This window comes from Gymnodraco acuticeps, unplaced genomic scaffold (assembly GCF_902827175.1).
Source record: "Gymnodraco acuticeps unplaced genomic scaffold, fGymAcu1.1, whole genome shotgun sequence".
Taxonomy (NCBI): domain Eukaryota; kingdom Metazoa; phylum Chordata; class Actinopteri; order Perciformes; family Bathydraconidae; genus Gymnodraco; species Gymnodraco acuticeps.
Window position 1 is genome coordinate 3,140,535 of NW_022990270.1, and position 144,179 is coordinate 3,284,713.

General features: G+C 40.7%; 4 protein-coding genes across 7 annotated transcripts; 2 read left to right on the forward strand and 2 right to left on the reverse strand.

Annotated features, from left to right (window-relative positions):
• The first annotated feature begins 9,738 nt into the window (after nt 1–9,738).
• On the forward strand, nt 9,739–25,202 carry loxl1 (lysyl oxidase-like 1). 2 transcript variants are annotated; one of them, XM_034220853.1, is made up of 7 exons: nt 9,739–11,309; nt 14,812–14,920; nt 15,941–16,078; nt 20,544–20,700; nt 21,151–21,246; nt 21,491–21,606; nt 22,907–25,202. In XM_034220853.1, exons 1-7 carry the CDS (start codon nt 10,112–10,114, stop codon nt 22,911–22,913), a joined length of 1,821 nt encoding a protein of 606 aa, XP_034076744.1. In that variant the 5' UTR covers nt 9,739–10,111; the 3' UTR covers nt 22,914–25,202. The 2 variants fall into 2 exon arrangements, with proteins under 2 accessions (XP_034076744.1, XP_034076745.1); XM_034220854.1 differs by having other exon boundaries at nt 11,067–11,314.
• Nucleotides 25,203–38,333: 13,131 nt separating this feature from the next.
• Nucleotides 38,334–47,021, reverse strand: LOC117549178 (secretory carrier-associated membrane protein 5-like). The gene is made up of 7 exons (XM_034220834.1): nt 46,845–47,021; nt 46,327–46,386; nt 46,124–46,243; nt 44,620–44,776; nt 43,405–43,506; nt 41,993–42,110; nt 38,334–39,392 (listed from the first exon to the last, which is right to left on the reverse strand). The coding sequence occupies exons 2-7, from the start codon at nt 46,331–46,333 to the stop codon at nt 39,213–39,215; spliced, it is 684 nt and encodes a 227-aa protein (XP_034076725.1). The 5' UTR covers nt 46,334–46,386; nt 46,845–47,021; the 3' UTR covers nt 38,334–39,212.
• An 8,491-nt stretch (nt 47,022–55,512) lies between these two features.
• Nucleotides 55,513–104,619, forward strand: igdcc4 (immunoglobulin superfamily, DCC subclass, member 4). Of its 3 annotated transcripts, XR_004569442.1 has the most exons (21): nt 55,513–55,943; nt 76,875–77,192; nt 83,172–83,313; nt 86,636–86,769; nt 91,601–91,735; nt 92,531–92,683; nt 92,925–93,335; nt 93,940–94,104; nt 94,405–94,542; nt 95,169–95,351; nt 95,805–96,017; nt 96,418–96,519; nt 96,661–96,847; nt 97,848–97,975; nt 98,965–99,135; nt 99,352–99,486; nt 101,529–101,631; nt 101,794–102,025; nt 102,142–102,249; nt 103,063–103,732; nt 103,862–104,619. XR_004569442.1 is itself a non-coding variant. In XM_034220832.1 (20 exons), the coding sequence occupies exons 1-20, from the start codon at nt 55,877–55,879 to the stop codon at nt 103,582–103,584; spliced, it is 3,747 nt and encodes a 1,248-aa protein (XP_034076723.1). In that variant the 5' UTR covers nt 55,513–55,876; the 3' UTR covers nt 103,585–104,619. The 3 variants fall into 3 exon arrangements, 2 of the variants coding, with proteins under 2 accessions (XP_034076723.1, XP_034076724.1); XM_034220832.1 differs by having other exon boundaries at nt 103,063–104,619; XM_034220833.1 differs by having other exon boundaries at nt 55,515–55,943; nt 101,794–101,974; nt 103,063–104,619.
• A 15,077-nt stretch (nt 104,620–119,696) lies between these two features.
• Nucleotides 119,697–120,382, reverse strand: LOC117549185 (piggyBac transposable element-derived protein 4-like). The gene has a single exon (XM_034220841.1). It carries the CDS (start codon nt 120,351–120,353, stop codon nt 119,697–119,699), a length of 657 nt encoding a protein of 218 aa, XP_034076732.1. The 5' UTR covers nt 120,354–120,382.
• Nucleotides 120,383–144,179: the final 23,797 nt, after the last annotated feature.

Consider the following 144,179-nt stretch of genomic DNA (forward strand, 5'->3'; position numbering starts at 1 on the left):
TGATTTATTGCCGGGCCGGGATGACATTTTCAGCTGCAGGACAAGGAGCCAGGGTCCTGCTTTTTGTAGTGTTTTTTTTAATGTAGAGGACAAACCTGCGTTCTTATTCTCACATTTCCCCAGTGAAGCAAGGGCAGTCTGCTTATCTGCTGAGATGAGGAGAATCCAGCCGCTTCAGCTGAAATGGGGGGGGAGGATATTGAGAAACAGGGGTGGGAGGTTGCAGCTTGATAAAGACCCGAGAAGTGCATCATGACAAGAATAATAAGTCTTTCCTGCCATTGGCAATGCAAAAACAATCTGACTTTGCACCTTACACTTACAGATGGTTTATTTACTTGAAACTGTAAAAGGATGCTATCTTTTAGAATGTTGGGGGAAATCCGGTCCACAGTGTACCAGTATGTATCATCAAGCCATCAGGCCCTGACTTGCAGTTCTTAAACTTGCTGTGCTTTAATAGAAGCTCTAAATTGGACATTGAATAAACACCAAATAATTCATCCTGATGTGAATCAAAGGAGCTGCCCCCTAAAAAAGCAGAAAAAGTACTGAAACAGCTTTTTAATTCAGCCTCATAACAAGAGAAGAAAGGTCTGGCAAAGCAGATCCCAAGTCAGCATTCCAGGGCTATTACGCCTGCCAAGGGAAGCTCATTCACAATAAAAACTATTACAGAAAGGTGTTGACAAGTGCTAAAGTCGTCCACTGTCCCCATGCTGAAGAGTTTACATACAGTAATGTGCTGTAACCATATTTAGTAGCTTTCACATCAAATCAGAGGGTGCGGTGACTGTAAAAGCCTCAGCTTGTACAGCCACCCCAACACCCTAAAGAGCCACATTAGGCTGGATGCTATCAGCCCATCACAGCTTATCTTTCACCAACAAAAGCAAAATGTGAGCGTATTATTCTCATACATAGTGCAATTTATTATATCAACAACAGATAAGACTTTTGCATTTTTGTGATTTTAAAGTGAGAATAATGCTAGTTGTTCTATCGCTTATTTGAGATTATCTTGATAACAAAGCCGATTTGTCTATCAGTGACAACAGTTGACACAAACAAGATGAACAAATGTGTGAAAGGATTATGAGGGGATGTGCTTTGGCAGGTCTCAGGTTATAATTCTGGGTGCCTGTTAAAGCTGCTAGATGTCATTCTGCTCATTGAAATCATTGTTATTCAAACTTATGGAAGATGTGAAGTGAGCAATTGGGTTTTAACATACATTTCCCCCAAAATTGACCCACAAGGGGGCAGTCACCTGTTGGTATCCTTGTCAGTTTAGATGTTGCTGTAAGACAAAAAGTTGAGGTATATTTCACTAAACCAGTAATGGGTAGAAGCAACACAACAATAAGATGATTCAATGCTTACCATAGTGCTAGGCATGTCAGTGACATCCCCTTTCTCCATAGATGGATGCCTTTTGAAAAGTGCTGTATTAATATGACTTTTCAATATTGTAAAAATCGTACGGGTTTTAGACTAACCTACCTATCTAATTCTGCAAGCATTTACACTGAAAAGGAATACAGTTGAATGTCTGAGTGATTCTACACAGTGGAAAACAAGAATAGGAAGAGGAAACATGACCCCACATCCTCATCTCTATCGGGTCATGTGCTTAGGTCCGTCTGCCAACATTCCGCCTACAATGTGATCATCAGGAAATGCCTGGGAAGTGTTTTAACCTGCCCATCTTAATCCCAAATGCCAGAACACTAAATCAGGCAGCCCAGAGCAAATATTCCTGTAGTTTTTTGGCTTGCCTCTGCAGTGGGTTTGCACAGCACTCTCACTCTTTCTTTCCTCTGAAGCACTTTGGCATTGACCCCGCATACCAGCATACATTACAGAAATACTCTTTCTGTGTTTGTGAAATATTCATCACACACCTCAGCTTGCTTGTTACTATAGTGCTCTAGAGCAAGGCACCGCCCCTTCAGTGGAGCTGTGCAGGGGCCAACAGTAGAAGAGTGTGTTTGGACAGCAGCTTTTAGGTATGACTGCATGTGAGTGCGAAGCAGGGCGTTATTGCACAGAGCACATGTTCTCAGCAGAGCCCTCCCAGGGTAAATAAAGGTTTTAAATAAAAACACACTTACGCATTGGCCTCTGAGTGCAGTATATGAAACAGAGATGTTCTGTCTGAGACTTCCCAGCATCTATTAAGTTAGAATTGATTCCACATCATTTCACTGCACACAGTAGATGTGTTGTGGTCTGTATTTGTGGTTAAGTTAATTTGTTTGACGTAATAATTCAGAATAATAAACCAAAGACTCCTTGAGTCCCACTCGGGAGTGGCAATGAAAGAAACTGTGTTTTTTCCAAAGGGTGTGATGAAGTTTAAATTCCCACACTAAACCCCTGACTTTAAGCGAAAGAGGTTTTAAAAAGGAATTTCAGGAAGGATCTCCACATTCAACACCTTACCGAAATGTTTAAGATGCTCCACATTTCTGAGCAACTTCTCTCGTTTTTACTTTGGTTCATGTGATATTTTGTATTTTATCTTTCAGGAGAAAAAAAAGAGACACCACTAGCCTCAGCGCTGACCATTGGTGTGAAATGTTGGAGCGTATAAAATGTAATCAGTACCGAAGGCTTCGGATCAAAATGAATAATGATATCTGGGCAGGGAGGCTAGTTCTCCTTTTTAGAAACACAGCCTCTCGGAGGAGATAAGGGCAAAGAAAATAGTTGTTTCGCTCTTGTCTTATCAGTGAGAACTGCATAATGTAATCTGACTCAATGGCGTATCGGATCAATCACTCTGTCTGGGTGAGGAGGGAGGAGGAGAAGGAGAAAGGAGGTGGAGAGACTTTACACGTGTAGGAAAACTAAACTCTTGTGAAAAAGCGGACTACTGAGGTATTCAAAGAATCGTATGAGATTTTTTAAGACCAATATATATTTGCCATTTGATAACGACTTAACACAATAAAAACCTACAATCAAACTTCTTCACAAGTACTGGAAACCTTTATGCATGGGTTCAAGCTGTTTTATATGGAATGAATACAATTGGGATGTTTGCAAGACCAGTGGCAATCGTTACAATACAACTACCTACGTTATCATTGGAACATTTAAGGATTTGTGCATACTAAAGTTGTGTAGATGGACTTGCATTTATATCACACACACTTGGAAGCAATTTTTATAACCAATTCAATTACCAAGCGTTATTTAAAATGAAAAACAAGTTAGCATTTCATTAGTAAAGGACGTAAACCTGAGTTACAGGGTTCTGTGTAGTATGTCCCTTGTGTTGAAGCTTTTACTGGATCAAATCAGAGTTTAGGCAAACTTCAGCAATTCTGTTCAGATCTTGTTGGATTTTGATGATGATTCGTAGAAAATGTTTAATGGAAAAAAGCCTGTTTTCTTGTAATGTTTATTAGGATGGTTACATTACAAGAAAAACTGATAATTTGGATAAAACAAAAAAAAATCACCTTGATACAATGTGTTCACCATGCTGCAAATGTGTTGTTATTGTTAGCTAGCTGTAGCTGATACAATCTGACTGAATGTCATTAACTTTAGCCAGCTAAACTAATTGCAGGCTAGAAATGAGAAGCTTGAGATAGGTCTATCACTATTTGAAATCACCAATTTAAAAAATAACAAAGATGTCCCAGTCCAATCTGCTCTTAGCTGAGGTATTGCATCACAATAATGGCATGGTAGCATTGCCCTCTAAGACAGTGCTTCTCAAATGGGGGTACGTGGACCCCTGGGGGTACGTGGACCCCTGGGGGTACGTTGGGGTACTGCAGGGGGTACGTGAGATTTCAACAACAAAAAAGGTTAATTAAAAAAATACCATGCATGATTAAAAAAATAATCTTAGTACAATAAGTTAAATAGAAAACACAATTTTATATAAAATATTCCTAGAACCACCAAGGGGGTCCTCATATAAACATGTCAAATGTGTGTATTGTATTTTATAGTTTTTCACAATATATCATTTTGTTCATTGGTTTGTTAAACATATTACTTAAATTGAAAAACTCCTTGGAAAAATCTGTTTTATAAAAATGTTATGTTATGCTATTTTTTTCATGCATGAAGATGAAAATATCCTTAGTTTGTTGTAATGCATGCACGAAGGAGTTAATAAATCACACACTGAGGGAACATCACTATATTGTAATTATTTATATAGGCGTTTTCGATCAACAATGTTCGGGCTGAGAAAATGTTTCAAAGGGGGTACATTACTGAAAAAAGTTTAAGAAGCACTGCTCTAAGAGATCATTCACTCCACCCCTTCACAAATCCATTGAATGCAGGCGTTCCATTATTTCTGTACATTATTGTGAATGTGGGTGTGTTTGAGTGTGCCTGCCTTTGTATCTGTACAGAGGAGGGCCTTTGATGACTCTTTCTCCTTGAACAATATCAAACGGAGGTGTGAGATGATTTCAAATGCAGCCTGTTGTCTGTGTCTTTGCTCTGTATCCCAGCTCAGCCAGCATCTGATTACCAGTTGTTTTGCCTGGAAAAGTAAAAGAGATGTGGAGACACCAGCACGCAACACATCTGTGGAGACGACACTCTGGGGACCGGCTGTGGCTATCTGGAGCTAATTGAATAGGCTGCTCTAACAAATGTAAAGGCTCCTCTTTCTTTGGAAAACACATGACAATGGAATTCTCCCTCTTGCATCACTTTCCCCCGCTCACACCACCTTACCCATCCTAACTTTGTTTCCCCTCTTTTCTTCTTTGCTCGATATCTCCCAGCAGTCATCATGGTGCATAGCGTGTGAAAGAGGTGCCCACAGACAAGCGGTAGGCGCTTACTATGCCAGTCACTTCCTTCCATCTCCATGTTCCTGAGAGACCTAATTGATATTCCAAAGCGGAGTTGAAGCTGCATCTCAGGCTCACCTTAGTCATTAGTGAGCCCCACAGGGCTGTTTGCATTATAATCTCTGATTTAGATTGTGTGTTGCCTCTGTGTCCTTCCCTCGAGGTAGAGCTGTGTGTGCAAAAGGCCACCGTCGTAGGGGATCCGAGCTCAAATTAGCCCCCGCCTCTGAAGTTTGCAGTCGAGGCGAGGGTGACAGGTTGTGAACTCACACTTTAACAGGCAGATCAGATGAGCAGATTACTATCCCCCCGAGTTCTGTCACAATGTGTGAGGGAGTGAACACCATCACCGGAAGGTCCTTCTGGACATTTGTATAATAAAGTGAGGAAAGCTCATCAAATCAGGCTTATTTATGGATGGGGCATGAGAGGAATGACAAAGCTTTGGGATATACAGATGCATACTGGAGTATCTGGGTATGGATTCCTGAGCCACCTACAGTATGTGAATGCACATCTGGGCTTTGCACAATGGCATGTTGTTTTAATTAGCATGCTACACTCTGGTTGATTTTTCCTCAGGGTAACATACCCATCAGCATCAAACAAGCACAGATATCCCCCACAGCTCTTGGTTCCCTTGGCTAACTTAAGAGTTTAACATCAATCACATCACTCCCCCCCCCTAACGTGTCAACGCTGTGGGGAGTGCAGCTATTGTCAAAGAGATGTACCTTTCAGGCAATTATCTCTCTGTGTCCTCCCTCCTCCATCCTTACACAAGGATTTCGACTATTAGGTCAAAAACATCCTGAGACTGAATAATCCTCCCTCTTGGCACGTTGTCTCATACAATTCATGTGTAACTGAAGCCATAATTACAGCTGCAATAGGTAATAAGACTTTCTTCAGGTAAATATGTTGCGTCTCTCCGAAAATAGGAGAGACGTGTGACCTTTATACATGACTTTCAACTTGTTTTTTGGCTTTCATGTATTGTCGGTCCTACATTTACTCCTCTTTGATGATCCAATTGATTTTGATAACTGATTTTACTGCAAATGTATATCGGTTCCAAATATCGGTTATCGGTCTCCTTGATTACTAATAATCGGTATCGGCCTTGAAAAAGCCATATCGGTCGATCCCTACTATGAATCAAGTGGTATCATCTAACAAGATCTACTTATCTGCAGGCTGTGTCTCGTAATATTGAGCTTTAGCCATAACATAACTTCACAGCAATCATTTAGGACCTCACGTCTATAACTGACATTACAAATACGCTGCAAAACAATTCCAAGATGAAATAAGCTCTTCCGCAGCGCACTAAGAGTGAAGGAAATAATCCTTCCTTTAGTGTCTCTTTTAGAAGGAAGATCACCAGGTTCATTTTGATGTTGTGCTAAGAAGGGAGAAATATTTAAATGATTTCATGATTGAAGGCATTTTTATCGTTTCTGCCTCCTGGGATCTGATACTGAGCCAAGAACAAAGTGCAGGTGCCTGATGACTCTCCTTGAATGAAAATGGAATTAATGGAAAGCAGGTGGGTACTTCAAAGGCTCACTGCTCCAGCGGTATGGCCAAATGTGGCTCTCAACCGCCAACATCAGCTGTTGTCTCTTCCGTGTTGAAGTTAGCATTGTGAATGGAAATAATTAGATCACATTAGAGACAGTGCAGAGTAACGCAGCTGAAAGACGAGATATGATTCCTCTGGTGTCAGGAGTTATTTGCGGGGTCAAACTACAGACTTGGGTTTGTGGTCTTTTGTATCTATTTTTTTAATCATATTTATAATGGTATAAGTCAGTGAACTATATGTCGGTTTTACTCTTGCACCGTCTGCTTTACTGCACTAATAAACTCCTTTTACTGGAGCCATGTTTGAACAATGTTACTTAACTTAACACTTGCATGAACAAGTGAATGCTCCTACACAACTAAGGCACATTACCTCGTGTTTGGATTTAATACGATTTTTTAAAAACCCGAACATGACCCAACAAGTATTTGCATAATAGCTGGAAATGTTCCATAGAAAACGCAGCCGCAGCAATCTTTTAATGTTTCTCCAGCAGATTACAGATGGGAAGGAAAGCTGTAGGACAACAAAACGCTGAACGTGTCAAATTCCAAACCGTCCTCAGGAAGTGGTTTATCATTACATTACATTACATGTCACTTGTTAGATGCTTTTATCCAAAGCGACTTACATACTCAATACTGTGGACAATCCCCACAGGAGCAATTTGGGGTGAAGTGTCTTGCCCAGGGACACAACGACATGCTGACTGCAGTGGGGTTTGAACCTGTGCTCCCTTGATCCGAACACCAACGCTCTATCCACTGCACCACACGCCTCCGTATCATCATGTCAGACATTGAATACTCAAACATGGCCATTACAGAAGTCTTCATTTTTAACAATATATTTGCTGGAACGTAGCTTCATTCTTCTCCTCACTGAACACACATGCAGGATGTATTTAGTTTGTAAAGGATATATACTATTCTGTTCTAGAGCAACCAACTTAAATCCTGCAGTTGTTTCTGTATGATATTCATCTAGCTTTTATTATAAGACAATTCCCTTTTGGAATGAGGAGGGATCAAATAAGGTATATAAATATTTATTGCAAAATGCAACTCTTGCAACATCTGAGAGCTGCAAAGTTTAAGATGTTTTCTTATGATATCTTGTCTCTTTATTTGATTTGTCAGCTGTCAAAATTACCATGAAGTCTGCACTGCGCAAAACCAGTTTCCAGAGAGAACAGGCATCTCTTTTGACAGTTATATCTTCCCTTATTAAAAGCATTTTTAACATCTGTTAAAAAAAACGTGTCAGTTTGATAACAAGATTGTGTTTGGTCCTCAACCAATCTTGTTGCAAATATATTATCTCAGTTTATACTTGTATTAAATTTCAGTCCAAAATATTTAATCCAAAAAGATTCTACATTTGAAAACCTAGATAAGTTGGTTTTAACATCATACAGGAGAACTTCTATCCGTACCTTCATTGACTCAGAAGATGAATGTAGTTCTAAGAATATAAGAGCATCCCTATCTTTGATTCTGCAGCTAAAGGTTGCTCTCAGCAGGATACCTACTCCCTGGGCTTCCCTTCTGTGCTGCATAGTCACTCAGATCAATGCGTTCTTTCACCAAACTTCACAGAGTACAAGGTGTTTCCAGCAGAAAGGAGACACACACAGCAGTCTCACAAAAACAACCAACCTTGCCTCACAACTTAGACTAATCTCTATGGAATGTTTCAGCAAAAGTATTTCAAGGCATTTTGAGGCTCTCTGTTCGTCTGCCTCTTTAAAACAGCCATTTCTGCCCTTTCGAAGGAAAGCCCCTGGGATCAATCTGTAATTAAGAGAGAAAACCTCAAGCTTAATACAGCGGGGAAGACAACAAAATGTTTAAAGGGATGTAAAACAAATACAAGAGTACGGGGTGATAAACAAGACTGATCCGAAACACAGGAAGAATAATGCTTTTAAAAGCACTGAACAAAGTGAGACAGTGTAAACTCAGAATAATGTAACACTGTCCCTCCTCAAGGAATTTCTCCATTTTGTGTCACATTCAAGGAAAGTCCCCTCATAAGGTATCACTGCAACATGTTAAAAACTACCTGGAAAGATGTACTTCAAAGCCATGTCTCTTTGAAATTGTACATACAGTAAGGTAGTGTACTATGATGAGGGCTACTTGGTCAAAATGATCTTTAATCCTGAATGTGTCAGTCTATTATAAATGTGTCCACACGAGTCAATTCCATTCAGACGAAACAGGTCACAACATATGTAGACTCATATGAGATATTCATACATATAGTAATTGTGATGCACTCTGCTACACTCTCATCCATTTTCCCTGAAGACTTCTCACTGCATTCCATTGTGCAGGAATGATCATGATGTAGCTTCTCTTGTGGAATTTGCCTGTGTGTTGGAGAGGGCGCAAATTGAAATCAGCGTGTGTGCATCAGGTTGTTTCTCTGGATCCTGTTTCAGAGAGGCAATGGAGGAATGTTGTTCTTTCTTTGGTCTGTCGCACATCGCGGCCATTGCCCATGCCAAGGAAAATACCTTGCAAACTGCTGACTTTGATAACAGGGGGAAATCTGATTCTGTCTGCATGCACTCACTCTATCGAGGCAGGCACTAAGCAAGCTGTTTGGAATCCCCAATGAATGTGTTTTTCTAATGACTTGTCTCTCAGAACATTTGTGTAAATGAGGGTCACACACAAAAGCACAGTTGTTTGCAGGTATGCTTGTGTTTTGTGCATTCAGTATACAACAATCAGCAATGGGAACGACGGGTGGAGAGAGGTGGTGGGGATGTAATTGACTTCCATTTGATATTCCATAAATAAGTATTAACACAAAACATGTCCATTATAACTGCTCATGTGTTGCAAACGTCACATTACTGTACAGTAAGGAGGATGAAGTCTAAAATATCTTGTTTTATATTGTTAGAAACTGCACTACTATGGTTCTATGACATAATCTGTTCCCAACTGCACTTGGGTATTATACTTTTAAAGGTTTTAATGCAATGAATAAACATAACAAGACTTTGAAACACCTGTTAAAATATAGGTAATGTTGTAACTACATATGTGCATACTGTACATAATGAGAAGAGAAAGCAAAGCCCTTGTGAGGCAAAGTGAGATGTGTTACATGTCTGAATGCCTTTGCAGGCGGTAATGTTGACTCTGGAAGCTTCATGGAGCCCTGGCTGCTGCAGGCCAGGAAACATCACTCGCACTAGGGCCATGTGGGACCTCTCCTTAAAAAAGTTTCAGATTTTTCTTTTTCACAACCCATCGTAAGCAATCAGGCAAATAGAAGCTTGCAGTGCACAGTCACTTATTTCCAGGAGGCAGAGAGCAATGCTCAGTCTACTGACAGGAGAGCCAGCAGACCGACAAGAAGTCAGGACATATTCTCATAGCAGAAACAGACGGTAACACCAGCAGTGGGTTTTCTGAAGCCCACTTTTGCTCTCCTGGGTGTGATTGCTCCTGAATGCACATTCAAACTATTCTACTGCTCCCACCAAAGATCTGCAGATGCACTCAAACCCAAGCTTACTATTCAACCCTGCTTCTGTCTCAAGACTCCCACAAAAGCTGTACCCACGGGAAGAGGATACACATGTTTTATTGACAGAGCTACAGGTGGTTTGAGTTTGAGCTGTTGGGTTTTTTCCTGTGTGGTAAGTTGAGGCGTCTTTAGAGCCAGTATGTTGCCTATTGTTGTGGCATGTTTGGTATTCTTCCTGTTGGGCTCGGGTCAGGCTCAGGTTGCCACACAGACTCAGGGGGAGAGCCAGAGTCGTGGCCAGGGGCAGGACAGCTCTGCCAACCCTTGGAGGCAGGTGATTCAGTGGGAGAACAATGGACGACTGTTTAGCCTGCTGAACAGTGGAGCTGAATACGTACCTGCAGGGGCCCAGGAAAGAGGTCCCAGGGTGGTTGTGGCAGACACTCAGCCACGCTCTTCACGTAGAACTCAGGGAGGCAATGTCCGCCGACAAGCTCCATCAAGAGGGTCCTCTGAGACTGTCCGTGGCCAGGCAAGGCATCCTTTTGGCTTTGGACAAGTTCCTGATAACTGGAGACAAACTGCAGGCGGCACAGGGGGCGGCCAGTTCCAAGGATCCACTGGCACTCGCCTCAGGCCATCCACAGGCTCTTCATCGTCGTCGTCATCATCATCATCAACCTTTTCTTCATCTTCTTTTATACCATCCTACCCACAAAACCCATTTCCTCAACAACCTCCTTTCCAACAAGTACCTTATGATCCTAGTTTTGTAGAAGGGCCAGTCAGGAGCTACGAGCCACCTTTTCAGCCTGTTGCCGGTGGGGGAGGATATGTCGGTAGAGCATATGGTACTGGACCGGGGTATACTCAAGGAGGGTATGGTACTGGACCCGGGTACACTGGAGGAGGGTATGGTACTGGACCCGGGTACACTGGAGGAGGGTATGGTGGTGGTCAGCCCCAAGTGTTCCCAGGCTCTCCTTCTGATGTTTCTGAAGATGGCTACCGCTACTACCAGCCTTATGGCTATGGGCCAAATCCTGTGGTGCCTGCCCGTGCAGCCCAACCTGCCCAACCTGCCCAACCTGCCCAACCACCGTTTGCAGATGGTCTGGACCACAGATACTCCCACAGTATCTTCAATGCGGAGACTGGTCAGGCTGTTCCTGCTGTCCCTGCCCCTGAATTCAACCAGGCAGTTCCTGTGATAGTGGACAGGACAGGAGCAGCTGGTCAACCACAAATCAGGAGCCCTCAGTATGAGCAGCTTCCTCCATTTGGAAGACCCCAGCCTCCTGTGGCGCAGCCCATTCCTCAAGCCAGAAGTTCTCCAAACTCCGGCATCGAGAACCCCAACGTAAATGTCGGGAGTGTGTACCGGCCAGAACAGAGAGGTATGGTAAGCTTTATGGTTTGGGTTTTGTGAACTACCACAATGTATCCATTACTTCAAATGTTGAAGATATCAGTAGAAGCCGTGAAATATGGATGGCAGATTTCGAATCATGTGTTTGAAGAAAAGTCGGCATCTGAAATATTTAACATTTTCAGTGGAAAGAGGAGACACATGTTCACTTGTAGGGATTCTCCCGAAGGTATTTCTGTTTTTTATCAGATTTATGTCTGATGCTGAGACATGAATCTAAAATGTGTTAAGAGTAACCCTAACCCCAACTGAGGGGAATACAAAGTTTACATTTCCTTTAAGCACAGTCATGTTTTTTCCAGTATTCTTCTTACATTTGATTAGATATCTCCAGCAAACAGAATGAAACGGCTGCTTACAATTCAGCCTGTTCTTCAGTTTTCAAACACACCAAATTGGACACAAGGTTCATCTTTTCCCACTTGTATAGTTATTGAAACCAGGTGTTGAGCGAAGCCCTGCCCGTGTACAAAGAGCACACACAGGAACCACTGTGTTTTCTGTGGGGAGTTCTGTGCTACACAAAAGTTGACTCGTTCACGCCGTGTGCGGAGTTGGGTAATGGTGGTGGTGACCTCATTGGGGGTCTGGTGACTGGGGGTGTTGGTGGGCCCTGGCTGCGTCCTGAGCTTGAGGACACCAGAGGGAAAACTAGGGAGGGGGATACAGTACTTCACCTCTCCCTGAGGGGGAGGGGGAACATGGAAAGTCCCTGTAATGGGGTTCATTGCTTCATCAAAATCCAATAAATACTTAGTCAGAATTATTAGGGCAAGTATGAGTGACGATAGCATATATTTACTTAAACATTTAAGGTACTATGGAGTAGGAAGCTCATTGTTAATGCTGAGAAAATAATGCAAACATGAGAAGTTTTTCCATGTTCTGAGCTGAGAGAAAATAAGTACCTCCAAAAGACTTCTCTGACTCTTAATAATGAAGATTGACTTTACTTTAAATTATACTACTCAATATTTTTTGCATTACTGTGCGGCAGTTTCTATCAGCAACTATAAAGCTTGGAGCCATTTCTACAGTACAGAAAGCATGTGTGCAGATGCCATAGTGAGAAAGTAATCATTGTGATAAATATTCAGCTATTGATAGCTGTTGAATAGCTCACATTTATATTGCACTGCTTTATGGCAAGTCATTTTGGCTTTTATAGTTTAATCATGACTACTGTGATCTACACGTTTAAAATTCACCTAAAGCTAAAGTAACTACACAGGCATATACTGTATATTAACCATATTCATTCATTTATTTTAAAACCTTTTTAAAGCCACCATTGTGTTGTAAGGAAGTAAAGTACATATGAAACACTATGCGTCAGACATTGTCGATTCCCTTCATTCCTTATCGGGCAAACTGTCTGTTTGAGAGTCTATTCAAGGGGATGAATCCGATCAATTCACAAGGGTATTTTACTGAAGGTTGGTAGTACTCTAGTCCAGTCGCTGCTGGAGGGACCTTACACTGTGCAGCCCTGTATGCACACCTTGAGAGTAGTTTCTGAAAGCAGGAATCTTGCTGTTTTTGTATTAAGACATGTTTGATGGTAAATATGGGACGAAGAACTTTGCTCATTGTCAAGACCAATTGCCCTTTCTACCCACACTCCCATGCTCCCATATTCCCTGACAAAGCCACACACAGTCATACAGTAGGTGAAAGTGATTAGACGTAAGATTAGTTCATTAAGGCAGAGCTGTATTACAAAATAATGCAAAGAGTAAAAAATACTACCATGCAAAAGTGGCTGTGATATACTCTATATTTAATTATTGAACGCTGTTGTGATTTTCCTTTTTAAAATGACCTCAATGAAGTATTCTAATCGATCAGTCTCCTGCAGCTTACCGCCAATAGCTTAAAGCAGGAGTGTCTGGAGAGGGAGCCCTCATGTATTTTATTATGCTTTATTAGATGGTATAAAAAGCATGGCAAGATTCAGCTTCCTTTCTCCTTGCCCCACTTAGAGTGTAATGTGTGGCTTTGTCACATGCTGTCGAGAGCTGATCAGCTTTGGCTACTCAATACACTTTATCCCTCTGAAAGAGACCCAATTTTCACATTTCAAAAGATTAGGAAGCAGAGAACAAAGCCTTCCTAGGGTGAGGAGAAAAAAACGAGGTTGTGAGTGCTCACAGAAAACCTCTGCGCTATGCGCTGGACTTACAGGGTTTACATAGTCTACCCCAGGAAGCTTCCCCCTCTCTTTGACTTCTGCCTTAGAGAGAGCTGTCATATAGGATGTTTTACACAATGCCCACAAAGGCAAAGCTTTTATTTCGACTTGCAGCTGGGGAGGTAGGCAACTTCCTATCTGGTTGCCATAAACAGACTGTATCTAAAGCCTTTCATGTTAATCCAAAATGAGAAAAACTGCAATATTTCATCATTTCATAATGCTTTATTTGTAGGATTGAATTATCACTTCTAGACTTAGAGGTCAGATGTTTGACTTTAACAAGCTCAAATTAAAGTGTGTCTGGCCTGTGAACTTAACAAAGAGGGGTGATAAGCAATTGCCAGAGACCCTTGCTGGCTTGGCCTTTAGTGGGAAAGGGAGAGAAAGACATTCACTGTGACAAGTCAGGCCTGGCGTTTTTACTTGTTCCTCAGGTTTGTGACGGACCTGGTCAGTGGTGCACTTTACAAAACAGCAGTGTTTTGAAATCCCTGTTGTTTTTGCCTTGGCGTGTACATTCTCCATTTCTGGCTCTCTGTCTGGCTCTCTAGCTGTATCTCTTCATCTCTGTCACAAATGACAGACTTGCAAAATCCAAAGTCTGAAAAACACAGACTCCATTGCAACAACCTCTCTTGTGATACTGTAGATCAGGAATCCTAGTCATTTTACATACATCCTAGTCATTCTTTATTTTACGGTTACAATGAAGTGACATGTTTGCATAAAGATCAGTGCACAACTGCACATGGAAGAACAAATCATTAGGAAAACAGTTATTGGTATACAAGTTTTTCCTTTTTGCAACTCTTATGCTCTCTCATCCGTGTCTGGCAGGCCTATTAAGCAAAAGTGTTATTTGAAAACCGTGATAATAATCTGAAAGGATCCGTTATTAGTGGCCTAAGGCTCTCTTTCTAGTGCCCCTCTCTTGATCTGGTGGCCATGTGACACGCTATCCCCCAATAAGTATCACCATAAAGACTCCATTAATAAAAAGATGATGACAAATATGTGAAAGAGTTCCTCTGTTTCTGGGCTTTGCACTGGCAATGACAGGAATGGCTGCAATGAAAATAGATGTAGAGGTGCTTTATCAGATCATTGGATCACTAAAGTAAAGTTTGAGTCTGTCTGATCCAATAAGTAATCACTCTTTTATGTTCACCATTTGAAGCAGGTTTGTTTGATTTCTAAGAAAATGACTTGTGCTTTTTGGAATAAGTTTGAGTGTAAGATATGGATGATATGGTGAGCATTGTGTCTTTCATTACAGGTTTGCCTGACCTTGTTCCTGATCCAAACTATGTCCAGGCTTCCACATACATCCAGAGAGCCCACATGTATTCTCTCCGCTGTGCTGCTGAAGAAAAATGTCTTTCAAGGTAAACACAATTCTGTATGTCCTTTGCTGGCCTGTGTTTATTTATTCATTCATTTATTTGGTTTCTTAATGGGTTCAATCTAATGTCACGGTATCACAAATATTTGTGTCCCTTTGGATTCTGTTTTCATGTTAAAGTTCTAATGTCATAAATGTTGTTATTGAATGTGCTAATAATGGTTTGTGGCTCAGTGGTAAGCACACATACAGATATCCAATTGAGGTATATTAACCAACACAATGTAGCCCCCTGTGTCCTGTCCATATGTAACCCTACTTTAGACCATGCATTTACAGAGAATTGTTTTTATGAAAGACTGACATCATTTATAAGCTGTTTTACCTTTGGGCAGCATTACCCAGCAAGTGAACCATCCACAATTGCAACGTACTGTAGCCACAGGAATATACGGTTAAAAAATATACCAACTGCACAACATTAGAACTGAATCCTGGTCACCTTTGGGGAAACAGACTGTTGTTACTTTCATTTCTCTGTGTTGGTGGATGGCATCCCCTGAGCCTCAAACCTAGGCCCTTTGCACTAAAGACACTATTGAAATTATGAAAGTGTGCTGTCCCCATGGCTGCTCTATTTGCCCTCTTCCCATCACAAGCACAGCCATCGCTCAAAGCCCTTTCATATCCTGTCTGAGTTTGCAGCAATCACCGACAGATGGGCTGTTGTAATTTGCCATACACTCCAATGTCAACAACAGCCGCAAGATGAATGGCTTAGATCTTCAGTGGTATTGTGAACTCGAGGTTTTTCACAGTAAAAGTGAATTGTGCTACAGAATCTCCTCATGTTGAATCAGTGTATTTGGAGAGATGGTTGTAATCTGTACAGTAGAATAAATGATTAAGTAGATATGCTTCTGCTTTCAATCCTGTCCAGTCTCACTCCTGTTTTATTTCCTTGTCTTAGTAATGAGAAACAGGCATGACGACATTCTTTTTTAAGCAACTTGTGCTGTTTCCCTCACTGATTTGGTCCTGATGTCATGTGTCCGTTATCCAGCTCCGCCTATGGGCCTGAGGTCACCGACTACGATGTAAGGGTCCTGCTGCGATTCCCACAGAGGGTGAAGAACAAGGGGACTGCCGACTTCATGCCTAACAGGCCACGTCATACCTGGGAGTGGCATAGCTGTCATCAGTAAGTACCGATACAAAACAGATTTCACCCAATCAGATAAATAGGCTTTCGTCTCTGTAGTATTAGCTGTTGCAGTATCCAGCTATGTGGCACATTAATGTCAGCTCAATTTGATTTTTTGTTGTAATAAATGTCTGTAGACTGGTTTATGCTGATCATCTTTCCCATTAAAAGGTTATTCCACTATTACAAAAGAGACAGATTGTAAGATCTAATAGTGAAATGCATGATGTAGCTGAATTTGTTACATACATCCCATGAATATGAATAATATTTAATTAATGTATTGAATTATGGGAATTATGGGCAATTCTGGGCTGATCTGGATGAGCAAAGACACAGAGTACATCCAAGTAAGTTTTATTTAAATAGCCCACTATCACAAATTATAAATCTGCCTCAAGGGGCTTTTCAATCTCTACAGCATATCATACCCAATGTCCTAAGACCATTGAATTGGATAGGGAAAAGTGCCTTAAAAGGGAAAAAATGAAGGAAACCTCTGCAACTTATGAAGGATCGTTTTCTTTTGACTGCTGAAATGCAATCTAGCTGTTCATCATCTCTCGCTATGCGGACATGCTTGTACTAGATGTTGTGGGTACAGAATGGATCAACAGAGCACTGAGTTCATGTCCAATAAGTTGATGTGGCACATGTCAATGTCATTTGGCCAGACATAAATGCAGATTAGCTGTCATAGAGCCCTATAAGATCCATATTGTGCCCTAAGGGATATGCAACATGAAAAGACAAGCCTTGCATTGGTTAGCAGAGAAAGTACACATATGATTCTGTTTCCTAGTCTTAAAAGGAACCTATGGAGTTGATTAGCGAGCCAACCATGTGTGAAATAATATAAAAACGATAAAATCCTCCACATTACATGAAGAATAATGGTGTATAGACATGTGGGTTTGATCCATTTAGCGAGCTAATTTCTCATTGTGCCTTTCATGGTGAACAGATTTCAGTTGTACTTGCCAGTCGTGGCTCTGGGGGACTGCTGATGAGGTGATTTTGGGGTTATCGTCAGTGTTTTATGGCATTATATTCCATAGACTGCATTTTATCTGAATTTCAGCTAGTCCGCCCACTGACGATAGTGCCAGGCTCTGCTTTACTACCCTCATCTTAGAGGAATGTTGACTGGCCGTTAGGAGATTGGCAGTGTTGTTGCTGTTTGACATCAGTCTGCATTCGCACAGTGGTTCCCAGGAGGCGGAAAGCCAAGACAATCATTCGACAATGACAAATCAATGCAGTTTTCCCGTCAATCTGAGGCGCCAAATCACACAGCTGCTAAAGTATGATGGATATGGGTTACTGGGACAGAGTGTTTGTTAACAAAGAAATCTCTTTAGGGGAAGAAAATCTCTAGCCCAGATTCTCACAATAAACTTTCCTACCCGACATTTCTGTTAAAGAAGCCGTGTAGTTGACAGTCTTGCATTTCATTACCGTCACCCTTATCTTTCTCTCTGGAGTAATAGAAGAAGGGAAGGGAACAGACTCTCTTGAGTATCATGGTGTCAAATGTTGGAATTCTGTATGTTTTTGCACAAATGAGGACAACGAAATCCATGTGGAACATGTCTATGCCAATCAGTGCAGGAAACAAGTGGAAGTCATTATAATGCTGTATTTATTTGTGTAGGAGTTTTTGTGGGGATCACGCATAAGTTAATTATAAAGTTCTTCAACTATGTTTGTCTCGGTCCCTTACGGCATAACTGTATGAAAGTATGTGACCTTTGTGGTCAGAGATCATGGCTGCTATTTGTGCAGGTGCTTGGACATTTGTATTCATATCCTGCTTGCACATTGTGAACGGCGTATGTCATGCCACTGCTAAGTACTTCTCAAAGACTTAAGTTCCCTGTCATTTACAACAACCCAGGCTGTGATCTGAGAAAAAGTCTTGTTTGTGGCAACACCAGTGGAAAATTACTCATGGCTTCGAAGAAGGAATGGAATGTTTTGTATACTACGATTACAAATTATTCTAGTTAAATACTCTATGTGTTCTTGCAACACTGCATTCTCTGTAGTTGACATAGTCGGCGAGGGGATCCAGAAATTCGAGGAGGCAAGGGTCCCTTCCAGGCACCTCGTAATCCAGCACCTCCCACTCTCTGTCTTTTTCTCTGCACCCCGCACCCTTTCTTTCTATTTCACACACACAGTTGATAATCATCATGCTGTAGATAATCATCTCAAGCCACTGAATTGAACCTTCAAGGCCCTCCTTTATATACATGTGATCAAATACAGTCACACGTATTGAAAAAATTGCATGTGTGCTTTCGTGGCCCACATAAAATAAGCCTTTACACTCTGTCATGCACATTTGCATGTTAACAGAGACAGAACAGTAATGTATGCCCTAGTCTCAATGCATACAGTGTTTGGCAGCTGATAGCAACTGGTTTCTACCTGGTAACAGCTCATAATTAGTTGCCTCTACTTTGGAAAGAATGAGTCCTTGAATGGTCACTGGCTCCATTAGGGGAAAGTACCTATGTTTCCTTCAATCTTTAATGAGTGTTCCAGTAAAAGCTGTCGCTACGTGGAATCATTAGCCATGAAGCAAGGTGAAAGGCAATATTTATATGGTCTGAGTTGGTCTGAATGTGTAAGATTCATTGCTTACATCACCCACTGCAACGATGTAAGCCAACAGCAATTAAATATACTGGATAAAGCAAATAAACAATCAAAGGATAATGGAAATAAATACTTTCAATAACTGCAAAAAGGTGGAATTACATTTGTAATTTCAAACTGTAATTTGGGGAATATTGTCATATTGATTTTTGTATCTAAAATATAAAGAGTTTAGCTATTGGGATCAATTTAGTATTAGAAAGGTTGTTGTTAAGTGTGTTGGATTGGAGACATTTTGTCCTTGCTAAAAGTTGCTAAACTTTGTTATTTATTGATAAGGAATTTTGACAACATGAAGTTAAACCCCTTTTATGCAAATAAGAGAGTTCAACCTCTCAGGCACAGCCTCCTAACACTATGGGAAGACAGGTCAACTAACACATACATACAGTAAATTCCTGCTGGCCTTCACTACACGATGAATAAAGCTTTGTCAAAAATATTTCCAAAACATTTGTTCATGTATTCCATATGACAAAAATGGCCCATTGATAAAACACCAATTCCTACTACTGCGATACTGTATGTTGCTTTTTACATTGAATTGTAATTGGGGACACTTTAAATGCTTGTCAAGCTCAGCTTTTGTTAACATTGAATCAACATTGATTTAACTCTGTTCATTTGCAGATTGAACTGTAATTTGTGGTGGTATTATGTTATACTGATAAACACCTCCTCTGAGCCTCATTAAGGTGCATTGCTAAGTTAGACTGCTACATATTTAGCTTCTTGTAAAATACAATTGTACACACAGTAGGACCTTTGCCATATGAGTTATGCAGACCAGAATGTTGGTTGCTATGCTACTGCATTTGTTGTGGCTGTGACAAATGATGTCATGTCTGGAAACCTGACAGCCATGCTTCATGTTCAGCAGTGCTTCACACCCACTGCCATCCAGAACTATTCTGCTTGTGTATGCACCACCAACAGCGAGCCAGTTATCCTGAGTGCTTTCAATGAGCTATAGAAAAGTAAGTTTGCTAATGTTTCTGGAAAGGTATTTTCAGCCATAGTATTCAGACATTTGCACATCAAGGTTCTCTTTTCAGACATGTAAACTCAAGAGATAAATCCCTTTAATGTATTCTTATTTTGTTGTGACCACATTAAGCAGGCTTGTAAAAAGTGAAAAGCATCCCGGGTCACTTTGAAATTTGGGAGCGGTCCAAGCCATACAGCAGTTAATATTGCAGATGATTTTAAATGGACCGGCTCTTTGACAGAGTCACTTTAGTTCATATGCGGTTCAGTTGAGATGATCAGTGCCCATGTGCACCCAGGCTTCCCTAAGCCGCTAAAGCTGTGCAAATAAACACACACCAAAACTAACACACAAACACACTGGGCGACACACACAGATGTGCACATACGCATGCAAATAGCCACAAGTCCAAACACATCTAAATGTGCACACGCTCACACACCTCCGATCTTGCTGAGTGATACAAGCTAATTAACAACATTCATACATCATTAGGGTGTTAATGTCGTGCCTCGGCAATACTTTATTGTTGCCATTAATTAGTGTCCTTTGATACTTTGATGTTTTCAGTCAAGGTGCAACATTACTTGTTAGCAGAAAAAGGTCAACGGGTCTATAACTAAATAAGTCTTAAAAGTCAACTAAATTAGCTAAATTAAGGCAAAATGGCAATGTAATTAATAAACCTAATAAAAACATAATAAGTTCTGCTCAGAGATTGTTTCTAAAGCACACAATGAATATGACACCAGAATGAACTAAGATTGTTGTTCCTCTTTGACTACATGCACAATCTGTTTTTTCCGACAGGCACTACCACAGTATGGACGAGTTCAGCCACTACGATCTACTGGAGGTCAGTACAGGACGGAAAGTGGCGGAGGGACACAAGGCTAGTTTCTGTCTGGAGGACACCACCTGTGACTTTGGTCACCTGAAGCGCTATGCCTGCACCACTCACACTCAGGTAACACAGCAAAACAATATGTGGAGTTGTGATTTTCACCTTCATTGGGAGGTCACCAGCTCTACTCTTGGTAGACTACTTTTCATCACAAGCTTTAGCAACCCCTAGGCTAGTTTCCATCCACGGCAGTTATTCAATTATAGAGCAGCACAACTCCAAGAAGTGCTTCATTATTTACATGGTCCAGTCATTTTCTAGATTAATCCATTCATCTTTTGGTCTAGAAAATGCTATAAGATTGTTAAAAGAAAATGTCCATCCCAGTTTTCTCGAAGTCCAAATATTTGTTGTCTTATGTTTATATATACATTCAAGTGCAAATAATTGTATCTACTGTAAATAAATATAATATATATTATTTTGTATTATAACCTTTTGAACGCATACTCGTCTTGACACAGTTAGAGGAGATCAGTATTCCTCCTGAGCGTCTCCCCTCTGTTTCTTCAGGGTCTGAGCCCGGGCTGCTACGATACATACAACGCTGATATCGACTGCCAGTGGATCGATATCACGGACATCCAGCCTGGAAACTACATACTAAAGGTAGGAGTCAAGTTCGTGGAGAGCACAAGGTCACATTTCATGGAGGGTCTGGGCCATCAAAACAAATTGATCTGAGTTATAAAAGAGTAATAAAGTTACTGAAGTATTTAGGTTGTTCTATTTCTCTGGGTCCTAGCACTTTATCACACAGGGGCATCTATTCCAAATACCTTCTTTCTCTAACACTATTTCATGTAATGATTATGGTGTGTTGTAATTGGCCTTTTTTCCCTTTTTCTTTCAGCTCACAGTTAATCCCAAGTTTTTGGTGCTGGAATCAGACTTCACCAACAATGTGGTCAGGTGTAATATAAACTACACAGGACGGTTTGTTAGAGCATCCAACTGCAAGATAGCACAGTAAGTAACGGAGAATATACACACTATTATCACATAGTTGGTAATTGTTTGGTAATAATTGACTGGAAGCAATCTTCTCACAATTTGCAACAGCTGGGAAATAGTTTTGCTTTTATAGAACGCCCAAGCGTAACTCAGGGTGTGTGTCGTGTTCCCACCACTGAGTTACGCTGAACCGCATTACTTAGGGGGTAACCGCTAAATGCAGTTTTATGAAGTGCCTCACAGTGTTTTGAATTACTTAGTGGACTTAATAGGTTCCTGGCTGAAATATTTGATGATATAATGAATAACTTTCCCATTCTCCAGTTAAGATTCATAGCCTCTGAAACTTTCATATCCTCCCTCAAAGGGAGATGTAGTGCTGTTGAACTTTTGAATAGTGCTATTAAGGAGTGTATCATTGAACTCAGAATTGCTCTCATATCCTCTTGAAAATACTTTATGCAGAGAGTGAGGAAAGCGTCATTAGGTTCAAGTGCTGCAGTTGGTCTCCCTTAGCTCCAGTGTTACAGTGAAACACACTTAAAAATATGTTGCCGAAGCATTTTTGGACTTAATGACAGCTGAATATAATAGTTAGGTACTGATGCCAATAAAATAATTACATTAGCAGATGCCATGAGCCATATTTCCATCTTTAAAATCTTATATTTGAACTATTCCTATATCTTAAAAAATCACGTTAATGTAATAATGACCGCAGTCTGATAGTAATAGTTTAACAGGCATTTTCTGCCCAATGTGGTGTGACATTTGAATTTGAAGGTAGTCATCAAATTAAAAACAAATCATCATTACATATACATTACATAAATTCATCATTAAATTGTAATTAGAAAACATACGTCATGTTGATAACATTGGTCACCTGCGAGTATTGACTGTGAGAATGTGATTTGCCATAATAGCTGGTCACCATTAAGGAAAGGAAGACTGACTTTTGTCTGCCTCCGCCTGAAATCAATTAGCTACTGCTTTTAGAAATGTATTAAAGAATACAAGTGGTGAATCTGCCGCTGTTGGCCCTGTAAACTGTGCGCTGTGAAAACATAAAGATTGACGATTTGCAATAGTAAATAATAGCTATTATCTTAGCAAACTCCTTACTAAATGTTGTTGGTCATTTACAATTGGATTGGTTAGTTACCATAATCAATTTATAAGAGAAAACAAGTTTGTATAGTTTTAAAATTGAAGTATGTACCACCTTTCACTGTTCAGTATAAACAATCTATCAAATAACATTCAAATGTTCCTCTTAGTATGGAGTTGAACAAATGTTTTTGTTCATTTACAGGTCTTGATCGGGCGCTGGAGGTCTGCCACTATAGAGGGACCCTGACTTCCATTGAAATGTGAATGGAATCCATGTGTTGTTGGTTCATTGTTGATGTTGTTTGTCTTACTAATTTGTGCCGTCTCGTTATCCTGAACCCATGAAAAACCTGGTTCACCTGGCACTGAAAAGCATGTGGTGGTTTAAGGTAGACATGCACACACACACACACACATACACACATTATTGGATAATGCAAATAGCACCTTGATATCAGACCATAACAGTTTAAATCCCTGCAATCTAAGATTTTGTATTTCCTCTACCAACTTCTTGTTCACACTCTTCCAGTGTGGTTTGGTTATAATCGGACACATCATTGACTTTGAGGTGTTTACTGTTTCTACGCACAAACATCGATGCCCATGATGGCAGAGTGTCTCTGATTGAATTATAAATAAAGCATCAAACAGTGCCAGTGATGAAATGAGTGGTTCCAGACGAGTCAGGGTTCAGCCGCGATCAAACAAATACAATTACGGGACAATGTCTTCCTGGGTGCATTCACCCATGCTCTGTGGGGACAGAAAGAGATGCCCACTGACTCAGAAGAACTATAATGTGTTAGTTTTTGTGTTTTCTCTTCACTGCCTCAGGGGGTCAGGCTGGGATACTGTGATTTAATGTTGTGTTAACAGCAAGAGGAAGACAGCAGGTCATATTTGCATTTGTCAACCGCATAAAATTATAAGTCAACATAAAAACAGGCTGCCAGTACAGGCCACTGTTCTCCTCTAAACCCGTGCATATTTGTGTCGTGTCCCTATTTCAGTAAAACAGGAAACTCAACTGGCAAAAAAGGGTGCTTTCCAGAAAACTAGACTCGCAGTATGTACGCTTTATATTTACACTGTCTGATGGTCTCTTCTTCTACTACCAACACTGGTCGGATGGCACATCTTTACCTTTTGAAGAATGTGTATACAAATATTCCACTGATGCATGAATGATGGGATTATTTTTGTTGTTGTATCCAGTTTGACCTGTTACTGTTATTTGTAAAAGTAAATAAACTTATATATTTTTTCTTGATAATATGAAATATTCAAAAAGCACTACTGCTACATACTCAGTGTTTTAATGCAGAGAAAGCCGTCTCTACCTACCTCTCCAATCGAGTGAGCTCTTTCTTGTTAAGTGTTGAAATGGTTCACTCCTTCCTGTGTTGCAGCACAAAACCCACAACATCTGGTGAATATGTGAAGAACACACAATGCAGGATGCAGACAATGACTAAGACTAATCTTCTAAGAATTCAAGTTAGAATCCTTAAGATTTCAGTCCTGGTTTGTTGTGCGGTTTTAATACTAAATCAAACAAACATGGAGCAGCTACTTTGTCGGCAGCAGTGCAGCAGAAGGGGCAACAAGCATATCTGTTTACAGTCGAAACCAAACAAACTCAAGTTTTAATAAAGTCAGTCAATAATTGACCTTTCTCCATGATGCCAGGATCAACGTGATGTGATTTCATATTTCACAAAGGGCTAGAAGTTCTCCTCCAGCAGCAGCGCACAGTATCAGGAGTTAAATCCTGAGTGAGAACATATAGTAACTTTTCATCAACAGCTCACTCTGACTGGGCCTTTTTGTTCTATTATCTCTTATAGTTTAAATTGATCCTTATCCCAAACTTGCCACCTGGTTTGGAACATTTTGGATACATGTTCATAGTTTTGCTAATTTAGGCTTCAGTAATATTGCCCTTCCTGGGGCTGGATTACAACAAAAGCCACTCCACGTTTCACCCCTTGTGCACTTCTCTTGTAAACCAGCAGCAGTAGGAATATTTGGTTTGTGTTAATACAGGAATCATATAATTTAAATAGACTAAACGGATACAACTTCAAACCATATTGCTGGATTATGCATTGTTTCCTGTTGAGCGTGAAGGCAATTTGAATCCATCACAAGACTGGCGGACCCCACCACTAACAGCAAAAACGACTTTACTGCATAGAGGTAATAACTGTATTTAAATACATTGAATGGCTATTGCAGGAAAAATGCTCATCATAAATAGTTTTAAAAAAGCGTTGTTATTTGATCTGCATTTATCGACATGGCAGGGTTAACGATCATACTGTGCTCTCACTGACGGGATGCAACAACATGTGACTCTGACATTGACATGTGGAACAACAGCACCAGAGTAGGCGACACATATACAGCGTCTTTGACATGTTGTGATGATATTTGTGATTCTGTAATGAACACCTCTCAAAGTTGTCATATACAATAAATACATGTACACATCCGCTGTGCACACTGAATGTAATATGAATGATATGCATCACTCTCACGGCACCGGATCCCTCATATAAGATGTACACAGAATACAGATCAGTAGACTCTCAGGAAATGCTGCGTGACAGGTGTGACAAGTTTCTGAAATCATCGCTTTCAAAAGAGATTAGGTGTTATATGTTGAATTCATTAAGTCATTTTCCTTTGAACTGTATGTATTTTTGTCGTGCATGATTCAAACACGGGTATAGGTTTCGCATTTAAGAATACAAGGGGAAAAAAACACTGCATATAAGATTCCTGCAAACACAAAACAATCAATGTGACAAATGGGTGGTGGCACTGGTGCATACAGTATGTGAGTGGCAGGCGATGTATCCATATTCTGTGTAGACATCCTTACGAATAACTTGTTAAGATCACACACTGGCCCCACACAGCCAGATATCCTTTCAGTTTGATAACTCTTCAGAAAGTCTTTGTTGCTAATTAACATCCGACATTTCATCTGACTTCTTTCGGCCGCAATTAAAGACTAATCACGTTATGCATGAAAAGTCATTACATGGATCACAACAGTATGTGAGAGAGGAGCTGATCGTCTTATCAAAACTAAGTATAGAACTACACAAAGATAGTCTTTGTTTGGTGAGGAAAGGAAGGCACTCACTGACTATCTTCTTCATGACTATCACCATATAAGAATAACCGATAGATTTGTCAATGTTTTACCGCATTGCCATTTAGAAATGTAGACTAATGAACAGTACTTATGGAGTGATTGCAAGCCTCATCGCACTTATGACTAAAGTCAAGATAATCTATAGTCGTTTTGTAAACAGAAAACTGTTCAAGTGGGAAAATGAATCACAAGCTCTTAAGAAAATAGGTCCTTTAAAAGAAGACGTTGCCTTTACAAAACAAGTCTAAGAAAACAAGATGGAAAGAACAAAAGGAACGTTTTTTTTTTTCCTGACAAGATCTTGACTGCTAATTTTAAAGTGTTGAAGTAATACAAAACAAAACAACATTGTACCCTTATTTTTATTTACAAGATTAGAATACATAGATAGGAAGAATTGAAAAAGATAAAACAGTTTTTTTGTGTCTGATCTTTAAAGCCAAAATAAATGAGAAATCCAGATCCAAAAATAGAAATTCAAACATCTTATTATTATAACTTCATCCCGTGAGGAAAATCATGCTCCAACACAGTGACTTACGGATTGAGGATCTAATTATTGAAAATAAAACCGATCGCTGACAAATTCTTGACAAACCTAGAGATAAAAAATGCATTTGTTATTGTTGTATCTGATTGCTCAGTGTTGGTAGCAGTGTATATCATTCCAGAAATATGATAGTATGAAAACACAGACATTCCTCGCAGAAGTATGTCCTTCCCAGCCAGAAGAGTGAGAATCCATTATCTGCTTGTTTTCATACTCTGTTCACTCATATTTAGTCTGTCCTAACCAAACTTCCTCTCGGTACCGGCTGTTTGTTCAGGCTGTTCGCAGGAAATCACCCCTTTCTTTTCTTTTTCTCTATGCCACATTATGTTGTTTTGTGAAATTGCTGCAGTACATGCTGCCATTTACTCGACGTTGTCCGTATGTGTTTACAGTATGTTACCGTGATGATAATAATAATAATAGATTTAATTTGTTAGCGCTTTTACAGGTGCTCAAAGACGCTTTACAGATATAGTGAAGGGACAAGAAAAGGAAGGAACAACAAATAAATATATAGTTAAAGTCAAATAATACAAAAACAATCACACATTAAAAGCCAGATTGAAGAGGTGAGTTTTTTGAAGGTGGTGAAGTCAGTGCAGTCTCTGATGGGTTGATGGTGATGGTGTATATCTTTGCGTGTGTTTGAGAAAAAGACAGATGGGTAACTTTTAGTGAGGAAGCGAGAAGCCAAATGATAACCGTATTGTTTTACTTAAGAGTATTATGTTTCCAAAAAGAACAAACAGTCTTTATCTGTCCTGTTAAGTTGTTTTTCAAAAGCATGCCTCTGTTTTTTCTCCTGTGTGTTCCCATACAGCAGCTGGTTAAGCAGCTTATATGAAACCATTTTTTTCCAATGTGGGGTATATGCAGTAATGTCCACCAGGAGCCTCTTCTACAGTCCTGGCGTCATGGTCTTGTTATCGGTAATGAAAAGGCGTACTGCAGCACAATCCCAACAGCAGTGTCTGCAATGGATGTCAAAGCCTTTGAATTTCTTAAATGATTTAGTACCACTTCTTACAACAAATGAATATGCAATTGTATTTATCATAGATGTGCTAGAGGGTGTTTCCCAAGTGAATCCAAACAGTGTGCGATTCTAAGTGAGCACAAAATAATACCCGAGGGTTATGCAGAACAAAATCCCAAACATACTGTATCGCTGAGATATGGAATAAACATGATGCACAATGCCAGAGATGCCAGTGCATGCATGGGGTAGGAAACTAGAACAAGAGAAGACTAGGGGGGTTATACAATTAGCACCACTACCATAGATGCATGCAGAAGGAGGAAATGTGTGTAGAAATGGTCAGAAAAGCTTGTCAGATAAAGAGCTGATTGTAAGACGATGACTCTGATCAGCTGACGGGATGTGCAGCGTCATCGCTCTTCCTGATCCAAGATAAACAAAACTATGGAAAGAATTGGGGTAAAACTTTGGGTACTTTGGGAATACAAGCAGCAGAAAAGTTCTTAAAAATACATTTTCTGACTCTATGTGAAGCAACAGGCGTGTTGTAATTCCCCCTGAATGTTGCAGGCCCCTTCTCAGTGTGAGCTCTGCAAACATGCTAGCACCTGATCAAAGGAACGATGTAGCGAGTAGTGGTATCTCGAGAAAAGGGAAAGACTCATACAGACATGATAAGAGCAAATCCATTACATATGTAAATACTCCGCTTTGGGCTACCAACTGTTTTGTCTGATCATCGATAAGCAGAAGATCTGTAGGGAGGGCGATAAAGAACCGCAGGACAGATATTTCCCCTTACAACAAGCCGCGTTTACTTTACCAGCAAACCTATGTAAAGCAACAACCGGTTTGCAGCTGCAAGCTTACAACGTAATTGAGGAAACAGATCAAGTGAAGTGAAGCAGGACTGATTAGATCTTCCAGCATTCTCAGCGGTGAGACATCATTGAATACACAAAACCCCCGCAGGAACAGGAGCCATGGGTGTAGCGCCGAAATTGAAAAGCATGCGGAAACACCTTTTTCTGGCTTTGAAATTGTCAGTCACGATCAAATTAGGGCTGGGTATCGAGTATGGCCTTTGGCTTCAATTCCTGGCATCGATAGCAAAGCAGCATGATAGAGGGCCATTACAGCTGCACTGCCTGCACAGTGATGAGGCTAAAGGAGATCAGACCTTTGGGATCCGGGATGAGGACAGGCAGATTGTGGAGGTTGTTATCTCCGTCATGACAACTTTGAACTGTGATAATCGACTGAGTCTGTGCTGTCCCTCTCCAACATCCATCACATTTATCCAGAGGCACGATCACAGTGTCATCTAACTCATGCATTTCCAACATGGACGAAGATAGCCTGACAAGAAAAGGAAATAAATAATGCTGCTTACCCTTATCCACCAAAACGTATTCATGTTTGTATTTCTTCAAGACTTCTTACTTTTTGTGGTGAAAGCTTAAAAACATGTTTGTTTCTTCCTGATGATGTTTCCTGATTGGCAAGTGTATTTGATAACATGTTTAACTTTATTTGTTATATAATTAGCATTGTAAATTACCCAAAAATGTGTTATTTTCTTCTAACGACTTGGTCTTTCCTCATTGGTCGTGGCTGGTCTAAGTGGCACCTTAGGCATGTTGTTTAAATAATTATATACTCAAATATAGTTAATTGAATACAATTAAATCAAGTGAATAAATAAAAGACACTTCTCCCATAACCTCCTCCCGTGACTCCAAAATGACTTTCCTGCTTTCATTTTCTCACCTTGTTTTCCCCCCTGTGCACCGGCACCATAGTTTAGTTGATCTGACATTTATTTCGCTCATGCAGCACATAATCATAAGTTTGTGGTGACACTGATGACAAGGTGACAACATTCAGCTTCAGTCATTTGCTCACCCTCCCCACCCCTGTCCCATTTTAGCCGCAGTGTGTGCATTAGTTCATGGCGAGGTCACGTCATGAGGGAGTGTTTGTGCTCTAAGGATAATTATTATTTGTGTTTAATCAGACTTTTTTTGTCCGGGGCGCTTTGCCTTGACAATCTGCATGTAGCATGTGTGAGGGCCTAATTAGGCTTTTAGTAAATGCATACATCTTTATTTAATAGTGTGAGCTATCTCTGGGCCAGAATTGTGTATGGTAGGCTAATTAGCTAGAATTATACATGTCATCTTAAAAACACAAGTCCTTCTGGAGCAGAGGACTGAACTTGAAAACACGCTCTGTGTCCAATGTGGTTACATAGTTTTCTTATGCATTTGTTTTGTGACTTTCCACCATGTTAATAAAAAGACTAACTATTGTCCAAGACTCAAACTGCTCCATCTTCTTTAACCAGGCTTACAATGGGACAGCTAAAAGACATGACTCAAGACCTCCATCCCTCACTGCAGCAGGTTTATGTGAGGATAATTGAATTTAGTAGAAAGAGAGAATAGGGACTAGTCTGTGAGCTGACTTTGCCAAAAAGCCCACTTCCAGACTTTAGGTCTAATTTCTGCAGAGTCACTGTGTTCAGATTTCTGTGGCAGAGTATCAAGGCCACAGGTAATTCATCTTCTGGCTCTAGTTCTGCTTTGCGACCTAATTAAATGAATAAAGATGTGAAGAATGTTCATTTCCGTAGGGATAAACACATTGCTGCATGGGAAAAGGTGCGAGGAAAGGCTTGCTTTGTACAGGAAGAATATGAAGAACCACTGACTGGGAGATACTGAATGGCTGAAGAATTTGAATAGCGAGGGGGGAGAAACTGTTCTGATTTACATGCAGCTGCAGTTGCTGGCTCATTTGTTTTGATAATACCTCATCCTGCGTGCACTTTATGTAGAGCTGACTCCACCACATATATCCGAGTTAACAAACATTTCAGTCCCTGTGTTAACACTCCACATGCGAGCGATGGGCGTTATACGAGACAAAGAAGCAGCTTGTGTCATACGCACAAGACACACTCGAGTGCGCTGCCTGACAGTTTAAATATCGCCTGCCTCATCAATGAAACATCTGGCTTGTATTTGATGTCGGCTACAAAACGTGCACTTTCTCTAACAACTTAGTTGCCTCACTTTCCCCACTCGTCAATTTTAAGGAGTATGCAAATGGTCAATTCCTCCAGCATCCCTAGGAGTCCACATCGTTAAAACAACAGTGCAATACATTCTCATTAAGGCTTTCCTTCCTTGAAAGGAAGAAATTGAAATTGGGATATTTGTGTTTTTATTCACAGGCAATTGGAACAAATGAGGAGATCTTGTGGAAGGAAGATAGGCTTCCAGTCTTAATCGGGTCCCTGTGAAAAACCCCGCTGCACCCACCCACGCCTCCACTGGCTCCACGGGGAGTTTCAGTGATGGAGTCAGTCACAGGGAGCGGCGGCCCTGCACCGCTGTGCTCAGCCTCTCTCCCCTCTGACAGGCCCATATTTCACCAGACTCATTCTCCAACCTCCACTGTCACCGTTTCCTGTGCTGTCAGGAGGACGACTCCCATCATCAGATGGGTGATTTCACAGGCTGGTGGCAGCAGCTCTGCCTCGCTGTAGTAGCTGACTAACATGGCCCCGCTCCAGACAGCTGGGTGACCCCTCTTTAGTAGCTGGCTGGATGCTCTCATTCCTCTCATCATGCACATGTAAAGATGATCTACTGTAGGGTTGGATTTATTGTTTTGTTGCACGATGCCAAAAGCTTTTGGGGGCTGCGGATTTGTTTGAGTGGTAGTTTGTATCAAGACACATTTCAAAGTCAGCCACAGCATTGTTGTATTTCCAAAACTGGACAGCTCTAGAAAGTAAAGTACAAGTTAGACACTGTGGGAAATACTCGTATTCCCTTTCTTAATGGAGTGATTTTGGAAGATTGATGCTACTGAAGGAATGATGTTGTCATCTACCATTACCACTTTTCCACCTTTCAACAGTCTGACATACACAACTTTTATAAGACACAGCACATATTTGATGATCATAGTGAAATCCTTTGATGCTAGTTGTTCTGTTACATATTGCAGTGTGATCAGAGGTCTCACAAAAGCAGAGACCCTTGTTTTGCGTCACCAGCTTTGAGGGCCATAATAGAAACCATTTTAGAGGGATGCAAATGAAAGATTTTGCAACAGTTATCAAGATCATTATTTTTTCTCCCATTTAGTTTTTGTCCTATTTCAAGCCAGCACGATCATTAACTGCCTTATTTGCAAAAACCTCAGGCTGCAGATGCACAGAGGCAGAGGTAAATGACTCTCCCAGACATCGACTGCTGTTTGTTCCTTTAGGTCATTTGAGAAACTCAATCCAAACATTTGTTTCAGATTCCTGTCATGTGCTCATCATTAGTCTTTGTCAACTTTGTCTCCCCCAGACCATAAAAGGCCAATGAGTAAGTTGTATTTCCAACATTTCTTGTTGTCTTAACTCTGTTCCATTCACTCACAGTAAGTCCTCGTGATTCCTGTTTTATAGGATACATGTTGGGTGGGTGGACCCCACCTCCAAGTGCACATGTGCATCTGTGTGTCACACAAGCATAAATGCACGCCTGTGTGAGGGTATGGCTCCACATCTGTACACCTTTGTCCAGATGGTAATGTGTGTGTGTGTGTGTGTGTGTGTGTGTGTGTGTGTGTGTGTGTGTGTGTGTGTGTGTGTGTGTGTGTGTGTGTGTGTGTGTGTGTGTGTGTGTGTGTGTGTGTGTGTGTGTGTGTGTGTGTTGTGTGTGTGTGTGTGTGTGTGTGTGTGTGTGTGTGTGTGTGTGTGTGTGTGTGTGTGTGTGTGGTTGTGTTGTGTGTGTGTGTGTGTGTGTGTGTGTGTGTGTTTAACAGCATGAAAGGGCACTCTTTCTCCATCTCTCCTGAGAAATGTAACAAAAATACCCTCTGTCAACTTCAGGTCACACTGTGCCGTTTATGTGGACCTCACCTCCTCCTTCCTCTCTGTTCTGTCCTCTTGGTTTGACTGATAATGAGATAGAGTTGTGAATCAGAGCATTCTTCTTGGTGCAAATATAGCATTAGGTGGAGTCAGTTTTAATTTACTTTCTTAATTCCCACAAGTAGTTAGTTGCCTTTTGCCCTCTGGTTGTGCCATTGACATTTTCTTATGTGACCAAAACACAATGTCCTTAATTATGCTCATTTTCCGGTTTGTGTATTTTGTTTCTCTACTGTGACATGTCTCCATGCTTTAATGTTCAAAAAGCTCTTTATTTTTCTCATACTGCCTGTGCTGCAGCCCCTCTTTTCACCCCCTGTCTGAAAACCAGAGCCCAGTTTGCTCTGATTGGTTAGCTGGCCGGCTCTGTTGTGATTGCTTAACTGCTTAGAGCAACACATCCTCACTCCCAGGTCGGCCTATGTTGACGTTATGTCAAGTCCCCTGTCGGCTTTTTCCAACGCAAGGGGGGGGCCTTAGCGTCCATTTTCAACGCAAGGGGGGGGGGGCCTTAGCGTCCATTTTCAGCTTTCCGGGATGTCCATATGCTTTTATGGACGCTCATGGAAGCACTGCATTCGTTTGTGTCGGCTGCCCTTAAAGGCAATGTGAGCGTCCATTCTCATTGGATAACGGAGAATTGTACACCCGGAAGTAAGTATTCCCCTTACTGTCGATTGATTTTACAGTGATATCTGCACTACTCATCGACTAAAAAACACCAGATTATCCTTGTTAATTACACAACATTGATTGGTTTAAATTGTGTGCAATGCTTTTGTATTTTTCCCCTTCAATTCGGAGAAACAAATGTGTTTTCGGAGTAAAGGATGGCAGAAGACACTACACTACCCAGAATCCCCAGCTATCGTTTGGACTACACCATGTGCTCTGTTTGACGTCACGTGATCTTCAAATTTCTCCCTGCAGAAAAAAAAACATGGCCGAACTCCGTTTTATTCTCGATGGAAAATGCCTATTTTAAAGTTAGTTTGGCCATTAAAATGCGTTTTGATGTCATTTGATGCGAGAAATATGAGTTGTTATTTCAGATTATGTGTGCAGTGGATGTACATGATCTTTAGTTTGCTAGTTATTACGAAGATTACTTCAGGAAATTGCGTCCATAACGTTTTCATTTTTACCAAGGTGGTTGCTAGGGACGCTGCTATCGATATTATGTCTGTTATGTTGTGTAACTGTTTAATGGTGTTATCTTTATTGCTACCCCCTTCCCTGTCAGTGTTGGTCCACAGCGCAAACATATTAGTTTAACAAAATCCGCATCTAAAGATAGCCTACGTTATTTTTCCCCTGTGCAATTCCAGTCTCACATCTCACAGCACATCGTCATTAACAAATAACGGAAACAGACCGAAAACATTTTTAAAAAATACAATAATACTTTATTCCGAGTGTGCTTGCTTTTCTCTTTGGAAGTCATCACATAACGGCATTGTAATACACGGTTCGGCTGCATTAAATATTACATATCTGCCGTAGTTCTGTATTTATAGAGCCCTGATGAGAAGACTTCTAGACAAACATGAGGAACTGAAAACGTGACGTGGATCATAAATATATCAGCCATTAAACAACATCTTACATTTCTTTTCACACAATACGTCTCCTTGCAGTATCAACACTAATTCGGCTGACTTTTATATTTGATCCAATTGGTAGATAGGCTGTATTTACACCATAAAGGTGCACAGCTGATATAAAGGGACACCTAGTGGTTAAAGCATGTTATTGAATTTCATTATTTTTATTATTAGATATTAATAGGATCCCTATAAAGTATATTAATTACTCGTTATTCTCTACTAATAGTTAATTAAAGACTGTATATAATGACTATTTTGCACATCCCTTTCAAGATTTCAAGATTTTCTAAGGTTTATTGACATATCATATAGGCCTACACAACTATGGTGTAGTTATAAATTGAATGAAAAACTTGGGTCGCAGGTTTCTCAATAGTGCATTACAAGACATCTATCAATATTTGTGCATACCTCCAGCAATGTTAACTATGTTGAAGCAATTATTTTAACTGATATTATACATAATGTATTATACTCTTATAAGATGTATGTAGATATTTCATCTCCGACCTTGTCAGGTATTGAACAATCAATAAATAAAGAACACAGAATTGTTGAATATAAAACACAGAATTTGTGTGATTATACTAAATGATTTACAAATAAACACCACTGCATTTTAACTGTTACACATGCTGATGTAACGCAAATGTTCCAACTTGAGATCAATAAAGTATATCTTATCTTAAGCTGATCGATGGCTACTGCCATATTTGCAAAATGTGCCTCTGAACCTTAACAAGTGCATGTTTCAGGCTTATCAATTAATGTAATGTAATGTTATCAATTAACAACAGGGGTCACAAACATAAGACCAGCTGTTAAATAAAGCTCGTCTGACCTTAGCTGGCATGTGTGTATATATATTAATGCTGCCCATTATGGGCACAAGCAATTTTCACCCATTTATTAATTATATGTTTTAAATGTGAGTGTTTCCTATCCCCTAAACCTCCAGGGATGTACACAGTTTAATACTGGCAACTTCTTATTATGGGAAATACGAAAACGTCTTTTAAAACTACAACTCCCAGTAGAGACGTGCCATAGATACAGAACATGTTGCGAAACAGAATAGCCAGCATTTGTAGTTCTGGGGACGGGGTGGGGGAGGGGGGGACGCGGTGGACCCGTTCAAATCCAGTTTTGGACAGTCTGCCGTGATTCCATCCCATTTCAAGTGCTGTTCGAGAATCGGCGTAACCCCGGAGCACACTCTCCAATCACAGAGCTTGAGGACTATCACGGGGTTTGTCAAACAGAGCACATGGTGTAGTCCAAACGATAGCTGGGGATTCTGGGTAGTGTAGTGTCTTCTGCCATCCTTTACTCCGAAAAAACATTTGTTTCTCCGAATCGAAGGGGAAAAATACAAAAGCATTGCACACAATTTAAACCAATCAATGTTGTGTAATTAACAAGGATAATCTGGTGTTTTTTAGTCGATGAGTAGTGCAGATATCACTGTAAAATCAATCGACAGTAAGGGGAATACTTACTTCCGGGTGTACAATTATCCGTTATCCAATGAGAATGGACGCTCACATTGCCTTTAAGGGCAGCCGACACAAACGAATGCCGTGCTTCCATGAGCGTCCATAGAAGCATATGGACATCCCGGAAAGCTGAAAATGGACGCTAAGGGCCCCCCCCTTGCGTTGAAAATGGACGCTAAGCCCCCCCCCCCTTGCGTTGGAAAAAGCCGACAGGGGACTTGACATAACGTCAACATAGGCCGATCTGGGAGTGAGGATGTGTTGCTTAGAGATGTCCCGCCCCTTAACCTATCACATATAATGTGTTGGAGCGCTACCCAATTGAATCGATGTTAACAAAGGAGTTCAATGGAGGCGTTTCAGGCAGGGGGGCGGGTGTGGAAGAAAACTCCCCCTGGCATGAATTTGGGTATTTTAGCCTTTGATGACCATGTACATGCACAAAAGCATACTACAGGAAAGGGAAAACCTCAAAAAGCATAATAGGGTCCATTTAAATGAAATAGAATAAGTGCCTGTTCATTGGCCAATGGGAGCATTTGTCCGTTCTTCAGAAAGGGAAACACGTGTCGGATTATCGTTTTGTTTTTGTGGACATTTAATCTACTGTAGGTAGCGATTTGAAAATGTGAAAAAGCACCGTAGGCTAAATACTGAGAACCGTTTGGTTGTTTAGCAGACGGACAAAGTTAGCTACTAGTTGCATATAGTGGAGAATTAAGAAGTTTGAGAACCATCATTTCTCCTCAGGAGTTAGTGTGTACAAAAAAAGAGCCAAATGGACGGTCTGTTGGTTTGTTTGTGGTAAATATTGATTATTCCTCAGGTGGTCATAAACACAAAACCAAATGAATGCTAATGTCCCTCCGTATCTACTGCATGTATAAATAAGCAGTTATTTGTTTAGTTCGGCAACTTAAAGGGTGTTAATATGTTGGTGTTGTGTTTACAGCCGGTTTAAATGAATATGTTTGTGCCTATATAAATGTGTGTTTGTCCAAAACGATCAGACATAGAAACACCAATGCAAGAAACCCTCTCATAAATGTTGTAAAACACGAGCCCTTGGTACACAAGTCAGAGTGGGTTGAGGCCTTTTGGAAGTTCTATTTGACCCCCCCTCTCCTCACAGGAAACAATCTTGGCTTGTACGGGAAGATAACATCTGGCTAGATATGCATTTTCTTCTTCCGGCCAGAATGAGATGATAAGATATATGCAGTTGGATGTTTTTCCATCCATGTTTGACAAGTGAACAGAATTGAATTTAAAAAGGAAAAGCATCTGTGCATTCTTGATTTGTTATGAATCAATGACTTTATTCTGTAGCTGACAGCCTGTCCTGTTTACCTGAAGGCGCAAAGTCTTTACTGTCACCACTTGTCACAAGAGATTTCCATGTGTGTGGCAATTACAGTGTTTGTTGGTGGCTGCTGCTGGGTCCTCTGGGTATCTGTATCGCTGTATAATTCCATCCTCCTCTCTTCAAAGTAACTCTATCACTCAGGGAGAAGCAGACAGAGGACATCCACAGATAAATCCTTTTAAGGTGTATTACGAATCTATTATATAATGGTCATCTGCTCACAGGATGTCAAGGTAGACATTGTGTTTGCCCTGGCGTCAGTGTTACAAAGCACTTTTTCCATCAGTCATGTATCACTCACCCTATCTCAGGTCTCTTATGCACAAGTAGACTTCATTAGGGCACAAAAACAAAGGTCATATAGTGCCCCCGGTGGCCAGTAAGGGAGACTATTAGAAGATCAAAGAGAACCAATACTACCACCTGAAGGCAAAGAATGAGCCTCCTTTTTTATCATCTCCCATTTTAACAGTGTTTAAATGGGCTGCAGATTCATTTGCATTGTGTGTAATGTATTGGAAACTATTTAAAAACACATTTTAATGATGGAGTGCAATGTCTTGATTAAATGGGGCAAACCAAATGAAACCAGAAACAAAGAGGCTCTATGCAAAGCAACTGCAGCTCAGGGTGTTCAGGGTGTGCACGTTAAACCCAGAGCCCTAGAGAGATAATAATTATCTCTCTAGGGCTCTGGTTAAACCTAGCAGCTTGTCTCTAGATTTTAGGTAAGGTGTTCAAAACAATAAGATCCTCAAACTCGGCCTAAGAATGAAGAACACAATCTATCTATTTAGAGCAGAATAGATGATTAAAAAAAAAACTCACATATGTTGGCAAAATGTGGAGGGATTATATCTCTTCGCTGGCCCTGTAGCGCCTTGGGATCCCCCAGTCAGAGCTGGTTGATGCCGCCAGGGAAAGGAAAGTTTGGGGCTCTCTGCTGGAACTGCTACCCCCGCGACCCGACCACGGATAAGCGGGAGAAGATGGATGGATGGATTTTGGCAAAATGATTGAACAACACATTTTGGGATATCCATTAACTTAACCTGATGTTAGCTTGTCAAATCGCCCTCCCCTAAACATAAGATAAAAGCAATTGTTACTTCATGTTGTTATCTTTTAAAAGACATATGCACCTTACTATGTATCATAAATTAAATGTGACTGGTGTTAGGAGTGAGAGTGCGATTATCTGCCATTCATTTTAGACTGTCCTTGAGGTGCCATTGAGCACGTTTTTCACCCCCTTTTCAAAAAGACAGCCACTTTAAAAAAAAAAAAAACATACGCACGGCTGTGTCAATTTGAAGCAGAGTAGGCCTACTACTAAAACAGAGCACAAATTAACACAGTTCACGATGTCTGTTGGTATGAGTAGGTGTCCTTGATTTAAAAAACAAATGTAGTGTGAGGGAAAAGGAGAGAGTGAGAAAAAAGAGACAGCGTTAAAGAAAATAGGAAATAGAAGGGACCGTTATAAATGCAGACTACGATCCGTGAAGGATGAATGAAGGTAATCTGTACGTGTTTTTATTTCATACCAGAACCATCAGCGCCTCTCAGTGGTCAAACAGCCAAAATGCAGGAAAGAAATAACAGTTTTAAAAAGTACATTCAGTTCAAGCCCATTGGTCAGATAGCTCACTGGTTTTCTGCTGAATTTGCATAGAACCATTAACACTGATGTTGTTTTTCTGTGATACATATCTGATGTTTTCAGTGTCCACCAATGTCCAACAGGAAGTACATCAGAGAGTCAACTCAAAGGTACAAGGAAATGTTCTGTTTATATTTAAATCTAGGGGAACTCTTGCAACAATACTGTCTGACTTTGATACAGATACAGTTATTTTTAACACAACAAATAGTGCAAACATTCATTCTATAGAAATATGCAGAGGTCACATAAATTAGCATGATGTCAATCAGCAATGCTACATTGGATCTTTGGTAAGCCCTTGAATTAAAAAACAAGTCACTTGAAAACATATGTATCTCTCACATAGTGCACTATAGCTACATAAATACTAAATAAAGATCTGTATCATCACAAAGTTATTGTACATCAAAAAATATCATTTTGCTTTATTTTGTCAAAATGCCTAAAACAACACTCTAAAGTGACAAACATTCAAAACTACTTTCATTTCAACCTCACAACAGAAAAAACCCAGCGTGCCCTTAAACACGGGAAGATACAAAACAGCTTCACACAGAGAGATTTGTTTTGCAAAATGATGAAATTGCTTGAAATCATCCGTGATAAATACTTTATGTAAAACTGGATGTCAAAATATGCAATTGTGTTCCACTTAATAACCACAACATGACAACATCTTCCTAACCCTGATGTTTAAATGTTGGCATAACTGTCACGTATTTTCTTCACACCTCTACACCTGGTTGGTGTTGTACTGTGGGCTCGGATGCTGCTCCTGCATGCCTCCGGTAGCGGCCCCCACCACCGCCTGCTGCGCTGCCGCCTGGACGTGGGGGTTCTTCCAGGCCCCCGTGGTCCACTCCTCCTGAGCTTTGGACATGCTGCCCCCACTGCCACGGTAGAAGTTATGGATCTGAATGCGGGTTAGGGTTTCACAAGTTAATATCAACACAGGAGGTTAGTGATTTTAGTTATTTTAAAGGTCCCCTATGATACTGTTTCTCATCAATATATTATAGGTCTCAGATATATCAAAACATGTCTCTGAAGTGTTTGGCTCCAAACACCAAACACATCATTGCAGCATTACCCATAATCCCCTCTGTTTCAGGCCTGTTTCAAAAGTGCTGATTCTCTATCTGTTACTTTAGATGAAAATAAGGAGCCCCTCCCCACGCCCCTCTGAGAGAGATTTGGTTAGAAAGAACACAATGGTGCACTAGGAGGAGATTCAGGTGATAAGGTATGGGGGGGGGTTACCTTGGTGATTGGCTAATGACACAAGACAAAACATTGTTATGACATCATAAAGTGGCCAACATCTGATCAGCTCATTTTCAGACAGGTTTTTATATAAATGGATCAGGACAAAAAGTGAGAGAATCTTTGTTCCTGAAACGTTTAGAATCTCTTTCCACAGAGGGGACACATGTTGATGTAGAAGAGACAGGAAGAATAGGGGACACATGTTGATGTAGAAGAGACATGAAGAAGAGGGGACACATGTTGATGTAGAAGAGACAGGAAGAATAGGGGACACATGTTGATGTAGAAGAGACATGAAGAAGAGGGGACACATGTTGATGTAGAAGAGACATGGAGAAGAGGGGACACATGTTGATGTAGAAGAGACAGGAAGAATAGGGGACACATGTTGATGTAGAAGAGACATGAAGAATAGGGGACACATGTTGATGTAGAAGAGACAGGAAAAATAGGGGACACATGTTGATGTAGAAGAGACAGGAAGAATAGGGGACACATGTTGATGTAGAAGAGACATGAAGAAGAGGGTACACATGTTGATGTAGAAGAGACATGAAGAAGAGGGTACACATGTTGATGTAGAAGAGACATGAAGAAGAGGGGACACATGTTGATGTAGAAGAGACATGAAGAATAGGGGACACATGTTGATGTAGAAGAGACATGAAGAAGAGGGTACACATGTTGATGTAGAAGAGACATGAAGAAGAGGGGACACATGTTGATGTAGAAGAGACATGAAGAAGAGGGGACACATGTTGATGAAGAAGAGACATGAAGAATAGGGGACACATGTTGATGTAGAAGAGACATGAAGAAGAGGGGACACATGTTGATGTAGAAGAGACAGGAAAAAGTGGATTTTGCATAATAGGTGACCTTTAAGTTATTTTCTCAGAGTTTTTTTAAATCATGCAACTGTTTTTCCAGCTCAGTAAATCTCGTAAGGGAAACATTCTTACATACAGCAAATAATTATATTTCAAAATGTGGTTGATAATAACTTTGGTGGGTTTACAAATGTATTATCAACAAAGCTTCATGTGTGGACGCTTAATGGTTTTAGTTACCATAGTTCATGTTTTTATCTCAGGGGTTGTATAGAGATATGCAATTGTATTAACTACTCAGTGAATCTTTTTGTAAGGGGAATGTTTTTTTGGTACAGAAAATAATATGTAAACAATTGAAAAGTTGGATGATAATGACTTTTGAAAGTGGGTTTTAAAAGTTATCAACTTCATGTGAGGAAGATTAGTGGTTTTGGTTAGTTCATGTTATTATCTTTTTTTTTGCATCTGTATTTCCTACTGGGTCATTTTTTGGTACGGCAAATAATATATTGGAATAAAAAACTGTGGTAATGATAACTTTGAAAGTGGGTTTCAAAATGTATTAATAACACGGCTTCATGGGTGGAAGATTAGCTGTTTAGATTATTTTAGTTTATTACCTCATGTGCATTAGAGTAATGAAACTGTATTTCCTAAAATCTTTTTCCCGCAGTACATTAAGGGAAACATGATTTGGTCCAGCAAATGATATATTGGGATTCTGGCATTTATAATTGTAAACCTTAACAATGCTGACTGATATATTAATCAAACTTAATTCATGCACTAACAAGTGAAGCTCAGCGCAAGTTCAACCAGGAAGACCGTCTTTACTCTTCATGTATTTATATTCCCATGTTACTACTCTCTCTCCTCTCAATAAGTGACACTCTTCAGCTTAACCAATCACTTCGCTCTATTCCCAAGAGCCTATCATAACACTCTGTCAAACTTTTAAATCTGCTCTTCCCCCTTTGACAGCTGTCATTTCAGGTGACTCGACGCAACCCTCCTCCACCCCTTTTCACCTCCTGTCCCTCTGAATCCAGGGTCTAGCTAAACCACTCCTCTCCAGACCGACCCAACTATCCATTCACCACCACCAGTGTCTAGACCCCAGGGGGGTTTCATCGGATCGGCTCTACCCTCCTGAATGATACTTCCTGCACAACGGGGCCTAATCGCCAAAATTACCATTACATTAATTTGTGCATCTGCGCAATAAATATGTATTATTACATCAAAACAGTCTCTCCTGATTGAACATCATTTACAAATATTTTCTAACAATATTGGTAACTTCTGGCCGAAAAAATGTATATATAGCGAATTGGCAGAAAAGGACGGCAAATGTACTCTTATAAATTGCCGGTCTAAATTTCGCTTTGCAGGAATGCACAATTTGAATCCTTACCCTGGTGAGGGCAATGAAGGACAGTGAGGCGACTGCAGTGAACATGATGGTGGGGACCAACATGACCAGAGCAATCAGAATATTATAGGAGAAGAAGGAGATGGTAGCCAACCAACCGCTGAAAACGAGAGAGATGACCATTAACAGAATTTCATTAAAAAGACACATTTTCTTTATGAATACAACAAGGCATGATTATATGTTATTGGTTTGTCTGGTGTCTCTCATCATGACACCACCGCTGAACATCTGGATGTTAAATGCCACTAATTTGTGTGGACTTTAACTACTGCCATATAAAGTTTCAAAGTGTTATAGCTCATACGAGAGAATACCTAACTGCACATGGTGACATTTATAAACTTTATGGAGGCTGTCATAATATTAATTTCTGATCATCATGAGTGAGGTGACATTTTGTGGATCCTTTTAACGGCCTCTCAAAATTTGATAACAGGACTCTCGTTAAAGTTATATGAGGGCCATCTCTGATGTCCCATCAGTGTCATCTTAATGAAAGCGGCGAACAAAGTATTTAAAAGAAAGACTAACTGCTTAAGCTCAGAGTGTGTCCTTCAAAAGTAGATTTTCTAATGATATTAAAACAACCTCTCATTCCTTTTGTTCATTCATGCATAACAGTGAATGAATCACAGCTCTGGTAATTGAGTTGCATTACACAGTTTTATTAATTGTAATGACTTATTTGAGAATATATTTGATCTTACTCGCTACATGTTAATTTTAAAAAACGAGACTCAACATAAAAAAAAATAATTTGAAAGAAAGATTGATAATGGTAGTCATGTAACCCTCCTATTGTCTTCATTCCCCCCCCCTGCTATTACATTAACACAATAACCATTAATCATCACCAAATTTAATTTAACACCCTTTCAAACTGTAATTATTGTATCTACTGGTATACATGAACAACTGCAGTAAATATACAACGAATAGACACTGAACATGTATTGCGTGTGCCAGGTGTGATCCATGTGGGAGGATGGGGACATAAGAGCGGGAAATGTGTCAAATTGTTCTGTGTGTGTGTGTGTGTGTGTGTGTGTGTGTGTGTGTGTGTGTGTGTGTGTGTGTGTGTGTGTGTGTGTGTGTTTTATCAGATCTGGATGGTTACTAATTCCTTTTCTTTATGGCGGTAATTTTTGACCAGGAACACCATGGGTGTTACAAAGTTGACTAAATCATCCAAAATGCAATGAAAGTGGTGATCAGCAATTGTATACGTTCAAATGTCTACTGTGAAGGATTTCATAAAGCCTTAATGCAATCGAATGTCAAATAAAAAAGTTATAATTGATGAAAGTAGTACATCGGTCAGATTTGACCCGAAGACAACTGGAGGGTTAAACAAAATATATTCTTTAAAATATTCTTATAATGTCTCTTACCATACTCCCCATCCAGGGATGCCGATGCTTTGGATGATGCTGATGCCCACTTGGGCCATGAAAACAAAAAAGAACTGCATGTAGTTGAAGGAGCTGTCAGTCCTAAGAAAAAAAAACAGAATGATCAAGAAATATTTGCACCAGTATACAAAAATGAATCACTGCTACATCTTATCTCGTGTGATAGTTTGATGACACCCAAGCCCACAGTGTGATAAATGCCACTCAGCACCACAAAGGCCTCCTCCTCCATTATGGAGCCACAGGTTATCTTGTATTTGTATGTGCTGATCGTGTTAAGGTCTTTTCACAGGAAGTCATGATTTATCTATTCTACTCTATAATCATGGTATTCTACCACATCTGCATTTCTTTAGTGATGACACAGCCATGGAAAGACTTTTGCTGGACTGCGGTCTTCTTGCCCTGCCTTGGCATTCTCACAGTCTGGTTTAATCTTCACCAAAGTGCAAGGTAAGACCCACATTTTGTATCAGGACTTCATTAACTTCACTAGACAGAGCATTGTCTGTCCCTGGCTCAGAAGGTACAGTTATGTCACGCTGCCCTTCAGTGCACGGAGAGAGAAGATGTTCCGGGTGCACTTCTGTCTTTAGAGAATGATTGGATCATTTATTTCTTTTTAACACTTTCAGAGAATGGAGTAAAGAATTATCTTAAAGCTTCCATCCATAATGGACCATTACACAATATGATCGTACATTATGCAGCCACAATGACTTTGCAAAAATTCAGAGAAACATTTGTTTTATTAGGATTTTTTTTTCTTACATGGCAAAGATGGAAATATTGGTAGTAGTGCTTTGATCTAACATATTTAATGTTTTAAGCAACCGAAAAAGTGAAGTAGGAAACATAGACCATATTAAAGGGCTCCAGCAATATTCATAGAAATACTAAGCAGGAATAATCTACCATCTACAAAATGTCACTTGGTCTATATTATATTGTCAATGATAAATTAAAACACACAACAGCCGAATTGTATTTGATGCCTAAATACCTTCTATTGCAATTTTACACAATAGTCCAACATTACTATGGTTTGTGTGTTATTTATTAAGTACTGTGTGTTGCTTTGTTCTTTAAACAACTGTGCCCGTAAATAACAGCTACACGAAACACGCCTGTATAACAAGATACAGCTGAGACTAAACTATATATTTTAATATCAGTACTTCCTTTTTGACTTACTTGAAGGCCTTGTAGATGGGCCTGAACCAGCAGACATAGGAGCAGGGGGTGAACATGATGAGCCAGATGATAGCCAGCCCAAAGTTGGTCACGCCACCTCCACCAAACATCCATGCGAAGCAGCCAAGGAGATTCACCGCAAGAGTAAGACTGTTCACTGTGAGACCAAACAGAATGTGTATTAGGTGCAACAAAAACACATCTATTGAGTACACGGACATGCAGGAAAGAGTTTGATGTGAGGGTATGAAGGCAGCCTGCATTAACTGTGAAATATGTAATTGCGATGCTTGCCACAAAATGGCTCGTGTTCCCTGAATAGCCTTTTTGCAGGCGCCTTTTTTCTATTAATTCTCAGTAATGTTATGAGACAGTACTCCAGCGCTTAAGTTGCACTTAAATCTAATTAAAGCTATGTGCTTTGGTCCCATATTTCTTATTTAAACCAGCAAATAAGGCCAATCGGCTTCAAATGTTGGTCTATGGAGAAAAGAGGGTGCTTAACAAGAGAGTGAGGAGGCCAAACACAGCTGCAACATGACAGCTATTTAGGAGCTTAGTTCAGTTTCTCAAATTTATAACAGAAAAAATATGGTTGGCTTCAAATCATTTAGACACAAGAAAGAAAATGCTCAGAATGAAGAAAGGAAAAAGCTCATGCTGAACAACACTCAAATATGCCATGCTTACAGAGAATGTGCCACAGATAGAAAGAGAGTGAAAGAAAATCCAAAAGCAGATTGGGAGTTTGAATACCTGCTTATATTTATCGTTTACCAACCTGTAGAATGAACAGAGTAAAGTCTAAATGAGATGGATCATACAGATATATTGAAACACACTTGTCTCTGTTTGCCTAGAATCATTTGCAACCTTCATGGACACCCCAGGTTTATTTTGTTTTCATTATCTTCATGTTACTCTACTGTATATTGCCTTTCCGCCAGCGACATTGCACCGGTGTAAAAGTTGCAGCAGCTTTAAATTATTTGACTCTCGCTGCACTCTGCCTTCATGGACCAACAGGGAGCATCCCGACCAGAGCAATATCACAAACATCATTGTGCGGCTTGTTTATGGTGTAATAAACTTTGATGAAAGTGCTTGTGGCAAAAATTGTTTAACACAATTTCAATGTTAACTGCTCTACTCAAACCAAGGCCATCTGGTCAGCGCCATGACTCATTAGCAAATAAACCAGTCAGGATAACACAGCCTTCGGCAATAAATAAAAAAGATATTTGGACCAAAGGGACCCTTGTAAACCATTGCCCTTCTGTTACAAAGTTCTTATCATGACACTGAGTTAACCACAGAGGAAAGGACAGTTTATTGCACCTAGTGGATACAACTGGCTTTTTATATTGGAGAGTCAGGTAGCCTCTGAAGAAAAAAGTTGTTTTAATGCATTATAGTTCAAATGTAAGCTTCTGTTGCCTGGGTAATGTATCAGGAAATCCCACACCAGTATTTAAACACTACGACATCGCTGTAAGCCACTCACACATCCACAGGTGGTACATTTTCTTGCACAGGCTGCGGTGCTGCTCAGGGATCTCATCAAAGTCCTGGTAGAAGCATGGCTTGAGTGGAATAAACCCCGGCAGTGGGGGGAAGTTGGGCTCTGTCACAAATAATTGCACAAGGGTTAGACATAAAGTATTCGCTCAATTATTTCCCAGTAGATCATTGCGTATAATAACTGACCTGCCATGTGGATAACGTGTGGAGTTCTTTAGAGTCACTCTTTTTCAGTCCTGTCAAAGCCTGTTAAATAGAGAGAAACTGGAGATTAGGATTTAGTTATTTCTGTGTATATCTGCAGAACTTGTATGCCCCATAGAAAAATAATTTCATATGCATGTCATAGGTGTTGGACCATTCAACTTTTACTAGAAATAGCCTACACCCATGTTATATGGACAAAGATAGAGGGTGCTGTTAGTTTAGCGTCGCCATACAGACCGGGGGATTTAATGTGTGAGCCCTCCAGAAAACGTCTCCCTAGTGGTGATACGATTTTAACAACAGAATTCTTCCGGTTTCACTGAAACACACGCACACACCATGGGACACACACGCTTGTTGCTATCACGCGTAAACTACACTCCTCTGGTTGAAATGAGGCGACAGTATTCGCTGTATATGTTCGTTGTATATTTTGACAGAGAGCTGGCCATCATAGGAAGGAATTACGGATTCCACGAGAAACGTAATCTGCTTACCTCCTCGAGAGAGCAGAGTTTCTCTCCTCAAAGTGCGCAGTCTCCAATAAAAGCTTCAGCCGCGTGGTGAATAGAGCTCTACTGCCAGTCGGAGGATATCTGCAAGCAAACTATAACGCTGAAATAATACTTTCTTCTGCACAGTATGAACGGAGCAATAAACATGCTGTGTGCTGACTCTCGACCAATCACCGTGCGTGAATCGGCTGTCACTTTGATTCAGACCAATAGGCGGATTACTCTAATCCTGGATGTTGTTTGTTTACCCAATCACTGTTTCGCTCTCTGTCCATGGTGCTGAACCCGTCCCACGGTTGGTAGTAAACAATGTGGAGATAAAGTGCAAACTACCAACCCCATTGCACCTCGGTGAAGTTAGTTTAAGGGCGGATACTCCTCATTCATTTGTTTACTCAGTTTCACACCGAACTGTCACCTAACGTCGCTCTTAACGACCGGGTCTCACTTTGGGACCGTAAAAGAAAAAAGACCATTTCATTGACACTAAATACTATTATAAATACATCTTTGCTAATGTGCTCAATCGTAGAAAGATATTCCAATAAAAAAAATAGCAGTTATTGGATTTTAAAACACTTAAGCTTCCATAACTTGTGACTCTCCAAATCAATGCACCATTGTTTTACTCCACTGGAAGAGTAGGACACACCAAGTAGGACACAACAAGTATCCTATTAATCCAGTCATTCAACATTATGCATTGATTTGGAGATATTAGGTCATATAATATGGAAGACATTTACGTTTCTAGTTTTACAATGATGCATTAGTTTTTAGTCATTAAGTCACATGGCATTAAGGTTGTTTAAAATACATTTTCATTCAAGAAACTGATAAATGCAATAAACATATTCGTACAAAATAAACACTTTGCATTTACAGTTAATCTGGAGTTTGGTGTCAAACATCACATCAAATATCATATATATAATCGATGTAATCAATGAATAGACTAGACGTAAAACACTTTGCAAAGTTATACCACCCCCAACATGGTACAGGGACATCATTATTTTAAATACCCAAGCCACCGACCATAACCTGAACATATTACTTGAGTTTGTGCTGACCGAAATACTACATTTTTGGTCTATCAAGTAAGTAAGTAATACATTTTTCTGATTACTATGAACTAGTTGTGCTGTGCCGGTAAAACTAAACTGACCTGTTGCATGAATATAATATTATAAATAAGGATAATTATTAGTATTATTATGAGTAGCAAAAGTAGTAGTAGCAGTAGAAGTAGTATTATATATTTATATATGGAAAATAAAAATAATTGGAAAAAAGTGTTTATGTTCTACGACCGTGTTGTGAAAATTGTAGCAAGATGATTAGTCATTGATTTTTACTTACCACACAAGTGAGCAGGGGAGGCATTCAGGTGTTGACTAATACTGGAGATTACTCCTTGAATGATGGAATTACTCATAAATGAACGAATGAATTTGTAAAACGTGTGTGATTGCTGTCAGTATATACCTGTTGCAGGTTTGCAAAGCCCAATGTTATCCTAGGTATTGTCTGCCAATCACATTTAGTTTTTCTAACAAAATATTGCTTCTTTATTAAATGTACGGCTTTTAATTATAGGCTCAATGTTTGTATACAGATCGTCTAATCAGGGCTGTCACTTCAATTCACATACACCTGATTCAGCAGTATGTGCTAAGTATGATCCTTATCATAATGTGATCAGAGTCTGCAGGAAGTGAAGAGTCTTTCTTAAATCAATCGCTATCACGCATCAAATCAAGGCCACTGGATATGACAAGCTAGTGAAGCTGGCCCTTACCTCAAACTGTCACTTCAGCCAGCCTCTCATATTTTCTCTCCTCTCTCCATTCATATTTATTAGGCAGAGTTTCAGTCTAGACAGGCTAACAGCTTATTCTTGACAGCTTATTCTATGCAGGCCACCATGGCATATACAGAAATCTACAGATGAGTTGGCTATAAGTGGTCTCTCTTTCTGGCATCTTTGTTTGTCTTTCTGCACTCGTTCTCTCATTCTGCCTCTCATCTCTACACCAAACAAAGCCGCCATTATCAGGACCATTGAGACGAGCTCCTTTCCTCAATGCCTTGCAATTTCCAGCTGATATTCAGATCTACTTTTTGAGCTAATTAGGACAAGGGCTGCTTCTTTCAGAGAGTGATGGTCCTACTCTGTATTTACAGAGCCCACTGTCTCCCTCCCTCTTCAGCTCACAAACAGTGCTTCAATCTGCATAGATTAGAATGGGAAAATCAGATTTCCCCCATGAGCTTTCCCAACCCGCTATTGATGCAACACAATGGATCTGTTCTGAGTCCCCTTTGCTGCGTGCTTAGTCACCATCCTGTATGGGATGTAGACAGAAGGCAGGATATTAAGTGTCTGGTGAGACAGAGAGAGAATGAGAGGCATGAGAGGAAGAAATAAAGAAGACAAAGAATAGAAAACAGGAAATGAAGTGTGGGGACGGGCCTGACATGTTAGCATCAACGTTTATTCAACATTACAGCCAGATACAGTATGTTATTTACTCGGGGGGCATTATACTTCGTTGGATCAGTGAAAATTCATGTTCTGTTTACTGTCTTTGCAATAAACCCTAGGGCCTAGAATAATACATACATCACTAAATATTTCACGTATTTAAACTGGTTTTAAAGTATATTTATCTGTTAAAGATATGTGGTTATTATCCAGATTTGACAAAACTTTTTCGAAAAACATTTTGTCGGTTTAATTTAGAGTTGCTACACACACACACACACACACACACACACACACACACACACACACACACACACACACACACACACACACACACACACACACACACACACACACACACACACACACACACACACACACACACACACACACACATTAGTCTACTTGTTTTGTATTGAATACAAATATTTATCTCAATTATTGGATGTGTAAATGCATTTAAAATGAGATAAAATAAGAGTCCTTTGTTCGACACTCAATGTCTCTGCTTGATGCTCTCACTGTCGGCCCAGCGCCAGTGCGCCCTACTGCCATTGTCCTCCTGAAGAAAAAACATTTGCCCACTCGCACTCTGAGCCTATGTGCACCGTTGTCTTGGTTTCTATGGAGACCCTTTCCTGCAGACCAAGCATGTGGGGGGCACCCCTCCAGTGGAAGAAGGTGAAATAACATTTTGGCAAGGCAATCATACACAAACCTCATTTACATATCCAAACATGCACCATGGACCGTAGCATACAGTGTTTGTTCACCAAACATTTCCCAGTACTTGATTTCTCCCAGCTGGAAATCGCACCCACAAAGTGTTATCTACATAAAAGTTTATTTCGCTTTTAAATTGTCAGAATAAAGGCAATCTAAAGAAAAAGTATTAAAGAAATCTACATTAACATACAATTCCCCTCAATTCAAATTCAAATTAACTTATTTAGCATAAAAGCTTTAACAATTTGCTGGCAAAGCTTCAAAATACAAGTGTACACAGAAACACTTTTTGTATTTCCCCAATGATGTATATATTCCATTGTGCACTGGGATTGATCAGCATTCAGGTCACAAGTTGCTCCCTGTACCATTGACATGAATGATGTATGCTGGTGCGTGGACCTTCTGTGGTAATTCCTCAACACCTCCAGCAGGGGGCACTGTTATATCTGTCTGTCAGTCTGTGGTGTTTCCTTGCATTTTGAGGAGACACTTTGCTGTCAGATTGAGCTGTGTGTTTCTGACCTTGAGGAAGATGAAAGACAGCCACCACAGAGGCTAATGTACTCAGTATTCAAATGTACAAGTCTCTCAGAGTCAAGCATGTCACACTCATGGCATAAAGACAAAGACACAAACCAGAGGGGGAGAGGAAAAGCTGACATATTACTTCTATTATTTCTTATTCTAGCCAAGTTCTCACTGCTTTCATTTCATACCACTTCCTTAAAAAGCTGCACTTGGGATTTGGTCATTACTATACTTTTTTTTAAATCACAAGCTATTTGATTACAACTCTCTTACGTTTAATTGAACAGAATAACAGAACATTATTGTTTTCTCAGTCCTTCGAACACTTGCAATTGGAAGGTTCATGGATTAATACGCCAAATATTAATAAAAAAGAAAACAGAATTTCAGCTAAGCACAATAACATATTTCACTGAGCCATAATTAGAGCAGTGACTGACTGCCACACACCCACAATGATTTCTCTATCATCCAGCACTTAACCTCAAAACGGAAGCCCCCCCCCCGCTGTTAGGATGACAGTATTGAAAGTGAGCGTTTTAATCAGTGAGATGTTCCTTTCAGCTCTATGACATGCTAGGAAATTAAACATAAGGCATAAAGACTACATTTACATGTTTTTCTAATAATTCTGCATCACCCCTTAATAAATACATAACATGCTTACAAGTTATGGTACATTATATTTATCAATTTTGCCTTTGAACAACATTTTATAATCCTTGCACCACAGGTTGGCTAATGGACCTCATAATCAATATCATTTTTTGTACATGATCCCTTTGGGTTAAATACACTCGTCTGATCTAATGGCACTTTCATGTATGTTTCACTTAGCACACAGTATGTGCTCTTCAGGAGTGGTGGTTATGATCAATAAGTGTGTTATCATCATTAGACAGCCCTCTTAATGTGTTATTGGTGTGAAAGATACCAGCACAGATTTGAACTACAGTTGATAAAAGAATATAACATACTCTGTGTTTGGAATGACAAAATCAAATCAAAAATAAATAATTGTATGTCTTTTAAAAAAGCAAGTGAGTTTTTACATCCAGTTCGTATATCAAGCTGGTAATGGTTACATTGACAAAACAGCATGCACCCAGCAGAAGCTGAAATCTCCACGCTGACAATGTCAGAATAAGAGCCTCATCTGGAGCAGTGACATCAGGCACAAGCTACACTTTGGGATAGTCACAGGGTGCACCATCTCAAGTAACACCACAGAGTTGATTGCAGGTGGATACTTCAGGGACTGGAAAAGCTGATGGAGTGGATCCTGGTGAATTTCAAACCAGCCATGTCAGGAAAGCTGGTGCTGAAGAGAGAACCGGTGAACGACACCTTTTTAGCATTCAATCACAGAAGAAGCAGCTGAAGAGCCATGACAAGGTGTTTGACACAACCATGAAGGATGCATGAACCCTCCCATCCACCTCCATTGACTTGGAGAGTTGGCTGAGAGCAGAGGACCAACATGTCGTTGTTCGGCCCAGAATACTGTGACCAGTCATTGTGTGCCAGTCGCTACAGTCGACAGAGAGAGAAAGGTTCTTACAACAGAAGATAACACTCTATGAGCATAACAAGCTGGGAATGCCACTTGCCACAAAGTGACCTTCAAGGTGACACAAATTAGGGAGGTGTTGCACTACATAGAGTGATTAACTTGACTGTGGCCAAAGCTGTAATCAAAATGAAGACTTGGATGAATGGTGGGATTGGCTTAGCTGTTGAAAGCTGATCCCCAACGCATCAAGTTCCATGTCCAGAAAGGGTCCAACATGCTTGGGAGTTTCTTAATTCTCCACACATGAGGCAAAGCTTAGACACCGGCATGCCTGCTGTGCCTGAAACGTTGAACCCTATAGAGGCCTTTCCTGAGTTGCGCCCCCAAGGCCCTAAAAGAGTGGTGAGAGGTGATACTGTTGGTGAAGGTCCTAAAAGTAACTTCAGAAACCATCTGCATCAGCCTGCAGGAATATTGGCCCCTGCAAGAGACCTCGGCTCAAGTTCCCTCAGCATATCACAGTCAACACCTCGAAAACTGAAATCAGTGTTCAATCCTCTAGGCAAGTCATCATGCTGTACTTTCAGCAAACAGTCTCCTGGGAGGGTTGCTTGGATGATGGCTTTGATAGAAAGCTGATCAAATTCAATACTGCACTGATTGATTAATAAAGGCAAGGTGGCTTAAGGTGCTTCAAGATTTGAGCTTGATGCAACATGATACAGCAAAGAATAGCCATGTCAAATTGGCCTCAATGGTCTTTACAATCTGTACAGCTACAACACCCTCTGTCCTTAGACCCTCTTTTCGACCCGTGACATCACATGTGTGGCTCAAGAGAGTAGATCCGTGGGGAAAGAAGTAGCCATATGGACACAGGCTGAGGTCTGATCAACCTCAGTTAGGTTGCCAGGAGGAAGTCATGTTATGTTGAAAGATCTGTAATCTCCATTGGTGGCAGATTGCACATCTTCATTTGATTCAAACATTCTCTTGATAAATCTCATCTTATGCAGAATTTTTTTTATTAAGTGTTTTATCTCACTGAAAATACAACACTTACTCAGATGGTCATTTTCTGAAACCGAGTTGCTCAGCTCTTCGCCAACCAATTACAATATTTTTTGTCGTATGAAAATCTAATTTGCTTTCAAAGAAAAACAGCAACACCAATCTACTGCTCAATGCTAAGAGAAACTACTAAAACCTCTTGCTGTTTGAAGCCAGACAAGTTTACTATCCTAATTGGTCTCTGTGGGCAGAGCATCAGTTGTGTAAATAATTTTCTCAGCTCTTGGCCTGCTCCATATTTGGCTATCGTGGCTTCCCTTCTTTGTCAAATAAAAGCAGTGCCTGTTGGAACGAAGTCATGTAATTCCTAGAGCACATTGTTTTTATCTTGTAGCTACAAACCAGCTTCAAATGAGAGGCTGCTGTTCAATCACAGTGCAACCAATCTTATCACCATAGACCCAGCTATATCTATTGGGGGTAACGAATTGCAGATGGGGTTTCAACTGTTGCTGCAGCATGTTCTGTGGGATTGTGGTTTACGGGAATCGGGTTACTCATAATTAAGAACATAGCTCGGAACAGGTCGTACCCTCCACCGGGTCAGCTTCTGGGGTTCTGACGGGACTCAAGTCATTTAACTTCTGTTTTATGGACTGCTGGCACTAGATTACAAACTTAGCTTAACATTGTAGTCATGTGTCACACACACACACACACACACACACACACACACACACACACACACACACACACACACACACACACACACACACACACACACACACACACACACACACAGAGAGATACAACGTTTGATGGATAGAGGCTCACAGCCAAAACTCCATCAAATAGTGTCAACTTTTTATATCCAAACTGAACTAAAGCTATTTCTCATAGATGGTTTGTGCTTTCAGATCATAGCACTTTTGTCGAGTGATTTGCGAGCAGCTGGTATAGTTGTGTTCATTATTTTATGGGTGCTGGCAAGGGGAAAAAAGGAGAAGCAGGGAAATTACAGCTTGACCACAATCACAGAGGACACAGAAATGCTATTAGTTTTCCAATGCAATCACAAAATCCACTGGCCTGGACATTTGCTTTAATCAGACACCTGGGAAATGCATCCATCTCATTTCATTTAATCGGCTCAAATCAATCTCATATCAGCATTAAATGAAAATGATGAGAAGAGAAATCTGTGTGGACAAGATATTAATACCAAAGGGAACTCCTTCATTACTGACTTTAATGATTGCCTGTCTTTCTTCTCTATGGTGCAGACAATATATATAGCTTTTTACTCCTACATGCTATAAACCCAGATTGAAAAACAAAAAAGGAGGCTGTAATTTAAAGCACACAATTTTCACTGGAGTTGAATGCTTCAAAACTACTCTATAATAGACATCCTTTCATTCCGAAGAGGCAATTTATGAGAAGATGTTGCATCAAAAGGTATACATCGCTCTTTGGAACTTCAAAGAACAATGATTTGTTCATTAAAGCGTTACAAGTAGCAGCTTTGATACACACATAGACTGCTGTATAGCCATATATATTAAAGCTTGTGGGGTTTTTCTCTCATGCTGTATGCTTGTGTGCTGTTGAATGTGGGGATGCTGCTGGTATCAGTGATGCTGAGAGTGCTGCACGAGGCGAGTCTTTGTCTGCTCTGGGAAGGCTGGGCTCCAGCTGGCTCCCGCTATGTGCAAAAGTCAGTGGGTCCCTCAGCACTCACAGGAGGCGGGCTGGTTGATTGATTGGGATGCACACCACCACCACGACCACCCCCCCCCACCCCTCATTTCCACCACCACCTCCTCCTCCCTCACCTCCTCCTGCCTGTGCACATGTGCCTTTCATACTCTCCATTTTTACCCAGACCTGCTTTATTACACAGAAGCATTCATGCAGTAATGCTTACAATGCAAAACCCCATGTTTTTAAAAGGTGCATGCTCACACACTTAGGTACACATTTAGGAAAACAAACAATATCTTTATTACATGATTTAAATGATTTAGTGTAGATGCTGCGTTATTAGAACACGTTTTCACCGGAACATGTGCATCTGGATGTGAGAGTGCTCATTAAAATGACCATGTGGGCAACATTGGGTTCATTCAGGGAAACACATTTGCTGTCCTTACAGATGACTGTTTTTGCCAGACCATTCTCCACACTTCGCTTTGCTCTAGCAGAGATCCCTAACGAATGCATCATTCCAGACACAGAGAGAGGGCGCCTGGGGTAAAATATATTTTTGACAGATTTGGTATTGCAAGTATTTCTACAACCTATTCGCTCTGAATGAATCTCCCAGGTGTTGGTGGGAAGCATGGAGTTGAACACAAAAAGGAGGAAGAAGGGGTGTGTTAGAATCACCGACAGCTTTTCAGGACTCCAGCGACGACCAGCCACAGCCAGCCAGCCAGCCAGTGTCTGGTGAACGTGCGTGTGCGCGTACATGTGTGTGTGGACCAGCAGCTAACACACACTTAACATTCGTTCGCAACATGGCGTTGAAGCGCCGAGAGACACGACGGCTCTCCCCCGACTTAATGCAAGCTAATTGTTGTTAAAGCCAGTGGACTGCTCACCAAAGAAACCTAAACATTCACAGAGAGTCCTTTACGCACCGCCGGAGACAAAAGCGGATTCCAACATATGCATGTCGCTCTAACGGTATAGCTGGTTGTATAGACGTATTGCTACCCCACTGGAGGAAATCAAAGGCTGTACATGGCGGTGGAGAGTACAATTTGGCTGTTCTGTCTTCTTTCGCTGTTCTGTGGTCCATCCAAGCAAGGTAAAGCGCTCACTTTACTCATCTGCATGTTTTTCAGTGGAGTGCATGTGTGAGGCAGCGGGCCACTCACATTACACTGAAGTGCAGTTACTCAGAACACAAGTGGGCTGTGATCAAAGATAGGGGAGAGCTACTTGGGTGCACCTTGCACGGTATACGAGCAGTATCCCCTCCGTGTTCGGTGGTGTTCACCTCACGTGGCCCCTCCGGTTCGTTCGAGGTAGGGTTGTATTGTTCCACTACGGGTGTCTCTGTCAGGACCGGCGGTGAAGCTTTGGTGTTTTGAAGTTGCAGCCCGAGGAGCGGTGCCACTGAGCGGCCAGGGGGCTTTGAACCGACCGGGGAAGTTTCTGATAAAACATAGGATGGGGCTCATTATGGAGATATGTGGGCTCGGATTTGGTGTTTAATGAGTGTGGAGCCCCCTGGAAGCAGCTCTGTCTTAAATGTGCCGATTGCTTTGTCAGTAAAAAAAAACAACAACTTAAGTTTTCTTTCTTTTTCTCACGGTTTGCGCATGGGACGACTGGTTTTCAGCCACTGGCTGAGCAAGTTCAGTGAGAGGATGTTGAAAGCGTAGGCCAATAGCATCAAAAGGACTTCGTGTGCTTTTGATACACTTGAAGTAGAATGCGAGCTGATGTTTGGTTCCCCAGGCATTGCGGCGATGGCTCCCGAGAGTGGAAGCGTGCTGGTTGGAGAGGAAAGTCTGCTACACAGGCGGCGACGAGTGGGTGAAAGACTGACTGCAGGATTTACATGACAAAGACCTGTGCAGAGTATCAGTGGAGGCTATTCAGCTGAAAGCTTTTCAGGGTCAGGAAAAGAAGATATACGTGAACCTGCCATGCGTTCCTTTTTAGGTAAAACTGTTTACCATCAAGAATGCACACACAGATGTTTGGTACATCTTTCATGACTGTATGCTATTAGGCCACTAAAACAAGAATGAACAACATAGTCTAATTGATATTTCACCCACATTATCTAGCTGAATAACGTTTGAATGACTAAGCATGTTAAGAGGTTTGTGTTTATCTGTCAAGTGCCTGAGGACCAGACAAGTGGGACTGTGAGTTTGTCTGCTGTGTGTGAAGAGAGGGAGACAGAAAGAGAGAGATGGCATTAAAGAAGACATTACAAAACTGTGAGGTGAACCTTTTTTATTATTACCTCAATCTCCAACATGTGGCATTCATATTCATGATGGGCAAATAGGATTACACAACTCTGGAACATAAATCTAATTTATATATTTGTCTCAAAACATATAAAATGCAAGTCCCCTTTAGGGAAAGGCAGAAATTGCTGCTTTTATTCCTCATGTATTAAAGTGATTGTTTTAAGTTTGCACTGATTGTGTTATGAAATCATGAATTAATTGAGGCTACTTTAGTTTCTGACATTGTATGGGGCATTAATTAAGATCAGCAGATTATTCAATGAAGACATCAATGTTAGTTCCAGGCCTATTTAAATTGCCATCCAATTATTGTGGAGCCCCAAAGAAAGTTAGTCTATTTAGATTTGTACTTAAAATGTGAACATGTCCTGATGTGAGAAGAATCACACCATTACTTAGTTCTGATGTATACAATCATCTCTTTACGTATATTATTGCTGACGTCTTGAAATGGTTGATTGCCCACACGAATACCGCACAAGCTATTACTTTCCTTTAGTCTTATCTTACATCAACACTTGTCCAATTTTAGTACATCTCCTGGCAAAAATGTCTGCTTAAAGATTTACACTGTCTTATCGCAATGTTGTTTATGTGTGTTGTCTCGGATTTTATTACAAATAGATGAGAGAATGTTGCTTACTGTCGCCTTTTGTCTCACCCATTTTCCACTGGTGTTGTGTATACTCTATAGCTGCATTATTAAAGTGTTTTCATTGAGTGTTTTATCCTTCTCTGGGGTCTGGAGGTTGCTTGCACATCGTTTTGCGACTGCTGCAACTCCATTATGACATGCTGTAATTCAACACAGTGATGAGAGGGTGTTGTTGAAAAGCCAAATGTTTTGGAATGAATACTTCAAAAACTCGGAAGTACTTTAACACATCTATGTAGAAATCATCTCCCTCTGAGCTATACTGTAATTGTATCACAAGTCCCATCATTCATTTTTTCAATTATGCATATAGAGACCTTAAAAGGGAGGCAACTAGAAGTATGCCTCCTTGACTTCCATCTGATATAATGGTAGAAGGTTATAGGATAAAATTGATATAGTTAGATTACCATGCACCGCAGACTCCTGCACAGTCAGAGTAAGGAATGACTCCCCTTGAGATCCTCCTGACAGGAGAGTGAGTGCCACACTGGGGGCGATCACATCTAGATGATGAAATCTCTTGCAGGTAAATGGCGATTGTGATGGAGGTTGTCTGTGATAAGAGTGAAGTGGAAATTGATTTATTTGCACTGAGAGATTTATCATTGGAAGTTGGTACCAAACAACTTTGACGTTTGGTTGCTGTCTAAAAAAATCTATGAAATACTGAGGTCTTGGAGATGTTATTTACACATCACATTTTGAATTCGACAAAAATGAACATTTGTTTTAATATTAAGGTCATCTAAACTACTTTGCTTCAGAGAAGAAGAAACCACCTTTGAATCTCTCTGCAAACACATGACAGCAGCATCATGAATGCATTATTATTACAAAAATGATTATTTTGCATTACTATTATTCCCTTAGCAGTGTTTCCCCTAGGATGGAGTCACAGCAGCGGTGCTAAGGCACGCAGGCCCAGCTAAATGTGAGCGCGTGGAATATTTTTGTGTGTGCGCGTGCGAAGTGCGCCTCGCCAACATGTTTCTATGTGTCTGCCAGCACAAGAAAGGCTCTTGAGGCTCTACAGGTGTATTTTGCTAAATCACCTTTATTGAACATACACAAATACTACACATCCACATAACAAACAATCAAAATAAAATGTATGCAATTTCATTATTTTAACCTGCTTTATTTGGGGGTGGACCTCACATCCTCTAGGGGGGTCCAGGGGCATGCTCCCCCGGGAAGATTTTTTTTAAATGTTGAAGTTAAATGCATCAATCTGGTGCACTTTGAGCACAAGATGAATTTATAGATACAGCTCTCAACACTCAGATGAAAGATAGCTGTATACTTTTCAATAATCCAAACATCTTTAGAATATGATCTCAACCAATAACAAATCATTTAAACTAGTTTATTCCTATCTTATGTTACCTAGTTAGTATTCTTTATTTTTCTTTTTGCATATTTTACTAATCACTCCCCTTTTAAACTGTTTTTTCTTTTACTGCCCTATAGTACACATTGGAATGATTTCTTACTTTATTTTGTACAACTATATTAAATAGTTAAAGGTGTGCTCTCTCTCGCTCTCTCTCTGTCTCGCTCGCTCACAGAGGCTGTGTGGCCACGGATTATTATTTGAATGTATTAAAAGTTTTAAAACAAAATAATTATATATATTTATTTTTTGGTACCTTTTTTTGTTGGTACCTGGCTGGTCCCCCGTAGCAGCGGCGCGCAATACATTGAATGTATATAGGGGAAACACTGCCCTTAGGCTGACACAGTGTGTGCATGTTTCTCTCTGTGTTTATTTTGCTGGGTTTAGAAAGTGGAGCATGAATGTTTTGTGTGTCGGTGGTTGTGGGAACTGAGGCTGATGGGGGGGGGGGGGGGGGCTGTGGGTGATTCTGGGACAGGGATGAATAAGCGGGCGCTGGTGGGGCAAATTTGAGGGCAAGGGCCATTGCTACATCCACAAACAAAGAGCTTGTTTTATTCATTCTAGAGATCAAATGAAATTATGTCAACTTCACTTAACATATCACAAGCAAATTAATGAAACAAAGGTGCCAGAGTGTCTGTGTGTTCACAGTCCATGCCGTTATTAATGGACACAATAAAAGATCACATCTGTATTCCTGCAAGACTTTATGACCAAATAAATCGGATTATTATAACGCCTTTGGCCTCTTTATATGCGCATGAAAATTGTAAACACAGCATGATGAAGCATTGGTACTCCGCTGACTGAGAATGTCATGAGATAATTTACCCTTGATGCTCTGCATGAGTATTTACTGTTTGTATTAACAGTCACACAGCTCGCATGAAATCGCAGTCCTCTTATGATTTGATTTGTACCAGCAGGTGTTGATTGACCTCACATGCTTTCCTGCACTGTCCACAGTTACACAATGCGGTGCAGTAGCAGTCTTGTGTAATTCCACTGAAGCAGCATAGTGTGATAGGCCTTGATTAGGGGGAAATTACTTCCTATTAATTTAATTCCCTTTACCAAGGGCCATTTCGTTGAACTGCCTATTCTGCATGTCTTTGGAAGGAAACCTGTGAGCCTGCAGGAAAGTAAAAGAGGGACTTTTCAAACTCCACAAAGAAAGAAACCCTTCTGACCTTTTGCAAATTAATTCTCACCTATAGCAGGTGGTATCATATATTAAAAACCTTCCACCAAGAAAAAGAAGGTCAGCCATATATTTCATGTCTTCCTATGTGTGAGCGGTGTTTCAAAACTGGTCCATAGGTCCATTCTGAATGGTGCAAATATATTTGTATACCCTCTATCCGTTTCACAGAGAAACCATTTAACTGCCTCGTTATGAACATGTAACGGTGTAAAAAACACAAGGCAGTTTGGTCTAATTGCTGTTGCAACTCCTTTAATGTCTTTGTTTTCTAAGCCCCAATGGCATATTCTTCTTGCTGTGCATTGCGTTTTATTGGGTTTGAACACCAAATTAAATCAGGTTTAGTTTAATTGTCATGTTGTGAAATGAATTGAAGCAAATTGAAGAGCCTGTAAGATTTAATGAGGTTGACCCTAAGGGGTAGGAAAGCAAGGAACCACTGGTTTGAAGTTTATTCAAATGAACATGTCTCTGATTACTGTCACACTCCTAGGTTTATGTCACGGTTTTAGTGTTGTCTGTCTGGTTATGGGTTTTGTAAGTCTGTTTATTCTGTGTTTTGTCTTCCTCCTTGTGTTTTGTCTGGTCCTCCTCCCTGTCGTTTAGTTTCCCTGTTGTGTCTGATTGTCTCATTGTGTTCACCTGTTGCCCTTGTGTGTCTCCCTCCCCTGCCCAGCTGTGTCTTGTCCTGTGATTACCCTTCTGTGTATTTAGTCTTCCCCTGTGTTCCATGTCGGTTCATTGTTTCCCCTCCATGTTATTTCACGGTCTGTGTTCCTTGTGCTGCTCGTTTGTTTTTGGATACTGCCTTTTTTGCCACAGCTTTTATTATTTAATAAAGCTCGCTTTTCGTTAAATTCTGCATTTGAGTCCTACCTGCTTCACCCAATCGTAACAATTACATTATGAGTTCAACACAGTTTACCACTCTGTATTAACTTGTAATGTTACCCTGTACAGACGGACAACATAATAATGTAGACTTTTAGTGAAAAGCCAACATGTGCCTTCATTTAAAAATACAAGGAAATCTAAGGAAACAAATGGCTAATCACAGGTTTTTGAATATTTGAAATAAACTGTAACACAGTTAAATTAGTACTATATGAAGACCTTAATTAAAGGCATCCAAACGAGCAGCATTTGCTTACATGCTCTTGACATACCAGTGAGGACTGTGTGATCAAGCAGAATAGTATTGCTTTAGACTCCCTGCGTGTTATTTCAGTTCTGGGAGAAATTCATTATGTATGGCTAACTCTACAACTCAACATATCGTTTTTGTAGAAAAAAAACCCAGTTATGTTTCCAATATTCTCAGGTCAGAAGTGGTCATCTCTACAGCATGTTACAGCCAAAGTTAATATTGCGACTGAACATTTGCTGTAGGGAATATATACTGCTGAGATGACCCTATATGCAATGTTAGGCAAGATGGTGGGAGTGAAATGTTTTTTGAGTCAACCATTTAGTCGACTCACTGCACTAAGGTACTATAGGGCAAAGTACTTTCCCTAGCTTAAATATTGTGGCGATGTAAAGTTACACAAGAGTTTATATTTTCAGCTTGGCATAGTCTCAGAGCAAGATAGTTTGGGTATAGTGAGTGAGGTGTGTTAAGAACATTGTATCGTTAAAAAGAAAGGCCTGAACAAAGTAAAATGCAAAAAGTTGCACGTTTTCTGCAGAGGGTATAACTCTCACAAAAGTTGCCTCTTCTATGTAGTTACAAAATAAACCAAAATGCTGAATTCTGTGTATTATTATATTATTATTGTTCAATTCACACAAGATATTACCTGCAAGATAATAAACACTTACATATCTGTCATCCTAGAAGCTGAGGACCTTATTTGATCGGAAGTGCATTGAGAGTTTTGGATATGTTTTTCCTTCACCTTGTGACATTTACTACAGAAACAAAGCAGCATCACGTTTCCCCCCCCACCACATATGTATTGTAAGTCCAATGCTCTTGTCTTTTGGCATCTGTTGGTCTTCCAAATGTTGAGAAAAGTTTTGGCTTGGAAATTAAAGTTCACTTTAAAACTTGGTTTTGTTTTTTTGGCAGTAGTCATCTCCCTGCTGACTGCTTTTGTCTGAAAATCTTATTCTGTTGCACCAATCAAAGAGGCATCAGTGCACCGTGTGGTATTTTTGGAGGTTAGACATCATTCTGCAGTTTCACACATGGTATCAAAGTAGTATCGGATCGAGAAGTCAGATTTCATCACGCACTTAGTAGGAGTTGTCAGTGGTTCTCAATGTAATGACTGACAAAGAAAAAGATGCAATGTACTAGACAATATCTGTAGAAATAGCCTAAATACAACTGAACAACAGCCCCTCTGGGTTAAGCGTACTGATCCACGACAGGAAGATGGAGTCATGTCTGTCTCAACCTTTTGGTCCCCTAACAGTTGAGGTCCATGTTTCCTCCTGAACTCATCTGTAATGTTTAGAGTGTGTTCAGCTCCAGTTTGTTTTGTCTACGCTGGAGGGCCAGCTGTTCAACCTCCCGTATAGTGACAGCTACAGAATATTAAACATGGAATTGGTTGAGGGATGTATACTGTCTGTAGAACCACTACAGCATCGGTGTCTGCTGTTACTGCTCAAGTGTCTCATGTCAGTCAGTAATGTCTTTGAGATCACCAACACATGTTTTTGTGTAGGATCTAATTGTGTTTTTTATTCTGCTAAGTAATTGTGGAGGAAAACACATTATACCAAGCTTCTATTCTCCCATGTCCTGTAGCAGATTAAGACCCCACCTCCTTAATGACTTAATGTAATTGCATTTCTAAATGATGTGATGTATAAATGATGTAAAACAAAATGTACTTTTAATGACTCTGTTTTAGTTGTCAGCCTTGTTTGAACTTTGGGCCCACACTTGCACTTACATTTCCAGTGTTTCTTTGAACATGCGTACTAAGATCTCTTGAGACTTAGACGCAGTTGGGCAGCAGGGCCTGTGTAGAATAGCTCATTACACATTAGCGGAACATTAAGTATCTACGTGTGTGTGTGTGTTTGCTGAGGTGCATTCACCCCGTGCGCCAGCCTGCTTGCTTGTGTGTAAGCGAGGGTGTGTCAGCTGCGATTTGTGAGTGCATCTTGATCCCCTCCCCAGAGAGCCCGTGCTAAATTAGGATGCATATTATTTAAAGATGCCCTGGGCTGAGTTTCAGCTGGGTATATTTGTGCAGTGAATATGTTGATTTTTATGGTGCCCTGTGTGTGCCTTTTCAGGCTGCCAGGGAGGCTATCTAAAGCACAGAAGTGCTTGTATGAAAGGAGAGGAAGTCTTGAGATTGATTTTTCTCTGCAATGAATTCAAACGATTTTCTCTCTTGGGATGTTCAAAGCACTGTGTTGAAATTATTTAGTTTGTGCTTCTTTCCAGTGGTGAATAGATCAGCCTGTTACTAATACGTGAACATGTGAGCTAATGAGTGTTTAATTCTGCACAAGTATAAGCATATATCTATGTCATTATTACTACTCTGGGTTGAATCTGTCGTAAAGGAGAGGAGTATTCACCCTCGCCTTCTAAAACCTTTCCCAAAGGTTTTGATGAAGAGACCATAAATATTCAATATCCGGAAGTTTATTTAATTTCTTCATCCATTTTAGAGAGATTTTTTAATTTCTGTCTGTTAAAGTAATGGCTTTTTGGCTTATAACATGTTGATGTCAGTGATGGATATAAATGGTATCATGACAGGAGCAATGGTATTTTGAATTTGGCTCACAAGAAGAGCCAAGGTTAGAGATTGTTATATGTTCACTTTTAAGAGCATTTCAATGAGTTGGTCTTTACCAGCAATGTTCCTGCTTTCCTTCACACTTGAGCAACGTTAAGTACTTTTCAAAAGATGGCAACATATAACATTGGCAGAGCATTAACATTACAGAGAATCCCATATGGGACCAATATTAATATTCTCCTACGGCAGTTTCTGCAGCGAGTTGCCTCTCTATTGCATACAGAGATCAAATGTTCCTAAGTCTTTGGTTGTGGTGCTATCTGTTAATTATTTGATCCCAGGAGCACAAACCGATATTACTGCTGCAGTGATGCAACTCGGATGGATTGTGCTATCTCATCCTGTTGGCTTACTAGGTCATTGAGGTTTACCACATCGTGTAATTTAAAACATTACATGAGGTGATTTGATTTGATGCTTGGAGTAGGGTCACAGCTGCACCGAGAGTGGTATATACAGTATGTTATCTGCAACGCAATAATATCCTAATTTGAATCCCAGCACTTGTTCTATCCGTAGCCACATCTCTCCACTTGCAGGGGTGGCATTTTTTTTACATTATCTTCATGTTGAAGCTGCAGCAATATTTTGTGGAATGGGTTACCGAGCCTCGAAAAGTGGCTATTATGTCATTTCACAAATTCACATAGGTATTTTTAGAGATAATATTCAGTCAATGAGTCAATTTATCAAACTGGTACGATATATTTACATGGATTTTGAATACTCAATGATATTGCATCCCCCCTACACATTTACATTACATACAGGGTGTTCGGGTCTGGACCCGGGCGCTAACAAAAGTGTGGAAATTGTAGTTCCTGTGCACCTGTCTGGGCCGTGTGTGTGTGTGCGTGTTAGAGGGTGTGACTGTCATTCAGTTCAACATATTAGATTTATTCAACATATGACGTCTTCTCAGTGGATTTTTCAGAAAAGACTGAAGAGAGTTTGTGGTGATGGTGAAAGGAAAGGCTTCAGACACCATTAAGAATGACCTGTGTGTGTGTGTGTGTGTGTGTTGTGTGTGTGTGTGTGTGTGTGTGTGTGTGTGTGTGTGTGTGTGTGTGTGTGTGTGTGTGTGTGTGTGTGTGTGTGTGTGTGTGTGTTGTGTGTGTGTTTGTGTGTGATGAGTTTTTTGTGAGAAGCAGCAGTCACCTGCATTCACATTCCTTCCATTCTTCCCTGCTGTCTGCTTGGTCACATGAGAGCAGAGGAGTGACTCTAAAGGTGGTCATGCATTCAGAAAGATGCGGTGTATATACTGTATAGGTAAATATTTCAATGTTGGTCTAGAGCTTTATATATACAGTCTATGGTCTAGAGTTGTAGTCTAGCTTTAAAGTTATGGTATATTGATGTGAATCTGCTGCAGAGGGAAAGGCAGCTGCACATGCAGAGAAGTCAAAAGAAAGGAGGATTGGAAGTTATACTGCAGGTGCATGATGGTGCTTCATGGATTTCTCATATGTTTATTTTGAACCGTCATGCTAAACACACATATAGGAATTAGGGCTGCACGATTTTGGGAAAAAATTGAATTGCGATTTTTCTGACAAATATTGCGATTGCGATTCGAATTGCGATATTTATTTTTAAGCGACCCAACGAAAGTTTATTGTAAAATGCGGCCATAACTCCGGCTAAGGAAGGTCGTATCAACGTCTCTAGCACCCCTCGCAGCCCGAGCTACGAGTGAAAGAACTAAACTTACATGAAACTTCCGTTGGGTTGCTTTAAAGTTAAGCTTCAGTTTAAGATTCACCCTGTAATAGAAACATGTGATGGAGCATTACTAACCTGACTCAGATAGTTTCACCAAACCATCTAAAGCTCCATTGGAAGCCATTTGGAAAGGGCAGGCACTTTCAAAAATACTTGGCAGGTGATTGGATCAATCTGTCTATCACCTTCTATCATGGGCCACTTCTGTATGATTAACAATGGCTGGTACATGTGGAGCACAGCACTTCTGATTGGTGTGGATGACTGACACACAAGAAGAAAAAAGAAAAAATTGTAAAAAAAAAAAAAAAAAGTTAAAAGAAATCGCAGGCTTTGCCATTTGAAAATCGCATCATCTCAAATCGCGATTTCGATTTAAAATCGATTAATCGTTCAGCCCTAATAGGAATATCTAGAATCATTTTTGCATTTTCACAAACCCTTCAGTTCTCATTCAGACGCAGTAGTGCGCAAATATCACAGCACTCGTCTCTCATATCGGACATGGACAATGTAATTATTGAGAAGTTGAACCCCAGTGCGCATAATAATATGTGCAGCTCGCTCAGTGCATGCCCTTCCTCAGCGCTGGGTAGTGTCACATAGCAGTCTCATTCATCATTCTGACCTTGTATTTGATGCTCAACCCTGATCCTTGCACACATGCATTATCAATGTGCGGCACTTCACTTCACAGAGTTGAGTAGGAGGACAGTACTTTTCCATGTTATAGCTACAGTACCAGTGTGTGCCATTGTCCTGCTCTACTCTACATACTGGGAGCCTTTACATTACCGATCCACTGTCTCATGTCACCCCCAGCGCAAATTCCTGTGCATTCACTGTGCCGCTGCGTGAACAAACATATTCTGATTTGGATCTCCCGTGTTACTCCCATGTTAGTGTTATTGCTCGCTTTGTTGACTCATGCAAGTGGGCCTGGCACTTGACATGGCCATGTGGAGGCCCCATGCTGCTGGGAGGCCCCGCATGCAGGAGCGCGGCTGTGTGATTGGAGGAAGCCCAACTGGGATGAATGAGCACTGTACATAGAGCAGGAGGAATGAGGGACTGCACCGAGACGCCCCTCTCTCTCACTCTCTGTCCCACGTTCTCGCTCCGTTACTCCTTCTTGTACACACAGTTGGACACGGGGGCCATGTTTGTCTCACCACAAAAATGTTTTGTCCATCTACAATTAAATGCCATTTTCAAGTTTAAGACTTTTATTGTCATGGGTGCATAGCTACAGTGTAGTTATGACAATGACAATCTTAGGTCACATGCAGGCTCCTCCAACAATGCAACACAATAAAACAGAAAAATAAACCTCCTGTTGTCTTCATCAATCATAACTTTTTTGTTTTACATTCGATTGCATAAAGCTTTATGAAATCCTTCACAGCAGACATTTGAACATATAAAATTGCTGATCACCACTTTCATTGAATTTTGGATGATTTAGTCAACTTTGTAACACCCATGGTGTTCCCGGTCAAACATCACACCTGGCACACACAATACATGTTCAGTGTCTATTCACTATTCTATTTACTGCAGTGTTTCATGTATACCAGTAGTCTGATACAATATGTACAGTTTGACAGGATGTTAAATGACATTTGGTGATGATTAATGGTTTTTGTGTTAATGTAATAGCAGTTAAAACAGGACCGGTCAAATTTGACCGCGAACACCAAAGTAAGGGGGGGGGAACGAAGACAATAGAAGGGTTAAAATTGAATATGATAGAAACAGAATATGATAGAAACAGTGCAGAATAGTCTATATACAGTAATTGGAATATTGATATATGTGAGTTGCAAACAGATGAATGTTCTTTCAAAAGTTCAGGTTAACAGTCTTATGGCCTGTGGGATGAAACTGTCCCTTAGTCTGGTGGTTTTTACCTTTATGTTACCACTGGCTTTGAGAAAAGAGTAACAACGTATGACCGAAGCATGGACATGTTTTATATTAGCTGTTTGACAGTAGCTGTTGTACACCTTAATGCAGAGTGACAGGTGCAAAGGCAAATCATGACACAACATGAGCTGTATAGTCATTTTTAGCAAAGATGCCAACAATCTTTTGATTCAAATGCATATTTATTCTTCTATGATAGTTAAAAGAAACATCCTTGTTTTTCTTTACTGGTTGTAAAAAGCAATCAATTTGTCTATCTTACCTGGACTTAGGGAAATGGTAATGAGCATTCTTTCAATATGTTATGATATTTTATAGACATAGACAGAGAACTTATTGATGTATTTCTCATTTTTGAAATGTCAATAATGTTCTCCTGGGAGATCATTAGATGGTCATAATTTACATTTGTTTGTTTTAAAGTTAAAGTAACGATTTTCAATATGCCACCTGATCTGGAGGCCAGCGTCCTAATGAGCAGCAACAGAATCCTTAATTCAGAAAGATGATTGAAACTGTTTTGATCAGGGAAAAATGCTGTGCTAAATGTGAATGAAGTAAGTTTAATTAATATCAGGCCTGTCATTAAGTTGTGCAGGAATTAGTCCTGGAAGAGAATGAGCATTTTATAACTTGTTAACTCGTCTCAAAGTCAATGCTTTTTCCAATGTGTTTTTGGATAGATGCTTGCAAGAAGATCCGTGGAAAACTTAAGAGATTTTCCCCCACTCGTGAATGTCTGAAGCTTCCTTTAGCTTAGCAGTGGTGATGTGAAGCCATGCAACCGTGATGTAGTTTGTTTATATCCTATATTTGCTATTTACTTCTGGTGATTGATTGCATTTCCGCTTCAAAAATGATATTACCTTGCTGAACATAAATGTTTCTCAGCCACGCAGCCTAGTATTCCAAAATCCTGTTGGCTTTTTCCCTCTATTTTGTATAAACTCAGTGGCCTCTCGGATGCTAAAAGTCAGAGTAAAAACTTTGATTCATCGTATCAGCTTTCTGACAGTGTGTGTGTGTGTGTGTGTGTGTGTGTGTGTGTGTGTGTGTGTGTGTGTGTGTGTGTGTGTGTGTGTGTGTGTGTGTGTGTGTGTGTGTGTGTGTGTGTGTGTGTGTGTGTGTGTGTGTGGCCTAGCATTACTAACCTTGTGGGGACCTGAATCTGTTTACACAGTCACGTGTGGGGACTGCCTTCCCTTATGGGGACAAAATGGAGGTCCCCATGAGGGAATCATTAATTTTAGGGTGAAGACTTGGTTAGAGTTAGGGTAAGGGTTAGAGTTAGGATTAGGGTAAGGGTAAGGTTAAGGTTAAGGGTTAGGCATGTGTTGGTTATGGTTAGGATAAGTCTCCAGGAAATGCATGTAAGTCAATGTAATGTCCCCTGAAGTAATGTATACATGGTGTTTGTGTGTGTGTGTGTGTGTGTGTGTGTGTGTGTGTGTGTGTGTGTGTGTGTGTGTGTGTGTGTGTGTGTGTGTGTGTGTGTGTGTGTGTGTGTTGTGTGTGTGTGTGTGTGTGTGTGTGAGTGTGAGTGTGATGACGGGGTGTGAGAAGAACCCTGCTGTATCGTCATGGGAGGAGACACAGCTTGAACGGTTAACACCTGACACGACAGCTGTTCAGATTGTCGTCGAGTGACTCACAACCGCGCTGTTGATTCAGTGAAATTCTGAGTGCTATGTGTGCAGCGTTGCTAAACTAGTAAACAGAAAGTTTTATTTGCCATCAGAGCAATTTAAGATGCATAAAGACAGTTTAATGTGTAGCATGCTTCAGACTCCTGGCAGCGCTTTGCCCAAGGCACCATTTTAACATGGGAAGCCAGAGATGAAGCTTGATAAAAGCCTACATATTTAGACAGGAGCGGGGTGCGTCTGTCAGGGAGGATTACTGCTTCTTGTTATTTTACAGATCTTTCCACTTGCATACCAAGTCTCCATCTCCCGGCAGGGTTTATCGCTAGCTGCTTCTCTGCTCAGAATATCACAACTGTGGCTTTGAATTATCGATTTATTCTCAAGTCGCATGGTGTTTCGGCCACAAGCACGTATAAGTTCCCTATACGGCTTTTACCTTGCTGTTATCGCTGCATCGTGATTGAGTTAGCAAACAGGCTGGAATAAAAATGTATAAAACAGGTGTAACGCTAGTTGAGCTCAATTTGTGGTTTTGTTTGTGGCATCCAGACGATCACACTCACACACACAGAAACACACTGGAGTTATCCTGCTGTAAACGTGGCACTGTGCTATCAATCAGACCATCTGTCTCTGTTCACTCAGCCTGTATTTAGGTTTCAACGCAGTGATATCGCACAACACTATTTCACAGAGACAAGTACTACCTACATGTACAATACAATACCTTTCTGACATCATTCAGGAGCGACTCAAAGCAATTACCTACTACTGCTGTGTCAATTTAGCAGGAGGCACAAGGCAATCTGGTTTTCCCTGCTTTTGAGTGCTTTAGTGGTCCCTCTTCGCAAAAGCCTCTGTAATCACATTTCGTTGCTCTCCTTCAATTGAGTCTCAAGGCTGCCTTAATCTTATCTGCACTGTTCAGTCCTGTATTTCATTATTTTATTCTGGGTTCCTTGCTTTTTCTCATTTACCCTCTTCCCGTTTCTCGATTGAGACCCCTTTCAGCCAATGTGGCACTTGTTAATCCAACACTATAGTTATTGTGCGGATTCTTAGCCAAACTTGTTGTGTAGTTATTTGGTTGACATTGTCAATCATTTGCTTAGTGCTCCACTTTGAACTGAATTTGTTCAACAATTATTGGATGGATTTCCTTCAAACATTCGGTACATCTTTTTGGTGATCCCAGCAAATGTTGTCAAATGTCACCGTGAGATCAAAATGTACTTTTGTCCAGTGCTTTGTTTTATGACCAAACTCGTAAACAAATGACTCTCCAAACAGCTTCTGCTGTCCTTTTGTTAAGTGCTAATGTAAGCATGTGAGCTTCTTAATAAGCCGGTGTTAGCAATTAGCTTGAAGTAATGCTGTGGGTTCAGGATGTAACTGTGCAAAACACATGACAACATGCTACATGTCATTTTGGCATATCAGCCTCAGGTAAAAAGAACATTCAATTCATTACAAGAAGCACTATTTATTGTCTCTTTTAGCCTTTGATCATATCTCTAGTTCCTGAAAGGCCAGAGATATTGTATAGCTTGGCTTTGGAGACTGTGGAAACCTGAGCTGTGACCTGCGAGTCATGGGTTGTCCACTCTCTGTTGACAGTGAGCAGGGCTGGGTGAAATATTTACTGTGTCCGGTCACTCTCCTCCTCCCACTCCTCCTCTTTCTCCTTATGTTCTCCTAAACGTTTTGTGAATAGGTGATCCATTAACAGAAATGGACCAGCGGACTAGTTGATGGTATCGAGAGCAGTGCCCTCCCAACTTCTCCATTTCCCCTGACTTTTCTCGCTTATTCTCCGTCTGAATGACAGAGAGAGACAGTCTGTTGTTATGTCTGTGTGTTTTGCCTTCCTTTCTTTGTGTAATACATCGTGAGTAAGACTCCAAATCTAGTCTATTTCACTGATTTGTCCATCTGATTAGTGATATAAGGCAGTAGTATGAAAGTACACCAAACATGTGATTCAATTTCAGAAAATACCACCACTTTATTCATGCAACATCTAAAGTGCTGTTGGCACAATTCAGACTATTCCAAATCCAGATAAGGTCAAAATGGTTATTTAATGGGTTTTGGGGGACTGTTTGATTTGTGTGTGGCGTTCTTTCTTTCCTTTTTTCTCTGTTTTGATTTTCTCCATTGTTTGATGGGCTCTATTTCATCCTCTCTCCCTTTTGTAAACCGCTGTCCTTTCTCTACTTAGAGTAAGATATGAACCTCTTGGCGCGGTGCCATCGCAATCCATTCACTACAGCTCAGTGAAACCGCACAGCCGCTACTATATCCCAGAGTGCACCCTGTCCATTCCAGCATGTCCACTTCACAGACCCCCCTACCCTCCTCTTCAACACATTGTGTCCTCATGAGACATTGACAGTTACTCTTTTGGGATTGCGTGTGTCTCTGTGGGTTGAAACAGCTGTGTGGGTACATGTCAGCGTGTGAATATGTGTGTGTGTGTAGTTGTGTGTGTGCTGCATATTGGCCACAAATCTAGGGCAAGTTTTCCAGTGTGAAAGTGTGTCAGTTTTCAAGTGATTTATTCCCGGATGAAATAGCTTGAAATATGTGATACGATTATGATGCCTCCTTTTGTAAACGGATAGCAAATCATGCTAGTCCTGTAACCTCCCTTTATGTTGACAGTTACAGGTTGAACACCTTTGTTTTATTTTATCCTATTATAAATTGTGTTTTTTAAGTGTAAGGCAAGGCAAGTTTATTTAGATAGCCCCTTTCAACACAAGGCAATTCAAAGTGCTTTACAAACATTATGAGCATTAAGAAACATATTATAAAATGGCATTTAATAATAATAATAACACATTTTATTTTTAGGTGCCTTTCATGACACCCAAGGACACTGTACAATTTGTTAAAAAATAAAATGCTAATAGGCAACTAAACATGTTCAGGAAATCATGGAGGAGACAATCAAGTGGACACAAATGAAACATATAATGGGGAGCAGTGAGTGAGTAGGCAGATTTGAACATGTGGGTTTTTGATTGGGATTTGAATGGTGATTGTGTGTCGGACTGTCGGATGTGCGGGGGAGGGAGTTCCAGAGTCTGGGAGCAGTGCAGCTAAAAGCCCGAGCCTTTTTTAAAAACACTCATTTAAAAGCAAAGATAAGTGTAAGGACGTCTTTACCTAAAGTAAAATGTGTGTTTCCTGCTTATCTTCCACTCCAAATATGGGAGTCTTCCATGTCAAATGCGGAATGATCCCCACCTCTTGCCATGTAAAACCATTGCCATTGAGCTGGAAAAAGGCTGCTAACATTTTAATGACTTAATGGGACCTAATTAGCTGAAATGGGGGCAAAAAAAAAGAGACGCCATGAAGGTGATCTGTGTCAGTGTTTGTGATGGCGTACTTGTACAAAGTGTTTCTGTTCCTACAGTGTGTGCTGCTTCTATGTTCCCTATTCGTATGGGATTTCTGGTGTGTGTGTGTGTGTGTGTGTGTGTGTGTGTGTGTGTGTGTGTGTGTGTGTGTGTGTGTGTGTGTGTGTGTGTGTGTGTGTGTGTGTGTGTGTGTGTGTGTGTGTGTGTGTGTGTGTGTGTGTGTGTGTGTGTGTGTGTGTGTGTGTGTGTGTGTGTGTGTGTGTGTGTGTGTGTGTGTGTGTGTGTGTGTGAGAGAGCACTGTGCTGCCTTTCTCAGCATTACCCAGCCTCTTCATCAGGAAGTGATGGTGGGGGGTCAGGCCTCATTTAATCAAGGAAAAAATTCCCATTAACTTAATTAATCCAACACTGGAGAAAGAGAATCTGAAAGAAACCTGCCTGTGTGTGTGTATGTGTGTATATGTGTATGTGTGTACTGTATGTGTGTGTGTGTTAATGTACGTCTGTGAGAAAATAACCTTTATAAGCCATAATCATGAAGGGATTTGTAACTAAAGAGGGACACTTTAAATGATGTAACAGACTTAATGGAAACAACACTGAAAGGGAATTCATTTATAATATTTTTCACCTTTAGATTAATCCGAGCTGTAGGCAGAAGTAAAGAATCCACCATTCACCTTGCCCGCACATCACTTATACAACCCTGAACCCTTTGTATAGCGCTGTCATGTAATGCATGCAAATAATTTCACTTGTATGCCAATACATCGAACCAAGAGATCCATTAGAACCTTTTACATGTTGAAAAGATAATCATCAAATGATATGTTCAATAAGTGTTGGTCCTGTTTAAACTGATTATAGTATGTGTTTTTTCAGCTTTTTATTAGCTGCTCCACCAACAAACTGAGACTTTAGAAAAGTGTTCCTTCTGTTTTAATTAAATGATTAATTAATTTGAATTAAATCCTCAATTCATGGTGGGTTTAGTTGCAGCACTGCACTTCAAATCCAGACTGTGCAGGTCAGACAGAATCAATAGGTTAATTTGGTTTTATCCCCAAAGGCTGTGTCGAAGTTAATTTCAAACTAGAGAAGGTTGACACTTGAAAACCTTCACATTCACACAGATTACTAGGATCTGACAGAGGGGGCGACTGGCTCCATACATCTGCTTTCACTCTCAGTGCAAATGTGTTTTTAGACCTTTCAGTAAGTGCCGCTGCATTGGAGAACACCACACATAAATAATCCACCAGGCTTGAACAGAGGAGGTCAGACAATAACAATGTAGGTGTTCAAAACAAAACGAGGCAACTCATTCCAACGCTCAGAAGATGCTTGAATATTGCAGGTAACACAAACAGGAAAGCTAAATTCAATTAGGGTCATCTAAAAAAAGACAACATACATTATATCAAATCAATCCAACAGCACTAAGATGGATTCATACAGTATATATATGGCTTGATTTTCTCACTTTTAAATGTCATGTCAATAACCTGCTTAAAAAACTGAGGGTTATGCTAGGTTTCTTTTTCAGAAACAAGTCCTGTTTCTCGCTTGAGGCCAGGAAAAGGCTAGTCACTGTGACCTTTTGACCTGTGCTGGACACTATGGTGATTTGATCTATATGAATGCACCTGCCAATCGCCTGGTCAAGTTAGATGCTGCGTATCACAGTGCACTGAGATTTGTGACAAACTGTAAAGCATTAACCCATCACTGTACCCTGTATGCAAGGGCTGGTTTGCCTTCACTAACTGTACGGAGGCTCAGTCACTGGTACATTTTTATATACAAAGCCATGTTAGGGAAACTTCCATCCTACATCTGCTCCCTGATCTCACGGCGAATTGTAAGTGGCTACTGCCTGAGATCGCATGCTGTGGTTTTATTAGGCGTGTGGCAAAGTGGGTAGTGCGTTGGTGTTCGGATCAGGGGGTCACAGGTTCAAACCCCACTGCAGTCAGCATGTCGTTGTGTCCCTCAGACACTTCACCCCAAATTGCTCCTGTGGGGATTGCCCACAGTATTGAGTATGTAAGTCGCTTTGGATAAACGCGTCTAACAAGTGACATGTGATGTAATAAATGTGCCGACTGTCTTAGGGAAGACAGCTTTCAGATGTGCAGCTCCTCTGTCTTGGAATAGTCTGCAATTGAAATGGAAACTGAGCAATCTGGTGCCAGTAAATGTTTTTAAAGCTCGGTTGGATGCTACTCAATCGGAAGCTGTTGGTACCTGCTCATGTGGATAGTTATTGTAAATTGTAATCCCTGTAATGATGCTGTAAGATGTCCTTTTGTTGTTCTGTTTATGTTTTTTATGTTTCATGTGGAACCTCCTTTAGCAGGTCTCCCTTGAAAAAGAGATCAATGATCTCAATGGGATTCACCTGGATAAATAAAGGTTTGAAATGAAATGAATAGTGTATATGGATTCTGTGTTTTCAGCAGTGATTAATTTTCTTTAAAGTGAATACGTTACTGTCAGCATGCCCTTCCTAAAATGTATGAATATTTGAAATAATATGAAAATAAGCGATTACAAGCTAAATCAGGTTCATCCGTGTTTAATCACAACTACTTGCTGAACCTCAGTGTCTAATATTGGATAGAATGTGTAGTCTACTGAGAATAGTGCAATATTTACCCTTACTATTCATGGTTTTACCTTACTGGTCTAATGCTATTCAGCCTGTTCATAACATATAATTAACCACCAATGTGTCAGTCAAGGTTTGAACTCTTCAGTTCCTTTTATGTCCCACCTACAAAACCGATCTTGATCTTTTCACCTTCTTTGTTCAATAATTCCCTTCTTCTCAAGATATCTTACTGATTTGTTTTACACTTGTATCATTCCAGCTTGTTCGTCAAATAAATGAAGTAAAAGAAAGTTCATACATTGCATTAAGTGTGTTCAAACATTGACAAACACGGCAATGGAAGCATTCTTTCACACTCTAAATCATAAAGCTTTCTTTAAAAAACAAGAATGATGAAGCTTTAGCACGGTGGCTAAGAAATATCTCCTTTGACCACGGTTTATGTAGCACACTGTTGCTTATCTCACACCAGCTCATCAACCTTTCACTCCAGGACTTCCCCTCTCTCTCACCGACTTTAATGTCCTGCTGCTGACACACAAATCCCTTCATGCCGCTGCACCCATTTCATTTTCAGAGCCCCTCCTCCTCTGTCTCCTCCTCTGGCCGCTACTCTGTCCCCAAATCACCCTGCCTCTGGAATGCACCACCCATATCCATCTGTGCTGCCAGCGCTATCGATTGTATTGAACTGTTGCTGTCAAATGAAAAATGGCCTCATGCTGGGATTGATAAAGTAGGCAAAAATAGCCGAAAAGGACAAAAAACAGATGTGTGAATAATTGCATCAATGAAGAATGAAGGTGCAATATTGGATTTATAGTTGAGCTGTGATAGTGTTCACAGAGCAATACAAAGGTTCCTACAGAGGGTTCCAGCAAGGTCTACATCTAAATGAACATTTAGAGACATATTAAATATATAGTTTAAAGATCCCTACGCTCCAAAAACATTTTTTTAAATAAAATGTCTGTCCTAAACAGTACTGACGTAGCTATGAAACATGCAAATCGATAATTATCTTATACACAATGTCCTACTTAGAAAGAAACAGTCTCTGACACAACACCAGCAAAGAAACCTGAAGACTCCAGTGCAGCGTGGAGCTGTCAGAGTGTGCATTAACATAGTGAAAGATTTGACTGGAAACATACAGGTTTTGAATGTAAACCAGACCCTTTAGTACCCTTTACCTCTACCAGACAATCCCTCTTATATTTGTATGCATGCAGATCAGTAACACTAACAAACAACAGATACAAAATGCCAACTAAACGTTCTGGTCTGATGTGTCTGCCAGTTGTGTCCCATTTTTCTTCTAAAGGAAGAAACAGAGAAGACGCATGCATTACAAAGACCTGCTTCCACTTTGTATGTGTTTAACAATATGTTCATCAACACGGTTAACAATCATTTCTATCTTTGTCCCTCACAGAAAAGCCTTTTTCGGTGGAGCTGAGCTGCGGGGCGGGGCCCAGTCATGTAGTGTTGGAGCCAGGTTCGCCCCTCCTGCTGGACTGCAAGCTTGGGGCCACTGAGACACCGTTCAATGTCACCTGGTTTCAGGATGGCCAGCGCCTGCCTCTGGAGGGGGGGCGCTTCCTGCAGTATTTGGCCAACGGATCCCTTCTCCTGCTGCCGACCTCTAAGGAGGGCCAGTCCCCCCACCAGGGAGTGGAGGGGGGCTACAGCTGTGTGACTGCTAGCGCCCTCGGAGCCCTGACCAGCCGGACTGTGAATGTTCTCCTAGCAAGTAAGTCTCATATGCTCATCTATGACAATGAATATGTATCAAAATCAATGCATTTGGAGCATTGATAAAGCTACAGCGATTTGTCTAGAGTTTACTGCTTTGGGCCAAATGCTTGCTTGGATAGGCTCCAATCCCAAAGTTTAAAAAGTGCATTGATAGATGGATAGAAAGTTCAACAAACGTTCTTACCATAGTTGCTTTAGAGATACAAAGTTTAATAGAGTATAACGGAAACTATTAGGTAATCAATCAATTAGTTAATCTACACAAAATAAACCCATCCGATAATGGAATGATAATTTAGTTACTTCTTTAAATAGAAAAGCCCTAATTCTCTGCTTTTTGGAGTCCTCTATGATGGTAAATTGCATTCATATTTGGTTGCATTTGCCCCCTTGCTTGGGCAAAACACGAGTTGTGGGGAGGTCACCATCGGCTCTCGGAAAATGTGGTGGACATAGCTCACTATTTTCTGCCACTTTGTTGAGAGACACTAAAGTGAAAGCTACAAAATGTGTTTTTGAGGTTAAATTAAGTTATTCTTCCATCATGGTGATTATATCATGAAAATACAGTTACTTTTTGTGTTGTGGGGTATCTGTTTTTCTTGGCAGTAAAACTGCTTAATATTTCAAGAGGTAGGTCGCACTGTCCCTTATGTAATGGAGGAATATTGGTTTGATTCATTTATCCATTTAGAGTTCAGTATGCAAACACACACAAGCAATGTGATTTGTCAGATTTGTCAAGGGATTTCTCTTGCGTCGATGGAGATGAACTTGGTTATACTGCGCCTCAGATAGAAGAATTATCCTCTGATTGAGTGCTAGCAAGTGTCCTGGGAGTAAGTACACTTTTAAACATCAGTCGGTTAAAAGGCAGGAGGAAAACTGGGTGGAAATGAAAGAAATGTACAGGAAGATCCAAGGAGGCCTCTTTCTCTCACACTCTTGTGGTCATCTTTATTTAGTCATTAGCTTTGTATAAAATGAGACAGTGCTCTTTGTGGATGCCCCTGCTTTTGTCAGCTGTCACATGCCTATTTATGAGGATCTCTTGTTTGAGGAACACAAAGGAGTAAAGGAGGCGAAGGGGGGATGTGGGATGAATGGTGAGAAGGCAGAAAAGACTGAAGAGAGTTTGTGGTGATGGTGAAAGGAAAGGCTTCAGACACCATTAAGAATGACCTGTGTGTGTGTGTGTGTGTGTGTGTGTGTGTATGTGTGTGTGTGTGTGTGTGTGTGTGTGTGTGTGTGTGTGTGTGTGTGTGTGTGTGTGTGTGTGTGTGTGTGTGTGTGTGTGTGTGTGTGTGTGTGTGTGTGTGAGTAAATGTGCATGCATGAGAGTGTGGCGTTTGAATTAAATCAGCAGCGAAGGTCTATGAAATGGATGTGACCAGGCTACAGGAGGTCGAAGCTGAACTGCTCCAACATTGACATTGAGCGGACATTCTCATTTCCTACTGTGTCTTCTCCAGCAGAAATTAGACTGGAGAGGGAACGTAGCAGAGATCACATCTGTGAAAACACATTACGAAACCCACCTGCTCCAGTTTCCCTGTCGCAGTATATGATGCGTGTGGCCTTGTATAAAAGCATGTAAATGTGTAGGGAAAGGAAAGACACAGGGAAAGAGACTGGCTCACTCATTAGATACGGACAAACAGGAATTCAGAATCCAATTCGCTCTTTTCCCGGCAAAATGCCAGAGAAGGCACATTACATTTCCCAAACACATCCACGGGTAAACGATGATGCAGGAGAAAAAGCAGCTTTTAATGTTAATTAGACCAATTAACCTTTCTCATTATGGGGCTGCTGAGGTGAATGTTGATATATCCTAATTCATTCCAGCTTTTGCAAGTCATTACAGTCAAATAGCTGATGACATAATTATAAAAAAGGGTGCGCTCTCGATAATAAACAACCTGTGTACGTTGAATTGTGGGGTTTTCATGACGGTGTATCCCTGTTTTTTATTCAAAACTAACGTGGGGGTCATGATTTCAGTAAAAACATACAATCGTCATTTCAAATCTATGCACGCCATGGCTTCGAAAGATGAAAATATGAGGAGGAGGATCACTGCTCAACATGAGAAGCGGTAGTTCCGGAACATCTAACAATATAATCAAATGTACCGGCTGAAACATTTTACAAAAAGTACAACAGGTTTGTTAGAAATAGCTTTCATTTTTTACGAATGATGAATACATTCTAGGGTCAGAGTTTAGCCACTTAATAACGCTTAAAAGGGCAGCAAAATGTCATACCACACATGTCGCAGTTGCTGTTACAAATATCTGTTGAGGCTAGGGGCACGCTTTATGGGGTTTCACACTGTTAGTCAGCCTGAAAGCTGGGTAGCAGAGGGGTCACGGGGGGAATTATCTGTTGCACAAGGGGAGGGGAAAAACGCTGCAATCTGATAGCTGTGGGGCCAAAGAGTGGGGCATAGATAGAGGGACAGACAAAGACAGAGAACAAGTCTGGGGTAAAGTCAAGGGCAGGGGGGAGGGAGAAGCAATGAAAAAGACAAATGAGAGTGAGTAAATACATATGTGGGGACCTTTTTATGTAGTGCATTGAATTGTTAGACACTTTTCATAGAGCAGTGCCCAGGGAGCTGCCTCAAAACGTTTTTTCTAAAGACCTTGTTGCTAGGAAAAGTCACATTTTGTTGGGAGTGTTACTTTGAAAAACAGCAGGGTGCCGGGCGCTTCTCTCATGGAATTTCATTGCGGGGGGACTTGCATAGATTCCTGATAAAGACTAATATGATTATGCTTTGACAGAAAGGAGGTGGAAGTCCTGCCAGTCGCCATTGTTCCATCACAGCATGGGCAAAGTGTCTTCTCCGAACACCGCCCGCCTCCTTTGCGCTAAAGTTTTCTCATCTGCACTCTCGCTGATCAGCTGTTGTTTACCACAGAATCAGGTTTATTGCCAAGTAGGTTTACGCATACAAGCAAGCATTTGTTTGGGTCAATGCGTAAGCAAACACAATAAGAGGAATTAAGATTTAAAAAGGAGCAAAAACATAATAATTATTTTTAAAATCGCTATTAAAAAAAAGAAAAATATTTAAAAAGAAATGTTTGCAAATGTTATGAATATACAAAAAGATAAGTCCCATTAAAACTTAACCTAACAATCAAACATTTGCAGTTTATCAGAATGTAAGGTTTCAGAGCTGTGCAGTTGAACAGGAATGTGCAAAATATAAAAAGGAATGTGAATTTACAATATGGAATATGATCCGCCACACACACATACAGCGTCACACACACTCAAACACACAGCATCACACTGACAATCATATGCTCACAGTCATCCAGTAATACAATCACATGCAGTTCTGTACAGGCATCAAAGAACACACTTGAGTCAACACTGAGGTACAAGTAGCTCGGCACACATGTACTCAAGTTTACACGTGTGCACACACACACACACACACACACACACCACACACACACACACACACACACACACACACATGCACACACACACACACACACGCACACACACAGCTGGCACCCTGTCAGTCTCTCTGGCAGTGGTTCAGTTGGTGTGTTTACATGAGGGCATCCTGCTGTGTAATGGCTATATGTGGCCGCGGTTAATCATCAACTGTTCTTGCAAAAACTTGCAACGCAACAATCACTGCAAGTGTTTCTGAGATGAATCAAATGTTTTCGGCTACTATGGCCAGCCTCTGTGAACTGAAACTTTCTCCCAGCACAGTAGGAAAACACAGATGGCCAGTTTGTTGCCATGACCAACAGTTGGTGTGAAAGGGTTAGGGTAATCATGCATAGTCTCCTCGAGCTTACAGTGGTTAAGAAAAGAAAGCTTGTTAAAAAATGTGGGATTGCTTGAAAACTTGATACAGTCTTGTTATTGGTTGCAAGTTTGAAAGTACCAAAGGTTGAACATTTGTGGAGTTTAATATCTCAACAACTATTTGCTGTGTTTCCATGAGACTTCAGACATTCATGCCACCCTTTAAATAAATGATATGATCTCTTAACGTTTCTACTGGAGCTATTGTCAGGTCAGAATTGTCTGATGGTTCGGTTTATTTCCCTCAGCTGTGCTTTTTTTTCTTTGCTAATTGGCAAATGTTAGCATACCACCTGCTGAAATAGGATGGTATATAATCATGTACACATAACTGCTCAACATCTGCATGTTAGCATTGTCAATGAGAGTCTACAACCGCATTTAGCACATTACACCACTGTGCCTAAGTACAGTCTCACAGCTGCACTCTGCAGACTCTAAGCTTTGTTTACTTGAATTTCAGTGGACTGCAAGACATCATGGCTCATTTACATGGCTTGGTCCTAACTAGAGTAACCCAAAAGAAAGAGCATTAAAGACCAGGACTATCCTGTCTCGAATAGAAACGCTTCCAGAATCACTCGGATTCAGAGCAGTAAACAATTTACGTGTGACCTCTAAGTAAGATCTAATCTTTCGGCAAAAGGCCTATGCAATCTGTTTAAACTATAATACAACAGTATCTAGCTACCAGCAGCTTTTTTCAGATGTGTGAATCAGATTAGTCCTTCTTGCAAGTTATGTTTCTGTATGTAACACAGCTGGATAATCTTTACATGTGTTCATGCTGTGCAAATCTGGTGTGATGAATCAGTTCTGCGATTAGCCCCACATGAGGAAATATGTTACAGAACAACATAAAGAAACCACTAAGCTGATAACTGATAACAAACCACTTTATTCTAAAGCTGCATTTATCTATTCCAATGTCTGGCCTTTTCTTTGGTACATTTCCTGGAGCACATGTATGTATGGAAAGATTTACAGTCTTCATGTTGGCAATGTTAGTTTTTCTGCCACTTATACATTTATAGTGTCTTTTCTAGCATAGTTATATATCATCTGGGATTTGGAGTCTCCTTCTGTTACCTCCCTGCTTTCTTCTAGCCTCTTGTTGCTTTCTCTGTCTTCTTTCTCCGCGCTCTCCTTTCATCCACCCCCCACTCTCTACTCTTCAGTCAGAGCTGCAGGCAAGTGACTGGGACAACCAACCAGTTTTGTTCTCTTCTCCAGCAGCCTGTCGGGGTCAGAGGTCAGAGGCCCTCAGACAGCGCTCACTGCTGCCCCCTGGTGCTGGGTATTATCTACAGGAGGAGGCTTTCCCATGCTGTGAATGTGTTGATGCCTTGAAAGTTGGAGCGCTGCCAAGACTCAACCTGGAGAGAGGAATAAGCTAGCCAAGCCTGATTAAATCCCCAAATTTCTCCTAATCAGGACATTCAAGGGTATTTAAAAGGTCTGAACGAGTCTATAATTAAATTACAAAATGGAAAACGGTACCTTTTAAAATCACTAAAATTGACTGATTCTTAACCTAATTATGCTGGTTTTAGAATAAACCAATTAAAATGAAGAATCTCCAATAAATGTTATATTTTAAACCACATTTTGAATGGGATAATTGGTCTCAATTAGGTTGAACACACAATTAATGTAGAGCCCCTTCCATGACCACATTGGTTTTGCAGCCCATTTAATTGTATGTACTTGGTGTGTGTGTGTGTATGTGTGTGTGTGTGTGTGTGTGTGTGTGTGTGTGTGTGTGTGTGTGTGTGTGTGTGTGTGTGTGTGTGTGTGTGTGTGTGTGTGTGTGTGTGTGTGTGTGTGTGTGTGTGTGTGTGTGTGTGTGTGTAATCCATGTGGATTCTGATGGAAACAGAGCTGTCCAACAACTGTGGACCAAACCTTCAGAAACTACTGTCTGTCTCATCTTGTGTGACCTACTTTAAACACTGTAGACCATGTCCTACAGGTAGACAACATGACACACACAAGTCAGACCATTACAAATATGTCATTTGCTGGAACAGTAATTTAGAGATGGGCTCCTTTTTGTCTGTCTTTTGGGAAATCAACAGCTCTGCGTTGATAGATACTGTACCCCCCTGACCTCTATCCCCTCTCTACCCCCCAGGTCTGTCTAAGTTTCATCAGGAGCCATCGCCCCACACAGTGCCCACTGGGGGGGCTGCTCGCTTTGAGTGCCAGATTGAGGGAGTACCCACACCTGTTATTACCTGGGAGAAAGACACTGTGGCCGTCCCTGAGGAGACAAGGTGACCCTTTTATTTGTTTTTGTCCTTCACCTTCTTACTTTTCCATCTTCTCTACTGTGATCTCATTTTCTAACAACATATCAATGAATAACTGATGTGATTACTCAGGTTTGTTTCAATTAATTTTAGTGCATATTCATTTTGTTATTGTTTGTTTTACCTGATACTTTTCCCTTTGTGTGTTCACTCTGTAATATCTTACTGCTGTCCATTACATAATGACATTAAGTCATTCAAATGATTGATATGATAAATCATATGGGACTTGAGTTTCTAGTTAAATTAATTACTATAAAATTCAATGATCTATAGTTTACTAAAATGCTTAAACAGTTAAGTATTAAGTGCTTATTTAATGCAAGCTGATCTCAGAGAATGTGATGTGAAGAATACTGTTGTATTAAACTATGGATGGCTGTGGCCCTCAACATTTGGTTTAAGGCAGTGCAGAAAAGACTATTCATTGCTACAATATAAAACTGCAACAGTCAAAGTGTTTGCAGTTTAAATAAATGTTGTCTTTCACAAATGTCGAGAAAGGGAAGCAGACGACACACTTAAAGGTGGGGTATGTAATTTATTTCAGAAACACTTGTTATATTCCATGGAATGCTCTTAACATCCCGATAGCAATGAATATATGAAATGCTTTGACAATAAATACATAAAAGAAAGTCATCTGTGGAAGCGGTGGCGCTGTAAAAAGCACGACCAATCATCTGAGCCGGCCCGGCTAAAATAACTGGAAGGCCTACCTGCCTGTCAGCCTTCCAGCTGTGCACAAACTTATCTCGTGCCCTCATTGGTCATGTGCGCATTCGTGTGTGTTGGAGGAGGGGCTCTGTAAGGAAGTCTGAAGGAAGGGGCAGATTCTTTCGGGTTGTGTATTTTCAAATTCTAGCGCACTCGAGCTGGTTTCTCCAAAATTACATACCCCACCTTTAAATGTGCTTGTTTATCTAGAAAATGTAGCTTTGAGTTTTTGTATGTATTCATTGCAACCCATGTGCTACTGTACATATATATAATTTTACACTGTAATATGTTCCTTTAGATTTTCAAGGTTAAAAGGGGAAAGTCTCCTTGTATAATTGTCTTTCATCCCTCAATGCCACACTGATATTACTGGATATATGAAGTTGACTCATTCCAAAAGTGGTTGTTCTGTTTTGGAAACTTTATCCTTCATGACATAGTAAAGAAAGTATTTCAGAATCACCTGTTTGCACCATGAGAACATGAGTTGCAACTTGTTTAATACTTTTGGGATTTTCAGCTTCCTTTGGTTTTAATTGAACATTTCGACCAAAGTGCTTCCCCCTGCTGTCTGTACCCAGCTGTGAATGTGACTTTGCTGCAGTCAGAAAACCTAAAAATGTTCCATACATGCCCGTAATAAGTAGATTAATGAAACATCCATGTACCTGCAAATATTTTAGAGGCGATTAATTACTGTGTGTATCCTTACCTCATCCTTTCTTTGTTTATTCCCCCTGGATCAGACTGTACTAAATTACAAGCGTCAGTGAAGGGGTCAGAGTGCAACAATTTCAAAAAGCACTTTAATTTAACCTTGGCAATTCAATGCAAGTTACGGATAATAGCAACAAAGAATGTACATGCAGCGAACTCTCATTTATTATCATGGAAGACTAATTGTGTGGGGTTTGACTGAAGTAGATACAACATAAACTGTAACTGAACTATTTTCAAAGCAGACCTTTTGCCATTGGTGCAAAGACAGTTTTCAAACAACGGCAGCATTTAATAACGTGTTAGGTCAGCGCTTTGTTTCTTAGTAATACTAAGATACTAAATAAACGGGGGGTGGCGCAGTGGGTTGTGTGTAGGTGTTGGGATCAGGGGGCACAGGTTCAAACCCCACTGCAGTCAGCATGTCGTTGTGTCCCTCAGACACTTCACCCCAAATTGCTCCTGTGGGGATTGCCCACAGTATTGAGTATGTAAGTCGCTTTGGATAAAAGCTTCTAACAAGTAACATGGAATAAATGTAATGTCATGTAAATGCCTCTGATTCTTAGTTTAGCTGTTTCCATACTTTCTTTACTGGCAGAATATCAAACTATATTGTCAAAATGTGAATTACAATTTTGCAAGGGCATTAGTGAAATGAAGTCTAAATCATTTCAACTACTGTCAGAAGAGCAACCTTGAGCTAAAATAACACTACCGGTACTCTAACAGCTAGAGAAGATACATTTTCAAAATGTACTTCTCTGCTGTCAGCATAGTCTCATTTACAGGGCCATTTAACCATATTGACATTTCAGTGTGACTCTACCGGCTGCAGAGCCTTGGAATTTGTCTCCAGCCTTATTGCAGAGGACACGCTAATGGCTGCTTCAGCCCTACATGACCTGCAAACAGCTTGCTGCTTATGAGGTCTTATTGGTGGGATGTGCTTCTCCAACCTCAGGCGCTGTTAATGGCCTCTCACAAAGATGAGGCAAGGAATGGCTGATATTTATCACCAGCTTTTTCTCTTTCTGTTCTCTCTCTTGCCTTTCTGCTGTCTCTTACTTTTCTCTTCACGATCATCCCCTTTACATTTCTATTTCTGCCACTCCTCTATCCCATGTTCTCCCCACCAATCATTGCTCCTTGTCTTCAGGTTTTTATCTCTACCTTTTCTTTGTTTAGTTTTTCCATCCATTGCCTCTTTATTCTCCCTCTCTTTTTACTGAGCACATCTCCACTCCCTCCCGTCTGAACAGACTACTCATATCCTGGTGGGACTAATAGGCTGTGATAACGACGATAAAGGCATCACATTGCCCGGTACCCTGGGGGCCTGTAGTCTGGAACATTACCTCCATAAGAGAGGGAGAAGTGGAGAAGAGAGTATTATTCAAGTAGAAACAGTACATTTGAACAGCACATATATGGTCAGGACTCCCTGGAAGAAGAGATCGTGTATCTCAATGGGACATTCCTGGATAAATAAAGGATAAATAAAAAATAAAAATAAAATATAATTATTTTACAAATCAAATATATTTTGGAGGGGGGCGTCTTTGTCCAGAAAACAGCTTTCATCTGTGTATTTCAATAACTTTTTATGTTGCATGACTTGTAATTGCAACCCCTTGTTGTAGTATTTGCACACAATAGCCTCTCTCCTAAATAAAGAAGGGTGGGGTCCTGTGAGGACCCAGAAGGATCCCTGCAGAGCTGATCACCATGATGTGTTTTATGCTTCGTGGCACTAAGCCATTTGTTCAGTTGTTTTTCTTTTTGTCAATCACCTTCTTACTCTTTCTCACCGTGCCACCTCTCCTCTGTCATGCCCTGTGTACAACAGGTTCATTTCCCTTCTTAACGGGGTGCTTCATATACTGGAGGTGACCAAGGAGGATGAGGGTGCCTACCGCTGTGTCGCGTCCAATTCTGCCAGGAAGGACATCAGTCATGAAGCCAGGCTCACTGTCACCACAGGTGAGGCCTGTTGTAGAGCTTTAGTGTGTTTGAATAGGCAGCCAGGCCCCGCTGGGAGCTGCCACCCTCAAATAACCTAATGTGAGTTTTTAGGACTAGATGCTTGAAAATGATCTGTCTAGTGCTAAATAAATGACACTTTCTCACCATGTGTTTTCATCAATCCACTGTTTAGATTGTTTGTTTGAAACTATGGTGAAGAACCTTATCTAAAACTGAAAAAAGAAAACATTCTTTCAAATATTTTGAAATGCAAAGTTCCACATAACACTTTGTTGGTTGCGTTTTGAACCATTGTTGTATGATTTTATAAAAAACATGCCTGTGCAAGCACACTTTAAACTTTCCCTCTTCAGCCGATTTGAATGGGAAAATAAGTAACAATAAGTAGATCAGGTCTTATTTTAGTAGAGGACGCATTATAATAGATTGCATTACAATAAAATACAGTGGCTTTGTACTCGTAGACTCTTTTGTGAGGATTGTGATTCCTCTGAGTAGTCTAAGACTGTAGAAACCTCATCTATACATTGCAACACAGTAGCTGATGCTGCACACACATCTGTGAATAGGGAACATATGGGAAAGTATCTAGACCAATTCCTCTATTTATAATACAACAGGAAATAGCGAGATATAATGGCTTTAATGTGCGGAAAAACTACTCTTTTCATAAAAGTCCAGCCTACATACATTTTACAGACCTTTGCTATGTGTTTCCTATGCAATGCTTTTTCCATACATGTCCTTCTGATTTCTCATTAAAAGCATTTCTATGATGCAGAGCACTTGATGATGTTTTGTTTGAAACGCTGCTAAGTGCTGTGCCTTGTTCTTGCCTGTCCTTCAGACTTAATTTCCCTGATACACAAAGATATCAAGAAAACAATGTTGACAGACAGATTTCAACGTATTCTCCCTTAAGCACCTGTCACAATTATGTGAGCATCTTTTCACCCACATGACTCATTCTCCCTGTATGGAACAATGGGAAAAAAAGCAATGTTTCAATTTAGTGACTCAATTTAAACTTGGCACATCCCAAGTTATGCATTTCAAAAACAAAGTTTATTAAGAAGTAAGCACTTCTGGAAAATAAATATACGTATTTATGGAATAATCACTTTATTGTCTCCCAATAATGTTCATCTAAAACTGCACAACGGATCATTTTGTACCAGCCATAGCAAATTACTGCATGTCTGTCTCACATTAAAGAGCCTTTTGTCCTTTTTTGAAATTTACTTAAATTAAATATAATACAAATGATATTTATCTTCAAGCCACTGACAAGAAAACAAATCTTAACCTCAAAATGTCAATCGTATGGCAACAAATAAAAGATACATGTTACAATGTGGAGTAATTATGCCCAAATCAATGAAACAAGAACAACATTAAATGATTGATGCTGTTTACAGAATGAAGGAATATCTTTCAGGAAACTGAAAGGACTTACATCAGTGGATTACATAGTGCTCTGAATCAGTGAGACTACAGTGAGGTGTGATTTGACCATTAGGCAGCCCACATTAAAGCTATGTCGTATTATCTGCCTCTGCAGCTAGAGATCAATCAACTGTAATTGGCTCCTCTGCGGGAACCATCAGGATGTTTTGAGTCACAGCCTTTGTGTCTTTTTTAAAAAAAAAAGAGGAGAGAGATGAACTGATAAGTGAATCAGATACCACATACTGACTTTTAAAACGTTGTTCCAAGTTTTCAAAAGCCCCCTTCTTCATTTGTATTACTTTTCTCATGCCTGTATCTTCCTTTTAGTACAAGTATACAATAGAAAAGAACATATCCTCTTTTCTTTTCGACAGGCGCTATAGATAGTCAAGAGCTTTTTGGAAAAGGAGTTAGGTAGATATAGTACATTTTAATGGAATATCCAACCAGTAAAGACTCGGGGGAGACTACTTAAAGCTCTCTTGAGAGCCATTTCAAGTAACAGATGTCAGATCTCTTACTTCATTCGCTTCCACTTCAGAGTTCTATGAATAGGACATCTTAACACCTATAGCCATGCTTGCTGCTGAGGTGCTCCACTCCACGTTCTTAACATATAATGTACTCCAACTGCCTTAAACCTCCACTTTATAGTTTCACCTACCTCTTCCCCAGTTTCTACATGCTTAAAAAATCACCCTTACCCATCATATCCACATAAGACCCCTATGGAGATGCACCCTGCAGTCCTTTCAAAAGCAGACTGACCCACTTTAAGTCTTATGCATATCCAAGGATTGCTGTATGTAATCTTAATGATTAATATATAACATGCCCGGCCGTGCTCTGGAGGTTATTAGCAATATGTGCTGCTGAAGTTCAGTCCTACTAAACAGCTGTACCTTGGGGAATGATATGCTCTCAAAAATAATAGTCTCTTTTTCCCTCATCCCATAAACAATATGCTTTCATTGGCATCCTTGGTCACTGAAGAGCAGAGAAGAGCCTCAGCTCTGTAATTGAGGTCCTTCTATTAAGTTTAATGGTCTACCTTTTTCTCTCGAAAGACACTGTATATTGCGTTCTCCTTTTCTCCCTCTCATCCTCATGTTCCAAGCCTTTCTGTGCTTTGTCAGGTTTGTGTCAGGTGCCACGAAGTTTCATCATGATTTCCTCTAACGATGTCTACCCTCTTGTTCAGGGTTTATTGACCAGTTTTCTACAATATGTCTACTGTCTGAGATGTTTACTGCAACCTGTACATTAAATGAGATATATTCTCTTACATCAAAACCTCTCTGATAAAGATGTCCTATTCAGGTCTTATCCATTCCCACTTAGAATGGATGAAGCCTCAACGAGATAGCAATCAGACAACTGCAGAGACTCTTGTTATAATGAAGTGACCTGCTGTGTGAGAAAGAAACACTGTCTCGTGCAAATACTCACTAAGGAGTTACTGTAAACTCCTGCATCTTCAAAAGCTCCTCTGTCTTCCGCCTCACTGAAACTCTAGCTGCTGATCTGGATTATCACCTCCTATTCCCTTTATAGTCCAAACAGTCCATTGGCGGCTTAATCAGTTATGTATAGGGTTGGGAACCGAAACTCGGTTCCAGATGAGAACCGATAAGAAAATGCCGGGTACCGGGTACCCATACAAAATACACAATTTCGGTTCTGCTTAACGGTTCCTAAACGCGGTAGGCCCTGTATTCCACCGGGTCACCGCAGCACCGCGGTGCAGACGGACCCGCTGGAATACAGGGCGGACCTGGAGAATCACAGAACGGCCGGTCGTCAGCGGGCCGTTGACGGCCGGCTCGGTACGCTGACGGCCGGCACCGCCCTTCATTTTTTTAAACGGCATCATATAAATTGCGCTGACAGGCGACAGAGGTCCACAGTTGCCCCGCAGCGATGCTCCCCCGCCCTCCCGTAGAACATTTCACGAGCTCAGTCACTTCATAACACCAAAGATAGGTCGCGGTAAACACTCTGAATTGAGGCTCCACTACACTAAAAAAGAAAAAGGTTATGTATCACAATTAGGTATTTGTATCATCTAAAATGAAGCCCCAATATTACTGTGTATCTCATGTGCATTGCTCGATAATAGGAAATGCAAATCATGACATGTTGGGTGTTAACAGCAACCACGTACGTATACATACTGCCATCCACTGGGCAAGGAATGCCCCTGTGTTAGTGAGTAGAATACGAATTGTGAACCAGTATTGTAAGGGTGACAATCTTTGAATCGTTCATTACATTACATTACATTGCATTTAGCTGACGCTTTTATCCAAAGCGACTTACAATAAGTGCGTTCGACCAAGAAGATACAAACTTGAAGAAAACAGAATCTTATAAGTACATCAGGTTTCATAGAGCTAATACATTTCAAGTGCTACTCAACTGGCTTTAGATAAGCCAGTCCTTTGTTAGTATATAAGTCTTTTGTTAGTAATTCTATCGCTCGAAGTGGAGTCGAAAGAGATGAGTTTTCAGTCTGCGCCGGAAGATGTGTAAGCTATCTGCTGTCCTGATTTCAATGGGGAGCTCATTCCACCATTTTGGAGCCAGGATCATAGAATTATCATTCATTATCAAAGTGTTGTTGAGAAATCCATTTCTTAGTACGGTTGTTATACCTAAGAGGGCCTGGAAGTCTCTACATGCTGGGGTTATACAAGGAATAGTTAGAAAAAGAAAAAAAAAGGCAATAATGTTGGATAGCTGTTGCCCCATAATAAGGCATCATTTCCATTTGTTCACTCCTTTGGTGAAGGATGGGGGATTCAATAAAAAGAAAAAACTGATTCTGAAGTTGCGACCAGGCTGATAGCATCGATCATTCTGTCAGGTACAATCTCAATCATATCTAATTGAGTGGCAGGAGGTAGAGGGGGTCATCAACCAATTGGAAGGTTGATGGAGGGAGGCTGTGGCGCAGTGGACTAGTGCGTTGGTGTTAGGCTCAGGGAAGCACAGGTTCAAACCCCACTGCAGTCATTATGTCATTATGTCATTATGTCGTTGTGTCCTGGGCAAGACACTTCACCCCAAATTGCTCCTGTGGGGATTGCCCACAGTATTGAGTATGTAAGTTGCTTTGGATAAAAGCATCTAACAATTGACATGTAATGTAATTAATTCCTAGCTACTACAGTCAAGTGTTGGCCAAAATACTGATCCCTGAAGTGGCAGCAGTGTGTGAATGTTTGTTAATGTTTATCCTGATGAGGTGGATGCCGACTTATGAATGTAAAATGCACTTTGAGTGGTTACATAGACTAGAAAGGTGCTATCTAAATGTAGTCAATTTCATTTTTACTGCTACACAACACCAAAGTAAACATTTATATTTTTGTTCTAGGCTCTACTGAAGCTCTGAACGGAGTTGCGATTGTTGCCCCGCCTCAGAATGCATCGGTGGTGCTGGGCCGTCCCGCTGTGATGGAGTGTATGGCACAAGGCCAGCCGAAGCCTCTGGTGTCCTGGAGCAGACAAGGTAACGCTGGCAAATGCTCTTACTCGCTTTTTTCCCCTCCGGGGTTCCCATCCTGTTTGTTTTTCTTATTTTACAGCATCTGTCACACTTCCATTATCTGTGCCTCGCTTTCTGGCTATACGTCTCTCACACACAAAGAAAACACATCAAGGCGTCAGGACACAGATTTGTGTATCCTGTGGCTGCAAAGTTGTTGTTTTATTGGTGATTGCTGTCTCCTTCTCAACTAGTCCTGTGTTTTTCTACTGTTTTGTGCGCTGAGCCATGCTTTACAGGAGGTGATTTGTCATGTTAATTAATTCATACCTGCTGCTTCTACACACAGACACACAGTCTTGGTGGGAATGATGTCAAGTTAAACTATTGGATTCCTTTGTGATGTGATTTGGCAAAATGTCTGACATTTTTTGTTTAGTGCTGCATCTGATTTATTTGTTCACTACATATCATTTTCTGTATTGCGTTCAACAACAGCACAAAATGGCGGACAGACTAAATAGAGGTCTATACAGTGTATAGTGAACGGTTTTACACACAGCCTGGGAGTGTGCCAATGCAGACACCTCAGTGAACCTGGAGTAAAAAGTCACAGAGCCACCTGTTGGTCAACTTGTGGGATTACAGGTCAAATCCTCTGCTCCTCAAGTGCTGCCTCTCTTTCTTCTTTGCTGTTTCTCAGGCAACTGAAAGCCTGGAAATTGATCTCCACTTTCCTCTGTGTCTAATTCCTGTTATTTTTCATCTTAATGATCTGAGAATGTCCTGTCGTTCTTTGTTACTTGCTTCTTTGATCAGATGGAAAGCCCATTTCTACTGATGTGGTTGTGCTCGCAACTAACCTGGTGATTAGGGACACGAGGCGTCACCATGCCGGCGTCTACGTCTGCCGGGCCAACAAGCCCAAGACCAGAGAATTTGTCATTGCTGCTGCTGAGCTGCATGTGCCTGGTAGGAGACGTGTTGTCATTTCTGTATATAATGACATAGTAGAGGTTTCTGTGGACCCTTAAGACACAGAGTAATTGAAGTTCTGATGCTACTATTACTAAAAACGATTTTTATTTAAATGTAAATATTATCTTAAAGCATTTCTCTTTATTTTATAAACGGCATATCTAACGCTTTTACATTAAAGTGCACATAATCAGTGTCTCCTGTAAGTAAGAGCTTTGTTTCCTACTTCCAAAAGCCCCTCCAGTGATCCTCCAGCCCCCAGAGACAGTGTCCCTCTCCAGGGGAAACACAGCCAGATTTGTGTGCAACAGCTCAGGGGAACCTCCTCCGGTGTTGCACTGGCTTAAGGACGGTCATCCCATTAAGTCTTTCAGACGGGTGAAGACCCAAAGCCCTGGGGTCCTGCTCATCAACCAGCTGGCCCTGGAGGACGAGGGCTACTACCAGTGCATAGCAGACAACGGGCTTGGCACAGCCTGCGCAACTGCCAAGTTGACGGTCATTGTGAGGGAAGGTCTGCCAAGCCCTCCGCGCCACCTCTCTGCTATGCCCTACTCCAGCACAACGGCCCTGCTCACCTGGGAGAAACCTGAGTACAACGCAGACCAAATCATCGGCTACTCTGTGCACTGCCAACGCGCCGCAGGTGTGTCCCGATTTGTATGTGTAGCTATACAGTTAGCGTGCCCAAACATCCTGAAATAACGCATTTGGGTAACACTTTATATCAAGGTTCACTTATTCACCATGTTAATTAACATATTAGAGACAAACTACTAGCTTATTTGTTATGAACAAGACTTCACTTTAAAATAGGGAACATATTCTGAGTTAGAAATACCAAATGTTGTGTTATTTTAACACAATTAACACTTGTCGTTTCATGTATAGTAACATAAGAATATACCATATTTGTTTGGTGTTATTATGGGAGAACTACTATTATTGTGGTACTGCTGCCTTATTAGGTCCATATTGAGCATATTGAGACCAAAACTCATGTACAACAACTTCCTTACTTACCATAAATACGCACTAATTAGAGGGTTAATAAGGAACAACTCTTAACTAATGGCCTAGTACTGGGAGAATATGGTCATGTAGAATAAGGCATTAATAAGTGTTTTATAAGGACTAATAAAGAGCCAATATACTGCTAATACGCATGTAAATTAACAACTAGTTGATGGTGAATATGTGTACCTTAATATAAAGTGTTACCAGCATTTGATTATTGTTGTCCTTTTCAGGGTCAGATAATGTAGAGTACCAGTTTGCGATGAACAACGACACCACAGAGTATCACGTCAAAGAACTTCTGCCCCACACTGCCTACACTTTCTTTGTGGTGGCTTACTCTCCCATGGGGGCCAGTCGCCCCTCCCTGCCTGTTACAGTGGAGATGCTGGAGGACGGTGAGTAACTTAAACAATATACCAGCCTTGGATGCTTCATAGACTCACAGGGCAAAATCAATTGAATGCCAACATTTAAACTCTTAATTTATTGTCATTTCATGTAGTTGTTACAAAAGTAGTAATCACTAGAGACTCAAATGAGAATTGTTCCAATCAACACGATCCACTCCTTGAATAATTTAAACACTTATTTGTTGAGTTTAGTTGGAGATATAATGTGTTTGTGTGGATCTATAGGATATACCTTGAATGAGCATCATCTAACAGTTCATTATGTCATGTTGTTTCCTCCTGCAGTGCCCAGTGCCCCTCCTCAGCTGTCTATAGCCAGCACCTCCCCCACAGACATCAGGCTGATGTGGCATCCACTGTCCTCGCAGTACAGTCGAGGAGCTGTGACCCGCTACCGCATTGAGTACAGCACTGTGGATCAGGGTGAGTAACCCCTGCTGGACAACACATTGACCTAAACAGCCAGGGAAAGCACAATTTAGTGAGTATAATTCAGGATATGTACACATTCTGCTTTCTCCATGAACTGTTATTCATTGAAAAAGACAGCCTAGTTAACTTTTGTGTGTGTTATTATTATAAATATTGCAGCTTTATCGAAAACTTTCTTTGATACTGAGAAATACACCTACTGTAAGATAGTTATATCCCCCTGCAGTGTGCAGTGGAGTATACACATCAGTCAGGTGCAGGGGCAAAAGCTCACATGTCCATTAATACTCTTTACTCAGCATGCTGTTAAGTGTTGATAGTTGAAGCCCTCTCTCGATAAATAATGCATGTAATGCATTACTAATAAATACATTCAATATATCTCAAGAGCTCACACTTAAGATTACACTTCCTTGGGTCCTAAGCAGTACACCTGTCAAGTGTGAAGTTGATCAGAGGAATAGTTGAGTAGGAAATTGAAGGACATACATATATGCTGAAAAGAACATGATTTGTTGAACTATGTATTGCAAAACGGCACATATTAATGTTTTGTTTTTTTTAAAGAAAAAAGTCTTGTAGATACATATGTAAGTGTGTATTGTGTGTTCCCGCAGTGGACTCAGTGTTCTCAATGGAAGTGGGGGGGAATGAGACTCAGTTCACTCTGAGAGAGCTGCAGCCCAAACAGGCCTACAGACTGAGGATAGCAGCGGGGACGGTCGTTGGCTTTGGGCTCCCCTCTGAGTGGGCCCAGCACCAAACATTAGCCCACTACAACCACAGCGACCAAAGCATGGGTAAGGAAAACGCCAGTGGTTCATTCCCTAAAAATCCTGTTTTATTTTACTTAGGGATCCCACAGGTGTTTTAGTATAATTGTTGTATGAGATGAGACTTTAACATTTTTATTTCATATGGGGAAAATAACAAACATAAAACTTAACAGCACCGGTGAAACATATCTCATTAATAAATCATTCCACAATTGATTACAATGCAAGACAGCTAAATAATGTCTTGATTGCTTGTTTACTTGTCAAATTGTACATTTTAGTTTCACATTTTCACATTTTCCCCGGATAATTTGAACCTAGACTTCAGTGACTACTCCCTCTTAGTTTGGGAACCACTGATCTGAACTTAAATACACCTAAGATATATGTAAAGTGTACGTCTGATGGTCAGTAATATTGTAATCATTTGGAATTCCCAGTCATGCTATTTTGTCTTCCTTTTTCAAACGTTTTCAGTGATCTTTGCCCCCACTGAGCTGAAAGTCAAAGTCAGAGAGAACACACTGAATGTGACATGGCATCCGTCGCCCAATCACACTCTGATCTCTGGTTACAAGCTGTCCTGTCGAGAGGTGGAGGCTGAAGAGGCAGCCAACGGAGAGAGGACGACACAGACTCACACCATCAGGCTCCGTAAGAAAGCCCGGTATCATCTCCTCACTGGGCTGGGTAAGCTGGGTGGTTTTTTCACACTAGCCTTTGGACAGCTTCATTCAACTCTGAGCTTTTTGACCGGTGTCCTTATATCATTTTTAACTCCGCTTTCATAAGCATTCTCACTTTTGAAAAATAAGGACCAAAAGTAGACAGATGCCTCATGAAAATAAATGAATAATTCAGCATCTCATTTAAAGGCATTGGATTTCAGATCCTATCTTAGTATATCAAACCACCAATTGAATAACTGCATTAAGATAAGATCTAGGGCAACTTGTCCACACTTAAAGATCGTGTCTTTCTAGCAGGCGGCTTTACTTCTATAACATGCATAAAGCTGGCTGAATAACATGTTTTTTCTGTTGACATTTTTGTATTTCTCTTTCTTGATGTTGCTGTATGTGTTTGCCAGTCCCTGACCGGCAGTATGAGGTGAGAGTTTGGGCATTCAACAAGCAGATAGATGGAGCGGCTGCTATGTGGAATGGAAGGACAGAAAAAGCCCCCGACAGAAGTAAGATTTATCTTCCTGCATTTGCGCATTCATACATAAATGAATGAATGAATGAGTGATAGATACCCTCAATCACTTTTATGGGATAATAAATAATGACAAATTACATCCAGGCAAGTAATGTGTATGTGTGTGTTAAAGCATCGTTGCCGCCCATGCGCCCCCCTCCATTGCCCCCAAGCAGCATCCAAGCCATGGCCAACAGCTCCACCTCCATCTGGCTGCGCTGGGAGAAGCCGCGGTTCAGCAACGTGCGCATCATCAACTACACGGTGCGCTGCAGCCCGGCGGGAACCACCAACGCCTCTCTGGTCTCATATTACACGAGGTGAGGAACTGGAAGGAACAACAGAAACTAAATCACTGTCTGAATGTTTAAGAGAAAGTAGCTTGGGATAACTCAGCAACGTATCCCCATAGTTCATGGTCAACAATTGAACTAATCTAATCTAATTTGAACAGTGTTTGTGTTTGAACAGGTCTTCAGTTATGATACAAACCTAAGATGTGAGGAAACACCAATATTTACCATAATTGTCTTTCTTAAAACACATATGGTCATTCTGTCTTTATTTAGAAGTTACTTTTCTTATTTGACTACAATAAAATGCTTCTCTTTTTATTAAATGGACATTAATTCTATTGCATCTTTCTAGTCTTCCAACCCCCCTAATTCAATTCAGAAACACATTCATGGTGTCAAGTGCATCATTTAATTTAATACTCATTCACACACTCTAACACACCAACAGCTATGCCTTTGGGAGACATGTGGGGTTCAGTAAGTTGCCCAAGGACATTTTCACTGGCGAGATTGGAGGAGCCTCTGAGCAAACCATTCAGGTCACCTAATAATGTCTTGTTCAGGGTTTGTTTCAATTCCAGCGATGAACAAAATACCAAACTAAAGGAATCAAAACGGCAGCCCACAAAACAGTAAATGACGTCCGTTGACTACGTCCCCTTCTTATATACAGTGTACCACATTTTTCTCGAAAGGGTACTATTATTTCTTGAGTAGCTCCAATATTAAAGTTATTTTTGACAGTAATCAAAATGGAGCACATAATATTGTCCTTACCCTCTACACTTAAACTGGTACATACTACTCTATGTAAGGAAACATACCATATATCCTCTTATCAATCTTTGTATGCCATATTTATTCAACAAAATTATTTATCACAACATACAGAAAATACATATTATAACAAACAAGTTGCACAAACTAACAAGACTAAATTGATCAGTTCAGTTATTTTTCTCCATCTAACAAAATCCAAAATGTACACCACACACTCTGAACTCTCTGTGTTTGTGTGTTGCAGCTCTGCTCAGGAGATACTGCTCGGGGCGCTGAGGCCCTTCACCCGTTATGAGCTGGCGGTGCAGTCTAATGGAGTGGACGTGGTGGGACCCTTCAGCAGCACAGTGGAGGAGTCCACCCTGTCTGACCGTGAGTCTCTGCTGCAATTCACTTGGATTTGGTTTAAGACCCAATCTGAAGATTTTGCTGTGATACTTTGTGGGCTATAAAATATGCTTGTTTATCAGGTTTACACTAACAATACCTACTGTTACTTACTGTATACATGTATATGTTTCGTTGCATTTACTATGGAAATAATTAAGAAAACTCAATCAAGTGTGCACTTCAAATCTTTTCTTACTGACGTGATATTGATGAATAAAAACACTCCTGGCTCATACAACCTTTGCAGTGCCCTTGAGCTGTGCCAAAAAGTGTGTTAGAGTTGTGTTGTATTGGGAAGATACACTACTATTTGTATATGTGAGGGACGGTTTCTGGAAGAGGATGCCGGGTCAGTGAGTTTTTCTGTTTGTGTTTGATATTACCTCATGTCGCTTATAAATAATTTATTTCATTTAATCTTGTCCTTCAGCTACACATTTGTGCTTCCAGAATCTTGTTCTGAATAGCTGCACATGATAACCTTGCTGTGTGCAGATAGCAAGGTGAAGTAGTTGCACTGGATAATCTAATATATACATGTGCATGCAGGTGAGTGTTCTCACTCATGTGCAGATCAGAGTGTTGGTTGGCCAGTTGCCAGTGGACATGGGTATTAGTAGTTGGCATTTGTGGCTGATAACTGGCAGGAATAAAACAACCAGGTGTAGCAGTGGCTCTCATGTTGCCAAGTTAGTGTGGAGAGTGTTGAGTGGTCTCCTTTTAATGACATTATTACACCCATGACATAAGTCACCCTTCACACTCTCCACTGCCATGTATCGTCACCTGAGCCCCAGCCCATTCTCCCTTTGCCTGACCCCTCTCTCCTGTACCCAGGTGGTTGGGACACAAAGACGCAGATGGTTCTCACACAGCATGTCAAATCCCCCACCAAGACAATATACATTCCACAGCTGTGAGGCCTCATCTCTGATCTCTAATTACTGACCCAGTCCTCCGCTCTCCTTCAGGGCCCTCCACTCCTCCTGAGGAGCTGCAGCTGAGCGCTCTGGACTCGTCCTCGGTGCTGGCCAGCTGGCGCCCTCCGCTGGAGCCGAACGGTATCATTATCAGCTACAGCATCCTGTTCAGTGGCAACTTCAGCCAGCCGGATCACTTATGGGAAGACCTCTCTCAGGAGGGTGAGTGTTGGCTGGGATGACTCAACAAACTGCACTTTAAACTGTTCATTTGTAAAGCTCACATTATCATGTATATTCAGACTAAGTGCAACTAACCACTTTATTTTTAAAATCTTGTTTAATATTTATTAGTATTACATGCCTGAGTGAAACATGCTTTACGATGGGCTTGCCCTTGACAATCTCTTCCTGTCTGTCTCTCTCTGTCTCTCTCAGGGAGCATTACCAGTGTGGAGGTCCAGGGTTTGTCCAGTGGCACACTTTACTTTTTCAAACTGGGAGCAGCCACTGAAATGGGGTCAGGGCCTTATTCACCTGTAAAGGATGTCAACACCCCCCTTCAGAAATATGGTACGTGGCAAATCGAACATATATAAGTGACAGTAATCATGTTATTATGGTTGTTGTAGTAGTAGTGGTAGTAGCAGTACATTTTGTTGTTGAATAAGTCATATTTTAGTAAAGAGAGGGTACATTCGTGAATAGATATTGGCAACAGAAAGAGGGATTAAGAGAAAGGTTGCAGTCTCTGTGACAGAAGGGTTTAGGGAGGCAAAATACGTAAAGTCTATAGATGCGATATTAGTGCACCAGCATAAATAAACTAAATAAATGTGAGTTTCCTTCAATGAGGGGGCCAGCAAGTTTAGTTAACTTAAAGCCCTTCAGCAGCTTTAAAAACGCCAGACTAATGTTGAAATCGGCTATGTAGCTTCAGTTGAACGCTTCAACCTACACTACATGCCATGTTGATTTTACAATGCTGTATGGAAGGCCACTCTTCGATCTTATAAACAGGGAAAAGGGTTGTAAAGGGACGGACTTATCGGTGCTTACATGCACTTTCTTTTAGCAAGCTGGCGTTCTTTTCAGCTCAGGACATCATTCATCCAGTTTGTCTCTTAGATTTTTAAGATCGGCATTCAAGCAACTTTAATACCACCAATTTGTACAATACAACACTGGACACTGTATATTCTATCTGTATCTGTATTCCCCAAAAATGTAAATCAAGTTTTTAAAATTGCACCACCTTCTGGAAATGTCAAATCATGTCAAATTCAGATAGATGATGTTTTGAGTAACATAATTCAGTGCAATATTATATGGTAAAAATTAAGTTTTCTGTAATTGTTCTATTTCCAATAAGTGTTCAATTGCTTCTTAGTTTATTAGGAGGGAAATAGTACAGGCTTGTTGCTTCCATAAGCATAACTTTCACATTGATTCTCATACACACACAGCCTCTCCTGTTAAAGTGGGTAATTTGTCTCTGCCAGCAGTGAAAGTTTAGCTCGGCTTTAACTCTGTTATTTTGCTTTTTTTTCTTATCTGGTACATTTTTGAGGAGAATATGAAGTGTGGATAACAAAGGGACGGCCTCATCAGCAACACCCAGGGGAGACCTTTGAATTACTGTTCACTGAGCCCGGGATAAAAAGCACTTTCTTCTCTTTCATATCACTTTTTGTTTAAGCATGCAATCTCATTATACACTTTCTAATTCCATCAGTCAGCATTTTAGCTTAACTTGTAATCATTAAATGCCCTTTTTGTCTTCAAACAGAGGGAGTCGTTGAAATTGTCCAAGATGAGCTTGTAAACTCAATTAAATCGGTATACATTTAAGCTTGAATATACAAGCATTTAGTTACCTACAGTATATACACAACTAAGAACAATATTGTTGTGTACACGCTGTCCACAAGCTTGTTTTTCTCACACATACATGACTTTCTTTTCTTTTCGTTGCCAGCCATGGAGTGCATAATGGATGGGAATTTATTTTTTTAAAGAATCATATATCTTAGATATCTGAATATACAACTTTTCTGATGCAAAAAGCAGCAGGAGTGCTTTGTCATTGTATTTAAAATTAATAATACAGAGTAACAGGTTTATTTTGTTCACATAGGCAGCAGTGTTGCTAGTATGCAGTGTGAATGGGAGTGAGGTGGCTGGTGGGTGGGCGAGAGCTCCAGCCATCTGTTTCCTCTCCTCTCTGTGTCCACACTGCCAAAGAAAGCCAGCATAAATGAATATCAATGAAGGCCTGTTGTCCCTAGTTGAATGTTGCCTCATATCTCTCCACTACTATAACTTTATCTTATATTAAGGAATCAATATGCAGCGCCTCTTCACAGCAGGCCTGAGCCAAACTCTATTTCAAACTAGAGATGCTATAATAACTCTTAGTATTTTCCTAATATGAAGTTTTAGATATGAGCCAAAATAGCTACTGGCAACGGATCACATGTGAGAACCAATATGGCTTATATCTCTGGGACCAGCAACATTTCTGCCAACTCTGAGTGTGTGTTGCCCTGATCCTTGTTTACTTTAATTATTACCTGTTTAATCCTTCTATCTCATATTGTTTGATATTTGAACAGAGCTGGACATCCATGCAGTGACAGGCATCATAGTCGGTGTGTGTCTGGGTCTGATATGCATCCTCCTCTGCATGTGTTTCAGCTTTCGTAATGGCAAATCCAGGTAATGTAACTCTACAGTGTCAGTATTTGTACAGTACCGATGCAGTATAATGTTGTATTTCAAACAAAAAGCCAGTCATAATTGCCCATGCACCTGTATTAACCCGCAGTCCTCTATAATGTCTAACTGCTATACCATCACTCTCATCTCTGATCCAAATAGAGAGGTGTCTGGGGGCCTGGACTCCACAGCTGTGACCCTTCAGTACAGGCGAGGAGGATGCCCCCTTCCCACCAGCGTGCCAGAGTGCAGCGATAGCCACGAGCTGGAGACCCTGATGCCCTCAGGCAGCCAAGAGTCTGGTCAGCCGCTAGAAGAGGCCCCCGAGGAGCAGAACCTGATGGCAAGTGCTAATCCAGGGGAGGGGGAGGATAACCCTGCACCTGAACCCAAGGTCAAAACCTGCTGGGGAAGCTTTCCTCCACATTGGCCTTGTACACTATGTTATTCTTTTTTAAACTGTTGGTAGAGGGTTAAAGTTGTAATTTCGGTGCATTTTCTGTCTTGCAGACTGCGTGGAATGGCTCTGTGAGTCATGACTGGGCCAACAGGATCACTAGATACAGAGACACCATAACAGAAGACTCTCCATCGCTCATAAATGGAGCTCTCAGCATGGTAATTACTGATAATAGCACAGTAAATGAGCAGTAGTTAATGAAATGACTTATCTATTTTAGCAAGCAAGCAACAAGCCACCTCAGCTGTAGCATCTATGGATCAAATGGCATTTCTTATTAACGTTTTCCTGAAGATCACAACCCTTAGTTACAGCTTCTATGCTTTTCAAGTATTCGGTTCTTGCATGGCACGTTCAATGCAGTTTATCATGATAGGGATTGGGTCAGACTTACCATTTAAAGTCTGTTTTTTGTCACAAAATGTTCTCGATTTCAGAAATAAGTTAACAAAAGTAGGGTTATCGTTTATTTCTGTCTGCTGAAAACAAAACAAAACGGTTTATAAACAAAAATACAAACTCTTTCAAGGTTTCTTAAATATGCAATGTATGGATAACTGTAACCACGTCCTAGATAAAATGTCAGAAAACATAATGCTACCTCAGTTAACAAAGCTATGGTTTCATCCACCAATCCAAAAAAGAGCAGGACAGATGTATTACTATACCATAAGAGATTATAGAAGTAGAGTAGATTAGATAAAAAACACTATCGTTAGTGAAAGGGGAAATATATACAGCATTTACGTACAACATGTAACAATAATTGGGCTATTGCTGAAAGGGGGAGGGGTTTAGCAAACAGTCTATTTGGCTCATTGCTTTTCTCCATGAGAAATGTGTACAAAGGAAGAGCTATAATTGACCGTTCACTTTATATTAACTTCCCCAAACAACATTGAATCCTTGAGTAACCTGGGTATATCAACTTGTATAAAATCCTAACTATCACTGATATTGTTTTGTTGCAGGACTTAGAAGACCGTCTGTGTTCATCCATGTGCAGTAACCAGGTGGAGGCAGAAGTCATTGTTCATTCAGAGCTCTCAGACCCAGAGGAGGAGGGCAGCGAACGGGAGAGGGATTCAAACACCAGCAGAGGACCCTCATTATCAGAGGACAGCTATTCCCCTGTGAGTCAGCCGAGCCCACTGGGAGAGGGGGACACACTCGAAAAACTATCACTCACCCAGAGCCCCTCGAGTCTTCCCTTGATAAAGTTGGTGGCTAATCACAATGGGGAGCTACAAGGCATGGGGGACCAGCCGAGCGCAGACATAGAACCACAGCAGGAAGTGAGGCTGACCAATGGCTTCCACTCCCCAAAGACGGTGCGTTCTGTGCTGAGGTCAGAACACCTGGAGAACGGGGACTCAAGACACTGCCATCCGGCTCCAGGAAAGGTCATCTCTACCGGGCTGTCCCCTGCCCCCTTTGTCAGCTCCGGCCTTGTCCACTCTACCTCAGTAGCACACAGTTATCTGTGCCCGTAGCATCTGCATGTAGGGCATCGGCCCTTACACACACATACAGACAGCAGACAGATTTTCTTTCTTTTACGTACCCAGGAAGAATCCCTAAGGATTATTTGTATGCATCTCATTATTGGATTCCTTTCTCTTCCGTGCAAAGATTTTATAGGTACTTTGAATCCATTGTTTGTGTATATACAGCATACAGTATATTTTTAGTGGTAGAGTACTGTATATGGGTATGCATTGTCTAGCATTGCAACCATATTTTCCTCTGGCTTTTTTTCCCTGTCTTTAGGAAAGAAAGATGTAACTTAACCAAGCAGAATGAAGTGGACTGAAGGAGGCTATTCCCACTGTGTCGCACGTTGCTTTGTTCCACTAAGGAATGAGAAAGCCTGCAACGTTCTGTAAGAGAGAGGGACAGGTGATCAACGTGGATGGGAGGATGTGCAACGCAAGCTCGATAAGTCTCCTGGGCTCCGTCGTGTGGATGCTTTACCGTGGCACCGAGGGAAAAGCCTCAAAGAATATCCAGCCTCCTGCTGTCTCAGGATCCACATAGAAAGTTAAATTACAGCTGATTCCATGGTATTACACATAAGCTTAAACAGTCACTCATACACACACTTTTCCTGACTGGAGTGTGGGGGTCTCAGGTGCCTAATTGTTGTAGGTGTGTTTATAACCTCTGTATATTTCTATAGATGCTTCTATTCAGTACACAACAACTGTCATTGTGAAGAACAAAAAGACAATACAAATGTACAAAGATGGAGTATACACATTTGCTACACATGAAGTATTCTTTTCCATAATGCCATATATTCACGTGGTGTAACTTTGTAAACCAGGGACACTCAGTTGAAAAGTAAAAAGTATTTTTGTTGTATTTGGTGGATATCTCATTATGGAAGAATTGACATGTTCACATTGGTACTGGTTTTATTATGTTGGTACGAGGAGAACTAGTAAAACGTTTTAAACAATCCATCTGATTTGGTTCCCTATTAGGGATGCACCAATACTGTGCCATTAAACCGCTTTTGAACTCAGTATAATCATTTCCTCATGTGAAACACTTGCCAATGTTTTTAAATCAACTTAACTCTAGAGGTATATCTGATTGCAGTTTTGTGAAAACATTTCCAAAATGCTATTCTCTGCTTCAGTACCATCATTTAATTTTTTTACATTTATTTCTGCATTTATCAGAAAATATAAATAAATGTGCCAAAAAAATGTTGCATTAACCCCTAAAAGTTCAACGTTTTCCATCAGATTGCTTTCCATAATTGACTCAGTCAGCATTGTTTTTAGCAGTGTAAACGATGAACTAGTGCATCCCTACTCTTACCAACAACACTACCTCATTACTTTTCAGGACTGCTTCCAGTGTGATTCTATCAGTTCTATTCAACTAGCACCTTTTTAAGATATTTTTCTGATATCACAGCCTTTGGTGTTTGCAGAAATAATCGTCCGACTGTATGCTCTTATTTCATGACAAAGGAATTGTCGCTTTAGTGCATTGTAGCGTCCTCTGAGAGATTGGGTCACTCAGTCTTATGTTAACGATAAACCCCTACAGACAACATAAATCTCTGTGTCTATGATATGAAGCCCCTTGAACAAGGTCCAGCCAATGTCATTCAGCTGTAGTTTAGCTGTAGTATAAGCTGCTGCAATTGGACATTGTTGGCACCTGTTTGCCAGCTAAATAAATTCACCAACTATAGTCCTGAAAGTACTGATTACATCAACAAGCTTCTTGCTCTACTTATTTAACAAGGAAGAACAAATGTCCTTTTAACTCTGGTCTGTATTTTTACTCCTGTTTTAAAATGACAGCAGCTATATAATTATTTGCCCAAAGGAAGCAATAATTGTCTTCACAGATGAGAGAATGGGTTTGCAAATAAGCTGGTTCCACAAGGTGCTTCACTTCAAAAAGACTCATTTGAACTGATGTGATTAAAAGAAAGGAGTTGTTGAGATCAGTTAAAAATAATAATCTTAAAACTAATATCCACTCAAATGTTGATAACATTTGAGCCCAAATGTGTTGAATATGATGCCTCATCTTCTCTCAGGTGGCTTTCTTCTTGTTATTCGATACTCAATAGTGAGTGGATAAACTCTTCTTTCCTACCTTTCTCTCTACCCTTGTTCTTGCATACAGTATGTCAAAATCTCACCAGCTATTCTCAATCCCATCAGAAACGTAAAATGTCCCTCACGACATGACAAACAGGTTTTCTCTAACACATGCAGTCCTTGATTTTCCGAAAACAATGCATTGTTGGTACCTCAGAGATCATTTGTTTAGCCTTGCCATGTATATACTAAACATTACAACCTAGATCAACAAGGTTTCTTTTTGCTACAGCAGCACTTATAAAGGGACAAATGAATGTGTTCAAAGCGAACCTGGGTAAAGATTAAATGCAAGATGTTTTGGAGGTGAGTGGGTGAACAATTCAGATTTGAACAACTGTCAGTTACAGAAGGCTTTGTTACAAACCTTAGACTTAAGTATGGCACTTACTGAAGCATGCTATTTCAAAATCATACTCAAATGGTGCGTAAAAAGCACTCAACAGCACGCTTGCCTCTGGCAGGGAACTGCTGCTGCGCCACTCTACTCATCAATCTGAAGTGACAAGTGTGTTTTACCTGTGGCCCAATTCCAATTAGTGATGCCAGAACAGATTCCTATCAGCTGTTAAAAGTCAAACACCTGCTGTGATGTCTTTTATTTGGGTGAGACATTTAAATATATAAAATCAGTGCAGCTACAGCCTTCTACGCTTTGATTTGATTACCACCTTTATATGCAGTAAACTAAAGCAAACCACCAAAATGATGTTTGTATTTTTGATCCAGGTTCTTAACTGATTTTATATTGAAACTGTTTCACATCATCCTCAAAAGCCTGTATGTCCAAAATCTAGAAATAAGCATAATATTCTTAAAAGCATTCCAGTTTGATACCTCAAACATACCTCTCTTAGTCCAGGTCAGCCGTAATAATGTAATATTTATGTGATGAAGAGAAGTGCTACAGACTCTGCTCCTGCTCTGCTTAGGTTTCATGCAGACCTGGTTTCAGTTCCTCTATTCACCATTTGCAGATACTAAAGTCTGAGCTGCAGTTTTTGCAAACTACTTGGACTACAACCAAGTGGATGGCGGTCACTGAATCAGAACGATTAAGATAGTGTTTCAAGTAAGTAATCGGTCACTGTGACAAAAATGACCTTTCAAACATTTTCTACTGATCTTTTGGGTATAAAGTCTCACCCGGCATATCCATTTTTCAATCACTGGGAAACTGTGATTCTCTATTGAGGAGTACGCTTTTATGATAGCTGCCAACATCTGACATAAAATGATAGTTTGAAATGTAAATGATACAGTGTACTAAGATTTTTAGTAACATACAGTTTAAATTCAGTGTTTTCACAAAAATGGTGACTGTCAAATCATGCAACGTTCTCGTGCTTCAAGTCTTGATGCAGTAGTGGATCATGATGGTATGTAGAGACAACAAAGAGGGTCTGAAATAGGAAATAAAATAAACCTGCCTCCAGCATAAAGGATGTATGCTCTGCCTAAAGGAGCTCTACTAACTCTTCAACCACTGACTTTTAAATACATGTACATTTCATTGTTTTCTTTTGTCTTTGTGTTGGCTAGAGCATCAGATTATTTGTGAGGAAAATTACTCATGATCTCATTTTGTAGAGACGATAATTACTTTAATAATTTGTTTATTTCATCCTCTTTACAAGGGGGTTAAACAGTATACCTCATGTTGGTAAAGTGTTGATTTTATTTGGATCAGTTTCTTAATACGAGTAAACATGTATTCATAAGCATCCTGTTGTTTTGTGAGCCAAGAGAGAGGACATGATTGAACGTTTCATTTGACCTCAGTGAGAGTTTTTACTCATTATAGTGGCTTGGATTGTCCAGTCTAGTGGTGAACACAGAAGGGAGGATGGGTCAGTTGGAGCAATTTACTTTTACATTGTCATTCTGCAACAGTAAAAGCTTTTTAAAGAGTGAAACGCATGGGTTAACTAAAATGGTACTCGAATATTAGAAGAAGAGAGCAAAGAAGTGTCTGATTCTGCCCAATAACATCCTAATAGTCACTCTTTGGTAAAACACCACTTTTACATAACTCAGGCGTCTGAAGTGCTAGGCAGGGAGAAGGGACATCCTCCCCAGGCAGGTCATACCTCTCAGTGCAGACAGTCATTTTAAAATAAATTGGCTCTTCTCTACTCAGGTGCCCCATCTTTGCATACAATTGTAGAGGATCATGGCAGCATATCCAACTCAGATACATATCATTTGTGGTCAAACAACGCCTGATTGTGTTATTTTCAAAGGTAAAAACTATGAAATTCTTATGCATAAATGATATTTTTGTTTTGTACAAAACTATGTGTATTTCTATCTCTCTGGCTTTTCTCTATACAGTACATTCTGGTGCTTTGGTGGTGCGCTGCTTTGTCCAGTGATGTCACATTGTTGTGCATTTTTTGTACGTCCTCTTATCTAGTTTTGTGTGTATACCAGCTCAATCGTGCTTCTCAGAATGGGTATGAATAGACTCAAACTCTGTCTGTGTGACCCAGCGACGGTCTGCAAGTACTCTAACACCTCTGTTATCATTGTGTGCTGAACAAGACCTCATTCTTGACAAAAGACGCTACTGTAGGAGCAAATTGTAGGAGCACTTAATAGATTAGCACTTCTTCTTGGGATATGAGCAACTTTGGACTGTCATCTTTACATTTTTAGAAGTGCAATTGTCTTATTCTGTAAAAAAACAGATGGATTACTCAGTGTTAGTCATGGCGAACGTGTTCATGATTTGTGATAGAAACATTGCTTGTTCAAAGGTATCATCACAGGATAGGTAGTACTTGTGGTTTGTAGAAATATTTCCACTGTGTTGCCATTTGTAATAATGTCAAAACTCACAGCAACTCTCAAGATGTCTGTGGAAACTACTCTGCTGTAAATAAACATACAAAAGAAGAAAGTTCTCTAGATTGTCTATTACTTTTGTCCCCAAAGATTTATCAGTCAATTTAACTGTGCACTTTTTCTGGCATTTGCGTTTCCACGAATGACATTCAAGACACAAGGGAGAATAGATTCTTGGTTTTTTCTTGTCATATTTCAAACATTTTGACCTTTATTTTATAATCTCTGCTGATAAATTGAATTGTGCTTTTTGCATTCATGAATAAAATGTATGCAACTTTACAACTGTGGAACAAACCTCACAGATGCAACCAAACCTCCTGACCGGCTATATCATGTATGAATGCAACATAAGTGCTCGAGTTGACTGCCTGAACTAGCTCGCAGGCTTCGCCCCATTTGTGTTACTACAGTGTCTCTTACTGCAGCAGTTTTTGACAGTTTGGAAAATATTCATGTACTTTCTTGGCATTAAATAAATAAAGATACAAAGACTAGACTCCAGGAAGTCACTGTTCCTGTTAAATACATAATCAGGTCAGGGAAACCACATGATATCGTTTTTTAACACTTTTGTAAGGATTAAACAATGCTAATTAATTATTATTCTTGTTACCTTGAGTTCTGGCAAAGATAATGTGCTAGCTGTAGACTACTGACTATTTCCAGTCTTTAGGCTATAGCTCTGCTTGCTTTTTTTAATGCACACAAATGAGAACGTATACATCTTGTAGTATATCCTTAAATGATGTGACCTGTTGAGTCAAGAACATTTACTCATGATTAAGTGTAAATCAGACAATGTTGGGCTAAAGGGGATACTTTAGACTTGGTCTCATGGGCCCAGGCTATAGTTAAATACATCCTGCATAGTAATAGCCAGCCTCCGGGCCACAAATCACTCGGGTAACATGCCCTCAGTGGCTTTGTGCCCAACCCTTTTCACTTCAGCACTCGCCTCTGGGTGATAATCATTCATACTTAAAGATGTCATTCCTTCATAAACCACCAGGGGGCAGTGCGACCTTGCCTATTGATCCTTTCAAATTAAGCATAGTAACCTGGTGCCACTCCCATTAGGGGAGATTGCTGTGTTGGACATCATGTGCTGCTTTTACCTTACCTGACTTGGCTGCAGATTTGTGTAAATGTATTGAATACTGTATATTACTTTTCCCCTCATTACTATTCATTGTACAAGGTGGGAAAATAATCTCTCCATCACACCAATTTCCCCTCCAAATCCTAATGTCATGAAATGCAAAAGGTATTAGACATGTGCACGTGGGTCTTATTTTCAGTCTGTCCCTGCTTCTACATGAGCATGTGTGCATGTGGATGGTGGAGTGGGTGGATTTGAGTGTGTATGTGTGCACTGGCAAGGCTGACAGACTGACTGAAAAAAAGCCAGGACAGGCAGGTGATGGAGATAAGAGGGTGAGATGGGGGCACAGAGTTAAGACAGGAGCATTGAGGTGACATCACGTGGCTGAATCCCCAGACGAGTAAGATAAAAGCTCTTGATGAGCGACAGAGGGGTCGGGCTCACTATCTTCAGCCACTCATCACTGTTCATCAGAGGGTGAGGCTCCTCTGCATATGCACAAATCCACACATGAGCACACATTATCACACAAGCGTGCATGCATTATCATCAATAACTGTACTTGCCTGTGTATTGTCAGGGTGCATTGTGTTTCCTCCTCAAGCATTGGAGTGGTCTCTTGGCTAGTTCAGCATGCCTCATATTTCTTTAGAGAAGCAGGCAAGTGGAGCACAGTGAGTCAGGTGAGGGCTGGACTCGAGAGGTACAGCTCACTGCCTGTGGGGAAATAACTGTGCGATGCTCTTGAATCAGCCAATTCATTCTGCCCCTTCCTGCTTCTGCTATGTCAGCTCTGCCTGTTTCATCGCTGAGCTGTATATGCTCTCTGACACTTCAAAGTGTACAGTAGAAGACCCCCTGGATTGGCAAGTATTTGCAAATTAAGTTATGTGCTTGTGGAAACCCAGGGGTTCTACTACTACTTTGCAATAAAGAGAGATCAGGTTCAAAACTCAGAGAGCAGAGATGCCACCACAACAATATCTATACATTTCAAAGTAAATGGATGTTTTCTTTTTAGTTTATTATTTAAAAAATGTTGACCCTCCTCTTCTAGATCCAAATTATGTCCTGTGCTTATATAAATTATTCATGACATGACCATCCAGTTTGTTTGTTTTACAACTGTCGTCCTTGCATGTTATAGAATCAATCTTGTCCTCTATGTAGGTTGGGACAAAGTCCAACTAAATGAAAGCTTTAGCGCAAGTTCAATAAGGAAGACCTAACACGAGTCACTTACACGTCACTCTATGGCTCCCTTCCCCCCTCATTAAATACGAGGGCGTCACCCCTCAGCAGCCAATCGCTACACATGCTAAATTCCTTAAATGCCTGCTCTTCCTCCCTGTCAGTTGTCATTGCAGATGATCACACGCAATGGTAGTACTACAATACTCCTTCTCATGAGAAAAACCTAAGAAACAACTAGCACAAGATGTCCAACTCGGACAATTCGGAACACGAACCTTCTCTGGAAGTCTCCGATCCCGGTTCGCTCCCCACAGCGGCTTATCAACAGAGGCAGACTTCCTCATCGCCCGGCTCCTGCAGCAGGGCTTTCCCACAGCCCCAGGCCTCACTCTCTCTCAGCTGCGAGAGCTCTCGGACCAGGTCTCCAGCGTAGCTCCCCAGTCCGGGGCAGCAGCTCCAGTCAGCTCCCCAGAGAGCAGGACGAGGCCGCAGCCGCGGAGGTAAAAAAGGGCAGGAAGTCGAGCCCTCCAGGATCCCGTCCCAGTGGCGGTTCTAGACCAATTTCACTGGGGGGGCCACTGGGGGGCCAGTTATTTTCTGAGGGGGGCACAATAAATGCAGGACGAAAAAGAGAACTAGACAGTATGAAGTAATTGGGCATAAGAAAACAATGCAATACAGTATTTCTTTCAGTACACTTATTTATTTCAGATAGATCTTATAGTTATTACTGTTAAGTTATAGTACCATTTTTGCACTAACACCATATCATATTTATATAAAAATAAAGGCAATGAACAGTTACATCTCTACTTTACATAAGGGTGTCTGCATCCCAGGCTGTTGTTTCCTTCCCAAAATCTCACATTACAGCAATAAAATCCTGCGGTTTTTGGCAAACCGATCAACAAGTTTACGCAACAAGAGTACCAGAAAATATACATTTTTAAATCCACAGAAAAGGATTTAATGTAAAAGTCTACAAATCTTAAATGTTGACTTTAAACGAAATAAAATACATGGATATAGATAGAAAACATAGATTTCAGATGTATTATTTCCCATAAGCACAGACACGTAGGCTATTTAACAAACATGAAGACTGAATACAGAATGCACACCTGTTCTGCACGCGCACTAATCAGTTTCGTCTATTCCGTCACATTTCTAATAAACATAAAACAGTGATATCTGGAAAACACACAGATTTACATATAAAAATAAAGGCAATGAACAGTTACATCTCTACTTTACATAAGGGTGTCTGCATCTCAGGCTGTAGTTTCCTTCCCAAAATGTCACATTACAGCAACAAAATCCTGCGGTCTTTGTGATTTTTGGCAAACCGATCAACAAATAAGTCAAGATTCAAAGCCTTTGACCTCCTTGACTCAATACTAAGCAGACCCAGATTGCTCAGTCTCTCATCAGTTATGGTGGATCTGAGAAAAGTTTTGACCAGCTTCAATGTAGAAAAACTACGCTCACAGGAAGCAGAACTGACTGGGAGTCTGAAGAGCTCAAAAAACACTTCTTTATAAGGCTCAATGAACTGAACAAGCTCCACTGTACTATCAGGTCTCTGCATCCCAGTCTTTATTTTCCTATCTAAAATTCTGCTGAACTGATGTAGCTCATGCCCCAAGTCCTCAATATTTGCATCATACAACGGAGCAAATGAAAACAGAGTTGTTTCCTTCAGAAATGCATCACTTTTGGGGTTAAGAGCTTGGATGCTATTCATCATGTCACAGTTTGTGTTTGAAAACCGTCTATTAAGCTCATTGAGCATCTGATCAATGACAGGGTAGAAAAAGGCTGCACGAAACCCGTGTTTATCTTGTTCTGTCTCTCTCTGTCCAACAGTAGTCAGTACGAAGCTTTCAGCAAGTTTAGAGCTCAGTCGTTTTTGTCGTTTTGCTGCTGGCTGTATTGCAGTATCACATTGCTCAGAAATGTTCAACACTTCATCCCACAAGTTATCAAAAAATGACTCCTGCCTGAAGTCATTCAATGTCTGAACTAAAGTTTCCAACTAAATCCATAGCCTTTGAAAGGTCAAGGGATGAAGACTGTAACATGTCAGAGAGAAATGTTGTTTCTGCAAACACTTTACGGAGTGTTACAAGATGCACAATGAATTCTAGATCCAACTGTGCCAGCAGACCACGTGCCTCAATAGATCTCTCACCATTGCGTTCTTGGGCTATGTCTTGCAGTACTCGCTTGAGGGCCGGTAATCTATCCATAATGTTAATGTTTCCATTATGCTACAATGATGGGGAGTTGTCTTTTCTCTTACTGTGCCACAGAACAACACAAACACTTGTATTTGTATTGTTATTATTTTTAAAGTAAAGTAACTTGTTACTAGTTACTTGTACAATTTAGTAACTAATAAAGTAACTAGTTACTTTTTTGAGAGCAGTAACTATAACTATTACTAGTTACTTTTTAAAAGTAACTTGCCCAACACTGGTAATAAATCATAATTTTTTCATTTTTTTCACTTTTCATTTTTAGGGGGGCCACAGGGGGGTCAGAGGCCAGTGTTAGGGGGGCACAGGAAGACCTAACACGAGTCACTTACACGTCACTCTATGGCTCCCTTCCCCCCTCATTAAATACGAGGGTGTCACCCCTCAGCAGCCAATTGCTGCACATGCTAAATTCCTTAAATGCCTGCTCTTCCTCCCTGTCAGTTGTCATTGCAGATGATCACACGCAACCCGCCTCCACCCCTCTCGCCTCCCGTCTCCTTCAGGACAAAGCTAAACCTTCCTTCTTCAGACCGGTCTCACCTACTCATCACCACCACCAGTGTCTAGACCCCGGGGATTTCATCGGAGCGGTTATTTCCCTCCTGAATGATTATCCTGCAAACCGGGGCCTAATCGCCAAACAGCATTACATTCTCCTGTTGTATTATCATGGCAATCATTTCATTCATATGACGTGTAAACAATACATATGTAATCCTTACATCACGTCTCTCCGGTTTTAACTGTTATTCTACGGACAACATTTTATTATTATTATTCCGCCGACTTATTTTGGCCCTCTTCTTCTCCCGCATTGAACATCGCAGAAACTCCGTTCAAACATCAAAACGTTCAGCTCGGTCGGGAATCGATGGCTATTACTTTTCTCATTCATAACTTTCATAATTCCAGAGATACATCCCATAATACATCACATTTTTAACATTGAAGTCAATGGAGGAAATCTTCAACTTCAACAAATCTTCATGCGACTTCAACTGCTAACTGTTCATTCATACTTTCACTCAGAAACCTCATTCCAACTTTCAAATGTTACAAATCCTTCTGACATTATTTGTGTGAAACAACTTTTAAATCTGATTCTTACTTTTAGAGATATTAACATTTGTGCAGACCTTGTTTTAGAGGGTTTCTTCACATTTTAACATTAACTAGAGTGCGTGATGTCACAGCTAGAGGGTAAGAAATCTTGAAATGTGCCTTCATATATTTTTTTAAAACTGCCATAATTCCCAAACCCTACATTCCTGGGACATCATTTTTCATGATAAACGTAGGAAAACATCTCGTAGCTTGAAAAATGACAAATAATTTAGCAAAACAATTCAACAAAATGCCTCTTGAGGGCATGAAGTGACAAAAAGGCCACATTATTAACCCGAAAGTACACACAAATTACACTTCAGATACTCAACTTCCTTGACATGCTTCACGTTTTGAAATTTCACAGATATCTGTTACAGTTCTTCCACAAAACGTTCACATGTAAGAGGTTCATCTCTCATTCAGAACAATGGAAACCTGTGATCTCTACAGAGCTCGTTAGCTCAACTATAAACACCTGTGTAATGGAACACGGTGATGTCATCACTCCAACTGATATGCAGCAGACTTCAACAGTCCAGCTGTGAAGACATCTTCGGGACAGTTTTGAGATTTCTCCAAATGCCATTGCCATGGCAACACAATGCTCGCCTTGAAACCATAGACTGCTTGAAACACGGTTTTCTCATAGCTTCAGTGAAAATACTCCAAACAGCCCAGAACTTCACAGGTTTGATAACGATGCAGCCATCAATGCATCTAAGCGTAGTATGGGGTGTCATGAAATGCCGTTGCCATGGCGACAGACCACTCGCCATGAAACACGATGAGGCTGTAAGTCCAATGGACACGGTCCAATCGTCCCCCAATCTTCACTTGTATATCACCGGTCCATGCCTCAACAGCTCTACGCCAAATCTGAGATCTCACCATATGCCGTTTCCATGGAAACGCATCCCTTGCCATGAAACACGATGAGGCTGTAAGTCCAATCGACACTGTCCAATCGTCCCCCAATCTTCACTTGTATATCACCGGTCCATGCCTCAACAGCTCTACACCAAATCTGAGATCTCATCATATGCCGTTTCCATGGAAACGCATCCCTCGCCATAAAACATGATGTCGCTATAAGTCCAATCGTCCCCCAATCTTCACTTGTATATCACCGGTCCATGCCTCAACAGCACTACGCCAAATCTGAGATATCACCATATGCCGTTTCCCTCGCCATAAAACATGATGTCGCTATAACTCCTATGAAAATGTTCAAAAAGTGCTCAAACTTCACATGTGTGCTAACAGTCCAGCCGTGAAGACATCTACGGGACAGTTTTGAGATTTCTTCAAATGCCGTTGCCATGGCAACACAATGCTTGCCATGAAACACGGTTTTCTCATAACTTCAGTGAAAATAATCCATACGCCCCAAAACTTCACAGGTTTGTTAACGATGCAGCCATCAACGCATCTTAGCGTATTATGGGGTGTCATCAAATGCCGTTGCCATGGTGACAGATCATTCGCCATCAAGTTAGTTCAGAAATTTGCAGTTAAAATATTCTGCTGCTTTTCCAAGCCTTTTTACTTTCTTTTCTTCTCTCATCACACATTCAAGCCCCCAGTGTTCATGTATAATTTCAATCTAAATTCTTCACTTTCTTCTTACACATTACATTTTAATCTAAATTCTTCACTTTCTTCTTACACATTACATTTCAGCATAGCAGTTTAGCGTCAGCTTTTCAGCATAAAGCATTCCCACTAGCAATTTCTTCAGGAATTGCATTCTCTAGTTTATCTTATTATATGATATTGGCTTGTTTAATTCAAACCTCTTACGGCCCGTCTACACTACAGGCATCGAAAAATGCTTTTAATGCTTCGCCCATTCATTTGAATGGGGTGACGTAGAAGATTTTTAATCCTCGCCGAACTGCATTGTGGGGAGCATGGCTTTGCAAGCATCACGAGCATCTATCGGCATCAAAAGTTGAACAATGTTCAACTTTTGAGGCTCGATGCTTGGCATCAGCCAATCAAATCCCGTTTATGCAATTCCCGCCAGTACAAGCGCTAGCCAATCAAACCGCGTGCAAGCTGGGAGAGCCAGACCGCAGTTCATTTCCTCATATTCCAAACGAGAAATTACGGTAGCAAATCACCCGGTTCTTTACGACCAGAACTATTACCGGGATAGAAACCGGAGGAACCAGGCATGGAGGGAGGTGGCAGAGACAGTGGGTGAAACTGGTAAGTTTTCGCCTGTTTGGGGAGTTTATATCCAGTTTACTTCGTTTTAACATTGCTTTAGCTTTGTATGCCGGGGGCGGGCGGGAGATTCCTGATTGGTTGTTGGTCGCCTTGGGCGCGAGAAATCGCCAAGCCTCAGACACGCCCAGCTTCAAGATTTTTTGATGCCTGTAGTGTAGACGAGCCGTTACACTAAAATCATCATATTGACCGCATTCGTTTTTCCTTCTTTGACTATTCCTGCTTTACATCACCATATAAAAGCGGCTTGTGTTCAAGTGGGTGTAGGTGTGTATACGACATGTGGTGATGACGTCATGGTTACAGGTCTTGTGCATGACCTTAGCTGAATGTCATTTCACACTGTTAGCCTTCAAATAAAGCATGATTACCTAAGAATGTGTCCTTTTTAAAATAAGCTTGGAGATATACTGTATATCCTGCTGTGTGTTCACTTGATTTTCAAGCCATTTTCTTCTTTTCATGTGAAAAATGTAATAATATTCAGTAAGATTTCAGAACCACAAATGCATGTCTTGGAGACCAGGGACAGTTGTAACACAGGTCGGTTGTAACACCTTCAATATCTCCAATCACAAACAAGCTAGAGTAATGAAACTCACTCTGCACATGCACAGTTAGATGGTAAGATCGCTGAGAAAAAAAGGAGCCACGTTTGAATTTCTCGCGTAAGATATCAGCAAAAGTGTGTTTCTGAGGTAAAATATTAACTAAAATTATATGATGTATTTTTTGGATACTGTCTTGAGTTCAAATGTCAAGGAATCCAAACTAGTATTATTAGAATCACTGTTTTGTAAGCTACAAATATAACTAGCTAAATATGGGTCAAGCTAGCAATCAGGCAGGTTCACAGGGGGTGGAAGCAAGACTGGTGGTCCTGGGACGGTTGTAACGGGACGGTTGTAACATGGCACATTTACAATGATGGCTCATTTGCTTGAATGATCAATTGTTCATTCAAGCATACAGTTGTATTGTTGATTGGTGTGCATTGTCCCTGTAAAAATAAACAGAATAAAATACTGTACAGTAGGCCTAAAGTGTGTGTGTGTGTATGTGTGTTTACAGTATGCCAAATGTCAGAAAGAGGAAGACAGACAGGGGAGTGCCACTTGCTCTGCTGCAGAGGGCCTCAAATGAAGTTGAGAAGGGCAAATCATTCAGGGAAGAGGCAAAGTCCCTGGATATATGCCATGTCACCCTGTACCGGTTCCATAAAAAGAGGCTGAGGTTGGAGAGTCAGCGATCACAAACACCCCCAAGAGTAGGCTACTGGACACCAAAGAAGGTGTTCTCAACAGAGCAGGAGATGCTTTTGAGAGACTACCTGATGGAGGCAGCTGATTTATATTATGGTCTCAGCTCAAAGGAGGTAGGTCCACATAATTAAGGTAGAAGCACCTCTCAGAGAACAGTTTAATCCTTCACAGAGGATGATGATGCTGTGTGTGTTATCTGTTATCCTGTTCATTGTTTGTTGGAGGATGTGTGAAACCCCATTCAAATCTTGTTGCCTTAGAATTTGACAGCTTTCCCTATTTGTTGTCATGTAGTGTTAAAAAGGTATCCGTTATTAACATGTTACAACCGTGCCTGGCATGTGTTACAACTGTCCCTGTACACAAGGACAGTTGTAACAGTTGAGTTTTAAAAAAAAAAAATACATTTTACAACCTGTACTTATTTCATAAAAACATCTTAAATACATTGTTTCAGTAGCTGACATATTGATAATGTATAATATAGCAAAATGGCTATCCTATTGTAAATGTTTTTTTACTTATTGGGGAAAACCCCAAAAAGTGTTGCAACTGTCCCTGGTCTCCCCTACATATGCTGGCTCTCTTTCCCTACAGTCATTTGCAGTGTTGGGTGTAACGCGTTACAAAAGTAACGGAGTTACAGTAATATATTACTTTTTGCTGTAACGAAGTAATGTAACACATTACTTATGACATGTGGGTAATATATTACCCGTTACAATGGCCAGTAACGGCCCGTCCACACAGCGGCGTGCGTTGAAGCTTCCAACGCTTCTGCCCATTCACTTTGAATGGGGTGACGTCACTTTTAGCCGAACTGCATTTTGGGAAGCGACGTGGAGCGTTGCTGGCGTAGCTGGCGTCAAAAGTTGAGCAATGTTCAACTTTTGACGCCTCGACGGAGGCGTCAGCCAATGAAATCCCGTTTATTCAAATCTGCCAGTACAATCGCTAGCCAATCAAACCGCGTGTATGCTGGGAGAGACTACGCAGGTCATTTCCTCATATTCAAAAAAATTGAGGGAAAATTCATTGTAGCGGTAGTGAATCACCCGGTGCTGTATGATCAGTCTCTGTTCATCTACCGGGATACAAACCAGAGGAGCGAGGCATGGAGGGAGGTGGCAGAGACAGTGGGTGAAACTGGTAGGTTTTCGCCTGTTTGGGGATTTTATATCCAGTTTACTTCGTTTTAACATTGCTATTGCTTTGTATGTCGGGGGCGGGAGATTCATGTGATTGGTTGTTGGTCGTGTTGCTCGCAAAAAATCCCCAAGCTTCAGATACGCCCACCTCCAAGCGTCAACGCACGCTGCTGTGTGGACGCTCCGTAACACAGTTACAACACATTTCAACCCAAAATTAAATGGTGTTTTATTTTTTAACCCTCTGATACACAAGCTATGGAAACCCCCTCTAAGACACAACATGGGTCAAAAATGACCCGTATTGACTTACAGTGTTATTTAATGCATGGTTGAGTGTTTCTTTGCTATATTTTTGGAAATCAACTTATTTCATCATTAAATATTCAAAATATTCATTAAATATCTTGTTTTTGAAAACCCTAAATCATTACTTTTGTTTCTCCTTTGTTAATTACTAAACTAAAACAGTTTTTATAATATTACATCAAGTTTACAGACATGGGTCGAAAATGACCCATGTATGCAAGTGTGGTATTTAAATAAAAAAAAAGACATACTATAATAATGATTTTGTCAAAAAACATTTTAGCAGTGATTTGGACCAAAGAATAACACAATTAATATTTGAAATGTTTATTTGTCACTTTGTCACACTCACACATAGCATACACCATACAACTGATACAATTAATTTTGAACTGTTAGTGAATCTGTATTGTTACTGCAGTGAACTGTGGTGAATGCTGAATGTTTAAAATGAACTCATGACACTCATGAAACAAACTCATGAAATGAACTCATATGAGTAAATTGCAATCTAGTGCATACATGACTCACAAATCACAACAACATGTTTGTGCTCCTTACACACAGGGCTGGTGAACTTGGAACACCAGCTAATGGCTTTTCGATCTTTGGCAGTTGGGCAGATCTTGCACCTCTTCCTCTTCACTTGGCCCTCCTGTGGCTGGGTGGTGGCTGCGCTTACTTTTTTTAACCCACATCTTTCCATTGCCTCTGTAATATGGGTTTGGAGGTGGGACGTGCCCTCCATGCGTCTCCTCATGTGTGGCATGACCAGCTCTTTGCCCAGCTCCTTTATGACGAGCCGCCGTGCATTAGTCACACCACCTATGTAACCAGGGTGTTGTGCAGTGTAGCTGGTGAAGGCGTTGAGGGTGGCAACATCCAGCACATTGTGCCAGAGCACCATGGGCCACCTCCGTGTTCTCCGTTTGCAGGTGTACGTGCGAACCATTTGATCCATTGTGTCCACTCCTGATTTTGTGTGGTTGTAATATTGGATCACTTCTGGCTTCCTCTTAACACTCTGGTCATCCACTGCTGTGTCATCATGCATTGTGCTTAGCAGCACAACAGCCTTCCCCTTTTTCGGGACATAGCTCACCATTGTCATGTTGCCACAGAATCCAAATTTGGAGCTGTACTTCTCTCTCAGTTTGTTTGGCTTCATGACAGGTGGTATGTCTGGCTTGTTCTGGCGAAGAGTCCCCACAAGCCTAAGGTTGTTCTCTAGGAGCTTCTCAGCCAAAGGAATGCTGGTAAAGAAGTTATCCATGGTTATGTTGCGACCTATGAACAGAACAAAAAAAATGAATGGTCAATTTAGTCAACATGTAATTCTCTAAATTCTAACATTAAAATAAACCTGATGGAATATTGATTATTATTATTATGGATTACTGCATTGTATTTTATTCCATTCTATGCTTATAAATTAATCAATTTCTCACAATGGTAATACAAAATGAAATAGACACTATGAGAGAGTGGAAAAGTGATCTAGGTATTGTGCTAGAACTTCAGTATATTCACTGTATGTATACTCTGTATTCTATATTCACCTGTGTGTCTTATTCCGCTGGACAACTGTTGGACAATATTCTCGCCAAGGTTCCTCTGAACATCCTCTCCTGGCTGTCGCCCTGTATAGATCATGCCATTGAATGCATAATGGACCCTTGCATCGCACATCCAAAAGATTTTGATCCCATATTTTGCTGGCTTGCTGGGCATGTATTGTAAGAACTTGCACCTTCCACGGAATGGCACAAGCTGCTCATCTATAGTGACACAATCACTGGGGACGAACACTTTCTTGCAATTGGCCAGGAAACAGTCCCACACATATCTGAATGCAGCCATGTGGTCGGTCTAACAGCCCTAGTCCTCTTATCATCAAACCGTATGAGGCGGCGGATATCCTCATATCTGTGGAACCCCATGGTGGCCTTATACATCGGATTTTGCAGGGGATCCAGAAAGAGCTCCCGCAAGGCCACATCCCAGCTCTTGTCCCCCCCTGCAAGGAGGGTCAAACCAATACATGCCGTGAATTCCACTTTGTCGAGGCATCTCCACTCTTTTCCTTTTGCTGCTGCGGCTCTGCGTCCCTCTAAGTTAGTGCATCTTAAAACCTCCTCTATGATGTTATCACTAATGAACAACTCCCAGGCATCTTTTGGTGAAATGATTATTGAACCAGATACGGGTCCTGGACACCTCCTCAGGATGTTATGGGTTCTTGCTCTGCCTTGAGTGGAGGGTTGCTCATTCCAGTCATAGACCCCTTTTTACTTAGCCTATTGGCCTGGGTTTGAGTTTCCTCTTCAGAGGACTCATCAGACGAGTCTTCTAGCTCGTCCAAGGAGTCTTCTTCATCACCAGCAACTTCAGCTTGATCCTGTGGCACATAGTCTACGTCATCATCAGAGAGGTCAGACTCAGAGTCAGAATCAAGGATTGCTCCATCTTCCTTATCCTGTTCTTGATGTAACATCTCGATGACCATTTCAGCCGTGAAACGTGAATGAGTGTGACGAGCCATAATGTGGATGAAGAAAATCAAAATAATATTTACAACATCAGTTGATAAATTACAGTATACAGTACACTTTTCTAATTCAAGTTTTATTTTGTTGCCCTAGCTGACATTAGTTTATACCTTTATATGACTGTATTTAAATGTATTTATTTATTATTATGTATGTATTTCCAGATTGACAAATGGGTTGAAAATAGTATAGCGTATTTATTGTGTAAGACATGATTACATTTCATACATGATCTGGCAAGAGAGTTGGCATGTATGCATTAGCTAATATTAGCGACTGCGATCTATAATTGACCTAGCTAACACAAGCTAACATTAGCTAGCTAGAATAGAATATGCTAATGTATGCTAGCTAGAATAGAATATGCTAATGTTTATTTCTCTTTCCCAACAGGTAAGGATAATGTTCAAATGTTATGTGCAGTTATCTTTTCTCAATATCTTTTTCTTAGGTAAAACAATTGTAAAACAAGACTTACATGAATCAGATCTGAAGACGCAGCCTGTTTCCTTCTGACAAGAGTGGAATGTCAAATGTTGTCCAGTTGTTTAGTTCTGACCAGCGCCATATTCTGACAAGTGAAAAGTTGTCCACAGTAAAAATGTTCCTAACTGCACACATTTTATAAATCAAAGGTTCCTATCAAATTCACACTTGCACGGGTCATTTCTGACCCATGTGTGGAAACTTGATGTAGTGATACAAAACCTATTTTAGTTCCAAAATATAGACAGAGAAAATGAAAAAAAAATGATTTATGGTCATCAAAAACAAGATATTTAATGAATAATTTGCAATATTAAATGATGAAATTAATAGATTTGAAAAGATATAGCAAAGAAACACAGCCATGCATGAAATAACATAGGAAATGAATGCGGGTCATTTTCGACCCATGTGTGTAAATTTGATGTAGTAATACAAAAACTATGTTAGTTCCAAAATGTAGACAGAGAAAATGAAAATAATGATTTATGATAATCAAAAAGAAGATATTTAAGAAATACTTTGTAATATTAAATGGTTAAATACATAGATTTTAAAAGATATAGCAAAGAAACACAGCCATGCATGAAATAACATAGGAAATGAATGCGGGTCATTTTTGACCCATGTTGTGCTTTAGAGGGGTAGTCGTACAAAAATGATTTTTATTAAAAAAGTAAAAAGTAAAATAAGAATTTGTGATGATCAAAAACAAGTTACTTGAGGAATTCCTGGAATTCTGAATGGTGAAATGAATTTATTGCAAAGATATTTACAATTAAAACCCTGTCGGGTCACTTTTGACCCATGTTGTGTATCAAAGGATTAAGAATGTACTAACATAGCGAGACATTCCGACACCAGACAAATTGTGCGGGTAGATTAGTAAACCTGGTGTGTTTACCCTTCAGGATTCGCGTCGGGATCTTCGGGGCAGTTGAATGTTATGCACCTTCTATTCAAAAAAAGAGAACGGAGCGAAAAATACAAACAACAAATTGTGTCAGGTGCGCGTGACCTGCTCCGCTGCGCGTGCATCATTTCCAAAGTGCTTTCACAGCAGTGACACACATCTGTGGATAATAATTTATACGAAAATGGTTAAAGCAACCATCACTAAACGCCAGCAACACTGCATCTACTGCAGACAGTAGCAACAGGTCAGATGGGACGTGACCCTCCGTCGTGGACACTAGCTTACTCCCGCCTGACTCGCCGCCCTCGCCCCCGGAGCAGCAGTCTTCGTCGCCCGAAACTACGCCGCCCCTCTGCGGCCCGCAGGTGCCAGGATACCACGGCAAAACAGAGCCTGCCCAGGTATATCTAAACAAGTACCCGCCTGTACAGTGGGGTTAGGCGGTCATTTTGCAGCTCGTGTAAAATAGACAAGGGCTAGAATATTCATGTGAAAATAGTGCCATATTCTGCCATGCCTGTAGAAATGTTGGGTCAAAAATAATACATACAATAGCACAGAATGGCTTCAAAAAGATATCATATCCCAAGCTTATCAACAAGCTAATGTTGCAGCTGAAATGTTCTCCAGGTCACAAAGTCAACCTCACATGATGATGTGATACCAGTTTTCAAATACAGTAAATATTCTCTTCCCAGAGTATATGATGGGACCAAAGTGATGATTTAGTACATGGTTTTAATAATACTTTTGCTTTTCAATGTTTGCCATTTCAAACCATGAGCTGGTTTAAATGTGCCTTGATTTACAATAGGTTCTCATTTGTTTTATCAGTACAGCTTTGAAGCGTTTGTGCTTTTATTTGCCATAGTCCACTTTGGACTATATGAAATATTTCAGGATTGCACTTTTAACTCACTTGAAATGTTCTCAGTTGCTTGGTTTCAAAACATAACAAATGCCATAATCTGTTCATTGGGGACCATCAATGCTATTTTTCATTGCTGTTGCCGGCCACTATTGCTCATTTAAACCTACTACTGCTGCGCCCCCTGTAACCTCATATGCACCCTGAGTCATTTAGTGGGAATGCTGTTACTAACTGTTATTCTACGGACGAAAAGTTTATTATTATTCCGCCGGTATTTTGGCCCTCTAATCTTACCGCATTGAACATCGCAGAAACTCCGTTCAAACATCAAAACGTTCAGCTCAGTCGGGATTCGATGGCTATTACTTTTCTCATTCATAACCTTCATAATTCCAGAGATACATCCCATAATACATGAAATGTTTAACATTGAAGTCAATGGGGGAAATCTTCAGACTTCAACAAATCTTCATGCGATTCAACTGCTAACTGTTCATTCATACTTTCACTCAGAAACCTCATTCCAACTTTAAAATGTTACAAATCTTTCTGACATTATTCGTGTAAAACAACTTTTAAATCTGATTCTTACTTTTAGAGATATTAACATTTGTTCAGACCTTGTTTTAGAGGGTTTATTCACATTTTAACATTAACTAGAGTGTGTGATGTCACAGGAGGACATCTGAAATTTGCCTTCATATATTTTTTTAAAACTGCCATAATTCCAAAACCCTACATTCCTGAGACATAATTTATCATGACAAACGTAGGCAAACATCTCGTAGCTTGAACAATGACAAATAATTAAGCAAAATAATTCAACAAAATGCCTCTTGAGGGCATGAAGTGACAAAAACTTTCAACATTCCTCCATTGAAGCCCATTGTAATTTCAGGCAGATATTTCCTCACGGTAGCAGCCGCACACTTTTAGTTAAACTGCCAAAAAGGCCACATTATTAACCCGAAAGTACACAAAAATTACACTTCAGATACTCAACTTCCTTGACATGCTTCACGTTTTGAAATTTCACAGATATCTGTTACGGTTCTTCCACAAAACGTTCACATGTTAGAGGTTTATCTCTCATTCAGAACAATGAAGCCTTTGAAGTCTAGGCACCTCATTAGCTCAACTATAAACACCTGTGCAATGGAACACGATGATGTCATCACTCCAACTGACATGCAGCAGACTTCAACAGTCCAGCTGTGAAGACATCTTCGGGACAGTTTTGAGATTTCTTCAAATGCCGTTGCCATGGCAACACAATGCTCGACTTGAAACACGGTTTTCTCATAGCTTCAGTGAAAATACTCCAAACAGCCCAGAACTTCACAGGTTTGGTAACGATGCAGCCATCAACGCATCTAAGGGTATTATAGGGTGTTATCAAATGCAGTTGCCATGGCGACAGACCACTCGCCATGAAACACGATGTGGCTGTAAGTCCAATCGACACGGTCCAATCGTCCCCCAATATTCACTTGTATATCACTGGTCCATGCCTCAACAGCTCTACGCCAAATCTGACATCTCACCATATGCCGTTTCCATGGAAACGCATCCCTTGCCATAAAACATGATGTCGCTATAAGTCCAATGGACACGGTCCAATCGTCCCCCAATCTTCACTTGTATATCACCGGTCCATGCCTCAACAGCTCTACGCCAAATCTGAGATCTCACCATATGCCGTTTCCATGGAAATACATCCCTCGCCATAAAACATGATGTCGCTATAAGTCCAATGGACACGGTCCAATCGTCCCCCAATCTTCACTTGTATATCACCGGTCCATGCCTCAACAGCTCTACGCCAAATCTGAGATCTCACCATATGCCGTTTCCATGGAAACGCATCCCTCGCCATAAAACATGATGTCGCTATAACTCCTATGAAAATGTTCAAAAAGTGCTCAAACTTCACATGTGTGCTAACAGTCCAGCCGTGAAGACATCTACGGGACAGTTTTGAGATTTCTTCAAATGCCGTTACCATGGCAACAAAGTACTCGCCTTGAAACACGGTTTTCTCATAACTTCAGTGAAAATACTCCAAACAGCCCAAGACTTCACAGGTTTGGTAACGATGCAGCCATCAGCGCATCTTAGCGTATTATGGGGTGTCATCAAATGCAGTTGCCATGGCGACAGATCATTCGCCATCAACTTAGTTCAGAAGTTTGCGGTTCAAATATTCTGCTGCTTTTCCAAGCCTTTTTACTTTCTTTTCTTCTCTCATCACACATTCAAGCCCCCAGTGTTCATATATCATTTCAATCTAAATTCTTCACTTTCGTCTTACACATTTCATTTCAATCTAAATTATTCACTTTCTTCTTACACATTTCATTTCAATCTAAATTATTCACTTTCTTCTTACACATTTCATTTTAATCTAAATTATTCACTTTCTTCTTACACATTACATTTCAGCATAGCAGTTTAGCGTCACCTTTTCAGCATAAAGCATTCCCACAAGCAATTTCTTCAGGAATTGCATTCTCTAGTTTTGTTCTGGAACGCCTGCACACGGCCATATACTCAACACACTACAGAGCCCATTCCGTGTCCTGTTATTGTTTACTTCCTCTCTGCCTTCTTCTGGTGATTTATCTGACGTCCAGCACTCCGTCTTTTAACCTCTTTTCCTTTCTCTTTCTTTCCTTAGCAACCTTCATTATAATAATAATAATAATATATTTTATTTCTATAGCGCTTTTCTTGAACCCAAAGACGCTTTACATTTGGGAGGGAGGGTAGACAAACAAAACAAAAACAAAAACAAAGACAAAGCCAAAAAGAAACAAAACAAAACAGAAAAGCAGTCAGGAGGAAGTTGATTGAGAGGGGGGGGCTTATGGATACAGAGTTGAAGAGGTGGGTTTTGAGGCGGGGACTGGAACAGGGTGAGGGACTCAGACTCACGGAGGTATTTGGGGAGGGAGTTCCAGAGCTTCGGGGCTGCCACAGAGATGGCTCTGTCCCCGAAGCTCCGGAGTTTGGCCTTGGGGATGGAAAGCAAACTGGCTGAGGTGGATCTGAGGGACCGGGGTGGTTGGTAGAGGATGAGGAGGTCAGTGAGGTAGGTGGGGGCCAGATGGTGGAGGGCTTTGAAAGTGAGGACCAGGAGTTTGTAGTGGATGCGGTGTGAAATGGGGAGCCAGTGGAGTTCTTTGAGGGCCGGGGGTGATGTGATGCCATGATTTGGTGTGGGTGAGGTCAGTGAGGTAGGTGGGGGCCAGATGGTGGAGGGCTTTGAAAGTGAGGACCAGGAGTTTGTAGTGGATGCGGTGTGAAATGGGGAGCCAGTGGAGTTCTTTGAGGGCCGGGGGTGATGTGATGCCATGATTTGGTGTGGGTGAGGAGTCTGGCGGCTGCGTTCTGGACACGCTGGAGTCTATTGAGGGATGTAGTGCTGATGCCGTAGAGGAGTGAGTTGCAATAGTCAAGGCGGGAGGAGATCAAGGCGTGAATGAGTCGCTCAGCTGCAGGGCGGGTGAGAGAGGGACGGAGTTTGGCAATATTGCGGAGGTGGAAAAATGAGGTTTTTACAACTTGACGGATGTGGGGCTCGAGGGAGAGGGTGGGGTCAAATATAACGCCAAGGTTGCGTGCCTGGGTGGAGGGGGAAACAGGGGTGCCATCAATGGTGACTGTCAGGTTGGGGGTTTTGCTGAGGGTGGATTTGGAGCCGATGAGGAGGAGTTCAGTTTTATTGCTGTTGAGTTTGAGGAAGTTGTGTTGCATCCAGGATTTTATTGCAGTCACACAGGATTCGATGTGGGTGAGGGGGGGGTTGTTGGGGGATTTGGTGCTGAGGTAAATCTGGGTGTCGTCGGCGTAACAGTGAAAGTCCAGGTTATATTGGCGGAGAATCTGACCAAGGGGGAGGATGTAGATGATGAAAAGGAGGGGGCCGAGTACTGAACCTTGGGGAACACCTTGGGTGACTGAAGCTGTGGCAGAGGAGTGGTTGTTGAGGGAGATGAAGTGGGATCTGTCGGAGAGGTAGGACTGGAGCCACCTGAGTGCAGTACCATCGATACCGATGTCCTGGAGTCGGGTAAGCAGGATGGTGTGGCTCACGGTATCGAAGGCTGCACTCAGGTCGAGGAGGATGAGGATGTTGAGGGAACCGGTGTCAGCAGAGGTGAGGAGGTAATTGAGGACTTTGATGAGGGCCGTTTCTGTGCTGTGGTTGGGACGAAAACCAGACTGAAGGGGTTCAAAAAGCTGGTTGGTTTGGAGATGGCGGTGGAGTTGTTTGGAGATAATGCGTTCTATTGTTTTTGAGAGAAAGGGGAGGTTGGAGATGGGACGGTAATTACTGAGGGAGGAGGGATCCAGACCGGGTTTCTTGAGGATGGGAGTGACAGCAGCAGTTTTGAAGACAGAGGGAACGGTTCCTTATATTATAGTCCTTGACAGTGGTCTGTACTGTATTAACAACATGTCACATGTTAAGAAGTTACAATCAGAATTGACTATTCAACTAAGCCGTGTAATACAAGTTGTTAGTAGCCTTAAGGGCCTACACAGTGGTTATGCTATACCACATTGCCCTTCACTGGATGTATAATGAGCTGCACTAAACCACATTTTAGCATTTAAAATAACTAGCCATTCTTTTGCGGTTATTTTGGTGAAAGTAACTCAAAAATAGTGTAACTCATTACATTTCAGAGACAGTAATATTGTAATGTAACTTATTAATTTCAAAAGAGAGTAATAAGTAATATGTAATATATTACATTTAGGAAGTAACTTGCCCAACACTGGTCATTTGGCTATTCACTGAAATTACTATAAGAACTAATGCTTTTTTCAGATAAGACCTGTTCTCAATGTCAGCGCTGGTGTGAGTTATTACCTGCCAATCAAGAATTCCCCAAACTAAACAGAGACAGCCTGAGGAGATAGAGAATGAAGGAGGATGAGGCTGACGATAAATGAATGAAGTCGGCAAGAGGGGATTTGAGAGGAGGATGAATGTGGGGAAAGTAATCTGCTTTCTTTGGAATATACATATCTCTGGAATTATAATAAACCCTGTGTGCTTTACAATAAGCTCTACTATACCCCATAAAGAAGTAGCTGTAAAAGGTGAAGTCACAGGGGCATGGCTGACAGAGAAACCAGAGAGCTGTCAGTAATGGCTCTGGACTGTTTGCCCCGGCTTCTTCTCTCCCATGGGTTCAGTCTGCTGCTCTCCATTCACTGTTGGCTGGACAAAATAGGACCCCAGAGAGGGTGCAGCTTTAAAACTCACTGTATACCAATTTGATATACTACAACCACGGACAAGTGTGACACTGTTATTTCAAGTGAATACGTGGTGCATCCCTGACTCCCTTGTCCAGTCAAGTGAGGGGATAGGATAAAGGAAATAGGAGTTAAATTATGTATTTCTAAAGATTCAAGAGCCATAGGATTTAGTGTGTTGTTTTTAGTAAATGTTTCACTTTTAATTATTGCTTTGTCCTTCATCTTCCCTCTCCTTCTTACACCCCCACAGGTGCATGGCTAATAAGGGGATGTCTTGAATGTGACTGACAGCATGCCTCTCTCCCTGGCTTCACATGGGGCCAACAGTGAGTTGATCCAACAATAGTTGTGAGCCAACCATGGCAATGAAAACCTTCTGCTTTGGGCAATGCATGAGGAGTAAAGCCTGCATGTAGCCTGCCAGTTAGGAGTAAAGTGCTGGCTCCTGGCCATCAGTCATCCGACAAGGCTTTCACTTGCCTTTACATTATATCCAAGTCTGACCTGATGTCAAAGCTGCAATAGTTCAAATCTCTGCATACATTACACCAGGTCTGGCAGAGTCAAACAAACACACAGGTTCTCTAAACTCGAGGGATATAATTCCACCAGTGCCTGTAAGCAATACAAAGCTATGCATTTATTTTGTTTTATGGTCTGTCGCCAGCAGTGACAGCAAAGTTTATGTGGCTAACTACGTCTGAAATATTTGACTTGCATGAGATTTATGTTGCACCCTCTTGCATTTCCCCCCTGATTTTGTTCTGCGTTTTACTGCACTTAGGAAGAGGAAATACAATACAATGCTTCTAAAAAAATCATGTTTCATTACCAATGACAAATAGCTATGACAAATAGTCATAAAGCAGTTGCTTCTGAAAATTATAGCAATAATGGATATGTGATGCATCCAGTGATAATAACCTCAAGGCTTAATAATACCCTATTAAATAACAGATTACATTTCTATTGCACAAATTGAGCCTGTCATCCTTGAAATGTTCCATGGAATTCGAACTACATGTGTTAATATAATGTTATTTACTAACTTCTGACAATAATCAGGTCTATAATTATTTTAGGGTGACATTTCTTCTGAAGGAAAATCTAGAACACGCAAAAGTTTTAGCACATTCACATACCCAATTTGGAGTAGCGTGCATTTCTGTTTCACAACAATATCCTCCCAGCATGTGTTGCAGATTACGTAACATGGATGTGGGGAGAATGACTCAATCTTTGTCGAGTTGTGTGTAGTAGAAAGCTTGCTGCTCTCTGTGGAAGTGTTTGGTAGTGCAGCCTTGCTATAGCTTGGTGATGCAGGAGACTTATTTCCACATCAGTGAATGGTACAGGCTGAATCTCAATGGGCTGGGTGACCCACTTTCCAGCTCTCTAAGTGTATGTAAGCGTTGCACACTGCACATCACACAACACTCGGCCGTTATCTAGATTCACTCAAATGTCTCTGCTAGCTTCTCGTGGCAAAAGACAGAAAAGCGTGCAAGCCTTTAACATCACATCCCAAAGAGCATCCCGAACAATAATACAAATGATTTGTTGTCTGTCTGGATTTAGTGTTCCCATCACAGCACTGATAAAAAGAAAGCTCTGTTAGTCACACCGATTTTGGTTAATTTGAAATCACAGAAAAACGACAAAAGCTGGCTCATTAGTAACCTAATGTACCTCCAGTTGGTAATGATACCAGAGTATGCTAGCTTTTTAAATAACTATGACAAATTAGGAACAGTTTACTGGTAGCAGCTTTGTACTGTAGCCACAAGGTTATAGTACTGTTTGCCATAAACATTTCATATTGTATGTTTTATGAAACTGTCAAAGGGAAATATAGTATAGTATGCAAGAAAAAGTCACATAATTTATAGTATATTATCCCATTAAATATAATAGTCATATAATGCAATGGAAATGTCATAGAAATGTGTGATTATGTAACAAAAAAAGGAAAACATAATCAAGTTAGTATGCCACAAAATAAACGACAGTCAAAGTCAATGAGATGTTATGGTACAGTATGCCATTTACATGTCAGTATGTCGTTCAAATGTCTTGAAGATTACCTGTGTTAAGGCAGTCTCTCATTCGTTGGTTGCCTACTTTTTGCCAATTAATTGAAGCTGAATGTCACAATTCAAATTCATTTTTTGGAGGGTTACTCAGTTCACCTCTTCCACTAATTAAGAATTAAGAGCATCCTGGTGCACTTCCCCTTTGAGCCAATCCTAAGGGCTAAAGGGATATAGTATACCACACACAGGGCATTCAGATTGTTCATGACTCAATGCCTGCCTCATTTCAGCAGATATTGTCAGCCCAAAACTCTGGTTAGATGTTTGAAACAATTAAATCGGAAAGCTACCTGGAGTGCTACCCACATCACATCAGATTAAAGTATGATTGCCTACACTGATTATTGGGAATTTGGATACAACACAAAATTACAAAATCTGAAGTTATATTATAGACCAAGGTCTTGGCTGTTCAGCAATGTACCGGTGCAACCTCCTCATTTTGTATTTTTTTCATAAAATAGGTTTTTCCAGTCATTATTTTGTTTTTGTAAACACCGTCAAACACAATAAAAAGTGATTTATTTTGTATTTGTATTTAGTCTAATATGTATTTAGAGCTTTTAAATCATTATCTGGCATTCTAAGTACACATATATGCTGTAAAATGTTGAATATTCATTTTTTATACTGTTTCACGTGTGCTCCTTTAAAAGATCTTACATCATACAACGTTTACTTTTAGCTTAAACAGACAAAGTAATGTTTTTTTACTTAAAGGAGACCTATCATGCTATATTTAAATGATATAGTGTATGACCATACCTATATAAGGTATATTTATACATTTTATTTTTCAAAATACCAAACAGATCATATTTTAGCCATGCCTCGTTTCGCTCATTTTCGCTCTATTCCAAGCCTGTCTTTGAAAATTCTGAGCAGCAGCTGACCACGCCCCCCTGCAGAAGAGCGGGGCATGCGCCGGTGAGAGTCACGTTACCATGCTTGCTGTGATTACGAGTGTGGAATAAACATGTCATCTCAGAGCAATGCATGTGTTCAAGCATATTATCAATTTGATCCAGAGACTGACCCTGAAGCAGCGGAGGTTTTGGTGGAGGTGCAAAGATCTCGGTTGCAGCAGGACGTTTCTGAATGGTTAGTTGACAAGCTGTTGTCCCTATTTATTTTACTCTGTTACGATCATGTTACGATGCTTGCTACTTATTCCGTTCATATTTTTGCTAATTAGCAAGAATGCAATGTGTAGTTTATAACTTAGAGCTTGTAACGCAAAAACAGCAATACATATATATATATTTATAAAGGGAGACATTCATATTTTCAGCATATATACAATGGCCTCATTGCGTTTATTAATAGTTTACAGTCCTTTTCTTCCAACATCGTGCAACAACTGTTGGAAAGTTCAATAACTTAGGGTGATAAAAAGTATAACTCCAACAACACCTCAGTTGTCAGCAATGTGTGTAGTTTCATGTGTTTTTAAAAGCTCAGTTATTGACTTCTTTCTACACATTTTTGTATTAAAAGAGAGTATTACTTTAATAACTCAACAGCACTGAAGAAACAGATTACAAGCATATTCATTTAAAACAAATAAAACTCCCTCTGACGGTGGTGACTTTGGAACTGACGGTGGTGACACTAATCTGACGGTGGCGACACTAATCTGACGGTGGTGACACTGGCCTCATTACAACATATAATTACAAAATGTATACCACTCAAGTCAATGCCTTGCTTAACAACTTTATTTAACAATTTGGTACAACAAATAACAATTGTGAGAACTGTGATAAATATTTAATTAAGGAACTTAAGGTACAATTAAGCAATATCATTAATAAAAGTAACCCACCCCCATATCATCAAATATCAAATCATCATAGTTACAAAATAAAGTGATTACCAGTTGCAATAATGTACAATGAATTACTGACATCATCTTAAACTGTCATCTAGTGCCCCTACTCATAAAAGAATACATTATATTGTTCTGTAAACTGTATATTGGACGTGAAGAACAGATAACAAATAACAATTGTGAACACTGTGGCAAACATTCAATAAGAAACATATAGGTTCAATGAAGCAATAAGCTATCATTAATAAAAGTACCCCATCCCCATTAATAATTATCATAGTAAAAAATACCAGTAGCAATAAGATAATAATTCATCACTCACTGTGAACTGTCGTCTAGTGCCCCCCACTCAAAAAATAATATACATTATATTCTTCTGTAAACTGGACTATAAACTGTATATTGGACGTGAAGAACAGATACATGAATAACTACATCTTACAGTCTCTTTTCCATTAACTGAAATGTTTCTAAATACAGAAAGCATTCTGTGTAAACATCACAAAACACATCTGGCACAAAAATAATAATAATTCATAAGTGAACTCCTGTGAGTATTCCCTGACTGTTTCTACATCACTCCACCACTCATTCAGCTTTATCAGGACGTAGGCCTATATGGTGTATATATTTCTCCTCTATGAAGTCCATGACTTCAGCAGACAGGTTGTATATCTCCCTCGTCCTGCTTGCACGACCTGGTGATGACGGTTCCACAAGTTTGACCAGAATATGGTCAAATGGTATGAAGCACATATCCTTTCCACCTTCCACCTCTTTTGGATAGAATCGTGTGTTGGGCCCATGAGGGTGGAAAAACTCCACTTTCACATCTTGATGAGGTGCATCCACAGTGACAGCCTTTGCTAACCACCAGTTCTGGTCATAAATGACCGCCAGCCAATCTCCGCAATGAACTACATCAGCAGATAGATCTGTCATAGTCCCGTCAGGACCACTCCTGGTCATTGGCTGTTGCTCACTTTCCTCCTGCTCCATTTCCTCCATCAACATTTCCAAAGGACCTTTCTTCTTTTGTATTGGTATAGGACCATCATCCTCAACCTGTACCCTGGGTGTGTTGGCAATCAACTGGAATATTGTTGGGCAGAAACACTTGCACATCTGTGGCTCACTGCAGAAACAGGACAGTGATCTGCAATGGATCTCAGAGTTGTTTCGGTGTGTCGGTGTGACCTGATGGAGTTTCCTTGTTGCAGGTACAGGTTTTAGTGGTTGAGAAAGGAGTGCATCATATGGCATGTCAGCTTCATTAATAATATAGAGCTTAGTACTGCAAAGGCTTCTGCCAACCATCTCATGGAAGATATTGCCATCCACAATGTCATTCCCCCGCAGTATAAGACTGTGCTCCCTTCCCATGTGAGGTGGGGAAGAAGTTCCAGGTTGTTCTCTGGAAACCTAGTGTTGGAGGGACACTGCAGAGAAGAAAAAAGGTTTTCTTGTTTTTGTACTGCTTGCTGGGGCCATCTGACCAAAAGTGAATAGTATCAACTTTTGGAAACTTTAAAAGATTTTCTCTCAGGACTGGTTCCATGAGAGTCCAAATGGCAGACGCATCTTGCAAAATCCTGTCTTCTCTTCTTTTATGTAGTACATGCCAGTGTGCAGGTTGAGCTGTGGGAGGTTCTGACCAAAATGGCATGACTGTACCTCAGAACTATACTTGCATTTCCATGCCTCAGAAAAGTCCACATGCACAATTACTGTGCTATCATTGCAGTTCTCTATCATGCTCCTGTATTCTCTGGACTGGTTCTGAACCGAGCACACATGTGTTGTTGTTTCACTCTTCAGTTTGTCTTCATATAGTTGGATGAGCTCTGCCAGCATGCCACTGTGCATTACAAGTCTTGTGTTGAAGTGGAGCCCATCTGCTGTTTGGTCCTGAACTCGTTCCCATTGCTGCCATTCAACATTGGTCTGCTCTTGCTGTGGTGTGGGAAGTGTATGTTTGTGGAGACACCGTGTGCAGGAGCGCAGAAGACATGCCTCGCTTGTCTGTGAACAGCAGACAAGTTCAAAACTATCCTCCAATTTGTTAAACTTAACAACACCATTTTCTCTTAGGACTTCAAGCATCAGCTTAGCGTTTTCATGGTACTGGCATTGGCATGTCTTGCGATCTGATGGTCTTGGTGCTGTGACATAGAACGGACGTAAGGCACAGAATGATGAGTAACTGAGTTTCATTGTCGGTTCCTTCTTGATGAACTCCTTGTGGAGGTTCAATACTGTATCAGTCAGAATCATTCTCTGATGCTTTATTTTCTTCCGTGTTATTGTGTCCTGTTTGTCAGTCGTCATTCGTGCTGCATTATGGTAGAAATCCTGAACCCTCTGAGTTATTGTTTGAATGTATGCAGGTTTTTTGTCAGTAAGCCTCCTCTTCCGCAGTGTGTTATATGTTACGCCAAACTGCCTTGTCTGGTGAATTAGACGATATTTCTTCAGAACCTTGCCTGACAGAGTCAAGTTCTTGTTCTTGTGAGCAGACTTGTTTTGATTCAGTTCATGAATGAGTGCATTGTGGAACAGCAGAGTTTTCTTGATTGAGGGGTTTTTGAGTTGGCTTCCCCGCAGCAGCGGCTCTGTTTTTTTTCTTGGTGATTCTTGTGTTTTTTTATTCCTAGTTTATTCTCATACCCAACGCTTTTTCATTTTGTTCCTATCCTTTGTTACCTCTTGAAGTTTATTTGTCAAAGCTGTTAATCTCTCTAGAGTATCTTGCTCTTGTTTTATTTCTTTCCCTTTCTCCTGCTATAGCCTGCCTACTCCGAGCTGGCTCGTGTATGGCCTGATCCACTGGACTATCTGGGGGAGTTACTGGGTGATCTGAGCCCTTTCTCTTACGTTCTCTTGATTTCTGTTATCTACGTTTCCAAGCCTTTCTCTGACTTCTCTTTTCCCTTTCATTCATGTCATTGACAGTTGTTAGCTTCCCTTCCTCCACCCTCTTCTTCCATCTTTGTCTTTCCGTTCTGAGGTATTCCTCCTTTAACTCTGCCTCACTGTGTATTTTCTCTCTCCGCCTTTTTTGATATTCCCTGTTTCTTCTCCTTCTCTCCTCCACAGATAGCTGCTGCCTAACTGCATAACTTCCTAAAATACATAAAGTCAAAGTTGAGTGTAATGACTATATAAGCTGCATTTTATCAAAAGTGGGAGTGACTTATTGAACACATTGACTTAAGAGTTTAAGGTTTGACGGTTACCACTGACACATTTTACTTTTTACAGACCCCAGTGGAAATGCAGCCTCCTATAAGGTATAGTCGGAGTAGTCTTACCAATACCAGATGACAAATTCAAGTGTGGAAATATATTGTTTTAACATATATTTGGTTAAATGTTGTCATGCCATTTTCATTTGGCTTTAGTCATTGGAGATGCATAGCCTACAAGGGATATTGTAGGTGTACTATGTGTTGTAGGTAGGTAGTAGGTGCACTATGTGCATCCCCCATGACGTAAGCCAAATGAACATGGCATAATAGTGAATTTAGAAAGAGAGAAGGCACACCTCATCCCCTAGGATTGAGCGATAGGCCGATGGTATATATATATATATATATATATGGTTCATCAATGGTGGTAGTAGCATGCAGTGTATTGTTATTGTGGTAAAGAAATATACTTTAGCCTCCCTTGAGTACAATTTGGAGGTTTTTGTTACCACCGTCAGACAGTATGTCACCACCGTCAGACAGAAAATCTGACGGTGGTGACAAAAACCTACTCTTTTACATGATATGCATGAGTTGTTCACATTAGCCATCTTGTTTCCCCTCTGTTGCTAGCTACCTCAGACCTCGTCTTAAAAAGTATATATTTATGTCATAATCGAATCTAATATTATCTCTACAAAAGAGACGGTGTGGACATGTTATGGTTTTGACAGTAGCAGTCAGATAAAAATGTACAAGTTTTAGAGAAAATAGCAAACTTACAAGAGCTTGAGTGATCTTGAAGCATGCAGTAAAGCTGAAGGTTTGAAAAGGGGGTCCTAAGGAATGTAGCTGACCTTGTAGTTGCCTGATTTTATTGCTTTTTATAAATATCTGATGGTGGTGACGAATATGTGGGACGCATTTTGAGCAACCACAAAATAATGGTAAATATTGTTCAAAATTCACTGTTTGTAGTTTTTAATACATATTACAATGTACTCTTTCATTTGGTAAGAATAATATTCTATTAAATTATTACTTTTTGTTTTTTTAATCAAGTTGAAATGATTATCTCCTATCCAAGGACAACTGATTTTGTAGGCAATGGGCCAGCATATAATCATTAAATTAATTAAAAATAAAAATAAAACTATGAAAGAACGATACATTTAAGCAAAAGACCCTCTGATTATAACCTTGATTCTTTTTATTCATGAAAATGTTATTCATTTCCAACAGAATTAGCACTTTTCTTAGTGGGACATGTTTTTGGCAAAGTTTCAAGCGATTATCTCAGACTTTATTTGTTATTTTATAATTGCTTTTAATGAAAATCCCTGTACACACATGTTATTTTATCAAATGTATGATGCAAATCAATGTATGATTGTATGAATTATGTATTCTTTTTTGTATTAATGCAGAGGCGTGTCTTTATTATTAAAGAGGAATGTCTTTATCATGGAAGAGGCATTTGTTTTTTAGTGAAGAGTCATTTATTCATTATTATTTAAGCATGATTAATTTCATTGTGAAGGCACTTGTGAGATGTGATCATCCAGGTTAATAGTTTACATTTGTATATGGTAAGGAAGTGGTTCTCAGGATTCTTCCTCTTGAATCTGGGAAATCATTACTGCCACAGCTGATTAAATCCTAAACAAAGTCATGATATACATCACATTAAATTGCATTTAGCTGATGCTTTTATCCAAAGCGACTTACAATAAGTGCATTCGACCAAGAAGATACAACCTTGAAGAAAACAGAATCATATAAGTACATCAGGTTTCATAGAGCTAAAACATTTCAAGTGCTACTCAACTGGCTTTAGATAAGCCAGTCCTTTATTAGCAGTGGTGTAGTGGGGATTTTTTTACTGGGGGGACGCTATTTTAATTAGGTCATCCCAAACAATGCCACACAAGTGCGCACGCGCGCAGTGCACTCACAAAACGGGCAGACAGGTCCACAGAAACTACCGGTATGCTAGTCCTACTTTAGTTACTGTACTTCAAAAAGCAGACGGCGCTGCGCTCAACACACACACAGACTCAAAACCATGGATACACTGGCACATAAATTACAACAATTTATAGGCCTAAATTGCATAAACTACAACTAAGCAGACAGCGCTGCTTCTCTCTATCCACTTTCAAAATCTATTTAAAACTCATAACAAACAAACTAAATTCCCAAAGTTGTCCTGAAATTAACTTATTAAATAAACGAAACGAAAAATATAGCCTACTTATGCCAACAACATTGAATCTGGACTTGAAATTATTCTGATTAGGCCTAGCCACACACACACACACACACACACACACACACCTTGCGTTTTGAAGACTGGTCAATCCGAAATGGATGAACAGCAGCCCAGTATCCCAGCTTTGCAGTCTATCCACGGGTATGCCTCTTGTTTCCTCCGCCACATCTCCTCCGTCCATACCTCTGGGAAAGGTGAACTTGAGCTAGCCAGGGGAACGTTGCTAGCGCAGCTAACGTGCACGTTAGCTAGCATTATCCACGTCTTTAGGCGGCTCTTCTCATGATGTAGTACTAGTAGCAGCTTCACTTGTAGCTTCGGTGCTGCTAGATTCTTTCTTCTTGTGAATTATATTCTTTTTAGAAAAGTCAAGTAAAAAAACGTTTACCTTCCATTATAGAGCTTTTTCGTTAGCGTTCTTGAAGGAAAGAGCTGCCGCAAAATCGGCGGGCGGGGTCACCAGCGTGATGACGAATCATCATTTTTGAAGGAAATCGTTTTTATTTTTTATTATAGGCCATTACTGTGAAATGTATTATGTTTTTGTCATTATTACAACAAATACACACTTGCAACTGATAAGACTGGCAATGATTTTATATTTATTAGACTATTAAAAAAAAGATCATGCTCCAAATAAGTGGGGGTACGGCGTACCCCCGCGTCCAACGCCCACTACACCACTGTTTATTAGTATATAAGTGCTTTGTTAGTAATTATATCGCTCGAAGTGGAGTCGAAAGAGATGAGTTTTCAGTCTGCGCCGGAAGATGTGTAAGCTTTCTGCTGTCCTCAATGCGGAGCTCATTCCACCATTTTGGAGGATAGCAAACCCACGTGTTTTTGCTGATGGGAACTTGGGTCCCCCTCGCAGTGCGGGTGCAGCGAGCCGTTTGGCCGATGCAGAGCGGAGTGGACGTGCTGGGGTGTACAGTTTAACCATGTCCTGGATGCAAGGGCGCCGGAAATGGGGGGGCCATTGGCCCCCCCACTTTACGGCCCTGCCCCACATTTTCACAGCAGCGGATGCCGTGAAACACATCCGTTTCAATAATTCCCCTCTACTCTAAAGTCGCATCTAAAAAGAACGCCATCTGATCTGTGTATATTTTGTTATTTTTGATTGTTATATTCAATCTCAGTAGCTACAGGCATTTTTGAAGCTTGTAAAGGGAAGAACACAGCTCGCCTCTCACTCGCCACTCTGCTCTTCCACAGCGCCGCTTCCCCTCCCTCCGCTGACATTATGAATGTAAGAGTATAGTAATCATAGATAACACCGCAGGGTCCGTTACAGTTTGTTTTCATCTGATTTCAAATAAACAAAGTCTTGGCTTTCAGAATATTAAACTTGTTTTGGCAAATTCAGAAGATAAATACAGCTTTGAAGCTTAACGGCATAATTACAAGCGGAGAACGGAGTAACTTGACGTCACAGCAAGCATAACAACAGCCGGTGTTTCTCCTGAGAGTTTTCCCCGGGAAACAAACGCAAATATACACACACACACACACACACACACACACACACACACACACACACACACACACACACACACACACACACACACACTCGCGAGCTTCCTCCAGACCAGTAATCCAAACGAAAATATCTTCCCTCCGTACTACTTTGATCATTTGCTCCGCTAATAATCAATCAGATTAGAGAAGAGGAAACTTTTAAGGCCTTTTTCTCAAAATTATGACTCGGTGACAGTCATTATATAATGTGACATATTTTGCTTAATATAGTACAAAAACAATCCTGATATCATTAAAAAGCTAGGAATCTCCTCTTTCCAGCAGTGTATACAACTCAAAATGTGTCTTCGGGTCAATGCGACTGATTTCGATAGAGCAGGTCACTTTGCATTAGGTAAAATACAGCAGGCAGACATAACAGGAAGAATATGTACATTTTAATCCAATCAAATAGGACATTGTCACACCATTCAAATGTATCCATGTAGCCTACATTACAACCAATAACAAAGCTTAGATGTGTTTATTTGTTACGTTGTTTACGTTATGTGTTACGTTGTTCAGTGTGTGTCAGCCGTTAACCTAGATAGAGGGCGGCTGTGGCGCAGTGGATAGTGCCTTGATTTTCGGATCAAGGGGGTCACAGGTTCAAATCCCACTGCAGTCAGCATGTTGTTGTGTCCCTGGGCAAGACACTTCACCCCAAATTGCTCCTGTGGGGATTGCCCACAGTATTGAGTATAGTCGCTTTGGATAAAAGCGTCTAACAAGTAACATGTAATAGATAAACTTGCAAACATGTCAGAAGAACCGGCGCATAAGAAAACAAAATACAGTCAAACTAAGCTGAAATTCAACAACTTGAATGTCACATCCCTGACATCCACAACTCCGGAGCCTGGTCCTTCAACCATAGAACCAGCGCAGCCAGATGAACCCCAGCAGCAGCTCTGCGGCCGCAGAGGCTGTCAAAACCGCCGCCGCCGGCATCGTTGGTTCCGACTGCATGGAGGTTTGTTGTCGGGACATTGTGACGGGCAAATAAAAGCTTATTTGGGCAAAGAGAAGGTACTTCAATGCAGAATGGTACAAAAACAGAGAGTGGTTAATTATTTGCAAAACCACTAAACGAGCCTTCTGTGAAATATGCAGATGTGATGCTGTCAAACGGCTTGTAACTTTCTCCAAATGTGGAGATGACAGCTTTGTAAATACCGAGTTAATAACTGGAACTTTTCACAGAGCTTACTTCAGTCAAACACCAGTCAACATTCAGCTTGTCAAACAAGAGCGTAGCAGGAAAAAAGAAGAGATGGAATGAGCAACTGCGCTGTCATATGTGGGCTGGTCTGTATAGTTTAATGTATAGGAAAGGAGTGAGCAGAGGGTTGAGTTGTCCATTCTTGTTCTGTTTTCTCTGACTATCTTCCTCCTGAAGACCCTCTCAGACTTTCATTTGCTCGCGCTAAAGAGACACGTTACCATGGAAACCAAACAATGGTGTAGCTGTATTGAAGTCCGAGTGGAAACAGTAACATTTGGTGCGTTATGTTAGAATGAAACAAATCAGATTTAGTCAGAAATCGGGAGAAATGCGGGATAAATATGACCCCGGGAGGAAAACGGGAGTCTCCCGCGAAAATCGGGAGGGTTGGCAAGTAGGCTGTCACATAGACACGCACTTTTTGGCCCCCCCCACTTCTGAAATGAATCCGGCGCCGCTGCCTGGATGTAAGGGCCATATCCATTCGCAGCATGGTATGCAAGTACCAGTGTCTTGAAGTGAATTCTAGCAGTTACCGGAAGCCAGTGAAGGGAGCGGAGGAGCGGCTTGGTGCGGGAGAATTTAGGAAGGTTGAAGACCAGACGAGCCGCTGCATTCTGGATGAGCTGCAGAGGTCGGATGGCACATGCAGGTAGACCAGCCAGGAGGGAGTTGCAGTAGTCTAGGCGTGAGATGACAAGAGCCTGGACCAGAAGTTGCGTCGCTTTCTGGGTCAGGTGGGGACGTATCCTCCTGATGTTGTAAAGCGTGTATCTGCAGCAGCGGGTTGTGGCAGCGATGTTTGCAGTGAAGGACAAGTTATTTGTTGGTCGTGCTTTTACAGTACTACGGCTTCCACAGATGAAAATGTTTTATGTATTTATTGTCAAAGCATTTCATTTATTCATTGCTATCGGGATGTTAAGAGCATTCCATGCAATATAACAAAAAGTGTTTCTGAAGTGAATTACCTACCCCACCTTACAGCACGGTCACATGACTCCACGTCGGGTCACACCCAGATTCCTTGCAGTCTGAGTCGGGGAAACAACATATACAATGTTTAAACTTCTGTTTTAGTTCTGCTGTTCTTGAAGTATCTTCAGGTTAATAAGTGATACTGGATCCAAAATATTGTGGAAATCCAGGAAAGGGTCACCAATGGACCGAGAGGCAGAATCGAAAAAGTCCAGCTGCAGTTCTCCGGCTTGCACCCTAAGGCCAAAAAAGTTAAAACTTAAACAAAAAGAAGCATACCAAGGCCAAAAAGCACAACAAAAGCAACCAATGAAACGTTGATAAGAATTGAGACCGGAACCATCTGTTAAGGCCCTGACACACCAGGCCGAAATCGGCCGTTTTCGTTATTCGGACGACGAAGCGTGCCCTGTCGCCCAAACTCAATTTGGTGTGTCCCACACCGTCGGCCGTGACACGCCTTATTTCGCCTTTCATGGCCGACGCACGACGGCTTCAACATGTTGAATCGGCCGTGCGTCGGCCACAGGCAGTCGGACAAAGAAATCACTCTGATTGGCTGTTCAGCTAGCGAATCAGTGCATGATAAGCGAAACGGTTGCTTGAGAATGTCTTCCACAAGCAACACTCCAATGGCTGATAGCTCCAGTGCCGCACGAAACATGTTTTCGATGGACGAGAGTGAAAATAGAACGCACACGCTATTTGTTGTTTGTTTAGATCACGCAGTCTGTTCTTCTTCTCTGTCTTCCGGTTGTTGCCTCTTTTGAATGACGAATACACACTACCGCCGCCTGCTGGTAAGGAGAGTTATTGCCACTCACGCACTGAAGTCTTTGCGGTGTGTTCCCGTGCGACACATGGCCAAGACGCAGGTGAACACGACGACGCAACAGTCGGCGTCGGCGAGTTCTCTGGTGCTGGTGTGTCAGGGCCTTTAAAGCTTCACTGAATCAGCTCTGACTCTAGGGTTACAGAGAGTTGTCAACAAATGTTTAAGGGCTTGTTTATTACTGGACTTATTCAAACAACATGCCTTTCAGTTGCGTTAAGGGTCACGTGCCTGTAAAATGTGTCATGGAATTACATTGTTATCTGCCCCATTATTGTTAGCATAGCCAAATCATTCACACATGACACTAAAGTGTGGGGATAGTGAAAGGAATAATGGAGGAGGCGAGTCTCATTACTTGGCAACCTCTGTGTGTCCTTGCATCAGTCATCAGGGGTAATGGCACACATGACAGGTGTATGGACAAAAACATGGCTTGCCTGTTTTGATGTATGAGATGCAAAGTGCTGCTTTGAAAAACAGCTCCTTAGTGCAATCTGCAGTGTACAAATCTAATCTGGTTTACACTGCTAATGTAAAAATACTCTCTGCCTGGAGCATGATGTATCCTCGCTGACTAAAGGCTTATCACTCATTGACAAGGTCCATATGTGGACCCCACCTCATGATGTTTACACCAGAGGATGTTGGGAGTTATGAGATGATTTTCATGAATCACTCTTTTATTATTCCCTTTTCTTTTCAGGTATTTCACTTCTGTGCAGTCATTTCTTCAGTAGACCATGACTCTTGTATCAGACTTCATAGACATACTCAGTGGTGGCATGAAGACGTACATTTACTTTACACCACTACATTTATCTGACAGCTGTAGTTACTAGTTTCTTTATTCAGATGAATAGTTAGTACACAAATATAAATGTGTTAATGAATACCTTTAGTTTAAGGTATCCAGCAGTGGTATATGAAGTAATTAAAATTAGCTCCATTTTCTTTA

Excerpts from the sequence above, each read along its gene's own strand:
- loxl1 (XM_034220853.1), top strand. The coding sequence starts at position 10,112 with ATGTTGCCTATTGTTGTGGCATGTTTGGTATTCTTCCTGTTGGGCTCG. Across the intron at positions 11,310-14,811 it reads GTACCGGCCAGAACAGAGAG|GTTTGCCTGACCTTGTTCCT; the intron begins GTATGGTAAGCT and ends CTTTCATTACAG. Across the intron at positions 21,247-21,490 it reads CTGGAAACTACATACTAAAG|CTCACAGTTAATCCCAAGTT; the intron begins GTAGGAGTCAAG and ends TTTTTCTTTCAG.
- LOC117549178 (XM_034220834.1), bottom strand. Across the intron at positions 43,507-44,619 it reads CCCATCTACAAGGCCTTCAA|GACTGACAGCTCCTTCAACT; the intron begins GTAAGTCAAAAA and ends TTTTTTTCTTAG. Across the intron at positions 42,111-43,404 it reads ATCCCTGGATGGGGAGTATG|CGGTTGGTTGGCTACCATCT; the intron begins GTAAGAGACATT and ends TCTCGTTTTCAG.
- LOC117549185 (XM_034220841.1), bottom strand. The coding sequence starts at position 120,353 with ATGAAGCCAAACAAACTGAGAGAGAAGTACAGCTCCAAATTTGGATTC.
- igdcc4 (XM_034220832.1), top strand. The coding sequence starts at position 55,877 with ATGGCGGTGGAGAGTACAATTTGGCTGTTCTGTCTTCTTTCGCTGTTC. Across the intron at positions 55,944-76,874 it reads CTGTGGTCCATCCAAGCAAG|AAAAGCCTTTTTCGGTGGAG; the intron begins GTAAAGCGCTCA and ends TGTCCCTCACAG. Across the intron at positions 101,632-101,793 it reads TTTCGTAATGGCAAATCCAG|AGAGGTGTCTGGGGGCCTGG; the intron begins GTAATGTAACTC and ends TGATCCAAATAG.